Source organism: Nicotiana sylvestris, chromosome 1 (genome assembly GCF_000393655.2).
Source record: "Nicotiana sylvestris chromosome 1, ASM39365v2, whole genome shotgun sequence".
NCBI lineage: Eukaryota > Viridiplantae > Streptophyta > Magnoliopsida > Solanales > Solanaceae > Nicotiana > Nicotiana sylvestris.
Window position 1 is genome coordinate 172,882,642 of NC_091057.1, and position 136,758 is coordinate 173,019,399.

Sequence of the window (136,758 nt, forward strand, 5' to 3'; positions counted from 1 at the left end):
TCTTGTTCTTCTATCTTTGAGTTGAGATTTTAGAGAAAAATTTCAGCACAAGTTTTCCGTTCAATTTGTTCGCGGGTTTCGTTGATAGCAAGGATCAATCTCGGTGTGGATACACATAGAGTCTTCGCACTATCGAAGAATTTGAAACAAGACTTTCTTCATCAGGTACGTCTTAGATCCGATCTATTGATATGTGAATAAATTTTAAACATGAAAAGATCTGCCTAGGATTGTTATTGTCTTCCGCTGCGTGTTACGAACACCTATACGCAATCCTTCAGTGGTATCAGAGCAGTGGTTTATTGTGTCTAAAATTTATTTACGAAATATTTTAATATCATATTTGAAAAGTTCAAACCATAATACATGTGTCTTGTGCGATAGTCAAATCGTTTGAATGTTGATATTATTTTATTGTAGATAAAATATGTATTCATATAACTATTGAGATAGTTCATAACTTGAATTTGAAATTATGTATTAGATACGATGGGAATCTATAATCGGTTACATGATTCTATTGTTATTTTAATTGTTATTAATTCATGAGATATTAATTAATAATAATATTCTGGCATGAACTCTTTAATAAATTCATAAAAATTGTAGATAAACAAATAAATTGTTAATTCATAAAAATTGTAGATAATTATTAGATATTAACTAAGAAGCAGGACATGAAACAATTTCTCAAATCTCGTACTGGATAACCTTTTAAAAAATATATATTTATAACAATCTAACCCCTTAATTTTAGTAATTGCATTTCGTTTTGTTGTCAGTATTGAAGAATATTAAACGTGTCATGTCATAATCTATCTAGTTTGAGCAAATTATATCATATCTTTTAACAAAATCCTTACTACCACTTTATTTTACATCTCAAATTCAAATAAGACTTATTCTTTCAAAATTTTACACAAGTTTTTTTTTTGTTCTTTACTTATAGTTAGTATATTATTTATTATTTAATATTATTATATTATCATGTGATCTTTTATTTGCTTGCCATTTGGCCTATGGCCTTGCTTATTACCTTTTTAATTATCATCAAAATATATATATAATGTTCTTGAAATTTAATATATTTTTACGTATTTATACTCTTACTCGAAACTCATTTACTATCTAAATCTATCAATTATATTTTTGAGTATTATTTAATTTAATTTATTTATTTATTATTAATTTAAAGTATAAGTATCCTTGCATTATCTTGTCACGATCCGGAATTCCCACCATCGGGACCGTGAAGGCGCCTAACATCACACTTGCTAGGCAAGCCAATGTTAGAGTTTTATTAGCCGATTTCTTTTACGTTCCAGTGATTAAAAATAAACAAGCTAAAACAAGTAGAAATAAATGCAGAAGTAAGTAAACAGCCTCTTTGTTTATATACTATTATCAATACTATTACTATCCAAAATCCGGTGCCACAATGCACGAACACACTAAGATTTGCTACAAACATTTATTCGAAAGAAGATACAACTGTTTATGAAGGGAAGTAAACACAGCATATGTAGGAGCATAGAAGGGGACGCCAGGTCCCGCGGATGCCAGCAAGACTACCTTGAGTCTCCTAGTTGTAAATATCTGCAACCAACCTCTCGATCAGCCACTACCTGCTCCAAAATCTGCACAAAAAGTTCAGAGTGCAGTATTGGTACAATCGACCTCATATACTGGTAAGTGCCGAGCCTAAACTCGACGAGGCTATGGCGGGGCATTTACAATATAACTTGCATACAGTGTATAATAAAAGCAGAAAGAAGGACAGGGTAAAATAAAGTTGTTACTTGCAAGGAATGAATATAATTCTCGAAACATATCATCAACGTTCATCTATAGCCAATCCTTAAGTACAGTTTAAGACTATCGTTCAGCTCACACAGTCAAAGGGAAACATAAGCATAAAGATTATTGCGGTGCAACCCGATCCCACCATATCACAATATTCACAATCACAGTTCACCCTTATTTCACCACAATCCACCCTTATTACATATGTTGCATCGTGTAACCCGATCCCACCGTATCACAATAATCACAATCACAGTTCACCCTTATCTCACCACAATCTACCCTTATTACACCTGTTGCGACGCGCAACCCGATCCCACCATATCAATATCATTTACTCAGCCAGTACAAAAATTACACAATTCAAATCACATAACTCTTCATAAGGCCCAACTTCAACCAAAGCATTTAGAAAGATTATACACTACAAGACTTTACACAAGTAATACTACTCAACGAGATTAATCCATAATATGCCTTGAAAGTACCAGTAACCAGCTTAAACAATAATAGGAGACAACGAAGCTACGAAAGAACTAACACTTCCAATAAAAGATATAATGTCTAACAAACAACAATTAGGCATGGAATTACAAGTAAAGCATGTAGCAGTTGAGGCAGAAAAAGACAATATACGAAGAACGGGAAGAAAACAAGCAAAACAAATAAATTGGTGGTGCATAGGTACTCGTCACCTCACCTATACACCACTCACATGGATTTCATATAGCAAATAAGTCAAGGATTCCTAATCCCTCGAGTCAAAGTTAGACACAACACTTACCTCGATCCATATGTCACTCACTGCTATATTACCACTTTTTCTCTAGTTTCCACCTCCAAACCACTCATATCTAGCCATAATTAACTTAATAACATCAAATATTTCTAAAGAAATCAATTACAACACATAAATTTAGATTTCCCAAACTTTTCCCCCAAAAGTAAAAAATCGATCCCGACCCCAACCCCGCTTGGTCAAAACCTAAGGTTTGGATCAAAATCCATTTACCCATTCACCTCCGAGCCCGAATATATAATTTTTTTCGAAATCCGACCTTAAATCGAGGTCTAAATTCCAATTATACAAAAATTCATTATTCTACCCAAACCCCCCAATTTCCACCATAAAAACCCTAGATTTTAGGTTTAAACTTCATGAAATGTAATGGGTAATTGAAAGAAAATAGTTTAGAATCATTTACCAACAAGTTGGGGAAGAAATTATCTCTTGAAAATCGCCTCTAGGTCTTCTAGTTTTGAAAATGTGAAAGAATGGCTTAATCCCGTATTGAGTTCTATTTTAAAGCACTAGGCAGGCCTTCTTCGCATTCGCGAAGAACTTGCCACGTTCTCGCAGAGCTGGCCTTGATGGCTTACGCGATCACGAATTTCTCCTTGCGTTCGCAAGGCTATGCCCCCGGCCATCGCGCTCGCGAACCATTGCTCGCGTTCACGTAGGAGGAATGATTGACCCCTCCCTCAAGGTCCTTAACACTTCGCGTTCGTGTTGAGCTGGTCTCGTTCGCGAAGGATAAGCCCTCATCGCTCCGCGTTCGTGACCTGATCTCTGCGTTCACGTTGAAGAAATTCTTTTTCAGACCAATTCACTCTCCACGTTCGCGAGAGTACCTTCACGAATGTGAAGAAGAAAACACCAGATGACAGCTGAAGCCAAAAACAAGATTTTTCTAAGTTCAAAACATCTCGTAGCCTATTCGAAAATCACCCAAGCCCTCGGGGCTCCAAACTAAACATGCACACAAGTCTTAAAACATCATACGAACTTGCTCGCGCGACCAAATTATCAAAATAACACCTAGAACTACGATTTTATCACTAAATCAAATGAAATTCTCAAGAACACTTTGAAATACCTATTTTCACAACTAGACGTATGAATCACGTCAAACCAACTCCGTTTCTCACCAAATTTCAGAGACGAGTCTTAAATATCATAATGAATCTGTATCGGCCTCCGAAACCAAATACTGACCTAATACCAACGAGATCAAACATTAACCAAATTATTAAAAATATTAGATTTTCAGTCTTTCAAATTTCAATAAAAATTCATATCTCGAGCTATGGACCTCGAAATTCGATTCCGGACATACGCTCATGTCTTATATTTCGATACGGACCCACCGGGATTGTCAAAATACGAGTCTGAGACTGTTTGCTCAAAACGTTGATCGGAGTCTATTAAATCAACTTTTAAAGGCAAAAAATATTATTTTCATCGATCGTCACATATCTATATTTTTGTCTTTGTACATTCTCTTCCCTACTATGAAATTTTAAATAATTTTTTATAGTAATTTCACATTCTATTTTAAATTATAACTTAAATTTATCTAAAATAGTTTTTTGCCTCTTCTACGTGTTGTCTCTTTTGATATTATATTCTTAAGTTGGGTTCTAAATGATATTGCGAAATATCTCGAGCACATGTTCTCTGTGATGGTTAAATATAAGTTAATTTTCTCTAAAATAGAAGACCCCATTAACCACCAATATCCACGTTAATTTTTTTTTATCATTTTAATCCGCAACAAATATCCTCAATATAATTAGATGTAAGATGTCACAAAATGAACCCATTACTTAGAAGGAAAACAAAAAAAATCCCAAATCTCTTATCACAATGCAAAATCATGCTACACTCGTCGGTTAACAACCAATTCGATCGAAATAAACATTACCTATGTCTCCATGACTTCACAAACCTCATCAAGACGATTGAAGACCCTAAATCCCCAATCGTTCACATTAAAAATTAAATTGAACGATGACTTATTTTATATCCATCAAATTGATAATCCACAACAAGAATCGGTCTAAATCAATCATTGAGATTAGGAGTTGATCATCACATAATGTGAGAATCATGTGTTGTCCGGGATAAGATATGACAAATTAAATAGTTTAACATAAAAATATTTTGTAAAGTAAGTAATTCACATATAATAGTCTATTCATTATTAATGCTTAAATAATTTATGCATAATAATTTCACTTAACTAGTAGGCTGTCCTTGGGGGCAAATGAGGGATAGAGTGTCACGACCTAAATCGATGGGCCGCGATGGGCACCCGATACCTTATTCAATCGAGTACCAATATAATGTATCTTTTCATGTCATACTATCATAAATAACTAAGTCGGAAGGCTGCCGTGAGATAAGTAGAATACAACATGTGATACCAACTTATACATAAGACATACGGGCCTATAAGGCCAAAATAACCACTCATACACTGAACATAGGCCGACAAGACCATACAATCTTTTACGTACATGACATTTGTCTACAAGCCTATAAGAATACATAATTTTCATAAAGGTCGGGACAGAGTCCCGCCATACTAAACAATACACATATAACTCATACTAACCAAACAAGCAACTCCGAAGTAAATGGTGCGCACCATCTTCCGCTGAGCTGATAGCCTACTTGGAGGGCTCCCGACCTGTCTATCGGGACCTGCGGGCATGAAATGCAACGTCCCCAGGCAAAAGGGATGTCAGTACGAATAATGTGCTGAGTATGTAAGTGTAAGCACGTGATTTTTGCTCCACGGACAATCACTCCAAAATACAATCATTGATTCCTCGTTGTACAATTTTTGATTTTACGTGATATATGTTGGTAGTCACTCGTTGGTTCTGTCCATTTTTCATTTTTATCTTATCAAGTAAAATACAAAATATGTATGTCATGTTAATTAAGCCATAGTTCAGTCATTAAAAGAAAATTCACAAAATATGCGTCTTTTATTTTAGGCTGTGATTTAATCATTTAAAGAATTTGTAATACGTGTGTGATGATTGCGTTAAGTGTTGATTAATGTGTGTTTTAAACTCATTTTAATTTAGTTGAATTTTAAAATTAGAAAACAAAGAAAAAGAGTGCAAATTATTTAGAAAATCGGATTGGGCCTATTTGTTTCAAAATTTTAAGGCCCAAAAACAGCCCAAACACAGGCTGCCCGGACACGGTCCAAACGGCGTCGTTCTGTCCCGTCTAAGCTGGGTCGTTGATCTCGAGTGGATCGACGGCCAGGATTACACCCCCAGATCCATTTAACATAACCCGACCCAATAACCGGTTCAGCCCAGCCCCTCACTTAAACCAAACGACCCCGTTTAAATATCAAACGACCCCGTCTCATTTCTCACCGTCAGATCCAAGCAGTTGAGATCATCTGATCTAATGGCTCAGGTCCAATCCCCCACTCCGTATATAAGCTTTCCCTCACACCCCACGCCCCCTATCCGAACCCCACCCTTCACTCGTCTCCTTCCCCAAGCCCTGAAACCCCAAACCCTAGCAGCCGCCCTAGGTTCCCTTTCACCAGAACCCGGCGGCATGAACGCCGGTGACCACCTCCTGAACACCCTAAGACCCCCTCGCTCTCCTGAACATGGATCTGTTACTCCCTAGCCTCAAATCACCTCCCATCGTCTCGAATCTGGATTTGAAGATTCGAGACAAAACTCGATCTATGCCAAACCACCCCATCTTCATACCAGACACTCCCCTGACCCTCCTCGTGACCAAACCAAGCTTGGTTTGGTCCAAATCTACCCACAACTTCTAAAAAATCAAATCTGAGAATCTGAACCTTAGAACACAAGAGCCTGAGGAATCCGACCTGCTTCATAGAGGGTTTGAGGTCTAATAGACCTTAACCAAGGTGTTCTCGGTTGAGAACACCCTGGTTAGAGTTTGTTTGGCCTCAAATGGTCAAATCTAATTCGGACTGGGGTCGGCCTGTTTTGAACATTTTCTAGTAAGTTTTCCTTTTCTGTTTTTGTGTGGATGAGTCTGTTAGCATGTTCTGTTGCGTTTGTTCGGTATTTTCTGATACTTTTCTTAATTTCTTCCGTCCTTGTAAAGACCTTTTATTTGGTCGATTGTCTTCTGTGTATGTTTTGAACGTATTCTGTGATATACATGTTCGATTAGATTAGTCGTCGCATAAATAATTCATATAGGTTCCCAATAATTGAACAAAAGTTGTTTGATGCCTTTAGGTCCCTGTATGTGTTTGTTTATTTGAACGACTGATTATTACCTGTTATAATTAGTATAGTCGACTCGATAAACGTCGTCGATTAGTTTTCTATAACTAATGGATCGAATGAGCTAATAATTTCACGTGACTAATTGAACCTTGTCACTGACTGAATGCCCCAGCATTGTCTGAAATGAGTTTGTTTGCATTGCAAAAATGACTGAAAAGGTTCAGTCCAGGGCAGTCCTGAATTTGAACTTTCATGAGTTCAGAATGCCCTGATGCTGCAAGGGGCAGGGCAGTAATAAGCAGGGTTTAACAGGGGTAGTCTGGGGTTTGAAAAGAACAGAAAAGGCTTAGTTTAAATAAGCTGACAAGTAGGGTACTAAATTTGGGATTAAACTAATACCAATGGGGAACAAGACACAAGAGTATGGGGTTTAAAAATGAATACTTAAATGAACCCATAACTCTTGATTAAAGAAAAACCAGGCGTGGGGAACAAAAAGGGCTGGCATCAAAAGATGCTTAAGGATGGGTTTAAAGGGTATGGGCAGTCTGCAAGTGGGAGGATGCAGGCAGCTTAGCTGCACTGGTCGTTTGGCTTATAAATAGGCCATTTCAGAACTTAAAAAGGGCTGGAATTTTTAGTCTTGAGAGAGGTCTTGTGAGTTTAAAGAAAACTGAAAACATAAGGAAATTTCCAGTAAACACTGTAACCAAACACTGTCTGAAAGCTACCTAAGAGTTCATATTGGCCAAGCTGTCTTGGCCAAGTTCTGTTGTTTGCACTGATTGAGCTGCTTGTGATTGTTGAACTGCTGGTGTTGCTGCATTGAACACTCTGTTACTTCTGTTGTTTCATTACTCTTTTCTGGGATTACTTGTTTGGTGCTCGACCATCTGCTGGTTTTCTTTGTTCTGGGAATTGTTGCTGGTTGTCTGTGGACTGTGGAAAACACTTGTGATTGTTGGTTTGTTGCTGTGTTGTTGCTGTGTATCTACTGTTGCTGTGTTTACTGCATACTGCCCAGCTGATCAGTCCTTTCTTCTTTGTCCTCTATACCAGGTACACAACCAATGCACTATCAAATGTAATTGGAACATTGAGCATGAATGCAAAAAGAAAAGACCTGAAGTTGATTTTCATACATAGATTGTTATATTAGATATCATGTACTGTATGATAATTTTCATTCCTGTGTTGACAATAGAAGCAGCCTGTATGCCCAGTGTATATCAATATAGATTAGCTAAATGGTAGCTTACATATGTATGCTGATAGGTGAAAATATTCTCAATGAAATAGGTTGCATCTCAGACTTAGTTTACTTTGTAATATATGCTGTAATGTATGCCAAGCATGAAAACTGTACATCATTGGCTAAGTTCTTCCTTTTCTGATTAATGGTCTCATATAACTAGTAAACCACCTGTTAAGACAAAGAACACAAAACTTGCAATCTCAACCTCATGAAGGTCGAGCCCAGGTCAAAACAGACCAAGCAGGCCCGCATCGAACAAGCAGTGGCCCAGGTTTGGCCCATCACGCATGGGCTGGATTTGGGCCCGTGATTATTTGTTCGGCTGACTGTGCACGCAGCCTCGTTTCTGATTTTTAAGCATTTCTGAATATTGTTATAGATAACTTGCAAGCACATAATTAATTAGGACTATCTACTGTTTTCAATTAGTAGACACAAACGCGACAAGAAACGTAGTTGCTATAGGATATCTTTTTTAAAATAAGAACGAGATGCGCCTCGACAAAAATAAATAAAAACGCACGAGCTGCGGGGCCCTCGTTAAATGTATATTATCGAAGCATTCAGTTTCCAGGATGGGTCGTTTAGCAAATCTCACGACCCTCCCAGAATAATAACGCGATAGTCACTTTAAGCGCGTACTTAATAATGTTATCTCCTTAAACTCGGGTGCACATTTATGTGACCCAAATCCAAATCTCAACGGAGTCGAAAGATGTCTCTATTCACGGGCACATTGATTGTGGCGTGGCCCGAGATGCATTTCCATGACGTTGTAAATTCCTTTTAATAATAAAATGAGACGAGCCTCGACAAACAAAATGTAGAAGCTGCGGGGCCCTCTAAATGCATATATATTAAAATACTTAGAATCCGGGACAGGCCGCTTAGCAAATTTTACGGTCTTCCCCAAAATAACAATACGTTAGTCGCTTTAGGCGCGTCTTAATAATTTATTCTCCTTAATTCGGGTGCACATTTATGTGACCCAAATCCAAATCTCAACCGAGTCGAGATATGTCAATAACCACGGGTGCATTGATGTAACGTGGTTCGAGATATGTTTTCACGACGTTGCAACTCGTAAAAATAATAATAATGACAAAAGCGGTTAAAAGATAAAATTTGCACATGGTTCATAATTGTATTTAAAATCAGATAAATAAGCCGAATATAACAGTTGAGCGACCGTGCTAGAACCACGGAACTCGGGAATGCCTAACACCTTCTCCCGGGTTAACAGAATTCCTTATCCGGATTTCTGGTACGCAGACTGTAATATGGAGTCATTCTTTTCCTCGATTCGGGATTAAAATTGGTGACTTGGGACACCCTAAATCTCCCAAGTGGCGACTCTGAAATAAATAAACCAATCCCGTTTCGATTGTCCTTTAATTGGAAAAACTCCCTTGCGCCCTCTCGGGTGCGAAAAAAGGAGGTGTGACAGCTCTGGCGACTCTGCTGGGGATATAAATTTACACCCAGAACCACTGGTTCAGGGTTAAGAATTCGAGCTTAGAATAATTGTTATAGTTGGCTTTATTTATTATCTGATTTTTACACGATATATGCCTAATGTGCTAAATGATGCTTTTACCGCTTTAATATTATTTGAATTGTGAATATATACAACTGTTACGAAACCCCCTTCTTTCTGAGTCTTCTGAATTTATGGTGTACACGTGCGCGTGACCCACCTTTCTGTTAAAGTCATACCAAATAAGACGGAGTTGGGACAAGTAACTAGGCCGGGCAGACTTTCGTGCTCCCGGTACGTTGCCCCCGCTTCGGCTCAAACTGTCTGTTTGGGTAAGCCAGGTTTAGAACAATCAACCTCAGGTTTTACACTTAGAATAACTCAGCCATGTACCGGATCCCTAGTAGGAACGTTTATTTGCATCATGTGCATTTGACTTAGGGGACTCAACACAGGGGTTGGGTCTGTCTAGGACAGGTGAACCCGAAATAAAAAGACCATCCTGATGCATCCTACTTGCTATATGTGCATTCAGTTGCCTCGAACATGCTTGCTGACCGGCTTAAATGAAATCATGGTAAGAACTGAGGAATAAAATGGGTTGTTTTTAAAATAATAATAATAATAATAATAATAATATAAAAAATATAAAAAATAATTAAAAAAATAATTAAAAAAATGAAAAAATAATAAAAAATAAAAATAAAAAGGTAAAATATAGTTTTCAAATCTTGAAATAAAGGTATTTAATCTTGAAAGGTATTTAATCTTGAAAATAGTTTGAAAATTCCCAAAAATAGTTTAAATCTTGAAAATAGTTTTGACTGAAAATGATTAGAGTATGTTTTCAAAATGAGTCTTGACTTTATTAAATTAAATTTCAGATACAAAATGAGCACCACACAAAACCCCTCATCCGCAAATACAGAAGAGTTTCTATTCCAGCTTCAAATGTGGTGGTGTGAATTAGGCGAAGATGGTCAAAAGTGGGTCATCAAGCATTTGGGAAATCTCCCGGATATTATGAAAGTTAAACCCCGTGATGATCTGATTGCGGCATTAGTAACTTTTTGGGACCCTGTTCACAATGTCTTTCGTTTCTCTGACTTCGAGCTCACTCCTACATTAGAGGAGGTAGCTGGATATGCTGGTTTTGACGAAAGTTTAAGGAATCAAAGCTTGATATTCACAAAGGCTCCCTCGGTACATCGATTCTTCGGTCTTCTGAACATCAGCAGTCAAATCAGGAAAAGCAATGTCGTCAACGGATGTTGTTCTTTCAACTTTTTGTATTCAAGGTTCGGAAAGTCAGATGGGTTCGAAATTCATGAGAAAGGCCTTACTAACAAACAAGACAAAGACGCATGGCAGGTTCACCGTCGCTTCGCCTTCATGGTGGCTTTTCTAGGAATCATGGTCTTCCCGAACAAAGAGCGAACAATCGATATTCGCACCGCAAAAGTTGTGCAAATCCTCACCACCAAGGAAAACCACACCCTTGTCCCCATCATTCTCTCAGACATTTATCGGGCTTTGACTTTATGTAAAGCAGGAGCGAAAGTCTTCGAAGGATGCAAAATTTTGTTGCAAATGTGGCTGATTGAACATCTCCAACAACAGCCCAAGATCATACAGTATGGGCCAAGCAACGATAATTACATCGAGGGTTATGAGGAAAGAGTGAAAAATTATCAGGTTCCAGAAGGGATAGAAGCATGGGTATCTCGGCTAAGGGCTCTAACGGCAAATCAAATTGAATGGACTCTGGGATGGCTCCCGATGAGGGAAGTGATACATATGTCAAACTCAAATAGTTATCTGCTACTATTGGGATTGAGAAGCATCCAGCCGTATGCGCCATTGAGAGTCCTAAGACAACTAGGAAGATATCAAGTAGTTCCTGATGATGAAGATTTGAGTACGCAAGAAATCGAATTACACCCAGAGGCCACTATTCCTGAGGCGTTACTTCAGCAGATGTGGAATGGATGTCGATACTTGAAAAGCGATACTCAAGTCCCAGACACTACAAAGGGTGAGATAAATCCTGGATATGCAAGGTGGTTCGAGAAACGGTCTCGCGTGGATGATGTACCAGAACCTGAGCTAAGAAGGCCAACTAAAAGACCCCATATTCAAAACTTTAATGATAAAATCCAAGAGCGGTTGATCTGGGGAGAAAAAGAGAAGGGGTACAAAGCAACTATCCATGCCCTAAAGGAAAATCTAAGGAACCTCAGTCTGGAGAAGGATTTGCAAGCACAAGAAGCTGAAGGCGAGAAGAAGAGTCTAGCCTGCGAGAATGAAAGTCTTCATGCTCGATTTCTGAGAATGAAAAAGGCTTCTGAAACGCCAATGAGGAATTGGAAGGATCAAAAAACCATCGCCAATCTTTTTGAAAGAATGCAAGATTATGATTCCGTTCTTGCTGCAAAAGAAAGGGCGTTGAGCAAAGCAAAAGAAAGGATCCAACAATTAAACAAAGAAGCCAGATCTGATAAGGAACGCCAAGATAGGCAATCCGATAAAGACAGGGCACAATTCAAGAAGGAAAAAGACCATTGGATACGATCAGAAGACCAACTTCGTGCACAACTAGAAGAGGCAAGAAGGTACAGAGAGCATCAACAAGCGGACACTGATAGAGAAAGAGCGCAGATGAGATTAGAGCAGGCCAGACTCCGAGCTCTATTAGAGTCAGCCCTAGATCGTGAAGGCCGTATCCGAGATATAGCCACCACTCGCCAGCAGCAGTTGCAGAATCAAGGCCAACATCTCCAAGATTTCAGGGCACAGATCCACGACCTGGCGGTCTACACCTCTCAAAGTTATGTAAACTGCCAAGGAATGGATTATGAAAGGTTTACAGAGCATGCACCCACCTTTGCCCGTCATCTAGCAGTGGAGTTGGAAAGGATGTATCGAACATTGGGAGGTCATCCGGGTCAAGCCCCGCCTTGAGCAAATGATCTAATAATTTACAACACAAGTGGAAAGTGGGGCACGTTATGAGATGTTAAGAATTGTATCTGTTTATTTCAATTTGAATGTGTGTATTTCAAGACATTGTTTTTACAAAGTTTTTCAAATGTAATGTTTGTTCATCTTTTTATATAAATGTTAGCCTCATGGCAGAACTACGCCTGGTCTGATTCACGCGGGGACGTGATACGTAGGCAATCCCCGTAAGATTCGACCGCTTTTAATAAAATAAAGAAAAGAAAATACAAATAAAATAAAACGCAGGGTTTCCCAAAATACTTTAAAGGGACGAATGAGCAAACCGGGATGACGCATGTTGTTTGAAGCAAAGCATGTAGAAACGGTTAACTGCCTAGGTGCATTGCATCCTCTATGTGTTGCGATCAAATCTGTTAAAATCTAACGCTAACAAAGTTTGTTGTTGTCTGATCCAGACAAGTTAGTTGTTAAAGAACTCTGGCAACACACACCTACCAAACCAGATCCAAAGGACCGGTAGCAACAAGCATGACTACTTCAGAGAATAGTAATGAGGAAGAAAGGCAAATGAGCCAGTTGCTAAAAGAAGCGATGGGAAAGATTGAAAGGATGGGACTAGAGATGAATGCAATGCAGCTAGCCCTAGCCAAAACACAAAAAAGCCCTGAAACACTGGGACACATGCCGGAATACCCTCACTCTGGCCCTTCCACAAGCCGCCCAAATCCCCTTTATCATCAAGAAAGAAGCCCTCATGATTCCCAAGCTCCACCACCCCATCAACCTCTCCCAACACCCAATATTCCCATTTTTGTGGGACCAACATCAGCCCCTTTGCAAAGAACGACCAGTGAGCCATTGTTTCAGGCTCACGATACACAATACTATCCCCCGAGCCTACGTTTCATGCCCCCGAACCACAGGCTTACAATCCACATTTGGAAGTGCCGACAGAGATTGAGAAGCCGGCTAAGGCCCCTGAACAGGATGAAGTATTGAGAAAGTTCAAAAGCCTGGAGCAGTCCTTCAGGAACTTGCACGGGCTGGGCAATCAAGTCAGCGTAGCATACAAAGATCTGTGCCCTTTCCCAGACGTCCAACTCCCGGCTGGGTTCAAGATGCCTAAGTTTGATTTATATGAAGGGCACGGTGATCCCATGGCACATTTGCGGGGATTCTGTAGCAAAATGAGAGGGGCAGGCGGCAAGGATGAGCTGCTGATAGCTTATTTCGGCCAAAGTCTGAGCGGATCTGCACTAGAATGGTATACCAGGCAGGATTCCAGCAGGTGGTACACGTGGGATGATCTGGCGCAGGCTTTTGCAGGTCATTTCCAGTACAATCTCGAGATAGTCCCTGACCGTCTCACATTATTGAGAACTGGGAAGAAACCCGGGGAAAGTTTTCGCGAGTTCGGGTTCCGCTGGAGAGAACAAGCAGCTAGAGTCGATCCTCCCATGAGAGAGGGAGAGATGGTGGACTATTTTTTGCAGACATTGGATCCAACCTACTTTGGTCACTTGGTGACAACGGTTGGAAAATCTTTCAACGAGGTGGTCAAGATAGGGGTCATGATAGAAGAGGGTTTGAGGTCTGACAAGATCTTGAACTATTCGGCACTCAAGGCCACAACCCAGGCTATTCAAAACGGCACGGGAGGTGCGTTGAGAAGAAAGAAAGAAGAGGTTGCCACGATCGAGGCAGGCAGTTGGTCCAGGGCTGGCAGGCCACACTACAACCAACCCAGACCTCACAGGTTAGAATACCCATACAACCCACCACAAAATTTCTATCCACCTCGAGAACCACATTGTTCCGTACACCAAGCCCAAGCATACACTCAGCCTCCGGTTCGCCCACAATGGCGCGCACCGGCTCCCCAGAACATATATGCACCACCACAAAACACCTACCATCCACCAAGGGCGTATAGAAACCCCTCAGGGGCAGGTTTTCGGGGAAATCCCGATGCTAGGAATGACAGGTTGCGGAAGCAGAGAACCTTCACGGAGCTGGGAGAAACCTACACCACTTTGTTCCACAAGCTGAGGCAATTGGGTTTGGTTAGTCCTGTCCAGACTCGAGAACAAAATCCCCCACCTCAGAATTTGGATCGATCAATCAGTTGTGAATACTGTTCCGGGATGCTCGGGCATGATACCGAGAAGTGCTGGAAATTAAGACATGCCATACAGGATCTTATTGACACCAATAAGATCGAGGTCCAGACACCAGAAGCTCCTAACATCAACCAAAACCCACTGCCAGCGCACCACGAAACTCACATGATTGAGTTGGTGTGTGAGGGAGGAGAATTGAGAAAACCCTCACAAACAGTGATGATGATCCAAGCCGCCCCGAAAGAAGTCTCAACCAGTGGAGGAACGAGTGTACAGTCGCAGGGAGAAGGCGTCAAGCCGGTAGTGATATTGGGAAAGAGCCCGTCCGCCATAACAAGCAAACCCGAGCCAAGCAAGTTGGTAGTATCAGGAATCCCGCCCACACCGACAGTCGTGTTAAAAGGGGTATGTAGAGAACTAGTGACCATAAAACCTGTGGTCCAACTGTCGATGATTGACAGCAGGGCTGTGCCTTGGAAATATGAAAAGGCGGTGGTGATGTACAAGGGAAAACAGGTGGAAGAAGTCAGTTGTGAAGCGCAAGGGTTGACTCGATCAGGTCGATGTTTTGCTCCGGCGGAGCTAAGAAGAGCCAACCCAGTTGCAACCAAGAAACCTGTGTCCGAAGAAGAGGCTGAAGAGTTCCTGAGGAAGATGAAAGTACAAGACTATTCTGTGGTCGAACAGCTGAGGAAAACACCGGCCCAGATCTCACTGTTGTCGTTACTGATCCATTCTGAGGAGCATCGTCGGGCCCTGTTGAAGATATTGAACGAAGCTCATGTACCCAGTGAGATTTCTGTAAACCACCTGGAAACCATTGCCAGCAAGATTTTCGAGGTGAACAGGGTAACATTCTCAGATGATGACCTACCGGTGGAAGGTACGGAGCATAATAAAGCTCTATACCTAGCTGTCAAATGTGAAGACTCGGTGGTAACTCGAGTATTGGTGGATAACGGCTCAAGCGCCAATATTTGCCCACTATCTACCTTGAACCAGTTAAAGATCGACCACGGAAGGATCCACAAGAACAGTATCTGTGTCCGAGGGTTTGACGGAAACGGAACAGCCACTGTAGGGGATGTTGTACTTGAACTGACCATTGGTCCAGTCCTGTTTACCATGGAATTCCAAGTGTTAGACGCCACAGTATCTTACAACATGCTGTTAGGACGACCATGGATTCATGCAGCAAAAGCAGTGCCCTCCACCCTACATCAGATAGTGAAGTTCGAGTGGGAAAGACAAGAGGTCGTGTTACACGGTGAGGATACAACGTGCATCACGGGCGGAGCCATTGTACCTTTCATAGAGACTGCTGATGACAAAGGTCCTTGGGTCTACCAGATTTTCGATACAGGGTCAGCCAACAAAGTTTCTGAAGGAGAAATCATCCTGCACCCTAGGATAGCTGCCGCGACAGTCTTGATGGTCTCGGAAATGCTGGGTAATGGATTTGTGCCAGTAAAAGGCCTGGGAGTCGAGCTTCAAGGGATTGTCCAACCTGTCTCCCTTCCTAAAAATCTGGAAACTTTCGGATTGGGGTTCAAACCAACCGCAGCAGATAGGAAGCAAGCGCGAAAAATGAAGAAGAGGGTTTGGTTTCTGCCTAAGACGGTGCCACGTCTCTCGAGGTCTTTTGTCAAAGCAAGTGCCAAGGGGTCACCGACCCCAAAGATTCTAGGACCATTGATCAGTATAAATAAGGACCTGAATCAGAGTTTTGAGAGGCTGTTTGCGGATGTCAGTATGGTGGAAGTTGGAGAAGGTTCCAGCGGAACAGAGATACAGTTTGTGGGGCCTGAGGCCAAAACCAACAATTGGACTGTTACGCATCTTCCTGTCCGAGGGGAGTCTTGGTAGTAGGCTTTGATTTATGTTTTGTTTGTTTGTTTGTTCGGATTATTCAAGGGTGTAATCCAAATTTTACTTTCGTTTTGTAAAAGTGTGAACCCTTTTATCCCGCAAGTTTAATAAAGTTCTTTTCTTTTGTCCCATTTTAATTTTGTTTTGTTCTTTTTCTTTCTGAACAGTTCTCTTTTTACTGGTTCTAATGACATGGCATGCACAGCGGATCTTCGACCTAGTCTAATAAATCAATCTGAAACCGACTCAATGATGCAAAAGGTCGTTTGTGACGATGAATCTGAATGTGACGAAGGTGAAGCCTTCGAAGAAATAAACAGAGAACTGTGCCAATTTGAAGAGAAACCCAAGCCTAACCTAAATGACACCGAGGCTGTGAATCTAGGAGACGCTGATAACGTCCAAGAGACCAAAATTAGCATCCACATTGAGCCGAATGTCAGAGAAGAATTGATCAAAACCCTCATGGAATTCAAAGATGTTTTTGCATGGTCATATGACGATATGCCTGGATTAAGCACCAATTTAGTGGTTCACAAATTGCCCACTGACCCGGCATACCCTCCGGTCAAGCAAAAACTAAGGAAATTTAAAACAGAAATGAGTGTAAAGATCAAAGAAGAAGTGATTAAGCAGTTGCAAGCGAAGGTCATTCGGGTCACTCGATATCCCGAGTGGTTGGCCAATGTGGTACCAGTCCCAAAGAAGGATGGAAAAATCAGGGTGTGCGTCGACTACCGCAACCTCAACAAAGCAAGTCCCAAGGACAATTTTCCGTTACCCAACATTCATATCCTGATCGATAATTGCGCTGGGCGCGAGATCGGATCCTTTGTGGATTGCTATGCAGGTTATCATCAGATCCTAATGGATGAGGAGGATGCTGAGAAGACAGCGTTTATTACGCCATGGGGAACCTACTGCTATCGGGTAATGCCGTTCGGGTTAAAGAACGCCGGGGCAACGTACATGCGAGCAATGACTGCTGTGTTTCATGACATGATACACAAAGAAATAGAGGTGTACGTCGATGATGTGATCATCAAATCTTGGCGTCAGGAGGACCATGTAGCAGACCTAAGGAGATTTTTCCAAAGACTCCGAAGGTATGATATCAAGCTTAACCCGGCCAAATGCGCATTCGGGGTTCCATCAGGAAAGTTGCTAGGATTCATCGTCAGTCGACGGGGGATTGAGTTAGACCCATCCAAAATTGAATCCATCCGAGATTTGCCACCGCCAAGGAACAAAACAGAGGTAATGAGTTTGCTGGGTAGACTCAATTACATCAGCAGGTTCATCGCTCAACTCACAGCAACTTGTGAGCCCATATTTCGGCTGCTGAGAAAGGATGCTGCGGTAGGTTGGACGGCAGAGTGTCAGGAGGCTTTCGACCAAATCAAAGGGTATCTGTCTAATCCACCCGTATTGGTCCCGCCTAAGCCCGGGAAGCCCCTAATTCTTTACCTGACGGTCTTGGAAAATTCATTTGGTTGTGTATTGGGGCAACATGATGACACAGGAAGGAAGGAGCAAGCCATCTACTATCTTAGCAAGAAATTCACAGTACATGAGGTCAAGTACACTCAACTCGAGAAAACATGTTGCGCCCTAACTTGGGTAGCTCAGAAGTTGAAACACTACCTGTCTTCGTATACTACTTATCTCATATCCCGTTTGGACCCATTGAAGTATATCTTTCAGAAACCTATGCCCACGGGAAGGTTGGCAAAATGGCAAATTCTGCTCACAGAGTTTGATATCGTCTATGTAACAAGGACGGCCATGAAAGCCCAGGCGCTGGCAGACCATTTGGCAGAGAATCCCGTTGATGAAAAATACGAGCCCTTAAGAACGTATTTTCCTGACGAAGAGGTAATGCATACAAATGAGTTGGAATTGCCCGAGGAACCGGGTTGGAAGCTTTTCTTCGATGGAGCTGCAAACGCGAAAGGGGTTGGAATAGGAGCAGTACTCATTTCCGAAATAGGACGGCATTATCCTGCTACGGCTCAACTACGCTTCTATTGCACCAACAATATGGCCGAGTATGAGGCTTGCATTCTGGGTCTGCGCTTGGCTGCTGACATGGATGTCCAAGACGTCTTGGTCTTGGGAGACTCGGACCTCTTGGTACATCAAATTCAGGGTGAATGGGAAACACGAGATCTAAAACTCATACCATACCGACAATGCTTGCATGATCTGAGCAAGCAATTTCGATCGGTGAAGTTCAAACACATCCCGAGAGTTCACAATGAGGTTGCGGATGCCTTGGCCACCTTAGCATCAATGCTGCACCACCCTGACAAAATGTATGTTGATCCTCTACACATCCAGGTCCGTGATCAGCACGCCTACTGCAATGCCATAGAAGAAGAAGCAGATGGCGAACCCTGGTTTCATGATATCAAGGAATACCTCAGAATGGGGATATATCCAGAACATGCCTCTGGAGACCAAAAAAGAGCCCTTCGGCGTTTGTCGAATGGTTTCTTCCTCAGCGGAGGAGTATTGTACAAGAGAACCCCGGATTTGGGATTATTGAGATGCATAGATGCCAGTCAAGCAACGACGGTTATGGCAGAGGTACATGCTGGAGTTTGTGGGCCACACATGAGCGGATATGTATTGGCAAGAAAGATCCTTCGAACAGGATGTTACTGGCTCACCATGGAACACGACTGTATCACTTTCGTGAGGAAATGCCATCAGTGCCAGATACATGGAGATTTGATTCATTCTCCGCCAACGGAGTTACATACGATGTCAGCACCCTGGCCGTTTGTGGCATGGGGCATGGATGTCATTGGGCCCATCGAGCCGGCAGCATCCAACGGTCATAGGTTCATTCTAGTGACCATTGATTACTTCACCAAATGGGTTGAGGCTAAAACCTTCAAATCAGTAACCAAAAAGGCGGTGGTGGACTTTGTCCATTCCCATATCATCTGCAGATTTGGGATCCCAAAAGTGATCATCACGGATAACGGTGCGAATCTTAATAGCAGCCTGATGAGAGAGGTATGCCAACAATTCAAGATTACACACCGCAATTCCACCCCATATCGTCCCAAAGCGAATGGGGCGGTCGAAGCAGCCAATAAGAATATCAAAAAGATACTGCGAAAGATGGTGGAAGGATCTAGACAATGGCACGAGAGATTACCCTTTGCTTTGTTGGGTTACCGCACTACCGTCCGAACTTCCATAGGCACAACTCCTTATTTGTTGGTGTACGGAACTGAGGCCGTAATACCAGCGGAAGTCGAAATTCCGTCCCTCCGAATTGTCGCTGAAGCCGGGATTAATGATGATGAATGGGTCAAAGCTCGATTGGAACAGTTGAGCCTGATAGATGAGAAAAGATTGGCAGCAGTGTGCCATGGTCAGCTGTACCAGAAGAGAATGGCAAGAACATATAATAAGAAGGTGCGCCCCAGGAAGTTTGAAGTAGGGCAGCAGGTATTGAAGAAGATCCTCCCACATCAGGTCGAGGCAAAAGGCAAATTCGCACCAAATTGGCAAGGGCCGTATATCGTGACCAGAGTATTGTCCAACGGTGCTTTGTGTTTGACAGATGTCGAAGGTAGATGCGTCGACATGGCTATCAATTCAGATGCAGTCAAGAGATATTATGCGTAATTTCTTTAATTATGGCAATTGTTGGTGTATTTGTTTGTATTTGGCATTTATTGGATAATGGGATGACGGAGGCAATTCTTTCTGCTATCCAAACACTGTTTAACCCTTGCTTCCCCCTTTGAGCCTTAAGTTATTCTTTCATACCCCTCTTTTGGAATCACTAATGGAAAAGACATGAAAAAAAGAGAAGAAAAGAAAAAGAAAAATGAAAAGAAAGAAAAAGAAAAAAGGGAAGATAAAATCATAAGGAAATACAAAACTCTGGGAACTACGTTTGACCTGATTCCTCGAAGAGGATACGTAGGCGCCTCACGGCTCGGTCATAGTGTGCATCATAGTGAATATAGGATGCATAATGTACATAGTGTGCATAATAGGCACAATGTGCGTAACGCACATAGCTCAACATAAGTGTAAAAAAATAAAATTCCCCAAGCAAGAAAACTGGGGCAGAGGTTATGTTTTAAGTTCCAACAAAGGTTTGATTCCAAAAGTTGTAGCACCTCACCCATCAAATTATTTTCATTTTTATAGCCTTTCTTTAACCCCACACCAAAACCAACATCAACGTCCAAAAGACCTCCCGATCAATGTTCAAGAGATGCCAAGTCAGGCAAATAAGGCCGAGAATAATACACTGATCCCCAGCAAAGAAGAGGATCGTAAGACTGGGAATGAATTGATGGTCAAAGGAATCTCCAGACGAGAGGGTCGTATCTACAACACCCCGATTCCTCGAAAGAAATAAAATGAGAGAGTCTTATCGGTGAAAACCTTCACAGGCACCGAGAGGCGATGTAAGATGAGGGATATGAAATGAGAGAGTCTTATTGGTGAAAACCTTCACAGGCACCATAAGGCGCCGGGAGATGAGAGAAAAGAGAGAGTCTCATTAGTGAAAACCCCTCGAAGGGCACTATGAGGCGACAAGACAGATCAACAAAAGCTACCACATTCGAAACGAAATGGACACTCCTTTATCATCTCCAGCAAATCAGACCATCGGGCAGATCGATTGGTACAAATAGACTGGGTCGGGAATCTGTGGTGCACGTCATGATCACGGGGACCAGTCATGTCCTCCAGATAAGTTCTTTTGAGTTTCTTCTCCCACCAAATATTGGTTCAGAAAGACTTTCTCCTTTTTCTATCTTTTATTTCTTTTCCTAAAATTTGTCTTGAAAGGATTTTTCAAAGCTTACTACCAGAAACCGGAGGGGAATTCATCCAATACAGGATAGTACAAATAGTCTTAAAAGCCGATCCCAGGCAATGCAGTGATCGTGCCCGGCAATTTTGGAGGAAGTAAGCTCCTAAAGGGAGTGGTGTCGGGAGTTAAAAGCAGACTCCCACAGCATGTGCTTAAAGAGAAAGCAGAAAAGGGGATTAATTGAAAGCCAATCCCCAGCAGGCTAGAGACCCCCAGCAGGCAACTCTGCCCACTAATCAATTATGGGGACATAGAGCAAGAAAAAGAGAAGAAAGGAAAAATCATCCGCCATAAAGGCACCCTCTACCACCACGATGAAAACTAATTAAATCCTTTTGTCTACTGCAGGAAAACAAAGGATTGATGATGGCAGCAAGATGCAACGCCAGGGAAGTCACCAAAAATCGGGGCAGAAAATTTTCTGCCGATTGTCAAAATTTTCTCGGAAGAACGGGGAAACAATTTCGAATACATTTAAGTTCTAGGTCGCCCACCAGTATAATGCGGGAATACATTTAAGTTCTAGGTCGCCCACCAGTATAATGCGGGAATACATTTAAGTTCTAGGTCGCCCACCAGTATAATGCGGGAATACATTTAAGTTCTAGGTCGCCCACCAGTATAATGCGGGAATACTTTTAAGTTCTAGGTCGCCCACCAGTATAATGCGGGAATACATTTAAGTTCTAGGTCGCCCACCAGTATAATGCGGGAATACATTTAAGTTCTAGGTCGCCCACCAGTAAAATGCGGGAATACATTTAAGTTCTAGGTCGCCCACCAGTATAATGCGGGAATACATTTAAGTTCTAGGTCGCCCACCAGTATAATGCGGGAATACATTTAAGTTCTAGGTCGCCCACCAGTAAAATGCGGGAATACATTTAAGTTCTAGGTCGCCCACCAGTATAATGCGGGAATACTTTTAAGTTCTAGGTCGCCCACCAGTATAATGCGGGAATACTTTTAAGTTCTAGGTCGCCCACCAGTATAATGCGGGAATACTTTTAAGTTCTAGGTCGCCCACCAGTATAATGCGGGAATACATTTAAGTTCTAGGTCGCCCACCAGTATAATGCGGGAATACTTTTAAGTTCTAGGTCGCCCACCAGTATAATGCGGGAATACTTTTAAGTTCTAGGTCGCCCACCAGTATAATGCGGGAATACATTTAAGTTCTAGGTCGCCCACCAGTATAATGCGAGAATACATTTAAGTTCTAGGTCGCCCACCAGTATAATGCGGGAATACTTTTAAGTTCTAGGTCGCCCACCAGTATAATGCGGGAATACATTTAAGTTCTAGGTCGCCCACCAGTATAATGCGGGAATACATTTAAAGTTCTAGGTCGCCCACCAGTATAATGCGGGAATACATTTAAGTTCTAGGTCGCCCACCAGTATAATGCGGGAATACTTTTAAGTTCTAGGTCGCCCACCAGTATAATGCGGGAATACATTTAAGTTCTAGGTCGCCCACCAGTATAATGCGGGAATACTTTTTAGCTCTAGATTTTGGAATCAGTAACCCCACCTGAAGACGGAAGGTTACAACGGAGATCCCCAAGCAGGAAACAATAAAATCCCCAGCGCCAAGAAGCAGAAGGCTGCAAAAGCAAGCACGCATTCAAAAGGAAGAAGGAACGCATCTCAGAAGAAGCAGCTTGGAAACGTTGTAGCCTGCCCAATATAACAATTTTGATGAAAAAGCCATACCACTGAAGAAACCATGGAAAGATTTAAAGAAGAAAGCCATGTTCCCAGCAAATCAAGCAAAGTGATGAAAACTGGCATTCAGAAAAGGCGAAGGACCAGCATCATCTCCCAAGTTCACAAAATAAGGGCATCAGAGGAAAGCGTTAGCCGACAAGAAAGCAAGGCAACAAGAACAAGTTGAAGATGGATGAGATCTCATGATCCATAGTCTAGCTTAGCTTCTTGTTTTTCCTTTCAAGAACAATGTAACAAGGGGATCAGTGAGCGGTAGCATCCTACAGCAGCATGCAACAGCGCACAACAGCAGCGAGCACTACAGTCACACGGTAGTCCCAGCTACCAAAATTTCCCGAACTACATTGACTTGATTCCTGTTCAGCCCAGGATATGTAGGAAACCTCTGAAGCAAAGGTTCGGTCAAATCTTTTTCAAAAAGTGCTTCACACGGAGTACTCAGACGAGCAAAAATCACCCGCTTTATCTTTGCGCGAAAACCCTTCGTGTCTTCGGGCAAAGAGGGGCAGCTGTAAGCACGTGATTTTTGCTCCACGGACAATCACTCCAAAATACAATCATTGATTCCTCGTTGTACAATTTTTGATTTTACGTGATATATGCTGGTAGTCGCTCGTTGGTTCTGTCCATTTTTCATTTTTATCTTATCAAGTAAAATACAAAATATGTATGTCATGTTAATTAAGCCATAGTTCAGTCATTAAAAGAAAATTCACAAAATAAGCGTCTTTTATTTTAGGCTGTGATTTAATCATTTAAAGAATTTGTAATACGTGTGTGATGATTGCGTTAAGTGTTGATTAGTGTGTGTTTTAAACTCATTTTAATTTAGTTGAATTTTAAAATTAGAAAACAAAGAAAAAGAGTGCAAATTATTTAGAAAATCGGATTGGGCCTATTTGTTTCAAAATTTTAAGGCCCAAAAACAGCCCAAACACAGGCTACCCGGGCACGGTCCAAACGTCGTCGTTCTGTCCCGTCTAAGCTGGGCCGTTGATCTCGAGTGGATCGACGGCCAGGATTACACCCCCATATCCATTTAACATAACCCGACCCAATAACCGGTTCAGCCCAGCCCCTCACTTAAACCAAATGACCCCGTTTAAATATCAAACGACCCCGTCTCATTTCTCACCGTCAGATCCAAGCCGTTGAGATCATCTGATCTAACGGCTCAGGTCCAATCCCCCACTCCATATATAAGCTTTCCCTCACACCCCACGCCCCCTATCCGAACCCCACCCTTCACTCGTCTCCTTCCCCAAGCCCTGAAACCCCAAACCCTAGCAGCCGCCCTAGGTTCCCTTTCACCAGAACCCGGCGGCATGAACGCCGGTGACCACCTCCTGAACACCCTAAGACCCCCTCGCTCTCCTGAACATGGATCTGTTACTCCCTAGCCTCAAATCACCTCCCATCGTCTCGAATCTGGATTTGAAGATTCGAGACAAAACTCGATCTATGCCAAACCACCCCATCTTCATACCAGACACTCCCCTGACCCTCCTCGTGACCAAACCAAGCTTGGTTTGGTCCAAATCTACCCACAACTTCTAAAAAATCAAATCTGAGAATCTGAACCTTAGAACACAAGAGCCTGAGGAATCCGACCTGCTTCATAGAGGGTTTGAGGTCTAATAGACCTTAACCAAGGTGTTCTCGGTTGAGAACACCCTGGTTAGAGTTTGTTTGGCCTCAAATGGTCAAATCTAATTCGGACTGGGGTCGGCCTGTTTTGAACATTTTCTAGTAAGTTTTCCTTTTCTGTTTTTGTGTGGATGAGTCTGTTAGCATGTTCTGTTGCGTTTGTTCGGTATTTTCTGATACTTTTCTTAATTTCTTCCGTCCTTGTAAAGACCTTTTATTTGGTCGATTGTCTTCTGTGTATGTTTTGAACGTATTCTGTGATATATATGTTCGATTAGATTAGTCGTCGCATAAATAATGCATATAGGTTCCCAATAATTGAACAAAAGTTGTTTGATGCCTTTAGGTCCCTGTATGTGTTTGTTTATTTGAACGACTGATTATTACCTGTTATAATTAGTATAGTCGACTCGATAAACGTCGTCGATTAGTTTTCTATAACTAATGGATCGAATGAGCTAATAATTTCACGTGACTAATTGAACCTTGTCACTGACTGAATGCCCCAGCATTGTCTGAAATGAGTTTGTTTGCATTGCAAAAATGACTGAAAAGGTTCAGTCCAGGGCAGTCCTGAATTTGAACTTTCATGAGTTCAGAATGCCCTGATGCTGCAAGGGGCAGGGCAGTAATAAGCAGGGTTTAACAGGGGTAGTCTGGGGTTTGAAAAGAACAGAAAAGGCTTAGTTTAAATAAGCTGACAAGTAGGGTACTAAATTTGGGATTAAACTAATACCAATGGGGAACAAGACACAAGAGTATGGGGTTTAAAAATGAATACTTAAATGAACCCATAACTCTTGATTAAAGAAAAACCAGGCGTGGGGAACAAAAAGGGCTGGCATCAAAAGATGCTTAAGGATGGGTTTAAAGGGTATGGGCAGTCTGCAAGTGGGAGGATGCAGGCAGCTTAGCTGCACTGGTCGTTTGGCTTATAAATAGGCCATTTCAGAACTTAAAAAGGGCTGGAATTTTTAGTCTTGAGAGAGGTCTTGTGAGTTTAAAGAAAACTGAAAACATAAGGAAATTTCCAGTAAACACTGTAACCAAACATTGTCTGAAAGCTACCTAAGAGTTCATATTGGCCAAGCTGTCTTGGCCAAGTTCTGTTGTTTGCACTGATTGAGCTACTTGTGATTGTTGAACTGCTGGTGTTGCTGCATTGAACACTCTGTTACTTCTGTTGTTTCATTACTCTTTTCTGGGATTACTTGTTTGGTGCTCGACCATCTGCTGGTTTTCTTTGTTCTGGGAATTGTTGCTGGTTGTCTGTGGACTGTGGAAAACACTTGTGATTGTTGGTTTGTTGCTGTGTTGTTGCTGTGTATCTACTGTTGCTGTGTTTACTGCATACTGCCCAGCTGATCAGTCCTTTCTTCTTTGTCCTCTATACCAGGTACACAACCAATGCACTATCAAATGTAATTGGAACATTGAGCATGAATGCAAAAAGAAAAGACCTGAAGTTGATTTTCATACATAGATTGTTATATTAGATATCATGTACTGTATGATAATTTTCATTCCTGTGTTGACAATAGAAGCAGCCTGTATGCCCAGTGTATATCAATATAGATTAGCTAAATGGTAGCTTACATATGTATGCTGATAGGTGAAAATATTCTCAATGAAATAGGTTGCATCTCAGACTTAGTTTACTTTGTAATATATGCTGTAATGTATGCCAAGCATGAAAACTGTACATCATTGGCTAAGTTCTTCCTTTTCTGATTAATGGTCTCATATAACTAGTAAACCACCTGTTAAGACAAAGAACACAAAACTTTCAATCTCAACCTCATGAAGGTCGAGCCCAGGTCAAAACAGACCAAGCAGGCCCGCATCGAACAAGCAGTGGCCCAGGTTTGGCCCATCACGCATGGGCTGGATTTGGGCCCGTGATTATTTGTTCGGCTGACTGTGCACGCAGCCTCGTTTCTGATTTTTAAGCATTTCTGAATGTTGTTATAGATAACTTGCAAGCACGTAATTAATTAGGACTATCTACTGTTTTCAATTAGTAGAGACAAACGCGACAAGAAACGTAGTTGCTATAGGATATCTTTTTTAAAATAAGAACGAGATGCGCCTCGACAAAAATAAATAAAAACGCACGAGCTGCGGGGCCCTCGTTAAATGTATATTATCGAAGCATTCAGTTTCTAGGATGGGTCGTTTAGCAAATCTCACGACCCTCCCAGAATAATAACGCGATAGTCTCTTTAAGCGCGTACTTAATAATGTTATCTCCTTAAACTCGGGTGCACATTTATGTTACCCAAATCCAAATCTCAACGGAGTCGAAAGATGTCTCTATTCATGGGCACATTGATTGTGGCGTGGCCCGAGATGCATTTCCATGACGTTGTAAATTCCTTTTAATAATAAAATGAGACGAGCCTCGACAAACAAAATGTAGAAGCTGCGGGGCCCTCTAAATGCATATATATTAAAATACTTAGAATCCGGGACAGGCCGCTTAGCAAATTTTACGGCCTTCCCCAAAATAACAATACGTTAGTCGCTTTAGGCGCGTTTTAATAATTTATTCTCCTTAATTCGGGTGCACATTTATATGACCCAAATCCAAATCTCAACCGAGTCGAGATATGTCAATAACCACGGGTGCATTGATGTAACGTGGTTCGAGATATGTTTTCACGACGTTGCAAGTCCTATAAAAATAACAGTGAATGATAAAAGCGGTTAAAAGATAAAATTGGCACATAAGTTCACATTTGTATAAAATCAGATAATCAAGCCGAATATAACAGTTGAGCGACCGTGCTAGAACCACGGAACTCGGGAATGCCTAACACCTTCTCCCGGGTTAACAGAATTCCTTATCCGGATTTCTGGTACGCAGATTGTAATATGGAGTCATTCTTTTCCTCGATTCGGGATTAAAATTGGTGACTTGGGACACCCTAAATCTCCCAAGTGGCGACTCTGTAATAAACAAACCAATCCTGTTTCGATTGTCCTTTAATTGGAAAAACTCCATTGCGCCCTCTCGGGTGCGGAAAAAGGAGGTGTGACAGTAAGGCACATAAATAAGTACATAACAGACGTGGAAGAAATATAGAGTAGATGACTCAACCTATAAGTCTGGATAACTCTGTAAATCATGAAATAATAATAGTGTCATGCATATGCGTATGAATTTCATGTCGTTCATAGGTACATGTTTCATAACATCACCAGGCCTATGAGGGCATCCCATCATATCATCTCGGCCACTATGGGCAAAACCATCAACATATACCAGCTAATCAGGCGGTGGTGCGTATATAACGCCGTAACATTTTCCCATATCGCATAGACATAAATATATATACATATATACGCATATATAACGCCATTTGGTCATGGGTCAATGTACATGAATGCAATGCATGATAAATACGTTAATAAAATCTTTTGGGGTGTCATATGACCATTATGCCTTTGAGTAATATCATAAAGTAAACTTTTTTCGACTTACATATTTTCTGAGACCCATGAACAAATGATAGAATAACATGACACATGGAGAATCAAGAACATAAGCATCTCTAGCATTTCTATGAATAGAGTCATTTATGGAAACTGCGCATTTGCTCGTTTTGTTTGTGTCGTATAGATCATGCTAAAAGAAAGAAGGGATAGCCTTAACATACCTGGAGTAGGAAAACATTCGCGTGATATTCTTGAAAAGGATTACATCGTACTCTTTTTGAACCGCAAAAAACTTTTGTTGCTAATGAGTGTAAGCACGTGATTTTTGCCCTATATGAGAATTACTCCCAAAAATTCCAAAAATAAAACAATTTTTGTTTGTTTGCAATTGTCGTGAATTTTGTGTTATTTTCCTTGTATTGTTTGCATTTGTCTGTGCATGTTTATTTGCTAAATTAAAAAAAAATACAAAAATATGTCGCATTTGCATTTAGGATTTAGGTTTGCAATTATGAGTAATTAAGTTTGTTTTACAAGAATGAAAATTACAAAAATAGGCATCTTTTGTATTTTTAGCATTTAATGTCCAAATTGTGTGATTTTATTTTATTGATGTTTAATTTTGGGTGATAATTATTATTAAAAGTTAATTAGTATTTTAAGATAATTTTGGTTTTTTTAATTTAATTTTAACATTTTTAATTTTATCAATAAGTAAAAGAAAAGAGAACAAAAATTAGACGAAAATCGGATTGGGCCTCTTCTTCAAATTTTAAACCACAGGCCCAAAGAACCGAACCCATACCGGGTCAACCCAACCCAATCCGCCCCATAACCAAACCACCCGCCCAACCCCTTTTCTTCATTTTCATTTTTCATTCCCCCCCCTCTAACCCTAAACATAAACCACCCGCCCTCCCTCTCTTCTTCATCCTCTCCAAGCCCTAGCACCCCAAGCTCCCCTCTCATGGCTGCCAGTCGACCTCCTTCCAGCTCCACCATGACCAGTGTTGCTGCCCTCCAGTCCGCCATTGTTGCTGCTCCATCTCCTCGTCCCAAACCGCCATGGCTGCCCTCCCATAGCTGAAACCCCACTGCCCTCGACCACTCTGCCAGACGACCCCTCTACGTCCAGCCATAAAAACGACCCCCTTACTGCTATGTCGTCTTCTTCTTCGACGTCTTCACGTCGATCGTCACCTCCAAACGACCCCCAGCCACGCCGGAAAAACCAGACAACCACCTCCCTCCCACGACCACCATCGTCGCTCCATGTACAGCAGCCATTACTGTTGCTTCATCTCCTCATCCCAAACGACCACTCATCGAGCAACCCAGCTCACTCGCCCGACACACAACAGTCCGTCGACCACACTACCGTGGTCAACCATTGACGAGCATGCAGCGCTGCTGCGTCGACCAGCCTCACGCTGCTTCATCGCCGTCTTTGTGGTCGAGTTCTTGGTCGTCTTCGTCGTCCAGCTTCATCGCCTAAATCAACCAGAAAACATACAAAAAAATTCGGGCAGATTCGAGTTATTTTGGTTTCAAAGTTTTCGGGCAGATTTGTTTCCGTTCGAGTTCGTCATTATTCCCAACCGGTTAGTTGGTTTAAGTTTCATTTCTGTCCGTATTTTGTTTGATATTCTCGGATCTGAAATCAGTATATGTTTGATTCTTTTCTTGTTCGTTGTTTATCATTTCTTGATTATTTCTTCAGTTTGTTTTTATTCATTTGTTCTTGTTTAGTTTTAATATAGGAATGCGTTAGATTTAATTCGGATTCATTTTTTTTGTTTGAAGTTTGTTAGTTTTTTTTCATCAAGTGATTAATGTGAGTGTTTATGTGTTAGTCTTTAGTTTTTGATTTAGTTTGAATCATTCATCTTTGTTATGATGTTGTTTGATTTAGTTTGAGTTCAACTGATGTTGAGTTTAGTAATTCAAATCTACTTGTTTGTCCTGTTAAGTTTGTTGATATGAATCTGACTCTGTTAGTAATTCATGAATGTTGTTAATTTGGCAAGTTTATTATGCAAAAGTTGATTATTTGTTGATGAAATTTGATTAGGAATTGGTTATAGTTGCTATAGTTTGGTTAATTGATTTAGGAGAATTGAATATAGCTGATGGGAGTAAAATGGTAATTTCAGTATTTTCAAGGGCATTTTCGGGATTTTAAAGGAGGTTTAAAAATAATTAATGAGTGCTCTGTCCACTAAGTATTAAATAATATTTAAATAATACGTAGTGGGGGACAAGACATAATGGTGGGGAATTTATACATTGTTTAATATAATGGGGGACAAAACATGTGGTAGTGGGGCAATAAGTGATTTAAATAAGGGAAAGATATGTGTTAGTGAGAATTAATACATTGTTTAATATAATGGGGGATAAAACATTAGGTAGTGGGAAGATAAAGGGGGATGAGTAGAAGATAGTGAGATTTAATTTTAAAATGTTGGAAGTTGGTAAATAAATAGAGGAGCTGGACACAAATAAAAGGGGACGAAATTTGGAGATAGAAATTTGAGAACAAAAGAGGAGATAAAAAAAGACTTTAATCTTGAGAGTTGAGGATTGAGAGAAAAGAACTGATTTTCAGAAGTTATAGAGAGTCAATAGTTTGAGAGTGTTCTACTTCGAGTCTTAAAGAAAAAAATCAGAATTATCCCATTGCCTCTTCTGTTTTTTTTTGGGTTCATTCTGTCCTGTCTATGAGAGTTATTGGGATTTCTGGGTCTTCGCTTGGTTTTTCCTAAGTCTGGTTGGGTTTTGGGTTACTGCTCCACCGGTTTTCAAACTCTATTTCTGGGCTATTACATTACTGCTACTGGTTGTTTGTTGTTGCTGTGTTGTTTCTACTGCTGCTGATCTTATTCTTCCTTTCCCTGTATTCAAATACCAGGTACACTACTCTGAATCATTTTGACATATGCATTAAAGCTGAAATGAAGTGGCCAGAAGATTTATGCTTCTAATTATAGAATATTCGTATTTTTTTAGTTAGATATTCATTATGTGTTTCGTGTTATATGAATGGTAGAAGTATGTATAATGTGAAGCGTTAAATTGCGGAACTATTGGATGGGTGTCGGTGTGAACACCATAAGTATTAGTTTCAGCTTTGTTAATTTTTTAGTTTGAAATCGCATTCAAATCAAATTGGTCAATAGTCAATATGGGAAATCGATTTAATTTGGGGGGGGGGAAGGTTAGTAAAATCTAGATTTGAATTTGCAAATATTGGAATAGAAGCAATTTGAGGTTTTTTTTTATCTTTGAATCTTGTTAGTAACGAAGATCCACAAATATTAGGCAAATATAATAGGCCAATAATGTCGTAGAATCAACAGGCTTGATGCTTTTAATGTGTGATTCAACGTAGTAAAGCTAAGAACATTAATCCATTAGGTGCGGGTTTGAGCAAAATGAGTCAACGTTTAAGTTTAATAAACTTTCTAATAGGCTTTAGTAATTATGGTTAAATCTAGTTTTAAATGGTTGTGAATAATTAATCCCAATAGTTTTTTTTATATAACAATGCGAGCTTTAATCTAGCCATAATTGATTTCTTTTGAATATTAGTTGTCGAATTTCGTAGTTTATTTACAATTTCGAATTTTTTTCTTTTTTTAGTAAAATTCCTTTCCATTAATATTTGTCTTAATCTAGCAATTAGTATGTTACGTTTTCTTATTTTTCTTAAGCTCGTAATTAATTAGGATTTTCTCTCTCTTTATTTTAGAGACTAAGTTAAATAGAAATGTAGTCACTTTAGGATATCCTTAAAATAAAGGAGACGTGCCTCGCCACAGTAAATCACAAATTGCGGAGCCTCAATAAAAGGATTCAATAACTGGATAGACTTTGGAGTTGGTCGTCTAGTGAATTTTCACGGCCCCTTCCCAAAATAACGATACAATAGTCTCTTTAGGACGCGCCTTAATTAATCTTACCTTCCTAAACTCGGGTGTACATTTATGTGACCCAAATCCAAATCTCAACGAAGTTGGAACGTATCAAAAATTGCGGGTACATTTATGTGGCGCAATTCGAGATGCATTCTCACGACGTTGCAATTCTTTGAATAAATAATAACAAAGCGGTAGACAGTTAAAATTTGCACGTAGGTTCATAATTGTATAAAATCAGATAATCAAGCCGAATATGACAGTTGAGCGACCGTGCTAGAACCACGGAACTCGAGAATGCCTAACACCTTCTCCTGGGTTAACAGAATTCCTTATCCGGATTTCTGGTGCGCAAAATGTTAAACAGAGTCATTCTTTTCCTCGATTCGGGATTCAACCGGTGACTTGGGATACCATAAATCTCCCAAGTGGCGACTCTGAAATAAATAAATAAATCCCATTTCGACTGTCCCTTAATTGGAAAAACTCCCTTTCGCGCCCCTTTGCGGGGGCGCGGGCGAAAACCCAGTATGACAAAACCGCTGCTGGAAATTAAACCCAGAACCACTGGTTCAGGGCTCAAGGATTCAAGCTTAGAATAATTGTTATATTTGGCTTTATTATCCGATATATATTGCATGTTTTGACATAACATACTAAATGTTGTCTTTTACCGCTTTGATATTATCTGAATTGTATATAAACTGTGCCGAAACCCTTCTCTTCTTACCTCCGGGGATGTGCTTACTGGTTGAGACTCCCTATTCTGTTAGTGTCATACCCTAAATAAAAGAGGCTCGGAAAGTTTCTAAGCCGGCTGGCCTTTTGGTTCCCGGAAAGGAGCTCCTTCCTCAACTCGAGTTGTCCGCTCGGGTACACTGTCTAGAACACCGACCCAGGTTTTGAACATAGAATAACGTGACTTCATGCCGGATCCCTAGTAGGAACGCTTATTTGCATCACGTTGCATTTGACTTAGGGGACTCAACACAGGGGTTGGGTCCGTCTAGGACTAGCAACCTGATATGAAAAGGCCATCCTGATGCATCCTATTTGTTTTCCGTGCATTTATTTGTCTCGTGCCCGCATGCTGACCGGTGTTTGAATATTATGAATATTGTGAAATTGAAAAAAAGGAAATAGCGGTTAGGGAATTGATTGTTTATTTTTGAAAAAACCCAATACCCAAATACTGTCAAAACTCTGCCGAAATTTTGGAAAGAAAAAAAAACGTCTTATTAGTTTGTTTTACTAAAAGCAAAGGAAAAATAGAAAAAAAAAGTCGTTGTTCTGTCTTGTTTTCAAAAATAGAAAAGGAAAATAGTTTGTCTTGCCGTAAAAAATGAAAATGAAAAAGAGCCTTATTTTTAAAATAGTTTTTTTATTTGTTTATGAAAATGCCAAAAATGAAATTGAAAAGAGTCGTGCTTTGAAAGTGGTTTTGTTATTTGCTGCCAAAAATGAAAATAAAAAAAAAGACCTATTTTAAAATAGTTCAGTTAATTTGGCGAACTACGGTGGTTTGATTCTCACCGGATGTGAGATACGTAGGCAGCCCTAATCGGGTCCAACCTCCCCTTTTGCTAAAATAGCCAAAAAATATGTCAAATTTTAATTTCATCATAAAGAAGTCGGGTGACGCTGTTTTGTCAAAACATAGCCGAATGTTCCCGAAAGAGAAGCCGGAAGGCTGACTTTGCATAAACAGCCACCTTGGGGTCATTTTTTAGATTTGGTCCAGTTGACCCACACAGCCTTAAAAATCTTCGTCCCCGAGGCGCTGAAAGGCCGTGTTTGCAATATTGAGTTTTCTATTTTGAAAAACAAGAAAAGGTCATAAATATGTCGGGTGACGTTGTTTTGTCAAAACATAGCCGAATGTTCCCGAAAGGGACGCCGGAAGGCTGACTTTGCATAAACAGCCACTTTTGGGATCATTTTTTTAGATTTTGACCGATTGACCCACACAGCCTTAAAAATTTACGTCCTCGAGGCGTTGAAAGGTCGTGTTTGCTATATCGGGTTTCCTATTTTGAAAAACAAGAGAAAGAGTCATAAATAAGTCTGGTGATGCTATTTTTGTCGAAAATAGCCGAATGTTCCCGAAAGGGACGCCGGAAGGCTGACTTTGTATAAACGACCCCCTTTGGTCATTTTTTTAGATTTTGGTCGGTTGGCCCACACAACTTTGAAATCTTCGTCCCTGAGGCGTTGAAAGGCCGTGTTTGCAATATCGGGTCTTCTATTTTGAAAAATAATAAAAAGAGTCATAAATAAGTCGGGTGATGCTGTTTTTGTCAAAAATAGCCGAATGTTCCCGAAAGGGACGCCGGAAGGCTGACTTTGTATAAACAGCCACCTTGCGTCATTTTTTAGGATTTTGGCCGGTTAGCTAACGCAGCCTTAAAATCTTTGTCCCCGAGATGCTGAAAGGCTATGTTTGCAACACCAGGTCTTTTATTTTAATTTAAAAAAAAACAAAGAGTCAGCGGCCAGGTGAATACTGTTTGGATTTTTAGTCAAAATAAGTCGAGCCAGCTTCGACAGTGTCTTAAATCGTTCTTGACGAAATAGCCTTAGAGTATCTTTCAGTTGTCGAAAGGCTATTTTCGTAAAAGAATGGACAAGTTTGTAAAGTGTCATAAAATAATCCTCCCCGGCCTCAAAATTCATGTGAAATTTGGAAGGGGCCACATTTGCAAAAATAACCGTTTGGTTGCATTTGTCAAACGGAGAAAGGAAGCTAGCCGCTTGTTTTTTAGTTTGTAAATCTTTTGATTAGAGCATGTGGTTGTTTGATTTTCGAGTTTGTAGGTCATCTTTAAACCTTTGAAACCCAGTTTGTTTTATTATGAAAATTGATAATTCCAAAAAAAGGTTTCATTGTTGTTACCTTTCATTTTGGCAGAACTACGCCCGGTCTGATTCATGCGGGGACATGATACGTAGGCAATCCACATAAGATTTGACCACCCTTAAAAAGGAAAATGAAAAAAAAAAAGAAAAAAAGAAAAGAAAAAAAGGGAGCACAATTACAAGAAGCCGGAATTACGCACGTAATTGAAGCAAATGCATGATAGAAAGGGTTAACTGCCTAGTTGCATTGCATCCTCAATGTGTGTTTTTCCTATCTGTGAAAAACCCTAACGCTAACCGGTTGCTCTCATTTTTGTTCCCTTTTCAATCTTTAGAAAGGTGGTTGTTTGTGGTTCTGAAAGTAACGCTTCCCTGCAACACAAAGGCAAAAGACAATGGCAGAGAACAACAGAGCTAAGTGGGTTGGTACCGATGCCCGAAAGCGGTTGGTTGAACAGGACCACGGGTTGGTAGAAGAGGTAAAAATGTTGAGACAGCATGTGGCAGACATGTATTAGGCATAGATGACTAGGAAAGCACCACCCCCGCCACCGCCAAGCTTTTTGAACTCTGTCCTTACCCAAGCACCCAACACCATAACGGATGATCCCCCATACTGTCCATCTCAACCCACTTATGGTAGCTTTCCCAGCTACCCGAGTAGCTCCATCACTCGTCAACGCTACTCCCCTCCCCAACTCTACTTCTCTCCACGAGACTCCCAAAGACATGCTTCACTTTCCAAATACCCAGCTCCACAAAAGGCCTATCCACCCTCACAAGCCTACCGAAAGCCCTCTGGATCAGGTTTCCGGCCCAATCAAGCATTTAGGAACGAGATGTTGCTGAAACGAGAAAAGGCTCTCACCCCGATCGGAGAATCTTATGCAAGCCTGTTTGAAAGGCTAAAGCATGCTGGCCTGATTGAGCCGCTCCCTGGATATACTCCAGATCTACGTGTAAGAAGCTTTGATCCTACTACACGATGCACATACCACTCCAATGTCCCAGGGCATAGCATTGAGAGTTGTCGTTCGTTGAAAAGGGAAATAGAAAGAATGATTCACGAAGGAGTGATTACGATCGATGACAGTAATAAAGAGCATGGGATATTGACTAAAGCTGAAGATGTTGAAGCGGATAGTGGTCTTAGCAATATTGATGCGAAGCTCAGTGGATAAGATGCCAGGTTTGATAAGTGGGAGGACGCTCCATTCCTTGGTTAGCAAGAAAGAAGCTTTTGGTGGCTTATCTTGTTGTCATTTCTGTTGTCCGGATTATTCTTAGGGTTGTAATCCGGATATTGTCTTGTGTCAAACTTTCTTATCTTTCCATTTTTGTCATAGCGGTTTGTTTAGTTTTGTCCAGGTTTGTTTCGGGATTTTGTTCTGGTTTGTTTTTGTTTGTTTTATTATTCAAACCATTTCTCCGTTAGTCTAATGCAAAATCCGATCTTTTATTATTTCCAGTCATCTTTTTGTTTAGTTCTTTTATCATTTTGTTCAGCGCCGATTCTAGTGACATGACATGCGCACACAGTTTGGGCCTAATCTTAAAAAATTAATCATAAAACCATTGAGAGGTGATCGGAACATTTAAAAGAAATAAGGACGGTTTGAAATTATTCGGAGCTCGAGTCATGTGGAACTGGAGCAAGTAAAACATAAAGAAAACCGTTAAAGGCAAGATTTGCCAAATTGACATGAGGGTCGTTCATGATAATGAGAGTGAGAGTGTTGCCCAACGGTGCTTTAGAGATGACAAATGAAAAAGCAAATGTGTAAATATAATTGTCAAGTCCAGCACCATCAGAAGAGGCTACAAATCTTTTGTGTTGTTTGCACTGGGCATGTTTTAAAGACTGGAATGACGAACGCATTTTGTTCTGCTACCTAAACACTTTATCCTTCGTTACCCCTTTTGAGCCTTATTTATTTTCTTTCGTACCCCTCGTTCGGAATCAGTAGCAAAGATTAGAAAACACAAGCATGGAAGATAAAGAAAAAAGAAAAGGGAAAAGAAAGCAACAAAAACAACAAAAAAAAAGGAGAAAGAAAAAGAAAAGAAAAGAAATAATAGGTAAATGAAAAAATATAGAGGAATTGGGAACTACGTTTGACCTGATTCCTCAAAGAGGATACGTAGGCGCTTCACGGCTCAGTCATAGTGTGCATAGTGTAACATAGTGTAAAAAATAAAAATCCCCAAGCAAGAAACTGGGGCAAAAGTTGTGCTTGATGTAAAGAAAGCCGGTTCCGAAGGTTGTAAATTTTGAACCCAAATTGATTCGTTTTGAGCCGCTAATACCCTTTCTTTCTAGCCCTATCCAAAACCCCATGTTACGGTCCAAAGAAAGACCTTATGATCAGCCTTCGAAAGATGCCAAGTCATACAAACGGAAGTCGGGGATAGCACCCCGATTCCCAATAGAGAAAAGTATCATGGACTGGAAATGAATTGATAGCCGAAAAGAATACCCAGCAGAGAGAGTCATATCGGTAACACTCCAAATCCCCAGCTGGAAAGTGATACAAATGAGAAAGTCTTATCGGTGAAAATCTTAACGGGCACCATAAGGTGATGAAAGTTGAGAGAAAAACCAAAATGAGAAAGGCTTGACAGTGAAAACCCTTCGGGAACTACAAGTCGAATAAAGATTGAGAATCAGATGGAAATCACCAGACGAAAGTTGTGAAAGGCGATTAACGACAGAGGATAGGCCATATGTGCATGTCATGACCATTAGAGTTGGTATCCGCATTTGATAGGTTTTTATTTTATAGTCTCCTCATTACAGAGTCATCTCTTTCCTTTGTCTTTTATTCTGTTCCTTTTTATCTTTCTCCTTTCATAGAAAAATTCTCCAGTAGAGTCTGTTTGGTCAGAACAAGTGAGAAATGACTTCAAAATCTGCCATCAGCTTTCCCATTATGCAAGACGAGATCTGACTAGTACATCCAAGTGGTATAGTCAGCAAGGAACAAGCGCGAGGCCAGTGTCAAGAAAGATATTCCCCAGCAAGAGGGAATTGACAAAAGGATGGACGAGTGTCAAGAGGGATATCCTCGCCAAAATCAAAGGTTATAGACCTCAAGGCCAAGGCCCGTGGACAAATTAAGAAAGAACAACGCGGAGAGCAATAGGCATGATTTGGGAAATTCATATGAGACTAAAAGGTCGGGGAAATGCCAGTTTCCGAGCTATACCACAAAAGAAGAGGGATATCCCTAGCAGAAAAGGTTGTTTTCAGTGACACGAATAAACAAAGAAAGTGGTTAATGAACGAACATGCAAGATCTTCAAGTAAAATCAGCTTGTATGAAAATACGTGAGGTCAGATAAGGAGACTAGGAAAATGGTTAAGAGATTTTCGTCAAGAAGGTCGGAAGGTATCAGCCAAGCTTTAAGATGGTCAGACAATGCATAGATGGGGAATGGTTGATGGCATCCCCAGCAGGAGTATCACAACCAACCACCACGTTCTAAACTGACCACATTTTCTTTGATTTGAAGCAGGGACAGGGTATGCTACCGATGACGGAAAGATGCGCCACAAGAAAGATTGGCAAACTGGGGCAGAAATTTTTCGTTCATTTCGAAAATTTTCGGGAAGTATAACACAACTTTGGTGAAAAGCGGTATCCCCAGCAGTTTTTCGGGAGAAGGCAAAATGAGTTTTAAGGGAGGTAGTCTTCGAATAAAGAAGATAACAAAACAAAACAAAAAAAAAACAAAATAATAATAATAATAATAATAATAAAAAACTAAAGAAAGATTTTTAAAAAAAAAAAGAAAAAAAAAAGAGAGAAAAAAAAGACAAGTTTTGCAAAAGGAAATAGTTTGCAGAGGAATTAAATATCCTACTTAAAGGAAGTAGTCTTGGAAGGAGTAAGATAACATATTTTACTCAGCAGAGTTATCCTCAGCAAGTGTTATCCCCAGCAGTGTTATTCAGCGATTTGCAGTGTTATCCCCAGCAGTCCACAGAGAAGACAATACAAGTTTTAACGTAAATAGTTTTGAAGAAAGATAATTCAAGTTAAAAGGAAAATGTTGTTGAGGTCAGGAGCCCCCCTGAAGAACAGAATGGCGATTTATTTTAAAATTGTTGTTGAGGCCAGGAGCCCCCCTGAAGAACAGAATGCGATTTATTTTTAAAGTTGTTGCCGAGGTCAGGAGTCCCCCTGAAGAACAGAATGGCGATTTATTTTTAAAGTTGTTGCCGAGGTCAGGAGTCCCCCTGAAGAACAGAATGACGATTTATTTTTCGAAGTTGTTGAAATATCGCCCGCCTGAAGAAAGGAATGGCGATTTATTTTTAAAAATATTGTTGAGGTCAGGAGCCCCCCTGAAGAACAGAATGACGATTTATTTTAAAGTTGTTGTCGAGGTCAGGAGCCCCCCTGAAGAACAGAATGGCGATTTATTTTTCGAAGTTGTTGAAATCTCGCCCGCATGAAGAAAGGAATGGCGATTTATTTTTAAAAAATATTGTTGAGGTCAGGAGCCCCCCTTGAAGAACAGAATGGCGATTTATTTTTTAAAGTTGTTGTTGAGGTCAGGAGCCCCCTTGAAGAACAGAATGACGATTTATTTTTCGAAGTTGTTGAAATCTCGCCCGCCTGAAGAAAGGATTGACGATTTATTTTTAAAAATGTTGTTGAGGTCAGGAGCCCCCCTGAAGAATAGAATGGCGATTTATTTTTCAAAGTTGTTGTTGAGGTCAGGAGCCCCCCTGAAGAACAGAATGACGATTTATTTTTCAAGGTTGTTGAAATATCACCCGCCTGAAGAAAGGAATGGCGATTTATTTTTAAAAATGTTGTTGAGGTCAGGAACAGAATGGCGATTTATTTTAATGTTGTTGTCGAGGTCAGGAGCCCCCCTGAAGAACAGAATGGCGATTTATTTTTCGAAGTTGTTGAAATATCGCCCGCCTGAAGAAAGGAATGTCGATTTATTTTTAAAAATGTTGTTGAGGTCAGGAGCCCCCTGAAGAACAGAATGACGATTTATTTTAAAGTTGTTGTCGAGGTCAGGAGCCCCCCTGAAGAATAGAATGGCGATTTATTTTAAAGTTGTTGTCGAGGTCAGGATCCCCCCTAAAGAACAGAATGACGATTTATTTTTCAAAGTTGTTGAAATCTCGCCCGCCTGAAGAAAGGAATGACGATTTATTTTTAAAAATGTTGTTGAGGTCAGGAGCCCCCCTGAAGAACAGAATGACGATTTATTTTAAAGTTGTTGTTGAGGTCAGGAGCCTCCCTGAAGAACAGAATGGCGATTTATTTTTCGAAGTTGTTGAAATCTCGCCCGCCTGAAGAAAGGAATGACGATTTATTTTCAAAGTTGTTGAGGTCAGGAGCCCCCCTGAAGAACAGAATGACAATTTATTTTAAAGTTGTTGTCGAGGTCAGGAGTCCCCCTGAAGAACAGAATGACGATTTAAATTTCAAGTTTTGAAGTTGGGAGCCCGCCCATATAACAGAGGAATACATTTTAGTCTTTACATTTAAGTTGAAGAAGTTGGGAGCCCGCCCATATAACAGAGGGATACATTTCAAGTCAGTAAAGCAGAGGAATACAGCCGAAATCCCCAGCAGAGGAAGGAAGTCCAAGACTCGATGGAAAAATAATGCGAAGCTCCCGAAAAGGAAATAAGCAGTTCGAGATCGGCAGTCAAGGGAGAATACAAGACAAATCGGAAGTAAAGAAATACCAGAGGAGTCAACGAGACATCAAAGCAACAAGAGACACAAGAGCATGATCTAGATAAGATTTTGTAATTCATAGACTATGGTCTAGTCTAGTTTCTTGTTTTCTTTCAGCATGGTGTAATAAGGAGGTCGGCAAGCAGTAAAAACAGCATGCAACAACAGTAACATTGCAGTCCCATGGTAGTCCCGACTACCAAAACTTCCCGAACTACATTAACCTGATTCCCTTCTAGCCAGGGATATGTAGGAAACCTTTGAAGCAAAGGATCGGCTAAATCTTTTTCAAAAAAAAATGCTTCACACGGAGTAGTCGGATGGGCAAAAATCGCTCGCTTTATCTTTGCACGAAAACTCTTCGTGTTTTCGGACAAAGAAGGGCAGATGTAAGCACGTGATTTTTGCCCTATATGAGAATTACTCCCAAAAATTCCAAAAATAAAACAATTTTTGTTTGTTTGCAATTGTCGTGAATTTTGTGTTATTTTTCTTGTATTGTTTGCATTTGTCTGTGCATGTTTATTTGCTAAATTAATAAAAAATACAAAAATATGTCGCATTTGCATTTAGGATTTAGGTTTGCAATTATGAGTAATTAAGTTTGTTTTACAAGAATGAAAATTACAAAAATAGGCATCTTTTGCATTTTTAGCATTTAATGTCCAAATTGTGTGATTTTATTTTATTGATGTTTAATTTTGGGTGATAATTATTATTAGAAGTTAATTAGTATTTTAAGATAATTTTGATTTTTATAATTTAATTTTAACATTTTTAGTTTTATCAATAAGTAAAAGAAAAGAGAACAAAAAATAGACGAAAATCGGATTGGGCCTCTTCTTTAAATTTTAAACCACAGGCCCAAAGAACCGAACCCATACCGGGTCAACCCGACCCAGTCCGCCCCATAACCAAACCACCCGCCCAACCCCTTTTCTTCATTTTCATTTTTCATTCCCCTCCAAACCCTAAACATAAACCCCCCCCCTTTTTCATCCTCTCCAAGCCCTAGCACCCCAAGCTTCCCTCCCATGGCTGCCCGTCGACCTCCTTCCAGCTCCACCATGACCAGTGTTGCTGCCCTCCAGTCCGCCATTGCTGCTACTCCATCTCCTCGTTCCAAGCCGCCATGGCTGCCCTCCCATGGCTGAAACCCCACTGCCCTCGACCACTATGCCAAACGACCCCTCTACGTCCAGCCATAAAAACGACCCCCCTTACTGCTGTGTCGTCTTCTTCTTCGATGTCTTCACGTCGTTCGTCACATCCAAACGACCCCCAGCCACGCCGGAAAAACCATACGACCACCTCCCTCACACGACCACCATCGTCGCTCCATGTACAGCAGCCATTGCTGCTGCTTCATCTCCTCATCCCAAGCGACCACTCATCGAGCAACCCAACTCACTCGTCCGACATACAGCAGTCCGTCGACCACACTGTCGTGGTCCGCCATTGATAAGCATGCAGCGTTGCTGCGTCGACCAGCCTCACGCTTCTTTATCGCCGTCTTCGTGGTCGAGTTCTTGGTCGTCTTCGTCGTCCAGCTTCATCGCCTAAAATCAACCAGAAAACATACAAAAAATTTCGGGCAGATTCGAGTTATTTTGGTTTCAAAGTTTCCGGGCAGATTTGTTTCCGTTCGAGTTCGTCGTTGTTCCGACCGGTTAGTTGGTTTAAGTTTCATATATGTCCGTATTTTGTTTGATATTCTCGGATCTTTAATCAGTATATGTTTGATTCTTTTCTTGTTCGTTGTTTATCATTTCTTGATTATTTCTTCAGTTTGTTTTTATTCATTTGTTCTTGTTTAGTTTTAATATAGGAATGTGTTAGATTTAATTCGGGTTCATTTTATTTTGTTTGAAGTTTGTTAGTTTTTTTTCATCAAGTGATTTAATGTGAGTGTTTATGTGTTGGTCTTTAGTTTTTGATTTAGTTTGAATCATTCATCTTTGTTATGATGTTGTTTGATTTAGTTTGAGTTCAACTGATGTTGAGTTTAGTAATTTAAATCTACTTGTTTGTCCTGTTAAGTTTGTTGATATGAATCTGACTCTGTTGGTAATTCATGAATGTTGTTAATTTGGCAAGTTTATTATGCAGAAGTTGATTATTTGTTGATGAAATTTGATTAGGAATTGGTTATAGCTGCTATAGTTTGGTTAATTGATTTAGGAGAATTGGATATAGTTGGTGGGGGTAAAATGGTAATTTCAGTATTTTCAAGGGCATTTTCGGGATTTTAAAGGAGTTTTAAAAATAATTAATGAGTGCTCTGTCCACTAAGTATTAAATAATATTTAAATAATACGTAGTGGGAGACAAGACATAATGGTGGGGAATTTATACATTGTTTAATATAATTGGGGACAAAACACGCGGTAGTGGGGCAATAAGTGATTTAAATAAGGGAAAGATATATGTTAGTGGGAATTAATACATTATTTAATATAATAGGGGATAAAATATTAGGTAGTGGAAAGATATAGGGGGATGAGTAGAAGGTAGTGGGATTTAATTTTAAAATACTGGAAGTTGGTAAATAAATAGAGGAGCTCGACACAAATAAAAGGGGACGAAATTTGGAGATAGAAATTTGAGAACAAAAGAGGAGATAAAAACAGACTTTAATCTTGAGAGTTGAGGATTGAGAGAAAAGAACTGATTTTCGGAAGTCATAGAGAGTCAATAGTTTGAGAGTGTTCTACTTCGAGTCTTAAAGAAAAAAAAAATCAAAATTATCCCATTGCCTCTTCTGTTTTTTTTTTTGGGTTCATATTGTCCTGTCTATGAGAGTTATTGGGATTTCTGGGTCTTCGCTTGGTTTTTCCTAAGTCTGGTTGGGTTTTGGGTTACTGCTTCACCGGTTTTCAGACTTTGTTTCTGGGCTATTACATTACTGCTACTGGTTGTTCGTTGTTGCTGCGTTATTTCTACTGCTGTTGATCTTATTCTTCCTTTCCCTGTATTCAAATACCAGGTACACTACTCTGAATCATTTTGACATATGCATTAAAGCTGAAATGAAGTGGCCAGAAGATTTATGCTTCTAATTATAGAATATTCGTATTTTTTTAGTTAGATATTCATTATGTGTTTCATGTTATATGAATGGTAGAAGTATGTATAATGTGAAGCGTTAAATTGCGGAACTATTTGATGGGTGTCGGTGTGAACACCATAAGTATTAGTTTCGGCTTTGTTAATTTTTTAGTTTGAAATTGCATTCAAATCAAATTGGTCAATAGTCAATATGGGAAATCGATTTAATTTGGGGGGGGGGGAAGGTTAGTAAAATCTATATTTGAATTTGCAAATATTGGAATCGAAGCAATTTGAGTTTTTTTTATCTTTGAGTCTTGTTAGTAACGAAGATCCGCAAATATTAGGCAAATATAATAGGCCAATAATGTCGTAGAATCAGCAGGCTTGACGCTTTTAATGTGTGATTCAACGTAGTAAGGCTAAGAACATTAATCCATTAGATGCGGGTTTGAGCAAGATGAGTCAACGTTTAAGTTTAATAAACTTTCTAATAAGCTTTAGTAACTATGGTTAAATCTAGTTTTAAATGGTTGTGAATAATTAATCCCAATAGTTTTTTTTATATAACAATGCGAGCTTTAATCTAGCCATAATTGATTTCTTTTGAATATTAGTTGTCGAATTTCGTAGTTTATTTACAATTTCGATTTTTTTCTTTTTTTAGTAAAATTCCTTTCCATTAATATTTGTCTTAATCTAGCAATTAGTATGTTACGTTTTCTTATTTTTCTTAAGCTCGTAATTAATTAGGATTTTTTCTCTCTTTATTTTAGAGACTAAGTTAAATAGAAATGTAGTCACTTTAGGATATCCTTAAAATAAAGGAGACGTGCCTCGCCACAGTAAATCACAAATTGTGGGGCCCTCAATAAAAGGATTCAATAACCGGATAGACTTTGGAGTTGGCCGTCTAGTGAATTTTCACGGACCCTTCCCAAAATAACGATACGATAGTCTCTTTAGGATGCGCCTTAATTAATCTTACCTTCCTAAACTCGGGTGCATATTTATGTGACCCAAATCCAAATCTCAACGAACTTGAAACGTATCAAAAATTGCGGGTACATTTATGTGGCGTAATTCGAGATGCATTCTCACGACGTTGCAATTCTTTGAATAAATAATAACAAAGCAGTAGACAGTTAAAATTTGCACGTAGGTTCATAATTGTATAAAATCAGATAATCAAGCTGAATATGACAGTTGAGCGACCGTGCTAGAACCACGGAGCTCGGGAATGCCTAACACCTTCTCCCGGGTTAACAAAATTCCTTATCCGGATTTCTGGTGCGCAGACTGTTAAACAGAGTTTTTCTTTTCCTCGATTCGGGATTCAACCGGTGACTTGGGAAACCATAAATCTCCCAAGTGGCGACTCTGAAATAAATAAATAAATTCCATTTCGATTGTCTCTTAATTAAAAAAACTCCCCTCTGCGCCCCTTTCCGGGGGCGCGGGCGAAAAATGAAGTGTGACAATGAGCTACTAATTTTCGTAAGAAATTGTTGAAAGCTTACTAAATTGAGTATAACATCTGGTTCTTTTTGAAATGCTTGAATTAAAGGGTTATATAACTTAGATGAAGCCAACTTCAATTCTTGTTGATTTTTGAGCCAAATTAAGCCAAACTTTAAAAGTCTTACACGTAGTGCCCACATTGTCTTATATACATCACTTTAAATGGCCACCTACACTAATATGACTAAGAGTCATTTGTACAATATGTGGCTTGCTGCTAAGTGGGGTGGGGTGGGAATTGTAATCTTTATCCAACTATTAGTTAATTAGGTAATGCCTTGTTATCCGGTAGTTAACCAATTACCCACATAATTAAGAATTGTCTCAAATTACTTAAAATTCTATTCATTTTAAATATACTTTATACATCTTACTATCACGGTCATATGGTACCTTATATGGTACTAGTCCATAAATATCGGGTATTAACGCTCGGTCCGTATTTTATTCCAACATGCCAAACTTGGACGAAAATTCATTTTCTTTGACTTACTTCCCCTCTCACCTTCACGAATTTACTCATCACTTGTTTGAAATAGCATAATCTTTATAATCTCCAAATAATCTTTTCGTTGGACTAATGTCAATGACCTTACTACAAATACAATGTACAATACTACAGGGTGCAAAATCATCGTAATTTAATACTGCGAAGCGTAACATCTTCGTAATGTAATATTGTAAGGCGTAACATCATCGTAATATAATACTGCGGGACGTAATATCGACGTAATATTGTGGGGCGTAACATAGAAGTAGGCCAACGAAGTCTTGGGGAAAGGTAATCATGCTGGACATGGCGTAGCTTGAGGTAACCGAGGACATGGCCCTTGATAGAAGTGTGTGTGTTGAGTATTAGGGTAGAAGGTTAGTAGACAGTCGGGTGTTTCCCCTTGTCTTCTTGTTTTCGTAGTATTAGTGTTAGTATATGTCACGACCCGAATTTTTCGTCCTCGGGAGTCGTGATGGCGCCTACTAGTGAAAGCTAGGCAAGCCAACCAACTGAACTATCTACCTTGTTTCCATTTTTAATCTGATAACAGTCAAGAGCCAACAATTAGATAACAACAGAATTGAATAAGCGGAAGGCTGCATTTTAAAGTTTTAATAATACTGCTAATACCTCCATACAAATCTACCCAAAAGTGGTGTCACAACTTCACAAACTGTCTAGGAGTACTACAAGTAAAGGTCTGAAAGAAATAAATACAACACTGTATCTGAAATACATGAAGGAAACAATAATAATAAATAGAAGGAGACGCCAAGGCATGCGGACGCCTGCAGGACTACCTCGGGTCGCTTGATGAACAAGAAACAACAATCTCACTGCGGTCCGAAGTCTACAGCACTGGGATATGCACAAAAGAGTGCAGAGTGTAGTATCAGCACAACCGACCCCATGTGCTAGTAAGTGCCTAGCCTAACCTCGACGAAGTAGTGACGAGGCTAGGACCAGACTACCAAATAAACCCGTGCAATATAGTGTACAAAAATAATAGGAAGCAGATAACAATGATGACAACATGATCAACCAGTGATATAAATAGCAGGCAACAAGAACACTATAAATGTTTCTCAACAAATAATAGATACAAGTGCAATCAATTTATCAAGTCCTTCAAATATAAATATTTCGCCTATAAATCCTTCAAGTAATAATCTCTAAGATAATATGTTTTTCAATGAATATATTTCGAATATATTTCCTTTAAATAAATATCTTTCAAATAAGCATCTTTCGAATATAATTCTTTCGAGTAAAGGTCACATTGTGACGCCTCATTCACTTAACATAAAGTAGAGTACAACTTCCAACCCAATTAGGAAATCAACAAGAAAAGATGAAATTATTTTTAGAAATCATTTGATAAAGAAGATACCCTTTTCAATCAAAGTACAATATCGAATGAATCATTAGCTTTAATACGAAAAATCAATAAATCAAAACATAGTAGAAACTCCTTTTTAAGTAAAGTACAACCTCAAACGGTTTAAGGAAAATTTAGTTGAGAAATCAATTGAGTTAAAAATGTAACAATTGTTGAAATTTGGAGTATTGAACATATAAAAAAGAAGGTAAAAACAGAATATCGAGAGAAATATAAAGGAATCAAAATCCAACCACTAATCGTAATAAGGAAAACAAAGGCAGATTTCACTTTCTTTTCACATCTTGTTGCAGGCGTGCAACCCGATCCCATTTCCTGTATCTCGTGGCAGGCGTGCCACCTGCTCCCATTTCATGTATCTTGTGGTAGGCGTACCACCCGCTCCCATTTTATTATATCTTGTGGTATGCGTATCACCCGCTCCCATTTCATTATATCTTGTGGTAGGCGTACCACCCGCTCCCATTTTATTATATCTTGTGGTAGACGTACCACCCGCTCCCATTTCATTATATCTTGTGGTAGGCGTACCACCCGCTCCCAATTATAAACCAACAATAATCACAAGGAACCCCGGCAAGGGAACAAGAGCAATATAACTACTTCCCGGCAAGGGACCAATGATATTTCAACAACATCCTGGCAATGGAACAATACTATCAAAACAAACATCCCGACAAGGGAACAATAATATCAAACAAACATCCCGACAAGGGAACAATGGTGATAATAACATATGAAGCACAATAAACTACAACAAAATCATAACAATTATAATACAAGACTCACGGGCATGCTTGACACCAACGTATAAATACTCGTCACCATGCCTATACGTCGTACTCCACAATTAACATGTAGCAAATAAGACACAACTCCTAATCCCTCAAGCTAAGGTTATACCAAACACTTACCTCGCTTTGCAACCAATTCAAAATTCCAACAAGCCTTTGCCTTGCGAATTCGTGCCCAAAATTCTCAAATATAGTCATAAACAATTCGATTTAGTTAATAAAAATTATAGGAATTAATTACATATGAAATTCTACATTTTCCATTAAAAATACGAAATTGCACTAAAAATTCGTCAGTGAGGCCCACGTCTCGGAACCCAACAAAAATTATGGAATATGAAACCTCATCCAACCACGAGTTCAACCATACCAATTTTACCAAAATCCGACATCAACTCGGCCCTCAAATCTTCAAATTAAACCAAGAGGGTTTTCAAAATTTTCCCAACTAAAATCACCAATTAAATGCCAAAACTAGTAATAGATTCGGGTAATCTAACCAAAATTAAGTTAAGAACACTTACCCCGTTATTTTCTCTGAAAATCTCCCGAAAATCGCCTCTCCCCGAGCTCCAATTTGGTAAAAATGGAAAATGGGACGAAGTCCCACTTCCATAACTTAACATTCTGTCCAGAAAAAGTTCGGATGCTATTCACGATTGTTCGCGTGGTACTGTTCACGGACTGTTCACGGGGAACTGTTCACATGATGTAAAAGAAAATTCAGCAGTCTTTTTATATCCGTTAACCTTTCGAAATCCACCCGAGGCCCTCGGGACTTCAACAAAATACACCAACAAGTCCTAAAACATGATACAGACTTAGTCGAAACCTCAAATCGCATCAAATAATGCTAAAACCGTGAATCACACCCCAATTCAAGCCTAATGAAACTAAGAACGTCCAACTTTTATATCCGATGCAAAACCTATCAAATCAAGTCCGATTAACTTCAAATTTTGCACACAAGTCATAAATGACATAACAAAGCTATAAAAATTTTCAGAACTGAATCCGACCCCAATATCAAAAAGTCAAATCTCCGGTTAAACTTAAGAAATCTTTAACCTTAGATTTCTAGATTTCGTTAAATGACGATAATTTGATATAGGGACCTCCAAATTCGATTTCGGGCATATGACCAAGTCCCAAATCACGATACGGAACTACTGGAATGGTCAACACTTTTATCCGGGTTCGTTTGCTCAAAATGTTGACCGAAGTCAACTTAGTTGAGTTTTAAAGCTCTAGTTCACAATTTAATCTATTTTTCACATAAGAACCTTCCGGAAAATTATACGGACTGCGCACGCAAGTCGATGATTTATTGATAACGCTTTTCAAGGTCTTAAAATACCGAGATAATTATTTAAATTAAAAATGACATTTTGGATTATCACAATATAATATTATTTTATCCTTAGATGGCTACTACCTCATATCTTGTATTGTATTACTTGTTATTAGTGCTTATTTCATCTTGCATCTTGCTATCTTAGTCTTAGTTTTTCAAATATCTTGTACTGTCATTATTGTTGTCGGTGCTTCTTTTATTTTTTCTTTAGCTGGGGGTCTATCAGAAATAGCCTCTCTACTCGTCCAGAGTAGGGGTAAGGCTGCGTACATCTCACCTTTACCAAATAAAATTATAAGTTTATTTTTCATATTATATTATAAGTTTATTTTTCATATTATTGGACAAATAATACTATCTATCTAAAAATTATACATCAAAATATAATACAATAGAATACAATGTACAAGTTAACGTCTCACTTAATTACAGAATCAAATACTACTAGCAAATAGAGCAATGATCAAATGTTAGTTTCTTTCCTTCACCGAGAATACAACGGTAGGGGTGTTCATGGTTCGGTTTGGATCGACTTTTCCCTAAAAAAAACCAAATTAAGTAAGTCGTTTTTTCAAATATTAGAACCAAACCAAACCAATTAAGTCGGTTTTTTCTCGATTCGGTTTATGTCGGTTTTTCTGTTTTTCCGGTTATTTGTCGGTTTTTTCTTAAATATAAGACATACACTACCAAACACACATTTCGGCGACCACATTTTCAATGTAACACTATCAAATCAATTGCTCTTTGAGAAATCTATTATTTACCAAAATATAATGATGATATTTGAATCAAATAGTGATGAATAATTTAAGGACTCAATTAAAAATATATTATTTTTAACATGAAATAGATTTTTGCACTTAACAAAAGAAACTACCAATTAAACTAGAATGTAAAGGTAAAGAACTGTACAAAAAGTACAAACGATTAATATTGACTATAAAATTTTTAAAACTTTGTATAAAGGTATACATATATATAGGTGTAATAATAAATTTAAAATAACTACTCCTATATTCGGTTTGGTTCGTTTTTTTTAATTAAAATCAAAACCAAACCAAATTTGATTGATTTTTAAATTTTAAAATCAAAACCAAACCAAACAAAAAAGTAAGGTTTTTTTGATCGGTTCGGTTTTGTTTTGGGTTTGGTCAAATGAGTGTAAACTTGTGTGCCCCACAGCCCAATACACGTTGTAATAAAAGGGAATCACAGTGGGCAAGGGTTTTTTACCCGTTAAAACCTAACGCCAATTTATCCTACTTTCTCCCGGAGATGCTCACCGACTCTCTTACAAATTATAAAGAAGAACACATGTGTATGTCTATAGTTTCTCTTGTTGTGTATAGCAGCAGCACATCACACGAAAATAAAATGTTCTGTCGATCGTGTTAGGGTTTTTTGTGGTGGCGCGTGTGTGAATTCAGCATGGCTACCACCAGTCAGGCGATCCGTTATCCAGTTGCAACCACCGGTGCCGGAAATATTGATGCTCTCAATAGAGTTCTTGCTGACCTCTGCACTAGAGGCAATCCTAAGGTTCTTTCAAATTCTCTTTTTTGGAGTTATTTGCTAAATTTGTTCTATAATTTAATTTTCATTTTGCCATTCTCTTTTAAGTTGCTGTGTATTTTTTTTACTTGTGCTGTTACATTTGATTGAATTGGTGAGGAAGTGTGACCAGACATACATTTAGTGCTCTGATTTTGATTTTATGATGAATTGAGGATAAAAAGACGACATAAGACGTGCCAAAACCAAATCTTGGACACAGCTATTATTATTATTGCTCTCTATGAGTAACTTTGTCCAAGATTTTAGCTCATGCCACATCTTGCGTTCTTTCTTGAAATGGTAAGGTTTTATTCATAAACAGTACTGACAATATGCTGGACTTATGTACATCAAGTATAATCCTATCTGAATCCATAGGATCTCTATGATAGATTCAGCTTCATTTGCAAGTTCCATTCTACACGGGTACACCATAAGTAAAACAAAAAAATATCCTGAGTTGTTTCTTGATTTTCCATCGAAAATCTTGGACATAGTTATTTGTAACCTTGTATCCAAAAGATGATATCAAGAAAGACAGCACAATGCTAGATACACTTTAGTTTCAGGCAAGAAAGAAAAGGTCATAATCGCTTTTGACCTTTTTCCTTTTCTCTTTCCCTGTTTTTAATATTTATCATGACTAATCCTGTTTGAAATCATGTCACCAGATAGAAGTGACCGATCTGTTTTATATACAAGTCTTCTCCTCTAAGCTTCTTGTTAATTACACTTGTTTATTTTCCTCCTCTATCTATTGAGAGAGATGGAACAGTCCTGGTTTTAAATTTTATATCAGACCATCTTGGTGAACCTTTGGTTTGGATAATCATGGGAATACCAGGTTTGTTTTTGTGTATTTTCATTCACTTTGCCAGTTTCATTTGTCTATTGAAGGGTTTACAGAGCAGTTTTCTGCACAGAGTGCTTCATATTGATACTGATGTGGGTTTTTGTTTTGTTTATGTAAAACTCCGCTTTAAATGTATATGCATTTAAAATGTTATGTGTGGTGTTGCTGTTTTTGTAGTTTTAGATTGCTTGTTGTTGGATGCACTCCTCTCTCTTCTAAATTCATTTTAAATACTTGTGTCGATGTTGCAAACTTTTGCACCATGCCAGTATTACTTATTTTACACTCTCTGGTAGGATGGGGCTACACTGGCCTTGAGGCGGCTCGTAGAGGAAGAAGCTCGTGATCTCAGTGGAGAAGCTTTTGCTCGTTTTATGGATCATCTATATGAACGAATTACTACATTTCTTGATAGTAATGAAGTTTCTGAAAATCTGGGAGCATTGAGGGCTATTGATGAACTAATAGATGTCACCATCAGTGAAAATGCATCAAAAGTGGCAAAATTCTCCAATTACATGCGAGCTGTTTTTGAAACAAAGCGTGATCGTGAAATCTTGGTCCTTGCTAGTAAAGTTCTGGGTCACCTAGCTAGATCTGGCGGTGCAATGACTGCAGATGAAGTGGAACGTCAGGTGTGTAGCATTTTGCTACTTCAGATTTCTCATTGTCTGACTTCAGGATCTCAATTCTTTCGCATTTTCAGGTAAAAGTTGCACTAGGATGGCTTCGTGGTGAAAGAATTGAGTATCGTTTCTTTGCTGCCGTCTTAATATTAAAGGTATGATTAACATCTTCCTTTTTGATGTTGTATAAGCAGAAGCTTTGAAGCTGGATTTTATTTCTTTCATCTTTATGTGATGGGGAAGATTTGAGTTATATTATAAACGTTATAGACTTGACTGCTAGCTTACAAACAAAAAGCTGGTGAACTTGTCATATGATGTTTTCCTGTTGCTTGAAGATATGTCTTCCACCATTTGGTGGTCGTCTTCGGATTGTTCTGTCAATTCTTTTTTGTTGTGTTATTTTCCGGTTTCGGTGTTGTCTTATTCATTTTGTTAATGCTATTCATTCTCCATAAAAGTACCAAGTATCTTCTGTAATTCTTTATGTTGGAGCACTTAGTTACAATTGAAACATTACATAACCATAGTTACTAACCCAGGGGATGCTTAGTGGCTGTTTGGCGTATATGAATATAGAGCATTGAAATAAGGTGAAACTTACGTCATCGAGCATTTTGAACACTTTAAGCTGGTGATTTTCATTACATATATTTAAGTCGGTAAATATTTTTTGAACACTCTGATGGTAAGCAACCTCCACTTCCAACCAAGAGGTTGTGAGTTCGAGTCTCCCCAAGAGCAAGGTGGGAAGTTCTTGGAGGGAAGGATGCCGGGGGTCTATTTGGAAACAGCCTCTCTACCTCAGGGTAGGGGTAAGGTCTGCGTACACACTACCCTCCCCAGACCCCACTAAGTGGGATTATACTGGGTTGTTGTTGTTGTTGTAAATATTTTTTGGATAAATCAGGATCTTTTTGTTGATAGGTTAAATCAAGATCTTTTCATTAGATATCACACTAATATTGTGGTAATATTACATAGCGATTTGACTTAACACCTCAAAAAATTCATTTAAATATCCAAAAAGTACGATTCAGGGAGGTCATAGTAGAAAAGTACGATTCCACAGGAGGGGGTTGGAGGACCAAAGCAATCATAGCACACCTTTCAGGTGTGGCATGTGGAGGAGCATCATGAAGAATTTGGAAGCCTTCAGTGGCAATATCACTTACAAGGTAAGAGATGGAAGGAGAATCAGCTTTTGGAATCATAGGTAGTGTGGAGAGGATACTCTGAGGGTCTCCTTCCCCACGTCTTCAGAGTTTCAAACCAAAAGGAATTGATGGTCCAACAGATTCGTAAGGAGCATGAAGGGGGGGGGGTAGTATGGGACCTCTCATTTAGAAGGAACATGCAAGATTGGGAGATTGCGGAGCTCCAAGATTTGTTGACACTGCTATATGAGCAAGATAGGCCCCAACCATCTTGTGATTCTTGGAGATGGGGTTTGCGTGACGATGGTTTGTTCACCGTAAAGTCTTTTTACCAGAGTATGTTGGTGAGAGAGGGGGCCACTTTTCCATACTCCTCGATTTGGATTCCTAAGGCGCCCACGAAGGTGTGCTTTTTTGCATGGCTAGCTAGGGGGAGTGATTTTGACTGCTGAAAATCTGCGAAAGAGAGGAATTACACTTGTTAGTTGGTGCTACATGTGTAAAAGCCCAGGGAAAGAAGTTGATCATCTTTTGTTGCATTGCCCTGTGTCCTCGGCTTTGTGGAGGGCAATCCTGAATCTTTTTGGTGTTCAATGGGTGATGCCAAGCATTGTAAAGGAAATGTTATATAGCTGAGATGGTTTCTGTGGAAGAAGAAAGCAAAAGGCGTGGAAGATCGCCCCGTTAGCTCTCATGTGGATAGTTTGGGGGGGAGAGAAATATGAGAGCTTTTGAGGGGATTGAGTCTCCTTTTTCACATCTTAAGAATAGTCGATTATCTTTGATCGCTTTTTGGTGCACTCATATAGCCCCTACTTGTATAGAAGATTGGGCGCCTTTTGTAGAGAATCATGTTCTGATGTAAATTCTCTACTTTTTGGTATACTTCCTGTATACGGGAGTTCTCTCCCTTTTGATTAATACAATTTACCTTATCAAAAAAAAAAAATACAATAAAAAGAGGAGTATTTTATTTTCACCGAAGATACAACTGAAATGAAGCCTTCTTTTTTTGATACAGTCTCTCCACAGTCCACCCTTAAAAAATTCTACTGTTCTGCTCTCGCCAAATCATCCAAAAACATTTCCACTGTCCAGCTTGCCATTGTATCAGTCACTATCTTAGAAGGTACCTGGGCTATCTCAAAATTGAATACAAAGTATTTACTATTAGAATCATATCCTAAAGATTAACTAGTGTTATTCTGTTATCATGGAACGAAGAGTGAAATGGTTCATATTGTACAAATATAGATGTCATTCTTATAATACTTTAAATAAACTTCTTTATGTTGTAGCTTGTCAAAAGAAATTCAAATAGCTAAACACACATTCAAGCTGCCATGTCATTTCAGGAAGCAATAGCCATAAACTATGTTGCGCGGACTCTCCAAAATGATGCCGCACCCGTGTCGGATCCTCCAAAAATGCGAGGATCTGACACGCACCCGACAATATTTTCGGAGAGTCCGAGTAACATAGGCCATAAATGATCAATTGGGAAGGTAACATGTCAATATTCAAATACACATACTTTGCTAGAGAGTAGGTTATTTAAACCAAAATTCTGTCTTGCTCAATCACTGAAAGCCAAATATTGTACGCCACTGGGATTTAATCTGTCAAGTAATACAGTTAAAGAAGTTATTATCTGTACACTATTCAATCATTTCTAGCTGCTAACTTGAAACAGCGGAGCCCCCATTAATTTTCAAGTGCCTAATTGGCAATCTGGAGTTTCTTAATGGGTCCAGCCTTCCTGAATTTCTGTCTTTTCTTTTCGTTGCTAGGTAAAGATAATTTATTGGCAAGTTCCAGTAATTGTTCATTACAGATTGTGTAATGAACCAAGTAAGTCAAGCATGGCATTCACATGATTTACATATGCCATGTTACATAAAAAATTAGCGAAAACATACATCTATGTTACAGACTAATTAGAATTCTCTTTTCCCCCAAACAAATCTATGATTTCTCTTTCTCCATATCACCCACCACATAGCAGCTGTTATTGAATTCCAGTTACTAAGTACTTGCTGATGCTGTTCCTGTTTCAATCTTTGTCTTAAATTTAGGAAATGGCGGAAAATGCTTCAACTGTTTTCAATGTTCATGTGCCGGACTTTGTGGAAGTTATTTGGGTTGCTCTGAAGGATCCAACATTGGCTGTTCGAGAGAAGGCTGTTGAGGCATTGCGTGCCTGCCTTCGCGTTATTGAAAAGCGCGAGACACGATGGCGTGTCCAGTGGTATGGCTACTTCTCTCTCCTCCCTTATTGTTTTTCAGTAAAAATGTCATTTTTATCAATATCTTATGAACGTTGTGGCAAATTTCATCTGCTCTAAAATTGGTGGTGCTGGCAGGTATTATAAGATGTTTGAGGCTACCCAAGATGGATTGACCAGAACTGCGCCTGTTCATAGTATACATGGCTCCCTTCTCGCGGTGGGAGAGCTGCTAAGGTTTGCTATCAAACTGTATCATATTATTTTTCATTGTAGGAAAATAATTGAGAGTTCCTTTTGCTGTTTTAAATTGCTGTCATGGCTGTCTGATAAACTGGAGACTTAAAATCTTTGGTTATATCATGTAAGACCTAAGAGTCAAGTCTACCTCAAGTCTGAGGCCAGTTACATGTGTGTTTTAGCCTTTAGGTGCAACCATCTACTACCTTCTTGTTCCCTTTTTTGGATAAAGAAAATAATTTTATAAATGAGGGAAAGAACTTCCATGTACAAGACTTATACCAAAAAAGTGTGTACTACCTGTTTGTTCTTATTAGCCATTGTATCTAGAATGTATTTGTGGTCTGTAGCTTGACTACGATCTGTCGAGGTACCTTGTTTTTCACAGTCCTTTTAATGAAGAAAGTATTGGGTTTTTCAGTCCTTTTCACAATCCTCTGCAAAAAGTATTGGGTTTTGGCTGTTGCTGGTATTTCTCTTCTCAGTTACCATTAGTTGACTATGTATATGTACAGGATCCTCTGTTGAGCTATACTATGTGGTCAAGTTGTATAAGATATTATCTTGTTACTTTGCCATGGATTTCTCTGCTTGTTCTTTTAAACAAATTTGATGGGTATCATACCTTCAGAAGCATGCCTGAGTTGGTGTTCTTGGTTTCAGTTCTATGATAGGCCGTGAATTTGTTTTGCTGGAACTAGTTTCACCTTTCATCATTAAAGCCCATGCTTTATTTGCGCTTAAGGCCCCAACAGACCTTAGAGCTTTTTTGCGCTTTTCGTCTTTGATAACACTGAAGGGTAGGTACTGAGGCAAGGAATGGCTGCATAAAGAGGGTTGTGGTCAACTGGTTGATTATGGGTGAGGTACCTCTGCTAGCTATAGGAGGACAAATTTTTCTTTGCTGTATTGCCATGTATGCACTTATGCTAGTATGTTCCATGACTACTATAGTCTCAAGGATTTATTTGCTTATTATTTGAGTTGTCTCCATGAACAATAATGTCAGATTACAGGCGCAAGTTGAATAATATGCTCAAGTCACATGATGTGGGATTTGGACCCACTATTATCTGGATGTGGTATGATAAATGTTACCTGATGCATGCAGATTTCTTCATCAAAATGTGCAGGAATACAGGAGAGTTCATGATGTCAAGATACAGGGAGGTTGCGGAAATTGTTATAAGATACCTGGAGCACCGAGATCGTCTAGTTCGTCTCAGCATAACTTCTCTACTTCCTCGAATTGCCCATTTCCTGCGTGATCGATTTGTGACTAACTATTTAACGGTTTGTGACATTTGACTTCATTTTAATGATTCAAGCTGCTTTGGGTTAACTGGAAAATCTCGGTGATTGAGATTTACATCTTGTATCTTGACTGCTGTAACCTCAAGTTTGTTGATTTTGCTTCTACAGATATGCATGAATCATATACTTCATGTCCTTAAAATACCTGCAGAACGTGCCAGTGGGTTCATCGCTCTTGGGGAGATGGCTGGTGCTCTGGATGGTGAACTCATTAACTATTTGCCGACAATAACCTCTCACTTGCGTGATGCGGTATGCCATATATGTCATTGCAGATGGACTTGAGTAACTGAAACTGTTTCCAGAAAACTTATCTTTTCAGGGTTTTATATTAAAAGAAGTTATCTTCCAGGTGTTGTAGGTTTTTCTGTGACATGTATATGCTTGAAGCAATAACCCTGACATGCGTATGTTTCTCTCAGATTGCTCCCCGTAGAGGCAGGCCCTCGTTTGAGGCTCTGGCATGTGTTGGAAATATTGCTAAAGCAATGGGACCAGCCATGGAGCCTCATGTTCGTGGTCTCTTGGATGCTATGTTTTCTGCTGGGCTTTCCCTGACACTAGTGGAAGCCTTGGAGCAAATAACTGAAAGGTTATTTCTGAATTTGAGCAGAAGTTTCATGAACTGGGTTCTTTTGTCTGGTGTTGCTCAAGGATAACATGTGTATTTCTGTGTCTCAGCATTCCATCTTTGTTGCCGACCATTCAAGATCGGCTGCTTGAATGTATTTCTGCAATTCTCTCCAGATCTCATCATGCACTCTCAAGACAATCAACTGCTATGAGTCGAGGGCATATTGCAACAGTTACCCCCCAAGTACCAGAACTGAGTGGTCCTGCGCTAGTTCAACTTGCTTTGCAGACTCTTGCTCGTTTTAATTTCAAGGTTTGTCGTCTATATTTTGTGCACTCTATTCCCCTTCTCATTAGTTTACTTTGATAGAAGACCTGTGGCATTATAGGGTCATGTTCTTCTTGAGTTCGCAAGGGAGTCTGTTGTTGTATATTTAGAAGATGAGGATGGAGCTACACGAAAAGATGCTGCACTATGTTGCTGCAAACTAGTAGCAAATTCTTTCTTGGCGATGTCTTCTACCCAGTTTAGTCCTAGTAGAATCAATCGTTCCAGTGGAAAGCGACGTCGACTTGTTGAAGAGGTTTGCTTTTAAACAATGTCTCTTGGTATTATATGGTTCCCTGGTTCGTCACTTCTTAATTATCTGCGCATTCAAATACGTGCCTATGAAAAGAATCTATGCCCTAATATCTGTATAAGGATGTTTAATTCGGTTTTATGAGTGGCTTCAATAATATAGTTTTTCTATCAATCTCTCAGCCGGTTTATCCCCTTTTCGTGAAAGAGGTGGCAGGCGTCTCTTTTAGTGGATTGAGTTTTGGATGCCTGCTATAAAGATTAGCTAGCTTTTAGTGGTTGGACTGATTCCAAGTTTAGCATATGTTACTTACTCCGTCCATCCCAAAAATTGTCCTACTTTCTTTTCATTGGTCAGCTAAGTCCAATGTTTGGCACATGCTAATTGCTTCATCCCAAGAACTGTCCTAATTTCTTTCCAATGGTCATTAGTGTTTGTATAGTGTGCTGTGCAACATTTGATTACCTTTATCTCTTCTTTGAGCCATTACTCTATAAATCATATTTCAATGTCATTTTTATAAGTTCTTCCAAAAAATTGGTAACATATGATTACAATTTACTTTACACTCTAGACTTTGTCAATATAGGATTATAATGATGGTTTTAGACAACGGTAGATTCACAGGTTTATCTTTTGGTTCTCTTTGTTTTTTTGTGCTTTCTTACTGAACGTCGATTGATTTTAGGAAGGGTCTTCAAGGGTTGGCTTTTCATGAAAAAGAGAAATTTTATAGTTTTATGATGTGCTTTTCTGGTGGTGTCTCAAGTCATTTGGTCTCTATGGCAGATGGGTATGGTCTACTGGTATAAATTGTCTCAAGTTCCTGGATTCTACCATTTTATTTCATTATCTTCATGATAATGTTTTTTGTAGTGTGACTAAAACTTTTTAGTATCTCTGTACTTGTTCGTAGTCTCATGTTTGGCCTGATCATATAATTAGCTGGCCATTGGGGTCATTTCACTTGGTAATCTTAGTTCTTAGTGATTCAAAATCTTGTTGCAGAAATAAATCTCCAGAAGACTGTCAATAAACCTTGAGCAGTTTCTCATGTTAAGTGTCTTTTCCACTTGGTGGATAAGTACTCCTTGACATCATGCATATTAAGGTTTTTATTTCCGGTCTTCCGCATGGTGATTTAGGAGTCTTTTTTAACTGAGTTAATTTTTACAGATTGTGCAAAAACTTCTCATCGCTGCTGTTGCCGACGCTGATGTTACTGTTCGGCATTCAATTTTTTCTTCTCTGTATGCTGATGGAGGATTCGATGAGTTTCTGGCTCAGGCTGATAGTTTGACAGCTATATTTGCCACTTTAAATGATGAGGTATTTAATTCATGTGGTCCATCGTTTAACTCCCAAAATGGAAAAAAGATAAAAAATGCAAAAATGGAAGGCAAAATGTACTGTCTCATGGTTATTTATATGTACTTATTCAGGAAAGGGAAGGGAGTAACGTCCGTGCTCTTAAAAACTTATGGATAAACTAATGCATGGTTTTCTCAACTCAGCTGTTCATTTTGCCACCACTGTTTATTGCAAGTTTTTCTTTTTGAAATGGTAACAGATTTCATTAAAAATTGAACTTAGCACAAAGATAGTGCTAATGGGAACAGACCCTAGTTTATTGCAAGCTTTCTCACTCCAAAATCTTCCTTGTTTACTTTCCAAAACAATCCTATATGTTAACTCTCCTCTTTCATTTGAGCTATGGGTAGTCGAAATGGGAAGTATTCTAGTGGTGTACTTTCCTATAGATATTTTTGTTACAAGACGGATTTTATATACTAGAAAGGAGTAGAATAAATGCTTTTGCTGCTTAAGAAAGTATATGCATTTGTCCTTTAGGTTTTAGCAATGACAGCAAAAGTCAACAAAGTTGACTGAATGAAGCTAACTGAAGCCCTTGTTTGGAAGTCATTATAGAGGTCTAGACTCTAGAGCATTCACCATTTTCTCACGGCATGCTGCATTGGGTGCCATTTTGATCGCTTGCAATTTGAGAAAGATAAATTGTGGTGTAGGCAATTTAATCGCTTGTGTAAGAAGCGGGGGATACATGGATCCTCTTTTTTACTAGCTCTTTGTTACACAGAGAATTAAAATTTCAGATATTTAGGCTCGTTGTGTATGTGCAAATTTCAAGTAGTTTTTGGCTAATAAGAGTTTAGAAGCATAAAACAAAGAGATTGGACATGAGAGGAAAATATACAAGAGCCTAACTTTCAACCTGCGAAAAAGTCCTGTCTGCTTTTGTGAATATCTAATACCTATTTTTTAGCGTTGATGCAGCAAAATGCCTCTTTATATGATTTATTCGGACATGGACTACCTTGTCTTCTTCTCCATCATATATGTACTTTTACCATGCTTATGTGCATAATTTCTTTTTCCAGCATTTTGAAGTTCGTGACTATGCAATTTCACTAGCTGGTAGACTATCTGAAAAGAATCCAGCATATGTTCTTCCAGCACTTCGTCGCCATCTTATTCAGCTCTTAACTTACCTAGAACAAAGGTATTCATATGGCCTTTGATAATGGAAAGAGTCTCCTTCCTTTTTTGATCTCTTTGAAGCTTGTTATGTTTACATCTCTTACCCTGTTAGCAGTGCAGATAATAAATGTAAAGAAGAGAGTGCAAAGTTATTGGGTTGCTTGATTCGCAATTGTGAACGATTAGTTCTACCATACATTGCTCCCATACACAAGGTCCAACATTTATACTTATATGTACTGTGCCATCTTTCATCCCTTTTTCTTTTGTAATTCCATTTATTTCAGGCTCTTGTTGCGAAACTCTGTGAAGGCACAGGAGTCAATGCGAATAGTGGCATTATTAGTGGAGTTCTAGTGACTGTTGGAGATCTTGCCAGAGTGGTATGTTGTCTCTTCATACTGATCCCCCTTACATAATCTCTCTAATGCAGCACTGTCTAGAGAAGCTTAGCGTGTTTCCTTTGTGTACTGTTTCTTTCGTTGGCTCTTTATAAATTAACACTGTAAAATGCTTTCTTATACTGTAAACTGTAAAGAGGGTTGGTTGCCATCTCTCCCCTCAGGGATGGGAAAAAAAGACTTTGGGCTTTACCAGAAATGATATTGTAAATAAATTGACTTCAGCTCCTCAATAGTGTGTGTTTCCTATTAGCCAGAAGTTTAGTTTATTTTTCTCCTTGCTTCTCTAGCATCGCATGGTAATGACAGAATCCGTATATTTCTTTTTTAGCTCACCCAGATATATCATATGCTGAATGTGCGCTTATTTGCTCTGATCTTTTCCTATATCATCACAATCACTGTGACCTAAGAGTTGCCTTTATCTGCATTTAGCTTTGTGGTACTTGACCTTATTTTATGCGTCTGTTAATTTACTCGATTATTAAGTGAGAACATCCTATCTTAAGGTGATTTACAGTTTTCAATTAAAAAAGGTATTTCACAGTACTTTTCAGTTATATGTGTACTCTTTAACTTTACCTCAAGACATGATATGATCCCCTACTGTTAAATTCTACTTCCTTTCTCTTTTTATTTTCTCAGCCTCTCTCATTTAGTAAAAGTGCATTTCAAGTTTCAAGTTCTAGGAGAACTGACGAATGCTGGATTAATCCTCTTTAATGGATAGGCTGTTTCCAATATTCTGTGCTGTTGACCTCCTTGTCGCATTGGACTTATTTGTACTCCAACTTTTGTCTCACATTTCGTATTGAAAATTAAATAAGGGCTTAAGTCAACCTGTATCCGAGCCTGTCGGTGTCCTGGGTGGATTGAATGCCTATAAAGGATATATTCCCCCTGTCCGAATTTGTTTGACACTGTTTCCTTTTTTGTCCCCCTCAAAATGATTGGTATTTTTCTAGGTTATAAAAAAGAAACAAGTGATTGTTATTTTTCTATATCTAGAAACTAGTTAAGTTTTACATTCCCAGTTTGTCGTTGACGTGACTTGTTGTACGTCCCACTACTTAAAATACAAATTATTTTGTTATGATGGGACTTTCTGTACTGAATGAGAAAACACAATTATTTGGTATAATGATACTTTTGGTAATTTATGCACAAGGAGTGTTCATGGTTCGGTTTGGATCGGGTTTTCCCTAAAAAGAAACCAAACCAAGTAAGTCGGTTTTTCAAATATTGGAACCAAATCAAACCAACCTAAACCAATTAAGTCGTTTTTTATCGATTCAGTTTATGTCGGTTTTTCAGTTTTTTATCGTTTTTTTTCTTAAATATGAGACATACACTACCAAACACATATTTCGGCGACTACATTTTCAACGTAATACTATCAAACCAATTGCTCTTTGAGAAATCTATCATTTACCAATATATATTGATGATAATTGATAATTGAATCAAATAGTGATTAATAATTTAAGGGCTCAATTAAAATTAAAATGGATTATTTTTAACATGAAATAGATTGTTGTAGTTAGCCAAAAAAAACTACCAATCAAACTAGAATGTAAAGGTAAAGAAATAGATTATTATAATAGCAAAGAGCTAGACTAAAAGTGCAAACGATTAACATGTACCATAAAATTTTAGAAACTTTGGATAAAAATATACATATATATTGATGTGATAATAAATTTTAAATAGCTACTTCTGTAGTCCGTTTGGTTCGTTTTTTTTTTTTGATTAAAACCAAAGCCAAACCAAATTTGATCGGTTTTTTAAATTCAAAACCAAAACAAACCAAAAAAGTATCTGGTTTTGAGGTCGTTTTGGTTCGATTTTCGGTTTGGTTTGATTTTCGGGGTTTTCATAAACACACACAACTATGCTATACCTTAAAAGGTGTATTCTTAGCGCCGTGTGTCTGTGCCCACTGCCCAGTTAAACTGTTCGGAACAATGGAGTGTTTCTTGAACATTATAGTTTGGTCTTTCCCTGAGATCTTTAGGCTGCATTTTTGGTGTCTTTTCTGTGCCCTCTGTTTTCTATAGAGTCAAGAATTGTTTTGCAGCTTAAATGATATCATAGCTTAGCAAGGCAGGGGCCATAAGATCAGGTCTAGAAGGAAAAGATCACTAGATTGAGATACGAATTAAAGCCCATGCATGACTCTACATCCTTTCAGCTCTCTCTATATCAGCTATTTTGATTGAATTAAAAGATCTAAGACGATCAAATGTTGTCATCATGCATTACTTTTTGTGCATTTTGAGACCCCTGACTCTCGTGTTTTGTTTCTTTTCTATACTCTCTTCAGGGTGGCTTTGCCATGCGGCAGTATATTTCAGAACTTATGCCATTAATCGTTGAAGCTCTACTGGATGGGGCAGCTGCCACCAAACGTGAAGTGGCCGTATCAACACTTGGTCAAGTTGTACAGAGTACAGGGTATGTGGTTTCTTCAGCTTTTGATCTCATTATTCCTTTGCGATCAGTCTTTTGCTTACTATTTCTTTTGGTTCCTAGAAAATTTATGATGGGGGCTTATCCTAATACTTTTTGTGCTACATACGTACTTTTTCTATCATTTGGACTTAGGCGTGCTATCTATAATTTTCAAACTTCCATTATTTTTTGCTGGTAGTTTGCAGCACATCGTTTATTCGTGGTTCCGGTGTACTACTATAGTTTTTGAATATTCAAAAATCTTGCCTGAAAGTTTTGTTATTTGTAATGTTCGTAGATATGTCATAACTCCATACAATGAGTATCCTCAGTTGCTTGGGTTACTCTTGAAACTGCTCAATGGTGAACTGGCTTGGTCAACCAGAAGAGAGGTTTTGAAGGTAACTGCAATCGCTGTTGTCCGATATTGTTTTTTCCCTAGGATTAGGCAGTACGTAAGTTCACTGAGGATGAATTTTGCAGGTTCTTGGCATCATGGGTGCATTAGATCCCCATGTGCACAAGCGCAATCAACAAAGCTTACCCGGATCCCATGGTGAAGTTACCCGGGTGACTGGTGATCCTGGTCAACATATAAGATCAATGGATGAATTGCCTATGGATCTCTGGCCCTCCTTTGCGACATCTGAAGATTATTATTCCACTGTGAGACTTAAACCTGAAACTTATTGTTTTCATTTTTAGCTTGTCTAACTGTAATCTACTGCTGCAGGTTGCTATCAACTCACTCATGCGGATACTCAGGGATCCATCTCTGTCAAGTTACCACCAGAAAGTGGTCGGATCTCTTATGTTTATTTTCAAGGTCTGGAGACTCAGTTGGGCATCTTGTTTCTCGTTGTTTTACAGCTCTTTCTTAAGCAGGATTGTTATATTACTATCCTGCTTTGTTCCTTTCTACTTTTGGCACTGTTAGTCCTGGGACTTATTTGTTTTTGTCTTCTCACTTTTGCATGTACAGTCCATGGGCCTTGGCTGTGTCCCTTATTTGCCTAAGGTTAGTTTACTAGCTCACATAAATTGCAATAAGGACAGATACGGGAATTGTTGCTCTCATTCCATTGCAGCCTTACTTTTTAATTTGGCTGGAAATTAACGTTTGAAATGTGAGTTCATCAAATGTGGTTCTTTGAGGGTTTGCGATCAGTTCACCTGCCAATCCACGCCCAGCAGACACTGCGAAAAGGTGAAAGAGATAATGAATCTGAGCTGAATAAAGATAACTCAAATCGTTACGGCATTACTCTTTGATTACCGAAAGAAAAGTCAAATCTTTACTTTCAAACATGTAAAAGTAGGGGACAACCAGCTAGTGATGCTGGGCAAGTTGAAAACTTAAGTAGGATATACTGAAATTTTAGTGGTGGTAATTCATATATTCTTTTTCTAAACATTTGTTATGGAATGATTTTTGCAGAGATGCTCAAAATTATGACTTTCTTTTATTTTTTCTGTAGGTTTTGCCTGATCTCTTTCACATTGTACGAACATGTGAGGATGGTCTAAAAGAATTTATAACATGGAAGCTTGGAACCTTGGTATCTATTGTCCGCCAGGTAATATTTTCGTTTTAATAATATTATCTGTCTTGTACTCTTGTCATTCTTTTGGATTCGTAATTTTCTTCAGATCTTTTAAATGATTTTGTGTTTGTAGCACATCCGCAAGTATCTGCCAGAGTTGCTCTCTCTGATATCAGAAATATGGTCATCCTTCAGCTTGCCTGTTGCTAACAGACCTGTTCACATTGCTCCGGTAAGACCATTAAAATTTCAGTTGGTATTAAAATACCGCGCATACTTTTCGTGTGGGGCATTTTAGAAATAATTTGGTTAATGATCTTACTGGTCATTTTCTTTTCTGATGTTAGATTCTGCATCTTGTGGAGCAACTTTGCTTGGCTCTCAACGATGAATTCAGAAAGTACCTTGCTGATATACTTCCCTGCTGTATTCAAGTTCTTACTGATGCAGAGAGGTTTAGTGACTACACATACGTTATTCCTATTCTCCACACGCTTGAAGTTTTTGGTGGTCAGTCTTCCTTTGTTTTCTCTGCTCCATGTCTTGGTTTGTATCACTTTGATGTTGAGGTATCTTCTGGTCTCATCTTACTTTGCAGGGACATTAGATGAGCATATGCATCTGCTTCTTCCTGCACTTATTCGGTTGTTTAAATTGGATGCTTCAGTAGAAGTAAGACGCGGTGCAATCAAAACTCTCACAAGATTGATACCTCGTGTGCAGGTTGGTGTAAAAGGGAGTCCTTCCAATTTCATTTTTTCCATTTGATGGCATATTTTCGTTACCTCTTTTCTTCTCTTCGTTTCCAATTTGCAGGTCACTGGACACATATCTTCTCTTGTGCATCACTTGAAGCTTGTCTTGGACGGGTCTGATTTTTTTCCCTCACATTAATCACCGAGGATATATGAGACTTATTCTCTCAAGAAATAGATAACAAATGAAATGACAAAGATTTACTGTTCTACATTGTTTTGATGTTGACTCTCTAGTGGGTACACTCTCAGATATCAAATCCTGATCCATCTCTGTCTATGGACTCACTTATGTAAAAAACAACCTTCTATTTTAATTTATTACTTTGGAGTATATATTAGTTGTAACTGATTTTTTACTTTTACTGAAGGTCATCAAGTAATTTTTGGCTCAACTCAGAATTCTGAGTGGCTAATCATTTTATTAGTGTTTCAATTTTAGTCATGCTACAACGTTCTGTCAAAAATATAGTTATCTTTCCTTTTCTGCCAATTCTTACCTTATTATTCATGAGGAATTGCTGGATGATTGTGTTACTGGTTTTTTATATTATTCACTAATTTTATCTTCTTGTTTTTGACCCTATCACTCAAATTGTGTTTTAATTCCGAGGCAGACTGGATTGCAAGTTCTTACCTGATAAAAGCTTTGTACTATGTGATCTCTGTGATACTTTCTTTAAGTTTGTGTTGATAAATTGTGGTGCCCCTTCCATTTACAGGAACAAAGAAGAGCTCAGGAAGGATGCTGTTGATGCACTTTGTTGTCTAGCTCATGCTCTTGGAGAGGACTTCACCATTTTTATTCCTTCTATTCACAAGCTTATGGTTAAACATAGGCTGCAGGTCTGAGTTAGTTTTTTTCCCCTATCATCACTAGCATCCCAACATTATAAAGGTTTATACTGCTGAGGAATTTGTTCTTGATACAATAAGTATTTCATATACAGCACAAGGAATTTGAAGAAATCCGAGGACGACTGGAAAAACGTGAGCCACTGATTTTGGGGAGCACCGCAGCTCAGAGATTAAATCGGCGGTTCCCGGTTGAGGTCATCAGTGATCCTTTGAGTGATGGAGAGAATGACCACTACGAGGTTGGGACGGACATGCATAAGCAGATTAAAAGCCATCAGGTAGTTTGTCTTCTTTGTTTGTGAGGGACTGGAACTTAAGTTTCTTGTACTTACTGGAGGGATGTCATCCTTTCTGACTGCTTTCAGAGTTTGAGCACCCATAACTATAACAGCACCTTCTCCCTCTACCAAACAAAAGAAATGAAATGCCGCTTCCCTTCCCCACAAGAGGGAAAGAGTCCTACTTATTTGCTAGTTATTATATGCTTTGCCATAGTATGTGCCTTTCTGTCTGTACTTTGCTATCCAGGTCTAAATCTAATTCTGAGTGAGCTTAGAATATGCTTTTCTGTCTTGAGATATTTACACTATGGTTGATTTCTTGAATGGAGACAAGGGGTGAAGGAACAATGAAATTTTGATCACTTCCACTTAGGGGTGTACAAGCCAAACCATCAAGTCAAACTGAACCGACGAACCAAGTCAAACCGAAGAAAAAACCCGACTCATGGTTTGGTTTGGTTGATTTGGTGTTGGAAAATAAAAAACCGATCACTCTTGGTTTGGTTTGGTATTAACAAAAAATAAGTCAACCCGAATCTAAACCAAACCAATATTATATATAAATAGATTTTAAAAATTTTATACATCAAAAATAATCATTAAAATCTAATTTGTAAGTATTTTCTAAATTATTTTATAGTTTTCAATATCTTGAGATATTATTTATTTGTGGGCTTGTAAATTCACTATTCACTAAGTAGATTCTATCTACGTAATCCAAATATGAAGCCCAAATTAAACCCAACAAGACAAAAGACAACAAAACCTAAGTTCTCTATGCTTACGCACTAGATTGTATATTCAGTTAATCCTCGGATCATTACGGATGACAGCATTGGATTTTGATTTCTCCTTTCAATACATATTTGGTGCAGTTGGTTGTCATCTCGCTCACATAATTGGTGATTATTTTAATGTTGAGGTTTATCAAGTTTACACTTTACAGTGCTTTGCTTTGTCACATATTTATCATTTTCTATTATGGAAGGTCTTGCAATTATGATTCATAGGAACAATTGGTATTCCTCATAGATTATTTAGAAAAATAGTAATGATGTGGATAATGGTGACCATTTGATCTCTTTTTCAAGCACAATCTATAACTAAAAAGAAAAACCGAAAATAAACCGAAAAACCGAAGAAACCGAGAAAACCGAAACCGAAAAAACCGAGTTTATGTTGGTTTGATTTGATTATGAATTTAGTAAACTGACATAGTTGGATTGATTTTGGTTTAATAAAAAACCAAACCAAACCACCTCATGTACACCCCTACTTCCTCTAGGTAGATAATTCATTAATTACCTTGTGTTGTTTTTGGTACCATTGTAAGGGAAGCAGATATATATTCCCTCTTGTCTGTCCAATTTAGAAAGGGCTGAAAAAGCTGACATGGAGGTTATGAAACTGATGTACTTCCTCTCTTTTCTTTCTTTTTAGCTTGTTGGAAAAAAGTTACTTCCCTATTTTACTTACCAAAGAAGGGAGATATAATCTTTTCTTATATAATAGAAAAATAAAAGGGATTCTGTATGTATCCGGTTAGATGGGGGCTGCCTTCAATCCATTTTTGGAGTCAAATCCCTTGCCCATCATTGCACCTTCCTTTCTTAATGTAGGTAACCTGATGTTAGATATGAAGTTAGTGCCTGTATTTCGAGTTGTAGCAGGAATTGTTGTATTTCTATTTCTTTTACGTCTGCCTTATTTCATTTCATTTATTTATTTGCATTTTTGCTTTTCTTCAAAAGTCCCATGATGTTTAGTCAGGTATTTTGACTCTATTTTACATTTATGTAGGTTAATGATGGCAGATTGCGTACCGCTGGTGAGGCTTCTCAACGAAGCACTAAAGAGGATTGGGCAGAGTGGATGAGGCATTTCAGCATTGAACTTCTGAAAGAATCACCTAGTCCAGCATTGCGAACTTGTGCAAGACTCGCTCAACTGCAGGTAGTGTCCTCTTCAACCTTCTCTCCCTCATTGTTGTTCAAGGAGAACAAAAAGAAACAATAGTTAAAAGAGTTTCAAGCAAAGAGGAAGTGCTAGAAATATACAGGGGTTTCTGGTTGTGTTCCTCTTTTCTAATGTTGAACTTTTGCAGCCTTTTGTTGGGCGAGAGTTGTTTGCTGCAGGTTTTGTTAGCTGCTGGTCACAACTTAATGAGGCTAGTCAAAGGCAGCTAGTACGTAGTCTAGAAATGGCATTTTCTTCTCCAAATATCCCTCCTGAAATTCTTGCTACACTTCTGAACTTGGTTAGTTTTTCATTCTTTTCAAGTGGAGCATGTTCTTTGATTTTGAAACTATTGATTCATTGATGTTCACGTGAAATGACGTTAATACGAATTTTGAGCTCCAAAAAGAGGCATATATATGTTTGTTCATCATCTATGGTTTGGAGAATCCACTTATGTATAAAAGATGTTGACTGTTTCATATTCTTGCACTGGCTTAGTGCAAATATTTATATAATATATTATTTACCCATAAAAAAAAAGAATCTCCAGAAGAATTACCTTAACAAGATATTCCCTCCAGTTTTCCTGTAATAGACATGCCCCTAGGAAAAGCAGAAATGCTCAGAGCTGTACAGCCACCCTTTAAATCATAATGGTAGTAGTATTATCTCGTGTCTTTGAGTTATTGGATGTTGATTTTTTTGGATGGGGGGTTGGGACAATATCATAATTTAACTATAAGATGGGGAAGGGTTGGGGGGCAATGACTAGATAATTATTTCGAATAATCACCAGGATTGTGCTGTAGTTTTACCGAATGCATTGGAAAATTCTGTTTGTTTGTTTTTGCAGTGCTAGTGTTGATGAAGGAGTAGCCTGAGCTCGAAAAAATTCGTGTTTGTGTGAAGAACCCAATATGGGATCGTTTGCCTCTTTTAGGGTCTTATAGGTTAGAAGTATGTTTGATTGGGATCCGAGAGGAAATTTACTTGCAAGTTGGAAAGGTTCATACTTATTTAAGAAAAGAAGTTGGAATAGTTCGTGGGGCAAGAGTGCACTTGGTGCAAAATACACCTATTTTTGACATATCTTAGTTTATGACACTAGTTCCTCCAGGACAAGTACTAAGCTTTTTGTGCATTTTAACTTGTGGAAGGGATGATGGACTATGATAATAAATGATCTTCTAATGAAATGACTGAAGAGTCTAGACTATGGAGTCATGATCATCGTCAAATGATATTGAACTGTTTCTGAAATATTTTCAGAACTGTCATACTTTTAACTTGGGTGACTGGCTAGATTTTCTTTTTGAAATGATTGGGTCAAATATATGAAAGAACTGTGTATTAAGACAGTAATCTGCCATATATAAAGCAGCAATCTATAATTTTTATGTAGTTTGGCTAGTTGTACTTTGCAGGCGGAGTTTATGGAACACGATGAGCGACCCCTTCCTATAGATATCCGTCTGCTTGGTGCTCTTGCGGAGAAGGTGGGTATATTTTCAAATTATGCAGTTGATTGATCTATACCATCTGTTGTTACTAGTAAAAAAGTTGTATCGATAATGAGCTCTTCCTCTCAGTGTCGAGCATTTGCAAAGGCCCTACACTACAAGGAAATGGAATTTGAAGGCGCACTTTCAAATAGGAGGGACGCAAATCCTGTTGCTGTAGTTGAAGCTCTAATCCATATAAATAATCAATTACATCAACATGAGGTCTTGATTTCTTAGTTGCTGGTTGCATCTTATTTATGTTTCGCAGTGACTTTCTGGCGATTAAACTTTGTCATGCTTGGCATCTTCAGGCAGCTGTGGGAATATTAACATATGCTCAGCAGCATTTGGGGGTTCAATTGAAGGAGTCATGGTACTGTTATACTGTTTAGTAGCGCCGTGTTCTTTTTTCCGGTTAATCTTAATTAGTCACTATAGGCTGCATAAGTTTTAAACGTGAAATTGTGGTCTCAAATGTATCTTCCCCTTCTCTGACTTCGTTTCATTTGTCGTTTTCTAAGGTATGAAAAATTGCAACGTTGGGATGATGCTCTTAAAGCATACACTGCTAAGGCGTCACAAGCTTCGAGTCCACATCTTGCTTTGGATGCTACTTTAGGTTTGTATTTGTTAGAATAGTTATGTAAATAGTAGTAAATAACCCTAATCCCATATGTATTAGGAGTAGGACATGTATTTTTTATATATATATATATATATAGGGCTCATTGTATCATTGTTAACATATGAGAATAATATCATATTTTCTCCCGTGCATTCTCACATGGTATTAGAGCAATTGTGAGAGATTTATCGCTGTGCATAAATTCCAGCGATTCCGGGAAGAGAAATCAGTCACCGGAAGCCTTTTTCCGGCGATTTTTTCAAGGTTGTTTGCGTGTGCGTTGTCTCTGTCAGTGTTGTGCAAAATCCAACACTACCACAAGAGTCACCACTGTCCGGCGACCACCAAACCCCAGAAAAATCTCCGGCAGCAGCCTCCCCACGCGCCACCAGAAGCTCACGCGCGTGAGGTCACGCGCCGGCGCGTACAGCATCCTCCGGCCATTTTTTGAAAAAGTTTTTTAAGAACAGTTGGGTCGTCTACCAATTACGACCCCACCCATACTGTTTTCGTTTGATTCTGACCACTTTGAGTTTTTCCGACGACTACACTGATTTTTTCCGGCAGCTACAGTAATTTTCCGGCAAAAACAGTGTCTCCTTCGTCTGTTTCAGCGAGTTTTCAGTTGATACTTTTTGTTATTTGGTGATAATTTTATAAACCTCACTTCAATCCAACGATGTCTTCGGGAATCTATGCTTTTGGGTCTAAAAACCCGGGTTCTGGCAATTTCGGTGTTATGATTACCTCAGAACCTTTAATGGGAAGTCCAAACTACTTAGCTTGGGCTTCGTCTGTCGAGTTGTGGTGTAAAGGTCAAGGTGTTCAAGATCATCTAATCACGAAGTCTAGCGAAGGAGATTAAAAGGCCAAAGTACTTTGGGAGAAGATCGATGCTCAATTATGCAGTATTTGTGGCGATCTATTGATTCCAAGTTGATGCCCTTGTTTCGTCCATTCCAGACATGTTATTTGGTTTGGGAAAAGGCCCGCACTTTATACACTAATGACATATTTCGTTTCTATGATGTGATATCGCGGATGACAAATTTAAAGAAACATGAATTAGATTTGTCTACTTACTTGGGACAAGTATAGGCAGTCATGGAGAAATTTGAGAAGTTGATGCCAGTTTCTGCAAGTGTTGAAAAGCAGCAAGAGTAGCGCCAAAAGATGTTTCTAGTTCTTACTCTTGTTGGGCTTCCTAATGATCTTGACTCAGTATACGATCAGATTTTGGCTAGTCCAACTGTCCCCACAGTTGATGAATTACTCTCTCGATTACTTTGCCTTGCTGCAACACCAAGTCACCTAGTGATCTCATCACAGACACTTAACTCGTCTGTTCTCGCATCCCAGACAGTGGACAATCAGGCATCTCATACTATGGAGAATACACGAGGAGGTCGTTTTGGAAGATCTAGACCCAAGTGCTCTTATTGTCATAAACTTGGGACACACGAGAACGTTTGCTATTCTTTACATGGTCGCCCACCCAAAAATGCTTATGTTGCTCAGACTGAGGCCACAAGTAACCAGGGATTTTCTTTATCTGAAGGGGAATATAATGAGTTCCTTCAGTATTGAGCAAGTAAGCAGGCATCTTCACAAATAGCCTCTGTTGCTCAGACTGATACTTCTATTGTTGGTTTCTTTTGCTTGTATTTCCCACTCTAGTACTCTTGGACCATGGGTCGTGGACTCAGGCGCCTCTGATCATATCTCTGGTAATGTTGACAACATTGTGATTACTGGTGACCAGGATGGTAATACTAAATTGAAACATCTCTTTCAATACTTTCAGACTAAGGATCTAGGCAAACTAAAGTATTTTCTGGGTATTGAGGTCGCTCAGTCTAGCTTAGTTATTGTGATCTCACAACGGAAGTATGCCTTAGATATTCTTGAGGAGACAGGAATGCCAGGTTGTAGACCTGTTGACACTCCGATGGATCTGAATTCTAAACTTCTGCCAGGACAGGGGGAGCCTCTTAGCGATCCTGCAAGATATAGGCGGTTGGTTGGTAAATTAAATTACCTTACATTGACAAGACCTGATATTTCCTTTCCTGTGGGTGTTGCGAGTCAGTTTATGGATTCTCCGTGTGATAGTCATTGGGATGCAGTTGTTTGCATTCTTCGGTATATAAAATCAGCTCCAGGCAAAGGTTTATTGTTTGAGGATCTAGGCCATGAGTAGATCGTTGGATACTCAGATGCTGATTGGGCAGGATCACCTTCTGATAGACGTTCTACGTCTGGATATTGTGTCTTAGTAGGAGGAAATTTGGTGTCTTGGACGACCAAGAAACAGAATGTGGTTGCTCGGTCTGGTGCAGAAGCAGAATATCGAGCAATGACTATGGTGACATGTGAGCTAATTTGGATCAAATAGTTGCTCAAGGAGTTGAAATTTGGTGAGATTAGTCAGATGTGACTTGTGTGTGATAATCAAGCTGCTCTTCGTATTGCGTCAAATCTAGTGTTCTATGAGAGAACTAAACACATTGAGATTGACTGTCACTTTGTCAGAGAAAAGATACTCTTGGGAGATATTGCTACAAAGTTTGTGAAGTTGAATGATCAGCGTGCAGATATTTTCACCAAGTCCCTCACTGGTCCTCGTATTAACTACATATGTAACAAGCTCGGTACATATGATTTATATGCACCAGCTTGAGGGGGAGTGTTAGAATAATTATGTAAATAGTAGTAAATAACCCTAATCCCATATGTATTAGGAGTAGGACATGTATTATATATATATATATATGAGAATAATATCATATTTTCTCCCGTGCATTCTCACAGTATTATTTGATCATAATCTGATCTATGCCTTCTACTTGCCCAATTACAACAACCCAGTAGAATCCCACCAGTGCGGTCTGGGGATAATAAAGTATACGCAGACCTTACCCCTACCCCGGAGGGGTACCCTCGACTCAGAGACAATAGATTTGTAACGAAAGCAGAAACCATAAAAATAATATTAGCAACATGAGAGACAACAAATAAACGGGAAAGCAATAACACAAATACTATGCAAAAGTGTGAAATACAACATAAATCGCTAGCAGTCCTAGACAAAACACTATCAGACTAGCTAGTACAAAGAGGAAAAACGTTCGACTACCCCTTAACCTACAACCCTAATGCTCGACCTTCACACCTTCCCATCAAGAGCATAAACCATAAAAATAATATCAGCAACGTGAGAGACAACAAATAAACGGGAAAGCAATAACACAAATACTATGCAAAAGTGTGAAATACAACATAAAGCCAGCAGTCCTGACAAAACACTATCAGATTAGCTAGTACAAAGAGGAAAAATGTTCGACTACCCTTTTAACCTACAATCCTAATGCTCGACCTTCACACTTTCCTATCAAGAGCCATGTCCTCGGAAATTTGGAGCCGCCCCATGTCCTGCCTGATCACTTCGCCCCAATACTTCTTAGGCTGCCCTCTACCTCTTCTCGTACCTACCAAAGCTAACCGCTCACACATCCTAACCGGGGCATCTAGGCTCCTCCATACGTGCCCGAACCATCTAAGTCGCGCTTCCTGCATCTTGTCGTCCACCGGAGCCATGCCCACCCTCTCCCGAATATCTTCATTCCTAATCTTGTCCAGCCTAGTATGCTGCCTGCACATCCATCTCAACATCCTTATTTCTGCTACTTTCATCTTCTGGATATGTGAATTCTTGACTGCCCAGCACTCAGCCCATACAACATGGCCTGTCTAACCACCGTTCTATAGAACTTACCTTTAAGTTTCAGCGGCACATTCTTATCACATATGACTCCAGACGCTAACCTCCATTTCACCCACCTCACCCCAATATGGTGCGTAACATCCCCGTCGATCTCCCCATCTCCCTAGATAATTGACCCTAGGTACTTGAAACTTTATCTTTTGGGGATGACTTATGAGTCAATCCTCCACGTCCGCTTCCCCCGTCACGTCGCTGAACTTACACTCCAAATATTCCGTCTTAGTCCTACTCAACTTGAAACCTTTAGACTCCAGGGCCTGCCTCCATACCTTCAATCTCCCATTAACGCCGCCCCGCGTCTCATCAATCAGAACTATGTCATTAGCGAACAACATGCACCATGGCACATTCCCTTGAATATGGTGTGTCAGTGCGTCAATCGCCAGGGCAAATAAAAACGGGGTGAGTGTAGATCCTTGGTGTAACCCCATAACCACCGGAATAAGCTCTAAATCACCTCTCACAGTCCTAACCCGAGTCGTAGCTCCATCGTACATATCCTTTATCACCCTAATATAAGCTACCAACACACCTTTCACCTCTAGGCATCTCACCATATGCAATCCCTCTTCTTATATCCTTGTACTGTTCCACCAACCTCCTGATAAGTTGGATAGCTTCCGTTGTAGAACGACCCGGCATGAACCCAAACTGGTTTTCTGATATAGACACCACCCTCCTTACCCTCCCTTCCACCACCCTCTCCCAAACTTTCATGGTATGACTTAGTAACTTGATACCTCTGTAGTTGTTACAATTCTGAATATCACATTTGTTCTTGTATAGTGGGACCATCGTACTCCACCGCCACTCATCTGGCATCCTTTTCGTCCTGAAAATAACATTAAACAGTCCAGTCAGCCACTCCAAGCCTGCACTACCCACATACCTCCAAATTCGTCTGGTCCGGTCGCTTTGCCTCGGCTCATCTTACGTATCGCTCCCACGACCTCTTCAACCGTAATACGCCTACATTACCTAAAGTCTCGGTGACTCTCGGAGTGCTCCAATTCCCCAAGCACGATGTTTCCGCTCCCTCTTCATTCAGAAGTTTATGAACGTACGACTGCCATCTTCGCTTAATTCGGGCCTCTTTCATCAATACTCGACCTTCCTCGTCTTTGATGCATGTCATTTGATCCAGGTCACGAGCCTTCCTCTCTCTCGCTTTGGCCAGCCGAAATAACTTCTTATCCCCACCTTTGCCCCCTAGTTCCTCATACAGCCCACCTTTGTTCGCTCTTCTCTGCTCCTCGTCTGTGCTCTTTACTAACTTAAGGTAAGCCGCTTTCCTTGCTTCCACTTTACCTTGGACCACGTCATTCCACCACCAGTCACCTCAGTGCCCGCCAGAGTAACCCTTCGAGACCCCTAACACCTGTCTCGCCGCCTCCCTTATACAGTCCGCCATCGCCGTCCACATAACGATAACGTCCCCACCACTCTTCTAGGCTCCCATAGCCGTCAGGTGCCCCTCCAACTCCTGCACATTATCCTTAGTCAAAACTCCCCACTTGATCCTAGGTTGACCCCGTACAAACCTCTTTTTCCTTTTTATCAAGATACCGACGTCCATCACCGGGAGCCTGTGTTGTGTCGCGAGGTTCTCACTCAGAATCACCTTACAATCCTTGCACAACCCCCTATCACACCTCTTGATGAGGAGATAGTCAATCTGAGTCTTAGCCATCATAGTCTGGAAAGTAACGAAATGCTCCTCCCTCTTCGGAAAAATACAGTTCACGGTCACCACCTCAAAAGCTCTAGCGAAATCCAACAGTGAAGTACCACCTCCGTTCCTAGCCCCAAAGTCGAAACCACCGTGCACCTCGCCATAGCCACCAACAGACGACCCTCCCTATATGATCATTGAAATTCCCTCCTATAAATATACCCCGCACCACCTCATCCAGCGCCTCCTAGAAGCGCCGTTTAACCTCCTCATTCAAGGCCGCTTGCGGTGCGTAAGCGCTAATGACATTCAAAGAGCTCCCTTCAACTACTAACTTAATCGCCATCAATCTGTCATTCACCCGCCTAACCTCTACCACTGACTCTCTAAGCTCCCTATCCACCAAAATACCCACTCCATTCTTGCCCTTCACGCTTCCGGAGTACCACAATTTATACTCGTCTGCATTCCTCGCCTTCGATCTTACCCGCCTAGTCTCCTGCACACACGCTATATTGACCTCCCTCTTCTGGAGAATCTTCGCCAGCTCTATAGACTTACGCGTCGACGTCCTTATATTCCACGATCCAATTCTCAACCTACAGGAGCCCTTTTCCCCTTACCCCCTTTGTACCTTGTCCCACCCCCTGACCCTTGCCCTACCTCCCTCGCCACCGCCCGCCCGCCCTCCTCGAGGACATGACCCTACTCTGCTATTACAAACCACAGCCGCTATACCTATGGAAGTCTAGGGAAAAAAATGCCAATACGGAACAAGGGAACACACAAACAAGAGACTCGAAGGGAACAAATAGTAACCACATGCCCACTTACTAGACTGACTAGACTAGTACGATTTACTACTTCAACAAATTAATTAACACAGGAGACAGAGAAACAGGAGGCGGAACGTACCAATTTCCGCGAATAGAACCGGGACTTTTGACTTGGTATACTCCCGATGCTGTGGAACCCGACGTATAGCGGCTGCTCTGCTGCTTTTGCGCGTGCACCTCCCTACCGTCACCGAACAACCACAAAAATGATACATGCAACACACACACACACCCCGAAACCAAGAAAAATATAGGAGGACCGGACTGTCACCGTCACCAGCGGCAGAGAAATGCGGATATGGTGATGACCTACTTGAAGTCGCCGGCCCAGTCGGGTGTCGCCGGAGGATAGCGACGGCGCCAAGAAACGGAGGCAGAGAAAGGTATAAAGAAGAATGGTATAAAGAAGAAGGAGCACCGGAACAGGGGGTTGGGAGTTGGGACTACAACCAGAACTACAAAGAAGAAGGAGCAGTGCCAGCGGTGGGTCGGTCGCCTGAAAAAATCTGCCGCTAGGGTTAAGAAAGGGGAGAAGAGAAAAGGGGGGAGAAAGAAAAACTGGCTTTGAGAGAGAATAGGGGGAGAGGAGAGAGAAGGAGGAGGGGGTGGTGCTTACCTGGCCTGCTCGTCACGCCAGTGCCGGCGCTGGAGGGATTCGCTGGGGGAGGAAGTGACTAGCTCAATAATTTTTCAGTTATAAAAAAAAACTAATATTACTGTTTATTTCTGTTGACCCTAATCTCTGTTTATCTTCGAATATTCAGGTACTATAATTGTTTTAAAAGTAAATCCTACAAGTCTGCGCAGGACATCTATGAGCCAGTCGTTCTGTAGTATGAAAATCAAATGTTCTACTTGCCCAATTATTGAACTTATTTGATCCAAGTGGTAAATCGTGCTAGATCTGAGTTTTCTTTCAAAGAATATTGATCTTTACTTTTATGATTCCTCAACTGAAAAAAGGTAAATTCCCAAGGTAAATGATTAACCCCCTCTAACTACCTGATGTAATACTTACATGGTTCTAGGGGATAATCTCTTTCATGCTTTCAGGGGAGGCTGTTTTGTCACTTGTTCTTAAATTGCTTGGTGGCTTAAATAAATGCTAGTGTAGGCCCTTGGAATTTAGTTACGTTGTAACATCAAGTTCGTGTTATGCTTCTGGTTATTGTTGGAATAGTGAATATTATTTGTTACTGTATTATGTGCTATTAATTTACTTGATGATGATCTGTATCTTTTCTGTGTTTCCTTAAGGGCGTATGCGATGCCTTGCTGCTCTAGCTCGGTGGGAGGAGCTTAACAATCTTTGTAAGGAATACTGGACGCCAGCTGAGCCAGCAGCTCGACTGGAAATGGCACCAATGGTTTGTCAACTTATATGTAATTACTAAGAGTTTATATAGTTTCGATAATCAGTAGTGAATGCATGTTTGGATTGGTTTAGGCTGCTAATGCTGCCTGGAACATGGGTGAGTGGGATCAGATGGCAGAGTATGTTTCTCGGCTTGATGATGGTGATGAAACCAAACTCCGGGTCTTGGGAAATACTGCTGCCAGTGGTGATGGAAGTAGTAATGGCACCTTTTTCAGGGCCGTTCTTCTAGTTCGGCGAGGGAAGGTAGTCTTTCATTTTCTCGCTCATTGATTTGCTTTGTGTTGTGACGTGCTCTGCTCTGGTGTGAGTAATGTTTGTACTTGCCTTCATTCTTCCATCAGTACGATGAAGCACGTGAATATGTTGAAAGAGCAAGGAAATGTTTGGCGACCGAGCTCGCTGCACTGGTATCTTTCTTCATCTCCTCGTATCCTCACTTTATAGTCATTTGGTGACGATTTTACTGCAAAAGTCTTGACAGTTCTCAGTTGATTTGTTTAGGTTCTTGAGAGCTATGAGCGTGCTTACAGCAACATGGTCCGTGTTCAGCAGCTTTCTGAATTAGAAGAGGTGATATATATTGTTTTTACTGTTTAGTCTCTTTAATTAAGTTATTCCTAAATACTATGCTTTTAATGATCTAATGATTTGTTTTCTTCTTTCTAATTAGGTGATTGAATACTGTACTCTTCCTATGGGAAACCCTGTTGCTGAAGGAAGAAGAGCTCTTGTTCGCAATATGTGGAATGAGCGCATAAAGGGTACAAAAAGAAATGTTGAGGTAATATCAAATTTCTGACAATGGGTGAGAATTATTTTGGATGTATATTCATGGTCTTTTACATTTTCAATCTGAGCAGTGCTTATGTGAGCTTTCATTATTCTCAAATTCATGGCATCTTACAGAAGTTCTTCCTCTGTTATCTGCAACATATTCTTATTTTTGCAGTTTTGGCAAGCACTTTTAGCTGTGAGGGCACTTGTATTGCCTCCTACAGAAGACATTGAAACATGGATCAAGTTTGCATCACTTTGCCGGAAGAATGGCAGAATTAGCCAAGCTAGATCTACATTGGTTAAACTTTTACAGGTTAGTAATTTATCCCTATGGGTTGTGGACGGAAGTGTGCTTTATTTTGTGGCTTATCTTTCTTGTTATTGCTCTATTTGTGCTTTGACTTTCTATGATTCTTTTTTGTCCTGCAGTTCGATCCAGAATCAACTCCTGCAACTGTGCGGTATCATGGTCCCCCTCAGGTGATGCTAGCATACTTAAAGTACCAATGGTCACTTGGCGAGGATCATAAGCGAAAGGAAGCCTTTGCTAGGTTGCAGGTATTGCATTTCAAAGATAAAATTACAATCACATACCTGTCACAAGACATAAATATCATGATCTTTCTTCGTGGTCTGTCTCATGTATTTAAATATGATGTCGAAGGACCTTGCCATGGACCTCTCAAGAACAGCAGCTCTTCAACCAGTAATGCAGAATGGATTAGTTGCTTCTTCTGGTGTGCCACTTGTTGCTCGTGTATATCTCAGACTCGGCACTTGGAAGTGGGCACTTTCTCCTGGTTTGGATGATGATTCTATACAAGGTAAAGCGTGGAGACACTCCACTCCCCTTCTCAAAAAGAAAAGATAATAAGGCTTTCTTCTTGGTGGTGTGACATCTTAATGATATCATATCTAACTTTTGTTTGTTTGGATAATATTGTCTTTGACAGAAATTCTTAGTGCATTTAGAAATGCTACTCACTGTGCAACGAAGTGGGGAAAGGCATGGCATACCTGGGCACTTTTCAATACCGCAGTGATGTCTCATTACACTCTGAGAGGTTTTGCGAATATTGCTTCACAGTTTGTTGTTGCTGCCGTAACTGGTTATTTTCACTCTATAGCATGCGGAGCACATGCTAAGGGTGTTGATGATAGTTTACAGGTAATTTGTGTATCTACAGCTAATTTAATTCAGTTGTTCTTAGAAGACTACCTTGTGTGATGTTGAGGCATCGTTGGTCTGTCCTTGCTGCTAAATGTCCTTTTTTTAGCTTAGTGTTTGCTTAGCATTTTGTATCCTTGCAGTGACATGGTGTCCTTTTCTTACTGGCTTCTTGCTATATTTTAAGCTCATGCATCTTTTGGACAAGTTCAGCTGGATCAACGTGTTGTATTGAATTTAATTTTCAGCCCTGAATCATAGTTGCCTTGTTTGTTATCCAGCAAGCCTTCCTATTAGATTCACTAATGTTCACCATTGACTTTTCTGTTACATTATAGTTTTACTTTTCTAATGGTCGTGTTTCTGAGTTTCAGGATATTCTTCGTCTTCTTACTTTGTGGTTCAACCATGGAGCTACTTCGGAGGTCCAAATGGCATTGCAGAAAGGATTCACACATGTTAACATCAACACATGGTTGGTTGTGTTACCTCAGATTATTGCACGGATACATTCAAATAACCATGCTGTCAGAGAACTGATACAATCCTTGCTAGTGCGAATTGGACAGAGTCATCCACAGGTATTTGCTAGATATTTTCCACATAGCAAAATTTTTGATTTTGCTATCTTATCATCACTATTTTCCCCGTGAAATATATATGCTTTTAATCCCCACCCCCTACTTTATCCCTCTTAATTTCTCCTTTAACGCGTAATTGTGAATGGCTTGTGTACTAACTACTATTCTTGGGTCAATTTATTTGATATTTGACCTTGTTATAAGCTATTGGAACATAGACTAACTATTCTTTAACGGGAAGACCCCCCATGAAGGATCCATGGCTTAGCGAGCTACCATGGTTATTTATGCAGCTTTATAAGAGTAATAAAGATAGATTATAAATGGAAATGATCTAAACAGTGGGACAGCATTCTCTTCACAGAAGAGCTGTACGAGCAATAACCTAGTTCCTATAAAAATCTGTCTATGCAAATCAGCAATTGTACTTAGGCAACACTATAATAACAAGTGCGGTCTTACTAAATTGTAGAAGTGCTGGACATGCACATGCACATGCAAATGAATGAACGTTGAGAATACGTAGTATATCAGAATTAAACTTAATAATGTGAAAGCCTTGAGAGGGTAACAATACCATTGCACTCAAGTTAGGAGCAAAGTATCATGGCATGTGCTTATAAGTTATTTTAGTGGTCAGACACAAAGGACTTTATTTCTTTGTTCTGAGCAAGTCAGACTATTGCATCTCTCTAACCTCTTGTGGTTGCCTTTATATAGTTCTTCTTAATTGTCCAATTTTTAATATATGTGCACCTTTTCTGCAGGCTCTTATGTATCCGCTTCTTGTGGCATGTAAGTCAATTAGCAATTTGCGCAGAGCTGCGGCTCAAGAAGTGGTTGATAAAGTTAGACAGCACAGCGGCGTGCTCGTTGATCAGGTGATCTAGAACTGGTTTACTGTGATAGTTTGATGGTTTCTGTATGTATTGTTCTGACTTTTGGCATGATTTTGAAGGCCCAACTTGTCTCAAAGGAGCTTATCAGGGTTGCGATACTGTGGCATGAAATGTGGCATGAGGCACTGGAGGAGGCCAGCCGTTTATATTTTGGCGAACACAACATTGAGGGCATGCTGAAGGTGTTAGAGCCTCTGCATGAAATGCTTGAGGAAGGAGCAATGAGGAACAATACCACTATAAAGGAGAAAGCATTCATCCAGGTGATTGCTCCTAATTAAAATGTGCTTATGTTCTCTCTATTGTGACAGACATACTTTAACAATGTTAGTAGATTCTCCCTTCCTTTCCATTTGCTTTTCCCTGTGCTTGGGTGAATCTGCCGAAGCAATGATATTGGTTTGGCTAAGCTTGAGCCAGTTGCGGCTAGATTCTGTGTATGGTGTTTCCTTACTATTAGTTGTGTGTTGATTCCTGGACTTCATTAACTCACTGAGAACACTCGTTATTTAACGATGGATTGAACTAATGGATAGAAACATATGTTTTCAGGCATACCGTCTTGAGTTGTTGGAGGCCTATGAATGTTGTATGAAGTATCGGAGAACTGGTAAAGATGCTGAATTAACACAGGTACAGTTTTGACATTGGCATCTCTCTTGTTCTTTGCCTTTTAATTTATTTATTTGTATTTCTTTTTAACTTTGTTATTTTGTATTTTCTATGTGATGAATGCTAGTGCAAGTATCCAAAAAGTTTTTTGAAATAACTTTTGTCTTAATAATTTGGATGATGCATTTTGCAATTTTAGGACAGGAAACTAATTATGATCCTTTTTGTTATGAGAGGTCCTTTCTGTTAGCAATAAATTGGCTACAGAGACATGCTCTTACTTCTCCTAGAATTCCTGAAGCTTAAGTTACAAACATACAAATACGGCTTGAAATGGAAAGTTTTGAAACTAGAAGGAAGATGTAGAAGAGTAGACGCCCGAAAGGAACCCACCATCTACTCCTCCACAAACACACTCAAGGGAGAAAAAACTTCTTGAGTACATGCCTGGTTGGAAGTTTTGTCCTATGGGGTGGTGGATCATATTAAGTTGTCCTCAAATAGGCAGCATGAGCGTGGAGAATATCGGGCTTCAATGTCCTGCAGCTAGGAGACTTCACATTTCTTATCTGATTTGCTAACGACGATGAAGCCCCGAGCCGTGAGTATTGACGCTCCTTTTTGACTCATTCAATTATTCCAACTTCAAAAACTAAAACCTTCTTGACTACATGCCCAATTGAAATTTTTGTCTCATGGGGTGGATCATGTTAAGTTGTCCTCAAATAGGCAGCATAAGCCTGAAGAATATTGGGCCTTGATGTCCTGCAGCGAGGAGACTTCAAATTTCTCCTCTGATTTGCTAACAATGAAGATGCCATGAGAGTATTGATGAAGACTAGAGATGGATACGGGAGAGTAATTTCTGAAGTCCGAATGATTGAATGAGTCAATACGGTGCATTGATTAAAGATCAACAGAAGAACTAGTGCCCATCACAATCACCAGAGTCTAGCACAGCACACTTGTGCTCTTTAAATTTCTTAAAGAGGGTGGGAGATATGTGGGAGACTCGTGGATGTTCAATATGGTGTTTAGATTTCTTCACGATGGTGGGAGGCACGCATTTCATGGATGTTCAATGTAACAGATATGACTAGGGTCAGAATTTGTGAAAAGGTGGGGGTGGGGATTGAGAACTAGGGTAGAGACTTTGGTTATATTTGAGGTCTAGGGGAGGGAGAGGTGAAAAGAAGGATGATAGGGGTGGGAGACAGGAAAGGAAAAAAGGTAAGCAAGGAGAATCTTTTACTTCTGCGGAAATGGAGTTTAGGTTGAAGACAAATAGTAGAATTGTGGGGTCGTCTAGATTTCTTTTGATAATCGTGGTGTCCGAGCCAACTTGCGCGCACCTCGACTAATTCCACGGCATACCTGCTACCTCCCGCTAACAAAAGGTATCGGGTAACTCTGACCACCAAGGCTTGGACAGATGAGAAGAAATCACCTAGTGTTTTTGCCTTCGCTAGAATTTGAACCTGAGACCTCATGGTTCTCCCAGTGTTATTAAAAGCGCTTGCTTCTCACTTTAAGCGAGGAAGCGAGGCGAGGCGAGGCGCGACGCAGGGTTAGCGCTTTTCTGCTAAAAAGGCGACTCACATTCAAAAAGCGTGCGCTTTTCTAGCTTAAGCGAGAAGCGAGCAGGTAGAAAAACCGTGCTTAAGCGAGTAGAAGGCATCAACTAGGGTTTTTTTTAAAAATTTTTGGCAAATAAACCATCTGTGAACAAACAAACATACGCGACTTCTTCTCTAGCGAACTCCAGCGACGACCACTGCTGCTCCAACGACTTCTCCAGATCTCGATAAGTTTCTTCAACTTCTTCTTCTTCTTTTGTTCTTCTGATGATGATGATGATGATGATGGATTTCTTTCAATTTTTTTCACTTTTTAAGCGCTCATTTTGTGCCCTAAATGCCTTCTTCTTCTTCTTCTTCTGTTATTAAAAGTGCTCTGTTTTATGCTGCTGTATGCTCCGTTTTTTGTTTTCTGCAATTTATCAGTGAATTAATTGTTTTTTTTTGGTTGTTGATTGTAGTAAATTTAATTTGATTATTCAATGGCATCAAGCCATTTGCTTAATATGTTATTTTTAATGAGTCCTTAGCCATTTATCTATGCCTATTTTTTTTTTATTTATGTGTTAAATTGCGATTCACATGAAAAAAGCGCGCGCTTCGCTTCTCGCTTCTGTGAAGCGAGGCCTCGTCGCTTTTTTGCGCTTAACACTTTCCCAAACACTGGGTTCTCCCTTACTTCATTGACCACTAGGCCACACCTTGGGTCCGGATCGTCTAGAATTTTGAAATGGTGAGAACAGAAGGATCAAGAAAGAGGGAGAATAGACATTCGTTCCCTTGGATTAGTGAATTGGCCTTGAGAAGTAATCTAAGTAGTTCACTATTTAGACTAGTCCTGATCCAATTAGAAAACTAAAAACCCGTAGGTCCAGATGTAAAGATCCAACCTTTTCTCGAGTTGAAGAGGTCTGTTGTAATGATGTCGGTATTCGCTATTGAGATGCCGAAATAAGCTCGATAGTGTTAGATCAAAGTATCGAACAACAATCCACTAGGGGAGTAGGGTGGAATATCGAGAGTCGACACACTTGGAGGGCTTTAAAGGGCTTTTCTCAAAAGAAAAAGGATTTCACATCATGAAACACACTCGTCAGCTATAATTTGAACATTTATGTGTATAGGGTTCCCAGTAAACTAACAACAACCACCTAAGTAGCGTGGACTCTTCGATTTTGGTGCCGTCCCCGTCCCCGTCCCGATACGAGACGGGGACGGGAGCGGGAGCCGGATACGTTCCGGATACGTTCAACTGACTTCAGACACTTTGACCGGAGTCCATCGACAAATTTGGGAGAAAAATTGCGATTTTGATTTCTCAAAATAAAAAATAAACAGATTTAAGTTATGAAAAATGGCATACCTTCAATATTGTAGTATTTTTGCCTCATATTTTTGGAGAATGAAAGATTGAATTCTACAATATTCATGTAAGTTTTTCACAGAATATCTCTCAAAATTTACAATATTTTTATAGCTCTTTTTCTTATTATTTTGAATTTTCTTAGCCGAATCCCCGCATCCGTATCCATATCAGGATCCGCACCGCCGAATCTTAAAATTTAGATTTTGCCGAATCCGATGCTCGGATCCGTCCCCGTATCGGATACTCGCACCCGAGTCCGAGCAACTTAGACAACAACTTACCTAGTGTATTCCCACAAGTGGAGTATGAGGAGAGTAGTGTGTACGCAGTGAAGGTAGAGAGGCAAGAAAAATATCCGGTTTAACGCGAGATAGCAGAGCAGAGTTGGCACAATATGTAACCCCTAGGTTATCAGTGTCGATGAAGAGGATCATTCAATACTGCTACCGGCACTCGTTAGTTCGGATTGAGTAGCGTGAAGGAGATAATAGAAGGACCCATAGAAAGTAGTTCCGTCTTTTCAGGTCCTCCAGACTTGAGACGTTGAACCTCTTAATATTTGCAAGAAATTACAATGGGGACCACGACTTCCACCTCTTTGGAGTCACGAAGACCGACAATAGCGTGAAACTTAGAGGTCTATTGAAAAAGGCTCCCCCGCGTCTGATATCAACGATGTTAGGAAAATGAGGCCCATTTTGGGGAAGGCTTGTCCTTTCTCCAGTTCAGTTTGTAAATTAGCATCAACTTCTCTAGGAGGCACTCCTACTTTATTTATTTTTCGCAGTTTGACTTGGCGAGACATGAATATATAAATTTCTAGATGCACTTCTTGTTTGTGGATCACTACTCACCTAAGAATAGTAAAAAAAAAAAGTTAACATGAGAAGATTTATATGCCCCTGACGGTGCATATCTTTATATGAATCTTGCATCATTACTTTGCTGCCAAAGCAGAAGCTTCACATGGACCTGGGAGAGCCAAAAGACTCAAATCTTCCCATGGCCGAAAGCTCTGCAACATGCTGGTAGCTTTTGATCCGGTCCTAAACTTGAGTGAAGTAGAATGAGTATTGTTGCTCATAAGTAGCCGTGGTTATGCTGCTCAAGAATTGCAAGGAGGAAGGTCCCTCAAGCTTTCTCGCATCTCCATTAACTTGGCCATAGCAAAAAAATTCTCTTTTTTTTTTCTAAGTATTTTATTTCAAAATGAAATCTTCATGTTTTGTCTAGTTGCGACAGAGTATATTAGTTTTCTATTTTTTTTTCTTCTGACAAGGTACTGTAGACTTTATACTTAACAGTCCATTATCTTACAAATCAAATTCTCATCTTGCTAGGCTTGGGATCTCTATTATCATGTATTCAGGCGGATAGATAAGCAGCTTCAAACACTCACAACCCTGGATTTGCAGGTAAGCAGCATCTTATGTTTTGTTATTGGTATCAGTCATGTTGCACCATTTTCAAAACTAACGTTATTTTAATTTTCATGCCAGTCTGTTTCCCCCGAGTTACTGGAGTGTCGAAATTTGGAACTAGCTGTTCCTGGAACTTATATAGCAGGTACATTTGAGATTATTACTCGGACTACGGTTAAGCCAGTTTTGTGACATGAGTATTAATACTGTGGCATTATATCAAACTTCAAAATTTTCATCTCAGATGCACCAGTGGTGACAATTGCATCATTTGCACCCCAACTTGTTGTAATTACATCCAAACAACGGCCTCGAAAATTGACAATCCATGGGAGTGATGGAGAAGACTATGCTTTTTTGCTCAAAGGGCACGAAGATCTGCGCCAAGATGAACGTGTCATGCAGGTTAGCAATTGGTTGTGTATGGTTATGCTTTGTACAGGGAGGCTGGTTCGGAGGATTCTGCTACCTCTGATTCCTAAACATTTGGTGAGGCTTTATTTCTTTCTCTTCCTTCAACCTAGAACTAAAAAATACAACGGATTTATGCTATGCACCAGTTGTTTGGTCTGGTTAATACTTTGCTCGAGAATTCAAGAAAGACTGCAGAGAAAGATTTATCAATTCAACGATATGCTGTCATTCCATTGTCCCCTAATAGTGGACTGATAGGATGGGTTCCAAATTGCGACACCTTGCACCAGCTTATTCGAGAATATAGGGATGCCCGGAAGGTTTGTTTAATCATAGAGCTTTTCCTATTTGAAAGAGACTAGTGTTTCTGTCTAAATGTTGTATATTCTTCCAATTTTACAGATCACCCTAAATCAAGAGCATAAATTGATGCTGAGTTTTGCACCGGATTATGATAATTTGCCACTTATTGCTAAGGTGGAGGTGTTTGAATATGCTTTGCAAAATACTGAAGGGAATGACTTATCAAGGGTATGCATTTTATGAAAAGTTGAAAACTACTTGACTTTCAGCCTATTGCAGTAACATCTTTGTTAGATAAATATTAGCAATTTCGTTCTGTTTATTGTTTTCCTAAGGTATTTATTTTTGGGTCATATAGGTTCTTTGGTTAAAGAGTCGTACTTCTGAAGTCTGGCTGGACAGAAGAACAAATTATACAAGAAGTTTGGCTGTCATGAGTATGGTATGTGATCCTTCTTTTTTCTAAAAACCTTTCTTAAAGCTTATTCTCTGTTCAGGTTCGAATGAGAACAATGTTTCCCTGTTTATTTATTTATTCTTTTCTTCAATGCATTTTGTGGGGGTGGGTTTGCTATATGAACAATAATCTTTTTTTCTCTCTGGAAAAACAGGAAAGTAAATCAATTGACTTGTTTATCAGCCTTGCGTAATACTATAAAACAGGCTAGCGCTGGACAACCGCTTTACTTGTTTTCCCTTTTTTATTTGAGAAGAGGACACTGGGTACGGGGGGCTAAGGTCTTTGGAGGCATCTAATCGTATGTCAGAATTTAAATGCAACCATTGCCTTTATATATGAAAACACTACTTTGAGCCCGTTTGGCTTAGCTGATTTAGAGTAGCTGATAAGGATTAGGTGCTCAAAAACACTTTTAAGTGCTGAAGTTGATTTAAAAAATAAGCAGTTACGTGTTTGGATAAACGTGCTGAAATTAATAATAAGCAGCTGAAGAATTGGGTATATGAAGAGTTCTGTTTTAAAAAGAAGTATTTCAGGGATAGAATAGTAAATATTTTGGTCAAACCTAAAGTGCTTATAAGCTGAAATTTGATAAGTTGAGGGAGACCAGCTTATGACTTTTGGCTTATTTTTGGCTTATAAGCACTTTTAATTTTACCAAATGCGTAGATAAGCGAAACAGTGCTTATAAGCCAGTTTGACCAGCTTATAAGCTTGGCCAAACACCCTCTTTGTTATGGAATTTCATTTGCAAATATTTGGGTTGACCAAAATTATTTTACAACAAGGCTTATGCAAAGGAATCACACAAATTTTGCTTTCATATACGCTGCATTTATATGGTGAACCTCTCTTTGGTGAAATGATCTTGCTGTTCTTGATCAGAATTATTGCAGCCTTTTGAAGGTATTACGGATATCAGAAATTTAGTAACCTGTATAATTCTGCAGCTAGGACTATTTTGGGGCTATTAATATGACATCTCTGTAGCTTAAAATGGCCGTTGTTACTGCTTGTTGCCATTGCTTCCTTCCTGCTGTTACTTTCTTTCTTGCCTTTGTGGTTGATACTGCTTGTTTCTATTATTGCATTTCATATTCTTGAGCCGAGGGTCTTCCAGAAACAGCCTCTCTACCTCCTAAGGGTAGGGGTAAGGTCTGATTACACACTACCCTCCCCAGACCCCACTCGTGGGATTCCACTAGGCTTGTTGTTCTTGTTGTATCTTTCCGAACTCGGACACAAAACTAACTATTCCCCATTCAGGATTATTAATTTCCTTACCTAGGACCTGAAGAGATACTGTTTTACTCGCAAAAACACCTTTTGTCCTATCTTATGTAAGGGCATTCGGTTTGAGACAAAGTTAAGATGTGAATTGAGTTCTGTATTGTATTATTAATGGTGGTGAAAGAAATATTAAATAGGTGGCTCTAAGTTAGCTTGATATAGAAAATCATGGCATCGGAGTTATTCTTTACATGTGAAGTTCTTTAGGATAACATCTTTGATGTAATGGCGTCAAACAGTTATTGGAAATCATCGTTGGAACTAATATCCCGTAAATTGGTAGATCAAATGGCAAAGCTAAAACTTTGAGATGCTTTCTGTTTAGTTGCTTCTCTTGTGTACAAGTGTTGAATTTGGGTTGCTCTGTCCAGGTTGGATACCTACTTGGTTTGGGTGATCGACATCCTAGTAACCTCATGCTTCACCGATACAGGTACTATATACTTTTACTATTGCATTTTCTTGCTGATGACAAAAGTTTTAATATATTTATGTTCATCATACAGTGGGAAGATTTTGCATATCGACTTTGGAGATTGCTTTGAAGCTTCAATGAATCGGGAGAAGTTTCCAGAGAAGGTAAACTGTTATATTCAAAAGATGGCTTTCCAAATTGTTGTTCTTTCTTAAGGTTCTTAAGGGGAACTAATAACTTCCTAACAAACTTTTATGTATAGGTTCCCTTTCGACTCACTAGAATGCTTGTAAAAGCAATGGAGGTTAGTGGTATAGAGGGAAATTTCCGGTCAACATGTGAGAATGTAATGCAAGTTCTCCGACTGCATAAAGATAGTGTTATGGCTATGATGGAGGTAACTTCTTGGCATCAGTCTTCCCTTGTAAAATATATTTCTCCTAGCTATCGTACTTGGGTCACACTATAATTGCTTGAATATCAGTCCGTCTATGCTTATGGGTTTTTTCAAGTTCAAAAAGATCTCGAATATAGACTCTGCATGTACAGACGAGTGATAGAAGGGTTCTATGGTCCAACTGAAGTTAGAATGACTTAGATAACTGAAAAACTAGAATCTATCCGATCCTTTAATTCCATGTTGAATGATTGAAAGGCTTAATTAAGACTATTGAAATGAATAATTGTAACAGCAAGTTAAACTCACAGTGAAAAAGCGAACACCTTTCATCAGTTTGAGATGGCTTGGTTTCATTCTTTGAATTATGTGGAAGGTCACTCTTAATGGGGAGTTTGACATTTTTGTCTTGTAATGATGTAAATGTTGGCGATCTTTGATTACATTTTCAAATTATCAGCTTATTGCATTCTTCCTCTTTCTCTTCTCTTTTTTTTTTCAGGCCTTTGTTCACGATCCACTTATAAATTGGCGTCTTTTCAACTTCAATGAAGTTCCGCAAATGTCCGCACTTGCCAGCGCACATGTCACTCCTGTTGTGAACAGTGAGGAATCTTCTTCAAATAGAGAGCTTCTTCAGCCACAAAGGGGTGCAAGGGAGAGAGAACTGCTTCAGGTTTTAAATCAATTATGTTTGCAAAGTATTCTGGGGATGCATGCTTCATGCTTACGTTTTTAATTTTATTCCAGGCGGTCAATCAATTAGGTGATGCCAATGAGGTTCTAAATGAACGTGCTGTGGCTGTTATGGCTCGAATGAGTAATAAACTCACTGGACGTGATTTTACTGCTACTTCTACATCTGCGAGCTCTCTACCACATGCACTGGACCACAGTACGTTAATTTCTGGAGAGACGCGTGAAGCTGATCATGGTTTATCAGTGAAACTACAAGTCCAAAAACTTATTCAACAAGCGTCGTCTCATGAAAATCTTTGCCAAAATTATGTTGGGTACGATCCAGATTCCCAGGATAACCCGTCCCCCCCCCCCCCCCTCTCTCACACACACACTGGATTGTTTCACTTGCTCTGAACGTAACTTTTTGGTGTATTTTATGTTTTTCATTATTGAGTTAATTATATGCTCCATATCACTTGGAATATATTAAGAATGCACTGAAAGAGCTTGAATCCACCAAGCGTGAACTTGCTCGGTAGTTCTGACCTATTTTAGCAAACAATTTTCAGATATGCTACTTTCTGATATTTCACCTTGATATTGAACTCTCAATATGCAAGAACTCATCAGAATAGGTGGCCCTGTTATTTTCCTTGAATGTATCATAAACCCGTAGATTTGCCTCATGGCTTAAGAAGAAGAATTGAGGAGACTAGAATAACCCCGCCACTCGTCGACCAAAAATAAAAAAGGATCATATGAATCAAAGAGATTTCACTTGGACCACAAGAACATTTCCTTTAACTGCTGAGAATTTGCATGCCAATAGTCAAATATATTGCATTGTTGATCCTTTACATGCCATAGGTTGCAGAATGTTGGATTTCATGTACTAGTCCTTGTGTCACTTTTAGCAGATATGTCTATTTCCTATGCAGCCCTTAAAGGACTGTCCAGTCGAGAAATCAAAGTCCCCTAGTAATTAATGTCCTCCTGATTTGAATTTGAAGTAGATCAGATAAGTGATGTGCAAAGCTTGTTGGTATCTAATGCCCAACTGAATGCCTTCAATGAATCATCATCATCATGATCTTTGTCATCTTTTTTTCTCGTTTTTTTGGGGGGTGGGGGGTGGGGTGGGGGTTGAGATGCAGAGTAAAATATTATTTATTTGTTCTTTGGTCTAATCATTGGTTCTTGTTCTTTATTTCAGGTGGTGTCCATTTTGGTAGGTTAAGGATGATAATTATATGTAGATATTTGTACATAGTGTATCCTTTGGGAACTTCTTGAAAGTCCATCATGTACAGAATCTAGAGTTATATGTAAATTCCTAAGTTATTGGTAGCAATTTGTTGTATTAAGCAAGTCAGCTTATCGGCTGTATGTAATCTAGCTCCAGGGAAAGTTCAATAAGTCTTTTAAGAGTGTCCTAGAATAGTGCATAAATAGTTGTACAGCAATTTAGTTAGTGGACTAGATCTTTGTGAAGAGAATTAAGTTGGTTGTCTGCATTTAAAGCCTTTTGTATTCTGTATCTCCAGTATATCTGGTAATCCTGTTTGATGATGAAATGAGTAGTTTCTCTCCGGCTCTCTAGTTTGATGGATCACTTTCTCTTGCGCATTACTTTATGGATCGACGAATTTCATCTATCTATTTATCTGGGCCGAAATACAAAGATATCACCTTGCATCCAAACTTGCAGAGTCCAAAAGTAATAATTTCATTGACGAATCTGAGATTCTCTGCGTCATATTCTTCATTCAACCAGATGTGCTATATTATTATGAGCAATTTTTGTTCTGCAGAAGGCTGATAAGACTGTTTAACAGATAACATTTGGTCCAAGTTTTTAAAACCTGAAAGTACTACCTAAGGTTGCGGAGCTTCGAGATCGTGGTAGTATGGCCATGCTGTTTTAGAGGTATATTTAGGAATTAAGGTGGGGAGTTACATTTAACCTTCTGTAATTGCTCAAGAGCTTGGGGCACTGCTTGGATAATTTGTATTTGTGTTCTTTTGGAGTTGGAGTTGACAAGAGGGGTTGCGCTGATGGTAAGCAACCTCCATTTCCAACCAAGAGGTTGTGAGTTTGAGTTTCCCCAAGAGCAAGGTGGAAAGTTCTTGGAGGGAAGGATGCTAGGGGTCTATTTGGAAACAACCTCTTTATCCCGGGTAGGGGTAATGTCTGCGTACACACTACTCTCCTCAGATCTCACTAAGTGGGATTATATTTTGTTGTTCTTTTGAAGTTGGTAACGCAAATCTACATCAGGAACTTGAACGGTGAAGTCTGTTGTCGCTGTCAGCAAAAAATTAAAGTTGTGTTTGAAACATTTCACAATTATTGGCTAATATTCTACCACGATATTGATAACCACGCATTGTAGTCACCGAAAACGATTTATTAATCCTACATAGTAGGCTTATTAATTTAGTGCATCAATCTGGTAGATGGAAGAGACTATTAAACAGAATCGATGGGAGGAGATTCTTTTAGATATTCCAATTAGGGGGAAGTAGAAGAAAAAGTTAGGTAAAGCAGAATGTAAAGTTTTATCCAATTGAATGAAAAGGAGGTATGAGAAAAGTTCGGTAAAGCAGAGTAATCTTTTGTGATATTCAGCGGTAAGAAAAAGCATGTTACAGTCTATTATAATTAATGATAATATTTTTTACCTTTTAAACATGTCAGTAGTGAATGTCATTTTACTCGTTAATTTTGAAGCCGCTGGAATTTCTCGCAACCCAATATTTTCCGGTCCTAATAGGGTTAAGAAATTAAGCATAATACTCTTTGTGAAATTCCAATATTTTTCATTAAAATATTCAAATATATGTACTAGTTTATGTTTTTGGACAAAATATATCAGTTGAAATTGAAAAAAGTTTATTGAAGTTAAAAGATTGCGGCTGAACATAAACTTTACTTTGAGAAAGTTACAGCAGAAGTTTTTCCCTCTTTTTTTCCAATTTATCGTGGAATCTTTTTCCCGTTCGTTATCGTGGAAGTTGAAGATTTGGAAAACTTCACTTGAATTACATCTTCAAATCTCTATTTTAGCTTGAAGTAATTAATTTACTAGAATTCAAATTCTAAACCCAAAATTTTATGGCGAAACTTCAACTACTAGTAAATATTTCCTCCGTCTCAAATTATATCTCATGCTTTCTAAAATACTTGCCTCAAATTATTTGTTATCTTAGAAGTTCAAGACTAAATTAATTAGTTTTTTCTTACTTTACCCTTGGGTGTGTTCGGTATGACGGAAAATATTTTCTTGGAGAACAAGTAGTAATCTTATTTATTTTTCGGTGTTTGGTACGCAAATTAAGAAAAATAACTTCTCAAGAGTATTCATAAATAATTTAGATACAATAAACATGAAGCCATAAACTTTCGAACCAACAATCTTCCGAACCCACAAATTTCATAAACTTTCGAAACCGCGAAACTTCGAACCCGTAAACTTTATAATTTCTAAACACGTAAACTTCTAAACACATAAACCTCCGAATTCATAACTTTGGAACTTTTAAATTTTCGAACTTGTAAACCGAAAGATAAAAAAACTAAAACTGAAAATATATATAAAAAATAAAAAAAAAATCGGAAGGGGGGGGGGGACCGGTGGTTTTGGAGGGGGGTGGGTGGTGCAGAAAAAGAAAAAACAGAACTTTGAAATTACAAAAAAAGGTAAAAAAAAACTTTTTTGTGCGGGGGTGGGTTTGGCAGGGTGGGGGGATGGGTGGTGCAGAAAAATGAAAAAACAAAAATTTAAAATTACAAAAAAATAATTTTTTTGCGAGGGGGGGGGTGAGAGTGGTGACGGAAAATATTTTTCAAAACATTTTAAACCAACCAAACATGAGAATACATCATTTATGAATAAATATTACTCTATCCGTTTATAATTAAGACATAATTAAGGATAAAACAGTCATACATCATTTTTATTTAATATTTTCTTAAGGGCGCGTGTAATAAAAAAATACAACAGATAATTTGAGAGTACAAGTGTAGTTATGGCCTATCAGATTAGTCTTTCATTTTCAAACATAGCCTATTTTCCTACAAAAACTGCGCCAAGAGTCAATAACACCTGCATTAAAAGGCCGAAGTTTTTTGTAAGGCTCACATTGGCCAATTGTATGGACCGAAGGAGTTAACCGTTAGGCCAAATTTTGTGCCAACTGTACCGCCCTTTTTCTGCTCTCTCCCTCTGTTTCAAACAACTACTTTTAGACATGTAATGTAACTGTTCCCTACTCACTTTACGACATTGGTTGGACCCCCCCTCTATGTTTACTAGGGTTTTTCTGTTTTTTTTCCTAACTAAAACCCTTCTTCCATATAAAGCATATGCTTTTTTAATACAAAATCCGTAATACTTTTTTATTATTCTCCTCCGTGTACCTTGTAAACTCCACAGAAAGAAAGAATTTATGTTATCTAGGTGCTAGGTACAAAATCTTGGCGGAGTTCTCAATCTGTTTCCTATATAGTTAATAGCTTACTAATTTGACAACAACAACAAGTTCTATTATTTTTAGAATTTTTTTAGGCCTTAACCTTTGATAAAAAATTTCAGGGGTTTTGGTTTTACTCCTAAATATGGCAGTAGTGGGAGATTTAGCTTTGATGGGGACTAAGATCAGTCCAAACAAGTTAATTAGTAAATTGGAGAAAAGGGTGTTTGGTGTTCCAGTTTCTTCAAGTCAAAGGTTTAGTTTTTCTCATGCTAGAAATTTGGAAGTTATAAAAAAATCAAGAATTGCTGTCAAAGCAGTGATGCAAGTGGGGTTGGAGAAAATTCAAAGTTCAAGTGAATTGAAGAGTTTAAAAGAAGAGTATTTAGGCTTTGATGTGGTGACAGAAAGGGAACTAAAGGAAAATGGATTTTTGGGGTTAAGGAAAACAAAGTTAGTTTGCACAATTGGACCAGCTTGTTGTTCTTTGGATGAGTTGGAGAAGTTGGCTTTGGCAGGTATGAATGTGGCTAGGCTAAATATGTGTCATAATTCAAGGGAATGGCATCAAGATGTGATTAGGAAAATTAAGATGTTGAATCAAGAAAAAGGTTATAGTGTATCAGTCATGATTGATACAGAGGGGAATCAAATACAGGTGGTTGATCATGGCTCTTCATCTTCTGTCAAAGCAGAGGTAATTAACCAAATTCTTCTCACTGTGCAAGTTGTTTTGTCATTTTTATTGTATAATATTGCTGGATTCGTTTCGCTTGTAGTCGCTAAATTTTATCCACTATAATAGTAAAGTCGCAAAACTCCTTTTTCTCATAATTGAACTATGTGTGAATTGCTAAGAAAATACAATTGACTAAATTTCCGGTGCCGAGATCCATTTTCTTGTTTCATTTAAATGTTATTTTAGTTGTCTTTTTAATAAAATATTGATTGTCAAATTTTTGACTAAATTGTTATAGTGGGTAAAACAAAACAATAGCTTTGTAACTTTATTACAGTAGATAAAGTTTTGTGATTATACGTGAAATTATCCAATATTGTTGAAAAGGAAAAGTTTGAAGTCTAACGTGAATTATGGTCATTGTTGTGCATTAGGAGGATTCAATCTGGTACTTTACTACTGAGAAGTTTGAAGGTTCTCGTCCGTTTACAATTCAGGCAAATTATGAAGGTTTTTCTGAAGGTAGTGATCTCGCTGATAAAAATAAATTGTTTCCTGTTTGGTTACAAAACGTTAGACTGAGGTTACATTCTCTTTCTTCTATTTAGGTGTCAATCCTGGTGATGAAATTGTCATAGATGGAGGAATGGCAACCTTTGAAGTTACTGAGAGAGTTGGGAACGACTTGCGGTGCAAGTGCGTAGACCCTGGTCTGCTTCTGCCTAGAGCTAAATTGAGTTTTTGGAGAGATGACAAGCTTTTAGGAAGAGATTGTGATCTCCCCACTTTGTCACCAAAGGTCTGTGAATTTCATTGATCAAGTTTCTTCTCATTGAAGTAAAATGCTCGAGTTTAGCTTAAACATGACTATTTCCTTCAAAATGCGCTGTCTAAGTGTTTGAAATGACAATAAATGATCCAAGAATTGATAGGTCTAAATGGTTCAGTTTTAACCATTTTTCAATGCTGACGAATGATTGAGGCTTACATTACCATCTGAAGATTGTAACCAAACTGAGTCTCTAACCTTTTTATCTTTTTTGTTGATATCATGAATCTCTAACCTTTCTGATGGCGCAGTTTTATGATCTACCCCAGTTATTGGACACAAAGTTGAGAATTTACTGGAGAGTTATATCTCCAATATGAATCTCTAATCTTGCTGATGCACACTTCATGATCCACAGGATTGGTCTGACATTGTTTTTGGAATATCTGAAGATATCGATTTCATTGCCGTTTCATTTGTAAAAGATGCTGATGCAATCAAGCATCTGAAGGCCTACCTCGCAACTAAATCCTCCAAGTAAGTCACGTTTTGAGCAAAATATTATTTTTAGCTTCAACAGTTATCTTCCACTTGGTCCACAGATAGCAGTTTGCTCGTCATTGATTAGCATTGCTTCATCTATTTTACTTTTTCTAGTCCACTTACTTGTAATACATCCTCATTATAAACTTTGACATAGATTCAAAGTGTATTCTGGATCGTGAAATTTTTCTGAGTTTGATTACAGGGCAATAAAAGTGTTGGCAAAGATAGAGAGTGTAGAGTCTCTCCGAAGGTTGGAGGAAATTGTTGAGGCTTCTGATGGGATTATGATAGCAAGGGGAGATCTTGGAGTAGAGATTCCACTTGAACAAATTCCATCTGTTCAGGACGATATTACTTATGTTTGCAGGCAGCTCAACAAGCCCGTTATTGTCGCCTCTCAACTTCTGGAGTCAATGGTTGAATTCCCAACTCCAACACGAGCAGAGGTACTAATCTTGTTTTCCTTTTGAAAACTCATTGCATTTCTATCTTTTGACAAAAGTTTCCAGTCTCATCAAAGATTGCAATGTTTACTGTAATTATCTTTTCCTATTTAGCAAACAAATTGAAAAGTTTATGCTGTCAGTACTTTCTAGTTTACTTTTTTCAGTGCCGATTATATATTCCTACAACTGTGAGTATGGAGCTGTAATATTAGAAGCCTTAACTTTAGAGCTTTCCCTTCTGGAAAAAGCTTTTTACTAATAGACCATAAGCTAATCTATCTTTCAATAACAACCTTTTTATGAGATAGGTTGCAGATGTTTCTGAAGCGGTTCGACAGTATGCTGATGCATTGATGTTATCTGGTGAGTCAGCCATTGGATCATATGGAATGAAGGCTCTTTCTGTCTTGCGAACAACTAGCACCCGAATGGAACAATCATGTCGTGAAGAGAACAGGCAAACTTTGTTGCATCAACGTAAACTTGGAGTATCTTTGCCAGATCAAATTGCTGAGCAAATCTGCAATTGTGCAGTCGAAATGGGTATTTCCCTCTCCTTCCCTTGATTGTATCCATGAATATGCTTTGTGTCAAGAATTACATATTTTAATGTGAAGAATAGTTTCTTGAACATAAATTTAAAGGAAATGAAAGGAATAATGATTCTGACTTTTGGTTGGTACAAGGCTTGAAACCCCTCATTGTCATTGTTTTTTTTATATCCGTCTCTTAGGTGTTCTATGTGTTGGAAGTGTGTGACCAACTCTTTTATACTGAAGTGTGCGGCCATTTTCATCTAAAAAAATAAAGATTAAGTTGTTAGAGCGAACAAACTTTTATTTACAGAAATATATCTTTGACACACCCCTCACATGCGGCTTGATTCTTTTTCCTCATCCAAGCATGTGAATATTCTTTTTGATAATGGGTGGTGTTGAGATTTGAACTCATAACCTCTTGCCTTCTCCGATACTTTATTGAATTGTGTGACTATCTCATCTTGTTGGATAGAGATACCTTTTATGTACTTAATTATAGCATGTCTTTGTCTTCAATCTTAACCAACTTCTTTTTACGCGCTCCAGCTGACAACCTAGGGGTGGATGCTATATTCGTATACACAAGGCACGGGAAGATGGCGTCTCTTCTTTCACGAAACCGTCCAAATCCTCCTATATTTGCATTCACAAATGACAACAGCACTCGGATGGCTCTCAATTTGCAGTGGGGAGTTACTCCCCTACTCACTGACCTGTCCGATGACATGGAAGCTAACGTTAAGAAAACTGTCGAACTTATAAAAGCTAAGGGGATGATAAAGGCGGATGATGCTATTTTGGTGGTATCAGATATCATTCCAATTTCTACTGCCCAGACTATTTTCCAGTCTATTCAGGTGATGACCATAGCTTAGGATATTTTTAAGCAGACATTGCATAGTGATTTCTTGTGTACTTGGAAGATAGTCATTTTACTATTTTGAGGACATTACTTTGTTGTATACTTTGGCCAGGAAGGATGTCATAATCTATTCATATCAAGGAAAGCTAGTTGTTGAACTTCATCTCTGTTTCTTGCTTGATTCTAAGGTTTTATTGTTAGGTGTTTGCCATAATTTTTTTATCATATTTGGTTTTCCTATTTGTTGAAGGAAAGGGCAACATGTTTACCTTAAATTGGAGTTTCCTTCTTGTAGAAGGAAATTACAAATCTCCCATATTCGGCTAGTCTTTTTCTTGTAAGAAAAGATTTGGAGTTCTATAAATTGAAGATCCATCCTTCTCATTCAGTAGTATCCACAATGTAGCCATATGGGGTTTGAGAGTCGTGTTTAGGGGGAGAACTTTACGGGACAAGTGTTAGTGTGTCACTTGTGTTTGCCTTTTCGTGAAGTTGTTCTCTCGATATTTTGTACTTTCTTTTTATATAGTGGATTGCTCATCTCCGCTGTGGATGTAGGTCAGTTGACCGAACCATGTTATATGTTTGTGTCTCTTTTGGTAGATTTCTCCTTGTTGTATGATTTATCGCCGTTCGAGGTTTGCGTTACTAGCTTCCGCATGAAACCTGATTTTTTTGGTCCTAACAAGTGGTATCAGAGCCTTGGTTATTTAGCCGAGTTGTTACGGAATGGAGGCAAATATAAGCAAGATGGTATGTTTAAATGGAGAAATTATAATGTTTGGAGAAGCAAGATGAACGACTTGTTGTTCGTGAAGAAGATGCATCTACCCGTTTTTTCAGCTCATAAACCCGAGAGTATATCCGATGAAGATTGAGATTTCGAGCACCAACAAGTATGTGGATATTGTCACACCTCCTTTTTCTACCTACACCCGTAAGGGCGTAAATGTGTTTTTCCATTTAAAGGACAATCGGAACAGGATTTAATTATTAATTATTCAGAGTCGCCACTTGGGATATTAATGGTGTCCCAAGTCACCGGTTGAATCCCGAACCGAGGAAATTTATGACTCTGTTAACAGTCCGCGAACCAGAAATCCGAGTAAGGAATTCTGTTAACCCGGGAGAAGGTGTTAGACATTCCCGGGTTCCGTGGTTTTAGCACGGTCGCTTAACTGTTGTATTTGATTTTATCTGATTTTAATACATGCTAGCTTATGTGCCTTTTATTAATTTTACACCGCTTTTATTATAATTATTTTTTTTAAGAATTGCGACGTCATGAAAACGCATTTCGAACCACGTCGCAATCAATGCACCCGTAGTTATCAACACATTTCGACTTCGTCGAGATTTGGATTTGAGTCGCATCAATGCGCACCCGAATTTAAGAAGGTTATTTAATTAAATCGTGCCTAAAGATGCTAACGTAGTGTTATTTTGGGAAAAAGCCATGAAGTTCGCTAAACGACCATCCCAAATTCTAATTATTTCTGTAATTATTTATTGAGGGCCCCACATTTATTTATTTTTTGTGCGGTGAGGCTCGTCTCAATTTGTGAACCTCTTTTCTATCATTATTTATTTTATAAGAATTACGATGTCGTGAAAATGTGTTTCGAACCCCGTCGCAATCAATGCGCCCGTAATTGCCAACACATTTCGACTTCATCGAGACTTGGATTTGGGTCGCATCAATGCGCACCCGAATTTAAGAAGGCACTTTAATTAAATCGCGCTTAAAGATTCTAACGTATTGTTATTTTGAGGAAGGTGGTGAAATTCACTAAACAACCTTTCCAAATCTAAACGGTGAGATAATTATGCTATTAATCACTTAAGGATCCTAATTGGTTAAGACTAATATTTTGTTGAATTTGGATTTGAACATCCGGGAAGAAACGCTGAGAAAAATGGGCTCTAAGCCCATAAGGTCCAAATCACGCCATTGCACATGCTGCAGGCGCAGACTCCTAGAGCTCCTCGCATTGGGCCTAACGTAAGCCAAACTTGTAACATGTTGACAACAGTTGTATAGCCCAAGGATCGAACCCTTGGGGAACCTTTTGATTTAATTAAATTCTTAAGCCTTAATGCACCTATGCCCCAATCCAATTTGTCACTTAACCAAAAATCTGGGCTACCTATTAATATGCCAGGCCCAAAACTGGCCCAACACTAAGCTATTGAATGTACAATTCATATTAAACCAAAATTAAAAGCAGTCACGGGCATTGAACTCCAAATCAATTACAACTTTGCAAATTTAAATTCAACAGACATGTGAAATTTAAGCACAACTGAAAACTACGATTACATAAGCATGAAATGCACAGTCTAAACAGTCCACAGTTTTGACTACATACATGAATCTACGTATCCAAGTACCCATTTAATAATAAAAATGAACAAACTCATGCTTAATAGTTCGCCAGTCCAATTTATACAATCCAGGAGCAGTCTAGTACACAAATGTCATGAAATATTGAGTAAGCTAGCTGTTTTATACATTGAATCAAGCACAAACATGAGGAGTTCAGAGATCAACTTTAAACAACATATTTACTTCACTTTCATATACTTGAGAGCTACAGAACAAGTACCTGGAAATTGGAATGTAAATAGAGAAAAAGAAAGGGGTCAGCTACTTTGAACACCAACAGCAACTAACTCAACAACGTGCACCACAGAATTTGCCAGGAACTGCTTTTGAAAAACCAGAAATACCAACAGACTCCACTGACCAACTCAACACAACTTCAAATGCAATCCTAACCCTTTCAGCTGAACCTAAGCACCTCTGTGATAATGCTAAAACCAAAACCCAAACTGAAATCCAAAACTAGTAATGAAACTGTGAAATTATTTCGGATTTCTCCATTTTTTGATGTTTTGTTTTCTGAATAAACTTGGAATTAATATGCCAACTGAAATCAAAAGCAGGAAATAAAGCTGAAATTGAAACTCAAAGCTGAAGGCAGAAGAGAAAAAAAAGAACCCCTTTTCCCAAGGCATTTCATGCCCTTTTATAGGCAACCCCAAAGAGAATAGATCAGATTCTGATTTTCCAATCAGTCCCTCCCTATTTTTAGTTTGGTCCCTCTATTCTTAACTTGCTAAACAAGTAAATGCATTACAATTATTAAAATCTACACTTGTACCCCATTCTAGAAGGCCCTAGGGTATTCCTCTACCCATACAATACCTATACTGCCCTTCCATATACCTTGATAGTACTATTCCTATCAGAACTACCCTTTTCTATACCCAGACTACCCCTGAAGGTTCCCCAAAGTTACTGAATCTACCCTCATTCTTAACAGCTGTAACCAATACACTAATCCAATCTAAAACTAGCCGAAATTGATTAGTTATCATTCAGAAACCAACTAATCAGACTGACCAAAACCAAATGGTTCAATTATATTAACTCAATCAAACTAAATGATATCAAACTAAGCATGAACAACATTAAATGAACTGAAACTAATTCTTAATCCATAAACTCATAATCATTCAAACAAATATCAACTCAGAACTACTCAACAATTGACAAAACTAAACTAATACAAATAAATCATAAAATTAACAGAAAAATTAACGAAACAACAACTGTAAATAAAACTTCAAACATGCGAGTAAAAGGAAACAGTAAAACTCACATTGGCACAAGGGACTCCGGCCAGTCAGAAACGTCTGAATCCTTTCAGATTTTTGATGCGTAACATCCCTAACCATGTGTTCTTACAAGAGAACACATGGCTAAGGATACTACGGTTCGAAATCAAAAAGATTTGGTTTAGGGTTTTGGCCAGAAATTCTTAGATCTAAGATTCGGGCCGTTTCACGGAGATTTGAAAGAAAATAACCATGGATTGGTGTTGAGGGAGGGCCGGGGGTTGTGTGGTGTGATTTTGGGCTGATTTGGATGAACCTTCGATTTGACCGGAAACTTCAATCGAAGATTCGACGAGCTCCGGCCTTATTCGAGGGGAACCAGTGGGTGCAATGGAAAGAGGAGAGTGAAGAGAATTTGTGGTGTTAATCTGGGTTTGAACGGGGTAGGTGGCGTTCACCGCCGGCGAGGGGTTTGATGGCGGCGCTGATTAGGGTTTGTTGAGGAGGGGTAGGGTGAGGACGATGAGTCAAATGGGGTAGGGGGAAAGTTTTGGACCCTTTTAAATTAGGAACCTCGTTAGTTCCGGACCGTTGGATTGATGAGATCCAGCGGTCCTGATTTGGAGACCACGAAACGACGTCGTTTCGATTAGGAGGGGGAACGGACAGGGTTGGGGATTTGGGCTGGGGCTGATTTGCAATGGTTTAAAGCATTTGGGCCTGACAAATTCTTTTGATTTGGCCCAAATTTGGGTCTTTTATTAAGACCCAATTTCTATTCTTATTTTCTTTTGTTTTCTTTTCTCACTTTTACAATTTTTATAATTTTCTAATTTTTATGGAAATGTAAAACTAACATGAAATTCTAGTTATTTCAAAACAAAGACTAATTAATTACTAAAATTGTTCGAAAGCTATTTCATGACAAATTCACAACAAAAATCATTAATAATGCGAAAGTGAACTAATATTTTGTGATTTTTATGTTTTGTTTTTTTAGAAACAATTAACCCTTAATTGATACTAAACCTAAACGCAAAAATGCATATTTTTGTACTTTATAGAATTAACATGCGCAAATAGAATGCAACACTTATCAGAAAGTGACACCCAAAATGCACAAAAATTATAAAAAAAATAAAGGAAAAATTATTTTGTTCGGGATTTTGGGAATAATCATATTTTAGGGCAAAAATCATGTGCTCACAGCTGCCCCTCTTTGCTCGGAAACATGAAGGGTTTTCGGGCAAAGATAAGTGAGCAAATACGAGCGATTTTTTGCCCGTTTGAGAATTCCGTGTGAAGCATTTTTGAAAAGTTTGACCGCATCCTGCTTCGGAGGTTGCCTACATATCCTGGGCTAAACAGGAATCAGGTCAGTGTAGTTCGGAAATGTCAGGTAGCTGGGACTACCAGGAACTGTGATTGTACTACGCTTGCTGTTGTTACTGCTGCTGTTACTGCTTGCTGACCTCCCTTATTACACCATGTCAAAGATAAAAGAAGCTAAACTAACTATGCTCTATGAATTATAAAAATACTATCTAAATTATTCAAACTTGCTCTTATACTTCCTTGTTGCCATGTTGTCTTGTTCTTTCTCGATAAAATCCATATCACCATTCCCTTAGGCGGACTCCCAACTTCTGAAACTTGAACTGTATGTATTCCTCTGTTATACAGGCGGGCTCCTGACTTCACAACACAAACACAACAACGAAAACTTTCTGCCCCAGTTTGAAAATTGAGCACATGTTACTGGCTGAGATTTTAAAAACTAAAACTTGAATTATAATACCTCTATTCTCCAGGCGTATTCCTGACCTCCGAAACTTGAATCGCATGCCTCTATTCTTCAGGCGGGCTCCTGTCTTCAGAATAAACAAAGAGATTGATTGAAAACTAAAATTGAATTATATCACCTCTGTTCTCCAGGCGGGCTCCTGATTTCAACTACTAAAAATATTTAACACCTCCATTTTCCAGGCGGGCTCCTGACTTTTGAACCTAAAATTGAAATTACTTCTCTATTATCGAGGCGGACTCCTGATTGCTAAAATTAAATTGTATGTCTCTATTTTCCAGGCGGACTCCTGATTACTAAAATTAAATTGTATGTCTCTATTCTCCAGGCGGACTCCTGATTACTAAAATTAAATTGTATGTCTCTATTCTCCAGGCGGACTCCTGATTTCTGAATTTGAAATTGAATGTATCCCTCTGTTATTCAGGAGGTCTCTTGACTACTGAATTTGAACTGAATGTATTCCTCTGTTATCCAGGCGGGCTCCTGACTTCATAAAAATAAACGAACCAAGAAAAACTTTCTGCCCTGTTACAATCAAAGAAAATTCCGCCAGTTTAAAATGGTGGTTAGTTGATGGCCTTCTTGCTGAAAAATCCTTCCACTGCCTTGCTTTGTGTTGACTGCCTTCCATGCACTGTCCCTGAACCGCTTGACTTTCTGACCAACTTTTAAATTTTCCAACATCCGTCGACCTAAATGTTTTACACCCATTGCTGTTATTTCATTTCTGACCTTTTGTTTAAGCTTTCGCCTTTCCCACGACATTCCCCAATCATTTCACCGATGAAATTTCCGTTAATTCTCTGTGTTCCACTTGACATCAAGTTGTTTTTGACATGCTCTGACCACGTTGTGCTTTACAATTCCAGAAACCGGTAGTGAGCTTTGAAGTCCTTTCTGCTTTCATTAACCAAGCCTAGTACTGAAACATCTCAACTAGATAAAACCCTCAAAAGAAAATGAAATGCGATGATTTTTGAGTTAAGGATAAGAAGAATCCAAAACCAGATGGTTGTTTCAAAAAAGGAAGGAAAAGAAACTTATCTGAGCGAGCCAGCTGGTACCCATGGTTATGACATGCGTTTTGGAATTGATCGGCCCAATCTGTCCATATAACCGGCTTTCAATTGCCATACTTTGTTGCCCAGAACCTCCACCATTTGTTTGAATTACCCAGACCTTAACTTTGCTTTCCTGCGGTACCTCGAAACATTTTTTCACCCACAGACCTTTTGCCATTCAAACATTTTCCAACTCACTTTCGCCTCAAGGTGCCCACGAGGGTTTTCACCAATAAGACTCTCTCATTTATTTTCTCTTAGCCCCCGTCACCTTATGGTGCATGTGAAGGTTTTCACCAATAAGACTCTCTCATTTTTACTTTCGTTCTTTCTTGCTTGAACCAGAGTGTCGCCACTGATACGAATTACCGCTACCTGCTCGACCTGGCATTTCTTAGAAATTGATCAAAAGGTATTTCTTTGGACCGTAATGTAGGCTTTTGGATTGGGTTAAAAAGAAAGGTATGAAAGGCTCAAAACAATTCAAATGGATTTTAAATTACAACTTTCAGAATCCAATTTTCACAAAAATCACAACTTCTGCCCCAGTTTCTTTCTTGGGGATTTTTGGGTTTCTATTTTGGTATGACTGAACCTCGGAGTAAGGCTGCCTACGTACCCTTTTCGGGATCAAGTCAAATGTAGTTCACTGTATTACAACTTTTGTTGTTGTATTTTTCTTTCTTTCTCTTTCTTTTCCCTTTTGTTTTTCTCTTCTTTCTTTTCATCTTTTCTTTTCTTTTCTTTTTTTTTTCATTTTCCTTTGTTTTTCTCTTCTTTCTTTCCCTTTTTGTTTTTCTCTTCTTTCTTTTATGTTCGGCACCTGTGTTCCCTGATAGTGCCGTTGATTCCGAAAGAGGGGTATGAAAAATAAGTAAGGCTCAAAGGGGATAACAAGGGATAAGAGTGTTTGGATAGCAGGACAAAACGCCTTCATCATTTCAATCTTTAAGATATGCCAAATACAAACAGGTACATTCAGAGAATAAAGAAATCATACATAATATCTCTTGACCGCATCAGAATTGATGGCCATTTCTATACATTTTCCTTCCACATCTGTCAAATACAATGCTCCGTTAGACAACACTCTGGTTATTACAAATGGTCCCTGCCAGTTTGGGGCAAACTTTCCTTTTGCTTCAGCCCAATGAGGCAAAATCCGCCTCAGTACTAATTGCCCGACATCGAACTTCCTTGGATGCACTTTCTTGTTGTATGCTCTTGCCATTCTTCATTGGTATAGTTGGCCATGACACACTGATGCCAATATCTTCTCGTCAATCAAACTCAACTGCTCAAGACGGCTTTTCACCCATTCATCATCATCGATCTCAGCCTCTGCAATGATTCGCAGGGATGGGATTTCCACTTCTGCGGGTATTACTGCCTCAGTACCATATACCAATGAGTAAGGAGTCGCCCCCACCGAGGTACGAACGGTGGTTCGATATCCTAACAATGCAAAAGGCAATTTCTCGTGCCACTGTCTGGATCTTTCAACCATCTTCCGGAGTATTTTCTTTATATTCTTATTGGCTGCTTCCACCGCACCATTTGCCTTGGGACGGTACGAAGTAGAATGCCTGTGAGTAATCTTAAACTGCTCACATGTCTCCTTCATCAAATGACTATTAAGATTAGCCCCATTATCTGTGATGATTACCTTTGGAATCCCAAACCGACAGATGATATTTGAATGCACGAAGTCGACTACAGCTTTCTTAGTCACAGACTTGAACGTCTTAGCTTCCACCCATTTGGTAAAATAATCTATAGCTACCAAAATAAACCTGTGCCCATTTGATGCTGCTGGATCAATTGGCCCAATAACATCCACGCCCCACGCAACAAAAGGCCATGGTGCGGACATCGTATGTAATTCTGATGGTGGAGAATGAATCAAATCTCCATGTACTTGGCATTGATGACACTTACGCACAAAATTGATACAATCCCACTCCATCGTGAGCCAATAATAACCCGCTCGGAGAATTTTTTTTGCTAGAACATACCCACTCATATGCGGTCCACAAACTCCGGGATGTACCTCATTCATGATAGTTGTGGTCTGCCTTGCATCTATACATCTCAACAACCCGAGATCTGGAGTTCTTTTGTACAACACTCCTCCACTAAGGAAAAACCCACTTGCCAATCGCCGAATCGTTCTTTTCTGATCACCGATGGCCTGTATCGGATATACTCCCGCTCTAATGTACTCTTTGATATCATGGAACCACGACTCTCCATCAATTTCCTCTTCTATCACATTACAGTAAGCATGCTGATCACGGACCTGAATCTGCAATGGATCAACATAAGCCTTATCTGGATGGTGCAACATTGACGCCAAAGTAGCCAAAGCGTCAGCAACCTCATTATGAATCCTTGGAATGTGCCTGAATTCTATGGCCTGAAAACGCTGGCAAAGCTCATGCAGACACTGCCGATACAGTATAAGCTTCAAATCCCGTGTTTCCCATTCTCCTTGAATCTAGTGTACCAGTAAGTCCGAGTCACCTATGACCGAGACTTCCCGTACACCCATATCCACCGCTAATCTCAATCCCAATATACATGCCTCATATTCTGCCATGTTGTTTGTACAGTAGAAACGAAGCCGAGCTGTAACAGAGTAATGCTGACCTGTTTCCGAAATAAGTACCACTCCTATTCCCACGCCTTTCATATTTGCAGCCCCATCAAAGAAAAGTTTTCATCCCGACTTCTCAGCTTGTTCCAATTCATCAATGTGCATCGCCTCTTCATCAGGGAAATAGGTTTTCAAAGGCTTATAATCTTCATCGATGGGGTTCTCAGCCAAATGATCGGCTAATGCCTGTGCTTTCATGGCAGTCCGTGTCACATAGATAATGTCGAACTCTGTAAGCAAGATCTTCCACTTTGCAAGCCTTCCTGTGGGCATGGGTTTCTGAAAAATATACTTCAATGGGTCCAAGCGAGATATAAGGTAAGTAGTGTAAGATGACAAATAATGTTTCAACTTCTGTGCCACCCAAGTTAGGGCGCAACATGTCCTTTCCATATGAGTATACTTAACCTCGTAAGATGTGAACTTCTTGCTAAGATAGTAGATAGCCTGCTCCTTTCTGCCCGTAACATCGTGCTGCCCCAGTACACAACCGAACGAACTGTCCACAACTGTCAGATATAGAATCAAAGGCCTCCCTGGTTCTGACGGGACCAACACGGGTGGGTTTGACAAATACCCCTTTATCTTATCAAAAGCCTCCTGACATTCCTCAGTCCATTTGACCGCAGCATCTTTCTTTAACAACTTGAAAATTGGTTCACAAGTTGCCGTGAGCTGAGCAATGAACCTGCTGATATAGTTCAATCTTCCCAACAAACTCATCACCTCGGTTTTGTTTCTGGGAGGTGGCAACTCCTGAATGACTTTGATCTTTGACAGGTCTAATTCAATACCCCGTCGGCTGACTATAAACCCCAACAACTTCCCAGATGGCACCCCGAAAGCACATTTTGCAGGATTGAGCTTAAGATTGTACCTGCGAAGCCTTTGAAAGAACTTTCTCAAATCTCTGACTTGGTTGGATTGCTGTCTAAACTTCACGATCACATCATCCATGTATACCTCGATTTCCTTGTGTATCATATCATGGAAGATGGTCGTCATGGCCCTCATATAAGTTGCCCCAGTATTTTTCAAACCAAACGGCATGACCCGATAACAATATGTTCCCCACGGCGTGATGAATGCCGTCTTTTCTGCATCTTCCTTGTCCATTAGAATCTGATGATAACCCGCATAACAATCCACAAAAGAGCCAATATCATGTTTGGCACAATTGTCGATCAGTATATGGATGTTGGGCAGTGGGAAATTATCTTTTGGGCTTGCCTTGTTAAGGTCTCGATAATCGACGCACACCCTGGTCTTGCCATCTTTCTTTGGCACAGGCACGACATTAGCTAACCAAGTGGGGTACCATGTAACCTGAATGACCTTTGCCTCATACTGCTTGGTAATCTCTTCTTTGATCTTCATACTTATGTCCGTTTTGAACTTTCTCAACTTCTGCTTGATAGGGAGGAGTGCCGGATCAGTGGGTAATTTATGAACCACCAAATCGGTGCTTAGACCTGGCATATCATCATATGACCATGCAAAAACATCTTTGTACTCATGCAATACTTTAATTATCTCCTCCTTGAGTTGTGGCTCCAGATGAACACTTACTTTAGTTTCCCGCACATTGTCTTGGTCCCCTAGATTAACTGCTTCTGTGTCATTTAGGTTAGGTTTGGGTTTTTCTTCAAAATGACTTAATTCTTTACTAATTTCCTCATAAGCTTCATCATTGTTACAATCCACCCCATCATCACACTCGATTTCTTGTATTATTACTTCCGAGCTAAATTGGCTTTTAAAACTGGGCCGAAGATTCCTCACGCATGTCATATCATTGATATCAGCATAAAAAGAACTGTACAAAAAGAAAAGAAAATGGAAAGAGAATTAGGGACGAAGAAAATTGCATTTCATTAAAGGTAAAGATAACAAGGTTTTAACTCATCCAAACGGACGGAACATAACAACTGGATTACAAAACCCTGGAATAATCCAGGTGGCAAAAGGAAAACAAAACCCACTACCACGACTCCCTCCGAATTGGAAGAGGAGTAGCTTCCCAATTGTTGATGTTAGTATGTGGTCCGATGTACTGTATGTCTGCTCCGCTTGACCCTTCCCCGGCCTCAATCAAGTTTACTTCAGCAAATACTCTCTCGAACACCTTATCCAAATTCCCCTCTACCCCAATCAACGAACCTGACATCTTTGCCAATGACTGTTTCTTACTACCCGGCCTGACGAAGGACCTGGACAAACGTGGAATAGGTTTAGGAAGAACCCAAGCTTTCCTTTTCAATTTACGGGCCCTTCTAACATCTGCCGCTGTTGGTTTGAAACCTAATCCGAAGGTGTCCAGATTTTTGGGAAGGGACACAGGTTGAATAATGCCCTGAAGTTCAGCCCCCAGACCTTTCCCTGGCACGAACCCGTTATTCAGCATTTCTGATACTACCATGACGGTCGCAGCTGCCACCCTGGGACATGTCATGCTTTTACCTTCGGGCACTCTACTCATCGGGACCGTGTCGAAGACTTGATAAACCCATGGTCCCTTATCATCTTCAGTTTCTATAAAGGGCACAATGACATCATTCATGGCGCATGTGGGATCTTCCCCATGTAACACAATTTCTTATCTGTCCCACTCGAATTTGACCATTTGGTGCAACGTGGAAGGCACGGCTTTGGCCGCGTGAATCCATGGTCGACCCAACAAAATATTATAGGATACTGCAGCATCCAACACCTGAAATTCCATAGTGAACTCGACTGGGCCAATAGTCAATTCGAGTACAATATCCCCTACTGTGTTTGTTCCCCCTCCGTTGAACCCTCGAACACAAATGCTATTTTTCCGGATTCTATCCTCATCGATCTTCAACTTGTTCAATGTGGACAACGTGCAAATATTAGCACTCGACCCGTTATCAATCACTGCCCGAGTAACCATTGAGCCTTCACATTTGACCATCAAATAGAGAGCTTTGTTGTGTTCTGTGCCTTCCACAAGCAATTCATCATCAGAAAATGCTACCCTGTTCACTTCAAAGATTTTGTTGGCAATTGTCTCTAAATGGTTCACTGAAATTTTGTCAGGCACATGAGCCTCATTCAATATCTTCATCAAAGCTCGGCAATGCTCATCAGAATGAATCAATAATGACAACAACGAGATTTGGGCCGGTGTTTTTCTCAGTTGTTCAACAATGGAATAATCTTGTACTTTCATCTTTTTCAGAAACTCTTCTACCTCTTCTTCCGTCACAACTTTTTTGACTGGCACTGGATTGTCTTTAGCGCCCTTAGCCTTTCTCAACTCTTCGGGAGCGAAACAACGTACCGACCGGGTTAGTCCTTGTGCTTCACAACTTTCTTTCTCAACTTCCTTTCCTTTGTATGTCACCATTACCTTGTCATATCTCCACGGTACGACTTTGCTATCAACCACGGGTAACTGGACTACCGTTTTTATGACAACCGGTTCTACGTAAGCTCCTTTCACAACCACCACGGGTGCAGATGATGACCCTGGTACCATTAACTTGACTGGCTTTGGCTTTTCTGCAGCCACAACTGGTCCTTTTCCCATTACCAACACTGGCTTGTCTTTTATTGCTTTTAACTGAACCACTGACCTTGCACTCACTGTCTTCTCTTTGGCTTCCGTAGAACGAATCACCATAACCTCCTACGAAGGTTTTTAGGCTCTGCCCCTTATGTATCAGTTCGATCATGTTGGCCTCGTAATGCGCTGGTAACAGATTTTGATTGATGTTCGGGGCTTCTGGAGCCTGTACTTCAATACGGCGATTATCAATGAGCTCTTGTATTGCGTTTTTCAACTTCCAACATTTTTCAGTATCATGCCCCGGCATCCCTGAGCAATACTCGCAACTAACAGAATGGTCCAGGTTTCTGGGAAGGGGATTTGGTGTTTTGGATTCAATCGGGGTCAACATTCCCAACTGTTTTAATCTATGGAAGAGAGCAGTGTAAGATTCTCCCAACGTAGTAAATGTTTTTCTGTTTGGGGCCTTCTCACTTCTAAAAGCTTGGTTTGGGCGGAAGTTGGTTCCTGGTCTATTTGCCCTGGGAGGGGGATAAGTGTTTTGCGGGGGTGGATGTGTGTTTTGGGGATTCAGTGTACTCCATTGCAAGTGCACCAGGGGTTGAGTGTAGGTCTGGGCATGGTGGATAGAAAAATGTGGTTCTGGTGGTGGGTAATAGTGTTGTGGTGGGCCATATGGAGTATATTGGTAGTTTGGGTGGTGGGGTCTGGGTTGGTTGTAATAGAGTGGAGGGTTATTGGGCCTAGACCAAGCACTATCTTCGAACCTCTTTCTTCTTCTTTCCAAGCACACCACCAGTACCGCTCTAGATGGCCTGGGTGGTTGCTTTCAACGCCGAGTAGCTCAAAATCTTGTTAGATTTCAATCCTTCTTCAATCATGACTCCCTTCTTTACCACTTCATTAAATGACTTTCCGACAGATGTCACTAGATTACCAAAATATGTAGGTTCCAATATTTGCAAGAAGTAATCTACCATCTCACTCTCCCTCATGGGAGGATCAACCCTTGCAGCTTGTTCCCTCCAGCAGAAACCAAACTCTCTAAAACTTTCCCCAGGCTTCTTTTCCAGCTTCAACAATGACAGACGATCAGGGACTATCTCAAGGTTATATTGAAAATGGCCAATGAATGCCTGTGCCAAATCATCTCATGTATACCATCGGCGGGGGTCATGCCTCATGTACCATTCTAGTGCTGACCCGCTCAGACTTTGACCGAAATATGCTATCAACAATTCATCTTTTCCCCCAGCACCTCTCATTTTGCTGCAAAAGCCACACAAATGGGCTACTGGGTCCCCGTGCCCCTCATACAAGTCAAACTTCGGCATTTTAAACCCCGCAGGCAACTGAACATCAGGAAAAAGGCACAAATCTTTGTATGCGACGCTGACTTGGTTACCTAAACCATGCATGTTCCTGAAGGATTGCTCCAGGCTTTTGACTTTACGAATCACTTCCTCCTGTTCTATATTCTTAACCGATTTCTCAACCTCTCCAGGGATTTCAAAGTGGGGAGAATAGGTATATGGCTCAAGTGCTTTGAAAGTGGGTTCGGGAGGGTAATATTGGGTGTCGTGAGCTTGGAATAGCGGCTCACTGGACGATCTATGTAGTGGAGCTGGGGGAGGTGCCACAAAGACGAGAACCATGGGTGGTGGAGGGTTCTGTTTAGGAGGTGGAGATGGGGGAGCGTATGAAGTGGTACCATAACCCTGGGCATGATAAGGGAAAACTGAAGATGCGTGGGTAGTGGTAGGCTCCTGAGCTTGAGCCAGGGGTGGGATGTAAGATGGGTTAGCAGGATATAGTGGTGCCGGATGTCCCTGAGACCATGCCCGATGCATTTCAGCCATTTGTGCTTTTAATTTCCTCATCTCCTCTTACATAGCACCCACATCTGTTACCTCAACCTCATTCGAAGGGTCTACGATGCTGATTTCCGAATTCTGCCCTGTCATTTTTATTTGATCTTTCGACCGGGTGTTGTATGGGTGAGTTGCCAGAATTGCCAATCAACTAACCACCTGCCTGGACTCATACATTTAGACAACCACTTTGTTAGCGATTAAGTCTTAGCAGATTTAACAACCGCACGTTGGCATGAATGCATTTATACAGTTAATCATTTCTATTATGTGTTTGCTCGATTGCATGCGTCATCCCGGCACTTCGTTCCTTGTTTCTTTTTTTTCTTTTTTTTTCAATTTTCTTCCCCTCATCCCTCTCTTGTGCTTTTTCTCTATCTTTCTGTTTTTCTGCTCTTTTCTTCCTTTCTCTCTTTCTTAGCTTTCCTTCTATTTTTCTTTTTTTTCTTTTTTCTTTTTTCTTTCTATTTTCTTACTATTATGGTCGAATCCTATGGAGATTGCCTACGTATCGTGACCCCGTACGAATTAGACCCAGCGTAGTTCGTGAAAATAAATGCGAAAATAAAGGGTAGAAGTAAAAAAATTCGAAATTTTCAATTTTCATCACTAAAACAAACTATTACAAACCCAACATTTTCGGAACGAAACTAACAGATGCAATTTAAAAGTAAATACAGACTCTAAAAACTGCAGACATACTTGACCTGGATAGATAACAGACATACGAAAGACTGACTCAAAATGGTAGAAAATTACAGACACAGACTATCCATATTCTAGTGCTTCAAACTTAGGTGTCCGCGGGGCGTCGTTCGGCCTCGCCGCGGGCCTAGGATCCAAATCCCTTTCAAGCTGCTCTAACTCATTCATGGTTCGCTTCACATAAATCATTACTGCTGAGGCAAAAGTAGTATGGGTCATGTCTTCACAAACCCGACATCTCCTGAAAATAGCATGAGCAATGGCCCTAATCCTGTCTTTTGTTTGCTTCATTTCTATGAGCAAGCGTCTTATCTGATCGCTGCATGTTTTTATAGCTCGAGAGTCTTGCAGGTGTTGGTCTTGCAGTTGCTGTACTTCTACCTCCATTTGGGCCAACAAGTTGTAACAATGTCCGCTTTCAATTTCAAAATCTCTAGCCTGCCTAACCGCTTTGCCCTCAAGGGCAACCACTTTTCTCTTTAAATTGGCAACAATTTTCTCATGGTCCCTTTTCAACTGATTCAAGTATTGGCGACGCTCCTCTGTTCTTGTCGCCCACTGTGCTTTAAGTTCTGCCATGACATTTTCAGATTTTTCTAACTCATCCCGCCATTCCCTGACTTCGTTTTCCAATCTTTTTACCAATTGTTCATCGGATCGGCTCCTCGGTTGCTTATCGATGGTTATCTTCAACTGTCGGATTTAGGTCCTAAGTGCTTCATTTTCTCGAGCCAGTCTATTCTTTTCACCTTGATCCGCGGCAACCTGTACACTGTTTTCAAATTTCAAACTCTCAACTTGTTGCTTTAGTTTACCGATCTCAACTCGATAGCCTTCTTCCTTTGCTAACCAATCCCACTGTTCTTGGGACGACTTGGCGAAATCTTCGAGATGAGGTCTTTTAGTCGGTCTCCCGCATGCCACGTCACCTCTGAACCAATCATGATACCCTGGGGCAACTTCCCCTTTGACCCTATCTGACATACAAGTGTTTGCCATCAGATGTTGACACTCGCTCCAAATTTGGCGAACTTCTTCCTCGGGGAATCGACCGTCAGGACTGATTTCGACCACTTGGGTACTCAAATCTTCATCTCTCGGTACTACTTGATATCTACCGAGTTGCCTCAGAACCCGATATGGCGCATAGGGCTGGATGCTTTTGAGTACCATCAACAAAAAATGCGGGCGGGCTGCTGGCATATATACGACCTCTTCGACAGATAACCATCCAAGCACCCACTGTATCTTGCTGGCATTGAGGTTCCGAAATAATAATGCCCAAGACGTGACTCCTTCAGGTAGACTAGCCCCTTTGATTCTCGTATAAAATTCTCCTATACAAGTTTTCTCAACCGAACCATAACTCAATAACTGAGAGCATGGGCACAAATGCTCAGTCATCCACATTTGTAACAACAAGTTACATCCCTCAAAAAATTTGCCCCCAGCTTTACATGCCGTGAGAGCTCGGAAAATATCAGCCACGATCATAGGTGCTAAAGTGCTTTTCCCCATGGTTTGCAAGGTACTGACGACCCCGCTATTTTCAAATCAATATTACCATCTTTCCTTGGGAATATTATGAGGCCCAAGAAGGCTATCATAAAACCTCCCGTCTGTGTTCCTCCCATTTTTGTCGGTTACTTCTACTTTATAGCTTAAAGTCTGGATTGTTGAAGCCGCCCACGTGGCCATACCTATCATATATGAAACGGAAACTGCAGAAACCCTTTGCAAAATCTGGATGATGAACTGTTCGGGGTATTTTCAAGGAATCCAAGAATCGGTATATGGTGATGGCCCTAGGAGCAATCAAGTATTTGAACCTCAACGGAGCTTGATCACTTCCAATATACCCCTCTATTTCTTCCAATGTCGGGGTGAGCTCAAAGTCTGAGAAATGAAATACATTATGTGCCGAATCCCAATGGGCGACCAATGCCCTGATAATATCTCCCCGAGGCTGAATGTTTAATAAATCCGGAAGGTCTTTCAAATATTTTTTCACTTCATCTTGCCCCTCTTTGCCTAAATCATTCCACCATAATTGCAACTCAAAAGGGATTTTGGTCATTATTGAAAAGGTCTCATTCACCATCGTGCTCACCCTGCACATTTATTAAAGCGTTTTAAGCAAAAGAAAACTCTTGTTTGACTCAACAACTAAAACTGTCTATATTTGCGACTCAAAATTACCTATATATTTTCAAGCGAAGAACTTGACTTTCAAACATGGCTCTACTTAGCTTTTTTTTATCTCAATATAAAAATAAAATAAAAACGAAAACACATGACCAAAGGTGGCTATTTATGCAAGGTCAGCCTTCCGGCGTCCCGTTTGGGAGCATTTTGCTAATTTTGACAAAAACGGCATTACCTGGTTTATTTATGACAAAAATTAAAATTTTGATATGTTCTGGTTATTTTGCAAAAGGGAAAGTTGGACCCGATGAGGGTTGCCTACGTATCTCACGCCCTGTGAGAATCAAATCATGCGTAGTTCGGGCAAATTAACCGAACTATTTTAAAACATGACTCTTTTCCATCTTTGTTTTTAGCATAAGCGAATAACAACTATTAAAACAAAGACTCGTTTTCTATAAACAATTCCCTTTTTTTTCAAAAATTTCGGCAGAGTTTCGCCAGTAATTGATTTCTTATTTCTAAAATAATCAATTAACTCCCTAACTGATATTTTATTTCACTCTTTTTTTTTTCAATTTTACAATACCCAAGATTTAGAAACCGGTCAACATGCAGGTTCGGAACAAATAAATGCACAACACAAGAGAATGCATCAGGATTGTCTTTTCACTTCAGGTTGCTAGTCCTAGACGGACCCAACCCCTGTGTTGAGTCCCCTAAGTCAAATGCAACATGATGCAAATAAGCGTTCCTACTAGGGATCCGGCATAAAGTCATGTTATTCTATGTTCAAAACCTGGGTCAGTGTTCTAGACTGTGTACCCGAGCGGACAACTCGAGTCGAGGAGGGGGCAACTTACCGGGAACCAAAAGGCCATCCGGCTTCGTAACTTGTCCGGCCTCTTTCTTATTTCAAGGTATGACACTAACAGAATAGGGAGTCTCAACCAGTAAGCACATCCCCGGAGGTGAAGAGAGAAGGGTGTCGGCACAGTTTATACACAGTTCAGATAATATCAAAGCGGTAACATTTAGCACACTCAGCAAAAATATGTAAGAAAATCAGATATAATTAAATACAACAATTTTTCTAAGCTCAAATTCTGAACCCTGAACTAGAGATTCTGGGTTCGGTCCCCAACAGAGTCGCCAGAGCTGTCACACCTCCTTTTTCTACCTACACCCGTAAGGGCGTAAAGGTGTTTTTCCATTTAAAGGACAATCGGAATAGGATTTAATTATTAATTATTCAGAGTCGCCACTTGGGATATTAATGGTGTCCCAAGTCACCGGTTGAATCCCGAACCGAGGAAATTTATGACTCTGTTAATAGTCCGCGAACCAGAAATCTGAGTAAGGAATTCTGTTAACCCGGGAGAAGGTGTTAGGCATTCCCGGGTTCCGTGGTTTTAGCACGGTCGCTTAACTGTTGTATTTGATTTTATCTGATTTTAATACATGCTAGCTTATGTGCCTTTTATTAATTTTACACCGCTTTTATTATAATTATTTTTTTAAGAATTGCGACGTCATGAAAACGCGTTTCGAACCACGTCGCAATCAATGCACCTGTAGTTATCAACACATTTCGACATCGTCGAGATTTGGATTTGAGTCACATCAATGTGCACCCGAATTTAAGAAGGTTATTTAATTAAATCGTGCCTAAAGATGCTAACATAGTGTTATTTTGGGGAAAAGCCATGAAGTTCGCTAAACGGCCATCCCAAATTCTAATTATTTCGGTAATTATTTATTGAGGGCCCCACAATTATTTATTTTTTGTACGGTGAGGCTCGTCTCAATTTGTGAACCTCTTTTCTATAATTATTTATTTTATAAGAATTACGATGTCGTGAAAATGTGTTTCGAACCCCGTCGCAATCAATGCGCCCGTAATTGCCAACACATTTCGACTTCATCGAGACTAGGATTTGGGTCGCATCAATGCGCACCCGAATTTAAGAAGGTACTTTAATTAAATCGCGCTTAAAGATTCTAACGTATTGTTATTTTGAGAAAGGTGGTGAAATTCACTAAACAACTTTTCCAAATCTAAACGGTGAGATAATTATGCTATTAATCACTTAAGGATCCTAATTGGTTAAGACTAATATTTTGTTGAATTTGGATTTGAACATCCGGGAAGAAACGCTGAGAAAAATGGGCTCTAAGCCGATAAGGTCCAAATCACGCCATTGCACATGCTGCAGGCGCAGACTCCTAGCTCCTCGCATTGGGCCTAACGCAGGCCAAACTTGTAACTTGTTGACAACAGTTGTATAGCCCAAGGATCGAGCCCTTGGGGAACCTTTTGATTTAATTAAATTCTTAAGCCTTAATGCACCTATGCCCCAATCCAATTTGTCACTTAACCAAAAATCTGGGCTACCTATTAATATGCCAGGCCCAAAACTGGCCCAACACTAAGCTATTGAATGTACAATTTATATTAAACCAAAATTAAAAGCAGTCACGGGCATTGAACTCCAAATCAATTACAACTTTGCAAATTTAAATTCAACAGACATGTGAAATTTAAGCACAACTGAAAACTACGATTACATAAGCATGAAATGCACAGTCTAAACAGTCCACAGTTTTGACTACATATATGAATCTACGTATCCAAGTACCCATTTAATAATTAAAACAAACAAACTCATGCTTAATAGTTCGCCAGTCCAATTTATACAATCCAGGAGCAGTCTAGTACACAAATGTCATGAAATATTGAGTAAGCTAGTTGTTTTATACATTGAATCAAGCACAAACATGAGGAGTTCAGAGATCAACTTTAAACAGCATATTTACTTCACTTCTATAGACTTGAGAGCTACAGAACAAGTACCTGGAAATTGGAATGTAAATAGAGAAAAAGAAAGGGGTCAGATACTTTGAACACCAACAGCAACTAACTCAACAACGTCCACCACAGAATTTGCCAGCAACTGCTTTTGAAAAACCAGAAATACCAACAGACTCCACAGACCAACTAAACACAACTTCAAATGCAATCCTAACCCTTTCAGCTGAACCTAAGCACCTCTGTGATAATGCTAAAACCAAAACCCAAACTGAAATCCAAAACTAGTAATGAAACTGTGAAATTGTTTCGGATTTCTCCATTTTTTGATGTTTTGTTTTCTGAATAAACTTGGAATTAATATGCCAACTGAAATCAAAACAGGAAATAAAGCTGAAATTGAAACTCAAAGCTGAAAGCAGAAGAGAAAAAAAAAAGAACCCCTTTTCCCAAGGCATTTCATGCCCTTTTATAGGCAACCCCAAAGAGAATAGATCAGATTCTGATTTTCCAATCAGTCCCTCCCTATTTTCAGTTTGGTCCCTCTATTCTTAACTTGCTAAACAAGTAAATGCATTACAATTATTAAAATCTACACTTGTACCCCATTCTAGAAGGCCCTAGGGTATTCCTCTACCCATACAATACCTATACTGCCCTTCCATATACCTTGATATTACTATTCCTATAAGAACTACCTTTTTCCATACCTAGACTACCCCTGAAGGTTCCCCAAAGTTACTGAATCTACCCTCATTCTTAACAGCTGTAACCAATACCCTAATCCAATCTAAAACTAGCTGAAATTGATTAGTTATCATTCAGAAACCAACTAATCAGACTAACCAAAACCAAATGGTTCAATTATGTTAACTCAATCAAACTAAATGATATCAAACTAAGCATGAACAACATTAAATGAACTGAAACTAATTCTTAATCCATAAACCCATAATCATTCAAACAAATATCAACTCAGAACTACTCAACAACTGACAGAACTAAACTAATACAAATAAATCATAAAATTAACAGAAAAATTAACGAAACAACAACTGTAAATAAAACTTCAAACATGCGAGTAAAAGGAAACAGTAAAAACTCACATAGTCACAAGGGACTCCGGCCAGTCAGAAACGTCTGAATCCTTTCAGATTTTTGACGCGTAACATCCCTAACCGTGTGTTCTTACAAGAGAACACATGGTTAAGGATACTACGGTTCGAAATCAAAAAGATTTGGTTTAGGGTTTTGGCCAGAAATTCTTAGATTTAAGATTTGGGCCGTTTCACGGAGATTTGAAAGAAAATAACCATGGATTGGTGTTGAGGGAGGGCCGGGGGTTGTGTGTTGTGATTTTGGGCTGATTTGGATGAACCTTCGATTTGACCGGAAACTTCAATCGAAGATTCGACGAGCTCCGGCCTTATTCGAGGGGAACCAGTAGGTGCAATGGAAAGAGGAGAGTGAGGAGAATCTGTGGTGTTAATCTGGGTTTGAACGGGGTAGGTGGCGTTCACCGCCGGCGAGGGGTTTGATGGCGGCGCTGATTAGGCTTTGTTGAGGAGGGGTAGGGTGAGGACGATGAAGCAAATGGGGGTAGGGGGAAAGTTTTGGACCCTTTTAAATTAGGAACCTCGTTAGTTCCGGACCGTTGGATTGATGAGATCCAGCGGTCCTGATTTGGAGACCACGAAACGACGTCATTTCGATTAGGAGGGGGAACGGACCGGGTTGGGGATTTGGGCTGGGGCTGATTTGCAATGGTTTAAAGCGTTTGGGCCTGACAAATTCTTTTGGTTTGGCCCAAATTTGGGTCTTTTATTAAGACCCAATTTTTGTTCTTATTTCCTTTTGTTTTCTTTTCTCACTTTTACAATTTTTATAATTTTCTAATTTTTATGGAAATGTAAAACTAACATGAAATTCTAGTTATTTCAAAACAAAGACTAATTAATTACTAAAATTATTCGAAAGCTATTTCATGACAAATTCACAACAAAAATCATTAATAATGCGAAAGTGAACTAATTTTTTGTGATTTTTATGTTTTGTTTTTTTTAAAACAATTAACCCTTAATTGATACTAAACCTAAACGCAAAAATGCGTATTTTTGTACTTTATAGAATTAACATGCGCAAATAGAATGCAGCACTTATCAGAAAGTGACACCCAAAATGCACAAAAATGTAAAAAAAATAAAGGAAAAATTATTTTGTTCGGGATTTTGGGAATAATCATATTTTAGGGCAAAAATCACGTGCTCACAGATATATACGACAATGGGTTGAAGATAATGTTCGCAACCATATTGTGAACGAGATACATGCGAGATCATTGTGGGAAAAGCTAGACTCTTTATGCTTCAAAAACCGGGAACAACAAATTATTTCTACTAAAACAATTGATGACCTTTAAATACAAGGAAGGCAACCCTATCCTTGATCACATAAATGATTTTCAAGGCGTCCTTGATCAACTATCTGGAATGAGAGTTAATTTTGATGATAAAATACAAGGAATTTGGCTTCTTAATACTCTGCCAGACTCTTGGGAAACTCTTTGTGTTTCTTTGACAAATTCAACTTCTGGAGGTAAGGTGACCATGGAATATGCCAAGAGTTGTGTATTGAACGAGTAAGTAAGGAGAAAATCTCAGGGTTCGTCCTTACAAGCAGATATCTTGGTTACAAAAGACCGGGGGAGAGATAAAACAAGAGGCTCAAGGAATAAAGGTAAAAGTAGAAGTAAGTCAAGGTCCAAATACTATAATATTACATGCAGCCACTGTGGCAAGAAAGGACACATCAAAAGGTTTTGCCGCAAGTTAAATTCAAGATATTAGAGAAGGAAAGAAAGATGAAAATAACAAGAACAATGTTGCTGCTATTGTTCGAGATGACCTTCTTTTTGCTTATGATGAAAACGTCATCAATTTAGTATCCCATGAGACGAGCTGGATAGTAGATTCTGGAGCTACCTCACATGTCACACCAAGAAAAGATTTTTTCTCATCTTATACTCATGTTGATTCTGGATTGTTAAAGATGGCAATGCCAGCGAAGTTAAGGTGTTTGGTGTTGGCATAGTTTGTTTGAAAACTAATAACGGTTCAATGTTAGTTCTTCAAGATGTCAAACATGCTCCAAACTTTCCTTTCAATTTGATCATAGGAAGATTAAACGATGAAGGTTACCATAATGCCCTCTTTAATGGCCAATGGAAGCTCACCAAAGGCTCGTTAATAGTGGCTTGAGGAGTCAAGTCTGGTCAATTATATGTGACACAAGGATCTATTCTTAATGACTCCATAAATTTGGTGGAAAGTGATACTTTATCAGAATTGTGGCACCGAAGACTGAGTCATATGAGCAAGAGGGGGATTACGTGTTTGGCTAAGAAAAGTCCACTTTCTGGAGAGAAACAAGCAAAACTGAAAAGGTGTATCCATTGTTTAGCTGGCAAACAGAAAAGGGTTTCCTTTCATAGCCATCCTCCCTCAATAAAGCCTGATTTATTGGAGCTAGTACACTCTGATTTGTGTGATCCTTTTAAAGTAAAGTCAAAAGGTGGTGCACTTTACTTTGTGACTTTCAATGATGATCATTCTCGGAAGCTTTGGGTGTATCCTTTGAAATCTAAAGATCAAGCACTTAGTGTATTTAAGGAATTTCAGGCCTTAGCTGAGAGACAGACGAGGAAGAAATTAAAATGTGTTCGCACTGACAATGACGGTGAATAGTGTGGTCCCTTTGATAACTATTGCAAGGAAAAAGGCATTCGTCATCAGAAACCTCCGCCCAAGACACCTCAATTGAATGGTTTGGCATAGAGGATGAATATAACTCTAGTTGAGAGTTAAATGCTTACTTTCAGAGACTAAACTTCCAAATACATTTTGGGCGGAAGCATTAACACTGTTGCCTATGTTATCAATTTGTCTCCTGCAGTTGCTTTGGATGGTGATGTCCCAAGCAGAGTTTGGTTTGCCAAAAATATTTCTTATGATCACCTGAAAGTTTTTGGGTGTAAAGTTTGTGTGTATGTTCCTAAAGATGAGAGATCGAAACTGGATGTCAAAACTAAGTAGTGCATCTTTATCGATTATGGTCAAGATGAGTTTGGGTATCGTTTTTATGATACAATTGACAATAAACTTATTAGAAGTCGTGATGCAATATTCTTTGAAGACCAAACTATTGAAGATATTGACAAAGCCGAGAAGATAGATTCTCATAGTAATGAGAGCTTAGTTGATATTGATCCAGTTTCAATTGCTAAGGCACCTATTGCACATGAAGGAACCCAAGACAATGATGGAGATAGTGATCAAGATCAAAATGATCATCATGGTGTAGATGTAATGAATGCTCCAGTTGATGAAGTTGTGGTTGATCAATAACCAATTCCTGGATTTAGACTAGGCTTAGCTGCAAGTCTAGATTTAGAGGTTGAGCAGATGGATGTCAAGACTGCTTTTCTTCATGGTGATTTAGATGAGGAGATTTATATGGAGCAACCCGAGGGTTTTGTAACTAAGGGAAAAGAAAATTATGTCTGAAAATTGAAAAAGAGCCTGTATGGATTGAAACAAGCTTCAAGGCAATGGTATTTGAAGTTTGAATCTGTCATAGAAGAACATGGGTACAAGAAAACTTCTTCAGACTACTGTGTATTCTTCCAGAAGTTCTCTGATGATGATTTTATTATTTTATTGCTTTATGTGGATGACATGTTTATTGTTGGCAAGAATAAATCCAGAATTGCAGTCCTTAAGAAGTAGTTGAGCAAATCGTTTGAGATGTAGGACTTGGGGCTAGCAAAAAAATCTTGGGCATTCAAATCCACCCACACAGAGATAGAAATGAGTTATTTCTGTCCCAAAAGCAATACATTGAGAAGGTACTCAAGAGGTTCAATATTACAGATGCAAAAGTTGTTAGTACTCCTCTTGCTAAATACTTCAAGTTGACTATTAGTCAGAGTCCATCTGCTGATGAAGAGAAAAAGGAGATGTCTCGTATTCTTTACTCTTCTGTCGTTGGTAGCTTGATGTATGCTATGGTTTGCACTAGACCAGATATTGCACATGCCGTTGGTACTGTTAGTAGATTCATTTCTAATACTGGAAAAGAACATTAGGATGTAGTAAAATGGATATTAAGGTATTTGAAAGGTACTGCAGATTTGAAGTTGTGCTTCGGCAATGACAAGCCTGAACTTGTTTGTTACACAGACTCTGATTTAGGAGGCAATCTTGATAATTCAAGATCCACTTCCGGTTATTTGATCACTTTTACAGGTGTGAGCACGTGATTTTTGTTTCGCACGACAATCGCTCCAAAAAGAAATAAAAAATAATAATTGGCCCTGCTGTACAATTTTTGGATTTCTGTGCGGCACCTTGTTGATTTATTTGTGACTTCGGCCCATTTTTAATTATTTACTTTATTAAAACAAAATTCAAAAAATATATGTGTCCTGCATAATTCGAACCGTAATCTGGTCGTTAAATAGAAAATCATGTATAGGCATCTTCGTCCGTGATTTTATTTTGTTTGACTTTACCTGTTTTGAAATATTTTAGTGTGTATGCAAATAATTGTATTGAGTGTGTATTTAATTTTAATTTGATTTTTTGGTTTAGTTTTGTTTTAAAATAAATAAGAAAAAGGAAATAAATAAAAAAAAATAAAGAAAGGACCCCTTCCCTTCCGGACTTGGGCCAATTTTAACAAAATTGGCCCAAACAAACAGCCCAAGACCCAGGCCTGCCCGGTCCAGGCCACCTGATGCCCAGGACGTCCAAACGACGACGTTTTAGTCCAGTGTGATCTGGGCCGTTGATCTCAGATTGATCAACGGCCAAGATCACTTCCCCACAACCCACTGAGGAACCCGACCCGTTTACAACCGGACCGAACCCAAACCCTCAACACTTGAAACGACACCGTTCCATTTAACCACCAGATCCAGACCGTAGATCTAAATTGATCTAACGGTCGAGATCCGTCCACCCACTAACTATATAAGTTCATAATCGTACCCTACCCCCTATCCAATACCCCAGCCTCGTCGTCTTCACCCAAACCCACAAACCCTAGAGCCGCCCCTGTACTCCTCACCATGAAAAACCGGCGGCATGAACGCCGGTGACCTTGCCCTGAACACCATAGAACCCCCTCACCACCCTGAACATAGACCTGTTAACCGTTTAGTTCGAATCACCCTCCAGGTCCTCGAATCTTCATTTGAAGATTCGAGTCAAAACTCGATCTACACCAACCAACCCCAGCTTCACACCAGACACTCCCCAGACCCTCCTCGTGACCAAACCATACTTGGTTTGGTCCGAATCTGATCAGGGAAGCCTGAATCCCAGATCTAAGTTTTGAAAGTTTTGTGTTCCTCCGTCACTGGTTCAACCGAAGAGATTAAGGTCTAATGGACTTTAATCAAAGTGTTTCTCATCTGAGAAACACTTCGTTTAAAGTCCATTCAGCCTTAAGAAAGGTCTGTCCAAATCCGAGTCAAGGTTTTGATTTTTCAAAGAGTTGAGGTGAGTCTTGTTTTCTTTTCTTTATTTTTGTTTTAGTCCGTGTAATTTGTTTTTAAAAGTCTGTTCATATTTGTTTTAATTTTACCAACTTCTGTTTGTCCACTTTGCCTGAACCACTGTGTTTGTTTGAACCCCTCCTATTCTGATAAGACATGTGTATTGGTTGTATTCCAAATTTATACTGACTAGTTGACTCCTCGAGTGCATTTCTGCTTAGTCAGTATAATTCGAACCATGTATCGATACTGTTTAAATGTCTGATTTTTGGCTACGATTGAGTATGTTAATGCTAATATAGTCAAGTCGACATGTGTCGTCAATTAGTTTCAGCTATCCGAACAATAACAAATCGACTCACTTCTGCTAAGCATGTGTTGAGTCAATTAAGAACCAGTTTTTTGTTTACTTATGGCTGTTTGAATTGATCAGTAATGTAAAAAGGATTGTTTGTGTTTAAATTCTGAATTGGAAGGCATGTGCACTCGTGCACAGCATGTGCATTGGTGCACCTCATGTGCTTTGTGCACAGCTTGTGGCCTGCATAAAGGTTTTTACTAAGTTTTAAACAATTTGACAGCATATGCTGTCAGATATATTCTACTGCCCATACCTTGCTTTAAGTTTAAAATGTATTAAACCTTTTAAAAGTAAGTCTGCCAGGGAATGTTGATGGAGGTTATATACTTAAATAACTAATGGGGATCTGAAAAGGTAAAAGGCACATGGGAGGGGTACTGTGATATTCTGAAAACAGGCTGTTAAAAGAGATAGTTTTGAGGCTTATAAAGGGGGATCAGAAAATATACAGAGGGGATACACACTGGACCTTGAGAGTTGTAAAAGAAAAACACACTGTGAGGAGTTTTGAAAGAGAGAGCTTGAAAGACATACAAAGAGATACAGACATAGAGGGATATTTAGACTGAGAGGATTGAAAAGGATAGAACTGATTTTAGGAAAACACAGATAGAGGGAGGTTAAGAGATAGAAAGTATACAATCTACAATCAGAAATTGCTTCTTCCTATTTGTTATTTGGGTTTTGAGTTGTTCAACTTGTTGAAATCAATTCTGATTCTTTGAAGTTCCAGTTGTGTCTATTTAGTCAAGTGTTTTCATTGGTTTACTACTGGTTTGGTCTGCTTGGAGTTCTGATTCTACTCCGCTGGGTGTTGCTGTCATTTGGCTATTTCTTTCTATTGACCATAGTTGCATTTCTGCATTTGAGCCTGTTCTGCTGTTCGCTTTGTTTGCTGCTGCCCTGTCCTGCTGCTATTTGCTAGTCCTGTTTCTTTTGGCTGCTGATTTCCACATCTTCTTCTTCTTCTCCTTTGCATTTTCAGCATTTCCAGGTACACATTTCAAGTCCCATATTGATGTAATTGAAACAGTTTGAAAGCATGAAATGAAAAAGGGAGAAGATGTTCAAGTATTTGTTGTGATATTCATAGTACATTAACAGGCCTATGGAAACTGATTAGTTTATGGTTCAACAGTTCGAAAGAATGTACTGATAGTCGACTGAGTTTACCCCTTTTGTATTTGAGCTCGGTAGTTTGTCTGTTAGTATAAGCATGTGTATTTCGACTTTACACAACACTGTTTTCTGTTTCATTTGGTTTTTTTTTAGTAAGACTAGTTCACATAAGTTTAGTTAAGTTCAACACAAGAAATGCTCAGATTAAGCGTTGTACTTCGTTAGCTCGTATATGATTCCTTGTCAAATTAAAGCATTTTACTTCGCCAGTTACCCTTTAATCTAGTCCAAATAAGTTCAGTTAAGTTCAAATTAAGAAATGTTCGGATTAAGTATTGCATTTCATCTATCTCATATGTAATCATTTTGTTCGACCAAAGCATTTTCGTAAGGCATGACGTCTTTTTACTTTAAAAGTAATTAATCAGAAATTGATAGGAGTTTGGTTTAGCATGTAATTAATTAAGAGATTTTCTTTTATTTTAGAGACGAACTTAATAGGAAAATATAGTCACTGTAGGTTTATCCTTTTAAATAAAAATGAGACGAGCCTCGACAAACAAAAATGCACAAGCTGCGGGGCCCTCTAAATGTATATATTAAAATACTTAGAATTCGGGACAGGCCGTTTAGCGAATTTTACGGCCTTCCCAAAATAACAATACGCTAGTTGCTTTAGGCGCACCTTTAATAATTTAACCTTCTTAAACACGGGTGCACATTGATGTGACCCAAATCCGAATCTCAACGGAGTCAAAATGTGTCGACGACCACGGGTGCATTGATTGTGACGTGGTTCGAGATGCATTTTCACGACGTTGCAATTCTATAAAAATAAATGATAATAATAAAAGCGGTTTAAACTTAATAAAAGCACATAAGTCACAACATGTATTTAAATCAGATATTTAGCCATTATAACAATTTAAGCGACCGTGCTAGAACCACGGGATTCGAGGGTGCCTAACACCTTCCCTCGGGTCAACAGAATTCCTTACTTAGAATTTCTGGTTCGCAGACTTCATTTGGAAAAGTCGAAAATTTCCTCGATTTGGGATTCAAGATAAACCGGTGACTTGGGACACCAAAAACCAAACCTTTCCCAAGTGGCGACTCTGAATTAAATAAATAATCCCATTTCGAATATTGTCACTTAAATTGGAAAAACTCCACCCGCGCATTTAACCCTTCGGGGCGGGCGCGCGAAAAGGAGGTGTGACAGCTCTGGCGACTCTGCTGGGGAATGTAACCCAGAACCACTGGTTCAGGGTTCAAGAATTCGAGCTTAGAATAATTGTTATATTTGGCTTTATTATCTGATCTTTATTACATATTTTTGCATAACGTGCTAAATGTTGTCTTTTACCGCTTTGATATTATCTGAACTGTATATAAACTGTGCCGAAACCCTTCTCTCTTCACCTCCGGGGAGAAGCTCGCTGGTCGAGACTCCCTATTCTGTTAGTGTCAATACCTGAAATAAGAAAGAGGTCGGACAAGTTACAAAGCCGGACGATCTCGCGGGTCCCCGGTACGTAGCCCCCTCCTCGACTCGAGTTGTCCGCTCGGGTACACAGTCTAGAACAAATACCAAGGTTTAAACCTAGTATAACGAAACTTCATGCCGGATCCCTAGTAGGAACGTTTATTTGCATCATGTTGCATTTGACTTAGGGGGCTCAACACAGGGGTTGGGTCCGTCTAGGACAGGCAACCTGAAATGAAAAGACCATCCTGCTACATTTTGTTTGTTTTGCGCATTTATTTGCTTCAGATCTGCATGCTGACCGGTTTCTAAAAAAAAAAAGAGAAAAAGAAAAAAATAGCAGTGTAGGGAGATAATTACTTATTTTGGAAAAATAAAACCAATGTCCAAGTATTGTCAAAACCTCGCCGGAATTTTTTCTAAAAAAAAAGAGAATGAAAACAAAATTGGTCTTTTAGTTTGAATTATTAAAAAAAAAAAATTTTCTTTCATGTCCAAAATCAAAAAAGAAAAAGAAAAAGAAAGGTATTTATTTTTAAAAAATAAAAAATAAAAAAAAATGGAAAATTCTTAACTCAAAAATGCGTTGTTTCTTTGTAGTACCCCTTTTTTAAATTCAGACTAATAGTCCAAATATTGCAAAAAAAAATATATTTTTCTTTAGTCTTTATCTTTTTTAAAATAATAAAAAAAATACTTATTCTTGATTTCTAGGTTTCCTCTATTCGCGATACGCCCGAACTACGCCGGTTTGATTCTCACCGGATGTGAGATACGTAGGCAACCCTCGTCGGGTTCAACCCCCATTTTTGCTAAAACAACCAAAATCAATAAATAAATAAAAAAAATGTGTCAAATTTTAAAAGAGTCATAAATAAATCAGGTGACGCTGTTTTGTCATAAATAGCCAAACGTTCCCGAAAGGGACGCCGGAAGGCTGACTTTGCATAAACAGCCACCTTTTGGGTCTTGTTTAGCATTTTTGTCCAGTTGACCCGCACAGCCTTAAACTCCTTCATCCCCGAAGTGTTTAAAGGCCGTGTTCAAAACTTGATCCCCTCTGTTTAAAATATTTTGAGTCAAGTCGTTTTGTTAAAATCACCTTAATAAATGTGCAGGATGAGCACGATGCAAAATGAACATTTTTCAATAATGACCAAAATCCCTGTCAAGTTACGGCTATGGTGGAATGATCTAGGTGTTGAAGGACAAAATGAGGTTAAGAAATATTTGAAAGGTCTTGTGGGTCTGTTGGAAATCCAGCCTCGGGGAGATATCATAAGAGCTTTGGTTACCTATTGGGACCCGGCGCACAATGTTTTTCATTTCTCTGATTTTGAGCTCACCCCGACTTTGGAAGAAATGGCCGGATACATCGGGAATACTGAACTTCCTTTGAGGGAAAAATACTTGGTCGCCCCGAGAGTCGTCACGGTACATCGGTTCCTGGATTCATTGAAAATACCTAGAACAGTCCACAACCCGGATCTAGCAGCCGGATTCTGTACTCCATGCTTCATATATGATAGGTACGGTCACGAGGGGGGATTCAATAATCCAATCAACAAACTGTGCAGCAAAGGAGTTCGTCAGAAGTGGGACGAGCACAGACGGGTAGCGTTCATGATAATGTTCCTGGGTCTTCTGGTATTTCCGAGGAAAGATGGAAACATTGATTTGAAGATATCTGGGGTCGTCAGCACTTTACTCACGCAAAGTGACAGTACTCTCGCGCCAATGGTGGTATCTGACATCTTTCGAGCTCTCGCAGCTTGTAAAGCTGGGGAAAATTTCTTCGAAGGTTGTAACTTGCTCCTACAGATATGGATGACCGAGCACCTCTGCCATCATTCCGAGATGTTGAGCCATGGTTCCCCGGAAAAGACCCGCATAGAAGAATCTTACACGAGAACCAGAGAGATCATTTGGCCCAAAGGAGTCCTGGCATGGACCTCGTTCTTGCAAGCTCTTACTGCCAGCCAAATACAATGGACGTTGGGATGGTTGCCTGTTGATGAGATCTTATATATGTCGGCGGCTAAAACTCATTTCTTGCTGATGGGGCTTAAGAGCATTCAACCTTACGCACCCGGCCGAGTTTTGAGACAGTTCGGAAGATGCCAGACAGTACCTCATGAGGAAGATCTTAGCGCTCAAGCAGTTGAGATAAGTCCTAACGGACAGTTCCCAGAAGCAAAGATTCGCCAAATCTGGAATGAGGGCCAATATCTGAAATCAGATACTTGCGTGCGGGATCGAGCCAAAGGAGAAACGGCGCCAGGTTACCTTGCATGGTATAGGAGGGAACTCGAGCATGAAAGGCCAGCTAAAAGACCCCACATCCGGAATTTCACCGAGTCATCGCAAAGGCATTGGGATTGGTTAGCAAAGGAAAGAGGCTATTGTGCCGAAATCAGCAGGTTAAAGCAACAAGTAGAAGGCATGAAATACGAGCACAACGTGCAAATTGCTACCGATCTGGGAGAGCGGAACAGGTTAATTCAAGAAAATGAAATGCTCAGAGCCCAGATCAAACGGATAAAGTTGGATGCAGATGAACAGCCAAGGCGTCGATCAGACGAGCACCTGATAAAAAGGCTAAAAAGCGAGATCAGAGAATGGCAAGATGGTTTGGAGAAATCTGAAAACGTCATAGCAGAGCTCAAAGCACAGTGGGATACAAAAGCAGATAAGCATCGTCGATACCTGAATCAATTGAAAGACGACCACGAGAAAACTGTTGCTAAAATAAAGAGAGAGATGGCTGCACTTGAGATCAAAGCAGCTAATCAGGCCAAGGATTTCCAAATTGAGAGCAGATACCGGTATGACTCAATAGCCCAGATGAAGTTGGAATTACGGCGACTGAAGCATCAGCATGTACAAGATGCTCAAGTTTTCAAGATATGCAGCGATCAGATAAAACGCCTGCTCGTAGAGAAGAAGCAAACCAGAGATAGGATCAAGGCCATTGCCCATGCCATCACCAGACGATGCCTACGATGTGAGAACATGTCCAGCGTTACCGTCCTCTCGGCAGTAATGGGTTATGTCAAGCAGACTATGCACGAGCTGGAGCAACTTGAGAGGGATCTCACGCCTAGGACCGCAGTGAGGCCGAACGATGCCCCGCGGACACCAATTTTCAAAACCATAATGCGTTCATAGGTCAAATCTATATCTTAGCATCTTCTGCCTGTTTTTCCATCAGGGTGATTTTCAGTCTATTTTGAGTCTAAGTTTATTTTCAAAGTTTGCTCTTTCTTTTGCAAAATGTAGCTTGTAATAGAACGTTTCAACAATAAAGAGGTTATTTCTTTTATGCTCATTTGTGTTTTTCGAACTACGTAATGATCTGATTCACGTAGGCATCGTGATACGTAGGCAATCCTCATCGGATCCGGTCACATTTCTTTTACTACAAAATAAATAAAATAAATAAAAGAAAAAAAAAAGAAAAAAAAAGAAGAAGAGAAAACTAATAAAAAATGCCGGAATGACGCATGCTCTCGTAGCAAACATATAGTAATCCACTTAACTATATAGGTGCATCATGACCAACGTGAGATTAACTATCTGTTATTTGGTACAAATTAACCGTGCGTTTGTCATTGAGCATTCATCCAGGGTTTTTGAAAAGACGGTTGGTTTGGTGAAAGTCTGGCCTCGCACTCATATTTCACGAGGTCAAGGAGAAGTGTTCAACCACCTGTTGTTAGGGCCAGAAGCAGTACTCACACTTACTTCACCAGGTCGAAAGGAAGTGTGGAAATGTCTTCAGAAATTCCATTGCAAACGATCCCTGTTTCTGAGGAGAGCTCAATCTCAGCCGTCCTCACACCTGAATCCACAACTGCGGAGGAAAATAGAATCCTACGGCTCCGCATGTTGGAAATGCTGGACGATTGGAATAATGGGAAAGAGCCGCCAAGTGTCGTCCCCGGATTCCCTGAATTATTCTCCAGGTCAAGTGGAACGTCTAATGTCCCCATAAATTATCCTGCTACCCCATTTGGGTACCCAGCCACCTCCGCCTTCTCTGCTGGATCACCTTCTGAGCCTCATCCCCGAATGTCGGCCACCGATGCAAGCATGAACATCTTTACTGCATCGCCTTGCCCGGTTACGGCACAACCCACCACGTACAAGCCGAGCTTTGACTCATCCTCTTTTACATTCCAAGCACCATCGTTCTCAATGGAACCAACTAGGTTCGCTACCAGTACCAATCCTCTACCGCCTCAGTGCGAGCTTGCACCAGGGCAGGATCAGAACCCCAGATTTGCAGAACAAAATGAGATTGCCAAAAGGATGAGAAGCCTTGAACAAAGTCTGAAGAATATGCAAGGATTGAGCGGGCAAAAGAGCGTCTCTTACGCCGACCTGTGCATGTTTCCTCACGTGCACCTGCCAACGGGTTTCAAGACCCCCAAGTTTGAGAAATACGATGGGCACGGTGACCCCATTGCACATCTTAAGAAATACTGCAACCAATTGCGGGGAGCCGGCGGAAAAGAAGAACTGCTAATGGCATACTTTGGGGAAAGTCTAGTAGGGATAGCTTCGGAATGGTATATGGATCAGGAAATGTCCCGATGGCATATATGGGATGATCTCGCCAGAGATTTTGTAAAACAATTCCAGTATAACATCGACATTGCGCCAGACCGAAACTCTCTGTCGAATTTGAAGAAGAAGCCTTCGGAAAGCTTTAGAGAGTATGCTATTAAGTGGCGTGAACAGGCGTCGAGAGTGAAGCCTCCCATGGATGAAGTGGAAATGGTCACTACCTTTCTCCAGGCTCAAGAGTCTGACTATTTCCAAAACATGATGTCGGCCATGGGTAAGCCATTCGCGGAAGCGATCAAGATTGGAGAGATGGTGGAAAATGGGTTGAAAACGGGTAGGATTCTAAGTCAAGCAGCCATAAGGGCAACTTCCCAGGCCGTCCAAAGCGGATCTGGAGGAACGACAAGGGGGAAGAAGAAGGAAGAAACGACTATGGCAGCCTCTGAAGCAAGGGAGTATCGTCATCCCAGGCCCCATTTTCCGGAAAGAGCCCCACAACACTACTACCCCCACTCAAATTTGGCATATGCTCATCAACCTTATATGGTCATGAATGCCCAACCTTATAACCATCCACCACAACAAGCCAACCGAGGCCCAGCTCCACCTCCCAGAAATCAGCCTCCTTACCGCAACCACTATAACCCACAACCCCCGCAGAATAACTACCGCCCCCAGGAGCCACCTCGACGGCGGACTTTCACGCCCATCGGTGAACAATACTCTACTTTGTTCCCTAAGCTAGTCCAGTTGGGTTTCTTGCAACCAATTCCCCAAACGAGGCAAAACCCAACATCGCCTTCTTACAAAGCCGGAGTCAGATGCGCCTATCATTCAGGGGCCGAGGGACATGATACGAACGACTGTTGGTCATTGAAAAGAGTGGTCGAAAATCTGATAGAGCAAGGGAAGATAGTGCTAAGGGACGAGGAGATCCCAAATGTAACTAACAATCCACTACCTGCTCACAATAACGGGCCGCTGATCGGAATGATTTGTGAAGACAAAGAATTCGACCCTGCTCTGAAAGCCATAATTGCCATTGTCGACACAGGGAAGAGGCCCGAAATGGACCAGAAACCAGAAAAGGGGGAAGAGGCCAAAGCTATAAAGACAGTGCTTGAGAAGAAGGTAGAGAAGAAAGTGGTACCAGCAAAAGGGGGAGTTCTTTACATACCACGAGGTCAAGCTGAGAAGACGCAGAAATCCGGGATCAAAAAGACAAAACCTATGTACGTGCCAAAAGGGGCCTATGTGGTCCGGGGGACGATTCAACCACCTCGGCTGAATGAGCCAGTGGTTATCGGACGCGTGCCACAAAAGCCAATGACCAACCCGTCCACAGTGCCGTGGAATTATCAAAAGACTTTGGTAATGTACAAAGGTAAAGAGGTCATGGGAGAACTTCCAGAAAATACTTTCATTGGAGGGTACTCAAATACCCAAGAACTGAACAACGCCACACAAAGGCGCTTCCCTCCAAAGAAGCCTGTGAGTGTTGAAGAAGCGGAAGTGTTCTTCCAACAAATGAAGATGCCGGATTACGAAGTGATAGATCAGCTGCGCAAGCACCCTGAGCAAGTGTCCATGCTATCATTATTGATAAGGTCGGCCGAGCATCAAAAGATCTTACTGAAGACCCTGAATGAAGCATATGTACCAGTTGAAACCTCGGTGGAACAACTAGAGCGGATGACAGAAAGATTCTTCGCTGTCAACCAAATCTCTTTCAGCAAAAACGATTTACCCCCGGAAGGAGCAGCACACAACAAGGCCTTGCATTTAACAGTTAAATGCGAGGACTACTATGTCAAGCGGGTAATGTTGGATGGAGGTTCAGGCGTTGACATTTGCCCGCTCTCCACGCTACAAAGAATGGAAATTGGGACCGGAAGAATCCGACCCAACAATGTCTGCGTAAGAGCTTTCGACGGCATCAAGAGAGATACCATGGGAGAAATAGACCTGTTGTTGGTCATAGGACCAGTCGAATTTCGAGTAACCTTCCAGGTGATCGACATGGACACATCCTACAATTTTCTCCTTGGCAGACCTTGGATCCATGCGGCAGGAGCCGTGCCTTCCACTCTTCACCAGATGGTGAAGTTCGAGTACGAAGACCGAGAGATCGTGGTCCATGGGGAAGATGAGCATGCCATTTATCGGGACCCATCCATCCCGTACCTTGAACCAAGAGAAGGAAGCGAACATACGGTCTATCAAGCTTTCGAGGTTGTACTGGCCGAGCAGCACGAAGAGGGAATACCCTACCCCCAGCCTTTCTTGTCTAACGCTTCGGTTATGGTGGCCAAAGAGATGATCCGACACGGATTTAGGCCAGGGAAGGGACTTGGACGAACCCTTCAGGGAATAACAGAACCTGTTACTTTGCCAATCATCAAGAAACCTTTTGGACTAGGTTTCAAACCTACTCCAGCAGACGAAGAATGGGCAAAGAAAAGGAGAAATGAGGGTTGGAAGTTACCTCAACCACTGCCGGATTTATATGCAACCTTCATCAGGCCGAGGTACACTGAAGAAGAAGATGATGAGGTCTTCACGGCTGAGGAAATCGAGGAGATATGTGGGGCAATGAGAGAGATGCTCTACGAGATCCACATGGTTCAGCCAGGTGAAGGAACGAGCACTGCTGAGATGCTGTACATGGGGCCGAGCGCCCAACTCCAAAACTGGGAGGCTACGCCATTCCCGACTAGACGGAAGTCCGGGTAGACCTGTCCTGCCACCTTTCCTGTGTCACAAGTTGTCTCCAGGACATAACTTGAATGTTTTCTTCTTTTCAATTATTGCTTTGAATTCCTAGTTGTAAACACT

At 39.7% G+C, this 136,758-nt stretch overlaps 2 protein-coding genes across 4 annotated transcripts; both read left to right on the forward strand.

Moving 5' to 3' along the window:
- The first annotated feature begins 50,523 nt into the window (after positions 1-50,523).
- On the forward strand, positions 50,524-92,923 carry LOC104242814 (serine/threonine-protein kinase TOR). Of its 3 annotated transcripts, none has more exons than XM_009797904.2 (57): positions 50,524-50,821; positions 51,986-52,324; positions 52,396-52,470; positions 55,548-55,720; positions 55,836-55,934; positions 57,071-57,230; positions 57,360-57,503; positions 57,674-57,843; positions 57,933-58,137; positions 58,214-58,408; positions 59,582-59,734; positions 60,805-60,926; positions 61,017-61,119; positions 61,192-61,287; positions 63,629-63,759; positions 64,055-64,157; positions 64,240-64,422; positions 64,490-64,582; positions 64,739-64,774; positions 65,235-65,333; positions 65,434-65,532; positions 65,648-65,810; positions 65,899-66,023; positions 66,117-66,169; positions 66,778-66,901; positions 67,006-67,191; positions 68,995-69,147; positions 69,299-69,451; positions 70,578-70,649; positions 70,743-70,877; positions 70,967-71,028; positions 71,177-71,274; positions 78,830-78,939; positions 79,020-79,193; positions 79,292-79,357; positions 79,452-79,520; positions 79,621-79,731; positions 79,900-80,040; positions 80,157-80,285; positions 80,392-80,551; positions 80,681-80,895; positions 81,270-81,476; positions 82,244-82,357; positions 82,435-82,638; positions 82,928-83,008; positions 87,271-87,345; positions 87,430-87,496; positions 87,596-87,756; positions 87,912-88,085; positions 88,168-88,296; positions 88,427-88,510; positions 90,190-90,251; positions 90,325-90,397; positions 90,496-90,630; positions 91,133-91,306; positions 91,381-91,643; positions 92,525-92,923. In XM_009797904.2, exons 1-57 carry the CDS (start codon positions 50,711-50,713, stop codon positions 92,541-92,543), a joined length of 7,410 nt encoding a protein of 2,469 aa, XP_009796206.1. In that variant the 5' UTR covers positions 50,524-50,710; the 3' UTR covers positions 92,544-92,923. The 3 variants fall into 3 exon arrangements, with proteins under 3 accessions (XP_009796206.1, XP_009796207.1, XP_009796203.2); XM_009797905.2 differs by having other exon boundaries at positions 61,020-61,119; XM_009797901.2 differs by lacking the exons at positions 50,524-50,821; positions 51,986-52,324; positions 52,396-52,470; positions 55,548-55,720; positions 55,836-55,934 and adding an exon at positions 56,788-56,798 and having other exon boundaries at positions 57,049-57,230.
- Positions 92,924-95,484: 2,561 nt separating this feature from the next.
- LOC104242815 (pyruvate kinase isozyme A, chloroplastic-like) lies at positions 95,485-99,788 on the forward strand. Its single transcript, XM_009797908.2, has 7 exons — positions 95,485-96,481; positions 96,898-96,985; positions 97,072-97,262; positions 97,651-97,769; positions 97,981-98,224; positions 98,533-98,767; positions 99,310-99,788. The coding sequence occupies exons 1-7, from the start codon at positions 95,930-95,932 to the stop codon at positions 99,636-99,638; spliced, it is 1,758 nt and encodes a 585-aa protein (XP_009796210.1). The 5' UTR covers positions 95,485-95,929; the 3' UTR covers positions 99,639-99,788.
- Positions 99,789-136,758: the final 36,970 nt, after the last annotated feature.

Bases quoted from the DNA above. Each gene is read 5' to 3' on its own strand.
- LOC104242815 (XM_009797908.2), top strand. From the start codon at position 95,930: ATGGCAGTAGTGGGAGATTTAGCTTTGATGGGGACTAAGATCAGTCCA. The intron at 97,263-97,650 runs GTCTGTGAATTT...CATGATCCACAG, and splicing joins TCCCCACTTTGTCACCAAAG to GATTGGTCTGACATTGTTTT. The intron at 98,768-99,309 runs GTATTTCCCTCT...TACGCGCTCCAG, and splicing joins CAATTGTGCAGTCGAAATGG to CTGACAACCTAGGGGTGGAT.
- LOC104242814 (XM_009797904.2), top strand. From the start codon at position 50,711: ATGGCTACCACCAGTCAGGCGATCCGTTATCCAGTTGCAACCACCGGT. The intron at 66,170-66,777 runs GTCTGATTTTTT...TTCCATTTACAG, and splicing joins TTGAAGCTTGTCTTGGACGG to GAACAAAGAAGAGCTCAGGA. The intron at 79,194-79,291 runs GTAGTCTTTCAT...TTCTTCCATCAG, and splicing joins TTCTAGTTCGGCGAGGGAAG to TACGATGAAGCACGTGAATA.